This window comes from Electrophorus electricus, chromosome 12, assembly GCF_041902795.1.
Source record: "Electrophorus electricus isolate QZ-2024a chromosome 12, ASM4190279v1, whole genome shotgun sequence".
NCBI lineage: Eukaryota > Metazoa > Chordata > Actinopteri > Gymnotiformes > Gymnotidae > Electrophorus > Electrophorus electricus.
This window is the reverse complement of record NC_137508.1, coordinates 6,690,880-6,832,120: the sequence shown is the minus strand read 5'-3', so window position 1 is coordinate 6,832,120 and position 141,241 is coordinate 6,690,880. Positions and strand designations below refer to the sequence as shown.

The window sequence follows — 141,241 nt, the reverse complement described above, 5'->3', positions numbered from 1 at the left end:
AAATGGCAAACCATACACAATGACATTCCTCAAGTTCACTCTGCAACCTGAACTTACCCTGCACACCGTCTCTGGTTTCATTGGTCACCCTTTGAGGAATGCTTGTGAAGAATGCTTGCCCCTGTGATACAGCAATGTATTTCCATGTAAGGCAGTGTCACATTTAGTCGCAATGCAAATAGTAAGACAGAGCTATAATGAAAGAGTGAAAGCAGTTCTGATCATCAAAAGCATTGCAGTTCTGAAGTAACAAAAGCAATCAGGCAAGATTGAGCATTACAGTGTGTTTGCACAGTGCATATTTAGATGTGTATTAAATAGCTCACTTCTTTTATCTGTTTATTCAGATCCGACTTCTTAGTCTGGTCCACAGCTGAGAAGAGCTTGTTGAAGGTGGATAACTGTTGAGAAAGTGGCAACAGGACAAATGGTATAAATGAGATGGCACAGGACTTGTAAACTTTTATAAAAGTTATATGGCTGTTTTGCACTGTGACTGCATATTGTCTGAGTATTGAAATACCATTGTACATCTCAACTGATGTGGTGTACATTTGACACCAGAGGGCAGCAATTATTTGGCTTTTATTCACAGGGGTGTGTACATTTCCCAAGCCACACCCTACACTTGTTCATCATGAAAATAAGACCCTGGCATCTTTTTGTTGGCACAGTGTATTTTTGTGTTTGGCCTTGAAAGGAATGTCAGGGATTTTCTGTGTGTCAGGGCATGTGCTTCACTACCTTTTAATCTGGCTCTGCTTTGTGTGCATATTAAGCAATGAAGGGTTCAAAAGATGAGGCAGAAATAACAGCATCTCTGAGACATCATACATGCCAGATGAGAGTCATTTTAGGACATTTCAGCTAGTTTTCCAATCCTGTCTCCAACAGAGCAAAAAGGGACACCTAATCACTTGTTTGCTTATAAGTGGTGATAATGGTAATTGTGCCATGGAGGACTGATTAATAAAGCAGATAAAGCAGAATAATGTGCCTCAAGAGGCCACTCAGACCATTTAACTGTCACCATATCATTACTGAATTCCCCAGTAAGGTTTAGGCTGGCTATTCCATATGACAAGTCACATTTGACTTACATTAAGGCTTATGTCCATAGACAGGCTAGAGAGATTCGACTGAAAGAAGTGACAGCCTATACAGTTGGAGCTGGACAGTGTTACGTTGATATGCTCCATCACTGTGGTCAAGTTCGCCTGCAGCACATTGAGACTGGACTGCAGCTCCAGCTGGGTTCCATTCAACTGCAGCAGCAGTGCACTGGTGCTGTTAACCACTGGAACACAAGCCAACTGAGAACATTATATGTGAAACAGGGAAACGCACACAAAAGAACATGCGTAAGAAAGGGCTGAGGCACAGAGACACACGCTGACACACAAACACAAAAATACAAACACACTGCTGTGACCGCTATTTAGTTGTATGTCCATCGCCACATCAGAGGGGAAGGTGGTAGAAATATAATTTCAGTGTGGGTCTGAAGCAAGTGAATATCATTTTCATATGTTAGGGGTGTTAGAGGTGAACTTAAGAAATATTTATTTCAGTGTGTTTTCTTGAAACCATCTTCTTGTCTACCTTGTGCCAGCAACGTAACAGGACCCAGAGTCTTCTGAAAAGGTCCTTCTAGGCCATTTTGTATCTCTGTGCCAAGTAAAGGGCCAATGTCTGGAAAAGAGAAACAGAAAAGTCTTAGTTAACTGTTTTCACAGTAAAACAGTTCAAATTCATACTGGGTGCAGTAACACAACACACACAGTCACATGCTTACAGGCAATTTCACTCACCATTTACATCCTCAATAACTTTATCTACAGTCACACTGCCCTCATTTACTACTTGATGAATTTGCTGAGGAGATACATGGAAATGCAAAATGTTAAAGGTTCATATTTGTCACTCGACTAGAAACAAAATATAAGCCAAGTTTACAAATGAACAAATGCTGCTGACGTTTTTATGTGTGGATAGCAGCTGCCAGGTTTTTCACATGTGAGAAATCAATGTCGTGCCAATGAAGCATTTACCAATATCCTTTTATATGATGTTGACTCACCTCGTTAAGACAACATGGCCTTGGCCCTGACTGTAAAAAGGGAAAATACAAAGCAAATGATGCTGCTTCTCTCCATTAGTGTATTTACCTTAGGAACAGTGTTGAAGTAGCTTTGTAGATTTTCCAGGGTATTGTTGATATCACCTGTACTAGATCTCACAATATCCCCAGTGTAGCTATTGCTTAAGAACATGCAGATATTTCCTGCCCTAAAGACACATAGCAAGGTAGTTCAGTAGTTCATTATTTATCTAATAAAGTCATCACAATGGAATATGAAAAGTGACATACAGAGACATATAAACATATGATTAAAATATAGTTCTACAATTTATTCAGACAAGAAAGTCATAAGAAAATGTGCCCTTACTTACAATAACAAAAACTAACAAAAGTAAACTACCAGAACTTTACCAGAACCAAAACTGCATTTCTCAACCTGGTTTTATGAAGTCATATATTCTTGCTTTATAAGGCATTGTGTATGTAACTATAACTACTAAAGAATAATTCTACAGGCTTATAGCAGACATTAAAAACATAATAAATGCATTTATAATGCATTATAAATACAGGACTCATAAGCAGTGATACCAACATTTCTAATAAACACAAAAATTATAATAATGTGGAAGGTAATGTGGCTTGTTTCTCAGGCAGCTACTTTGGTACTTACAGTATAATGAGAGTGATAAAAAAAGTCACCCAAAAAAAGCTCCTTCGCTTGCAATGTATGCTCTTAGTCTGCTTTTGGTACATGTGGCCTCCACAGTTGCCACAGCAACGGCAGAAGGCGAAACAGAAGCCAATTAAGGGTACAAAGATGATGTAGAGGATCCCAATGGCCACACACACCAGTAAGCCTTTCTCGTATCTCAAAACCTTAACACACCATCAGACAGAGACAGGTGAGGTTCTGAGAAAAACAAGGTTCTAAAACTAACAAGAAGGGCCTATGGAATAATGTTGACCTGTGCAAAGAGCTTCTGATGTAAATACAGGTACAAGTAAGTGGTGAGCTTTTCACAGACAGAAACAAAGGCTTTCATGCAACAATCCCATAGTATTAACAATAGCAAAAGAAATGTTTAAAAAAAACAAACAAAAAAAGCAACTTAATCTTAACAGAAAGCCAAGCCAGTACAGGATAGGGCAGACTATGAACCTGAAAACTGAAGGTATAAGGATAGCAATGTTTGAACAAGGCTATAACCACACCTGTTTGCAGTACCAGAAGTAAAGTCACATATTATTTAATAACTTATTCATTTCATTTAATTTATCAAAATCCAGCACATGATGTATACTTAATTGGAGGAAGGAAGGGAAGGGAAAAGTATATTTGCATTTCTTTTTTAGCCTGAAATGTCCTTATATTTCACTGTATTATATTCTGTGTTCTAACCAATGCTAAAAATGTGATACATCAGCTCATTGTTTACATACCTTTTTTATTGTTTCCTCATTGGTGATGACTCCTAAGTTTACTATGACACTAACCAAAAGCTCTAAAAAGCAAAAGCAACAACAAAAGAAAGAATAAACACTGGCTTGTTGCACATCCATATTCATTTACATTAGCATATTGAATATCTTACTGGGCTGTGGCCTGGCCACATATCACATAACCCTTCATACCACTTTAGATATATATATATATATTTTTTTTTCCCCCTCATATATATGTAACCTACTGTAAACTACATGTATGAATCATGTATGAATAAGACCAATGTAGACTGGCATGACCTGCACAGAGTACAAGCTATGCTATAGTTGTTCTAACTTCTGACTACAACTGGTCAACCCTGGTGTGGGTAAAATTTTGTAGCCCAATAAATCTCTTAATAAACATAAAAACATCTCATGTTTTCTTTCAGTACCATAGCTCAGAAACCAGAGGAAAAACTGTTGAGTGATCATCAAACAATGGCAGGGCAGAGAAGACTACTAAATTTCCATTCTTTGACTGGAACACTTCACTTACACTTCCGCAGGGCTCTAGTTTTTAATCAGCTGATTCTCCCTCATCAGTTTGGTCATATTCTCGATTTAGAGTTATTCTCTATTTCAGATACTTCCACTTTTCTCAAGGGCACTTTGTCCAAGGGTATTTCATTTTTCATGCAGGTTGAAATGTGAGCATGGTCCAAAGGAGATGTATTTATAGCACAGAGCTGCAGGATAACTGTGCCACAATGAACCATATTGTTTTTATGTCAGTAAAATTTTCCCATAACAAAAAGAGGTCTGAGATAGATGTACATGTTTTGCATATCTGTGTACACCACAAAAATACTTCTGCAGTTTTTATTAGTCCTTTTGTATTAATCAACGATCTCTACTTGGCGACCATTAATGGCACAGTAAACCCTGTTCAAAATGGTTTATACATTGTCATAATTCCAAACAGAACTGCGTCAGTCTCATCTATTCTGTATCCAAAACATTTCTACTCTCCACCCCCAAAAATGTTTACAAATACTGAATTGTTTTAACTGTACACACTTGGTATCATTACCAAGAATGGTAAAGCACTAAGTCTTAGAACATGTATGGATGTTATCTACAGAAAAACAAAGAAAGGATAATTTAAGTACAGTCTCCTTCCAGTAACAAATATAGCACCTGAAAAAGGTGCATCTGAACTAAGGGGTATTTCTTTAGGATTTTAATATCAATGACCTATGTCCTGACTCTGCAGATTTTCCAGTTAAACATGAATTTGAGGTTCAGTTAAACAGTCTGAAATAAAGTTAAAAAAAAACTGAAATAAAGTTAATCATTACACACATTGTCAACATTATATTAGGCACAGTTTCAGTAACTGTGCACTTCCTGCTTAATCATTAAGCACATTGTAGACAAAAAACATTGTGTCTACATACATACACTCAAGGACAAAAGTTTTGATACTGACACAAATTTTGGTTTTCACAAAGTTTACTGCCTCAGTTTTTTTAGATCCTTTTTTCAGGCCTTCATCAGAGAAAATAACTTTATCCCATGCCTCTGCAGTCCAATCCCTTTACTTCCTGTAGAATGTCAGTCTGTCTTTGATGATTTCCTTGGAGAGAAGTGGCTTCTTTGCTGCCCTTCTTGACACCAAGCCATCCCCCAAAAGCCTCGCTGTGCATGCAGATGCACTCACACATGCCTTCTGCCATTTCTGAGCAAGCTCTGCACTGGTGGTGACCCGATCCCATAGCTGTATCCTCTTTAGGAGACGGTCCTGGCACTTGCCTGACTTTCTTGGGTGGCCTGAAGCCATCTTCACTGCAACTGAACCTCTCTCCTTGAAGTTCTTGATGATTCGGTAAATGGATTAGTCGATAAATGGTTGATCAGCTGCCTTGTCCTCGTTAACACTTTTTCCTGAGCTAATGAGAAGATTACTGAAATGATGTTAGCAGGCCATTTTGTGGCAGGGCTGAAATGCAGTGGCTGGAATGCAGTCATTTTTGTGAAGTTAATTTTCATGGCAAGGAATGACTTTGTAGTTAATTGCTATTCATCTGATCACTCTTTACAATCTAGTGCAAACTTTGTGAAAACTAAAATTGGTGCTTTGGCCATGACTGTATAGCTGTATCCTGGGGAAATTTGTTTTGTACTGATGGGTTAGTACCACTCTCCAGAAAATGTGTTTTAGAGATAGGAGCCTTTCTCACAGTAATAATATACATAAGAAAATTTGAATACCCATTATGTTATTATGAAGCCATACCTGAAAGTGTAGGGGAAATGTAGGAAATATTATTCAAAAAATGATTCAAATCTTTGGAGACATTTGTTTTTACACAATGGGTATTGTTTTTTTTATACAATTACACAATGGGTATCATTTGCATGAACATCAAAGGTACACCATGCGTTTACCTGTGGGTCTATATAAAGCCTCTATATCACATGCACTAAACAGATAGATAAGATCAGCACTGCATGGAAGCGAAACAAAATTTATTGCAGAATTGGGAAATTAACTAACCTTTAGGGAAGGGGTTGGGTTGGACAGAGTGAAGGAACGAATGCACAAAAGGTGACATGAAACCACTGTCAACTGGCAGCTGCTGGAGAGAACAATAGACAGGCCCTTCCAGCCCTTGTGGATTTGGGCTTGCTGGACAGAAGGCTTCAGGCGTGGTGCTCACACATGTGCAGAGAAACAGCAGCAACAAGCTAAATACCCCAAGCATCTGCCTTCCTATATTGTTCTCCATTTTGGCATGCAGCAGAAAAGCAATGCCTTTTAATTCTGCTGCCTGAGCCTTTCACATTGCATCTAAAATACAAAGAATCAGAAGAATATAACTGAAAAACCATTATAGAGATTGACAACCAAACATATCCTGGTTGTAGTGAAAGAAAATTTCAAAAACATACCAAAACTTGAAACATTATTTATTTGGATTAAATTATCAAATTGTTTTGTGAAACAAAGCACAGAACATCCCCTAGATGTTACTTTAAGCCCCTAAATCGTCTTCATTCACACAATAAAAAGACCTGAAGAACTGAAATTGTAAAGCTGATATTGCATAGATTGCTATAAGATCCATTTTAAATTACTTTAAGTTCCTTCACTTAGAAAGGTTTTACCCCATTCTCTTTCTCATTCCATTCACTCAGTAATCAAGCAAACCATGTAGTGTTTTGTACACAAAGGAGAGAAATATAGTGAGCAAGATTGGCTGAGAAAGAAAACTAATGTGAAAAAGTTCTAATGTGAAAACAAAAGTTTTGAGACTGTACCTTTACTGTCCTGAAAGAGCATCCTGCTGCATCCTGTTCAGGTGTGGTGGGATCAAGTGTTTGACTTGCACAGGAAAAAGAGCGTGTCCAAAAGAAAGCTGATCTCTGCACTGGAGTTAATCTTCACTGCTGAACGGAACGAGAAGGTGAAAGGGAGGCAGTAGAAGAGGGGAGGAGGGAGACTGGGAGGGGTCTCATTAGCAAAAGTGAAGAAATAGAAAATGCTTCCCTATAATCAAATAGATAAGTTTCTCAAATATATAATGTAATAGCCCAAATATGCAGAAAGCTGCAGTCAAGCCGAGTTTAACCTTATTCGTCACTGATTACAACACAAGAAAGGAACTGTCTGTAGAAAGATAGGTGTTTGTTGGCTGTCTGATTTAACACATGCAATGTAGCAACTTACAAAACCTCAGATTTCAAACTCAAAATTCATTATCTACCCAAAATGGTAAAAGAAGTTTAAATATGATCCACACTGCAAAGTTCTAAGTACTAAAAAAAACCAAAAAAAAACAGCAGTAAACCAGGAAATGGTTCAGTGCAAATAAATTTAATGACAATCTAACCTAACAAAATCTATATCATTCAATTTTCATTTCAGGAAATATTAAATAAGTTTTGATAAATACTGCTATGCCAGCTCTATCTGATGCTATTAAATCCCTTGGCATTGAAAGATTACTTTAAAATCCAGTGATCCAAGTTTCCTTACCAAAAAGACCATTTTAGTTTCTGAAGAGTATGGACGTTTATGGACAAAAACGTAAGTTCCTGTGGCACAAGAGCAACTGGTAGTGTGGGCTCAGTAAACAACAGCCATATTGCAGAGTAACACTAAACTAATCCTCCTTCTAAAGCTTCAGTCTTTGCTGTAAAGACTGGCATTGGTGCGTATCCATTCAGGAATGAGGCTGCAGTTTTAAAAAATTATCCATGTCAAAAGAAATACAGATTTAAGTGAAAATGTAGTTTATTAATACCATACTTGAATCAACAGCAGACACTAGAAAAAAATATATTTATCAAACAGCCACTATCAAAGGGGTTCTACAAGAACAAAATGGAGTTTACCCTTCAGCGGCAATTTAGTGAATAATCCCAAACCAACACTGTCTGAGAGACTACTGTCTGAAAAAACTAATTATACAATGCATGTACATTTTATATCGGTTTGCCACAGATTTGGGTAAAATCCCCCCCCCCACTATGTGGCCACAATGCAAAACGCCCTCTGGTGTTTAAACCCAGTACATCATAAGTCAAGGGAGCTTTTAAAAAGCAACAGGACTAACTTAGTATGACAAAATTCAAATTATTTTGATTAATCCTTTGTTTTATACATTAAACAGCTTCACATCTTCAGAGTGAAATGGTCCTACATGAGAATTGGAATTGACAAAGGTGACTATATTGCGAATGTGTCAATGTACATAACATCTATTGTATTCAGACAGGACAATGGCAATATTTTACAAAATAAAATAATAATAATAATAAATACATTGTACATAAAAACTTTAATCTACCTCCTGAAGTGAATGGTGTCCATGGTTGATGCACCTAAAAAGGTTTTAAAAACTAAAAAAAAGCAAAAACAAACAAAAAAAAAAAAGGTTCTACAATGCATGGATAGGTTTTTGAATTTACATTAATATGCACATCATTGGGGATGCTCTATAGAAGAGTAAATACAATTACACTTATACAGAACTTAGCTACAGTCTTAAATATACAGGCACAAATACACAAAAAAAATTAATGAAAAATTCCTCATAGAAACAAAATACACAAGGGGTGAGATTGAAGTATCTTGCTTTTAGCTCCTTGGTTTGTAGCATTTGAAAACAAAAATGTGTGGAGACTAAAATAATTATATACTCTATGAGAGAGAGAGAGAGAGAGAGAGAGAGAGAGAGAGAGAGAGAGAGAGAGAGAGAGAATGAGAATCCTTCGCATTGGAGACCATTTGGTCAGTGTACCATTAAGATTTCAAGAGGTTTTGAGCTGATAACTTCTTTGAAAAGAGAAAAGAAAAAAAAACCAAATCATGGACACTGAACACAAAAGCTTCTAGAAAAAGTATGCACAAAAAAATGGAAGTATCTCCAACCATGATTACCAGAACAGGTGAGTTCCTGGAAACACTGAGACTTACAGAGGGATTCGCTAAACGTCTAGAACATGCAAGTTTCTAGACATACATGCCCTGATAACCTAATTTTAGTACATATTTAACAGGAACTTACCCATAGCAAAAAATGTAAAGCATAATATTGACATAAAATATTATTTGGCTAAATGCCACAAATGTAAATAATAATAATAATAACAATAATAGCTAATTAATATACATCTCTACCATTCTCCAGTTACAGATTTAATCGAATTCCACATTTTAATAGGGAAAGAGAACAAAATGTACTATAATTTCATAAGAAAAATAGATTGAAAATACAGTGACAACAGTGCAAAAGATACTCAGGGTGTTTAACTTGCTTATAATTTTTCCCCTTACAAATTGATATAAAAATTAAAAAAGAAAACTAAATGTAAAAAATAAAAACAAGCAAATAAAAATACAACTCTTGAGCCTGGTTTTATGGTCAAGCAATTTCTGCCTATGACCACAGCGAATATGTCCAGTACTCCAGTACCATCAACAATACACTTTTTTAAAACATTTGTTAAAAGACTTTACGTAGTGGTTCTCAACTCCGGTCCTCAAGCTCCGGAACTGTACAGGTTTTTGTTCCAACCAGGTCCTACAAAACAAATAATTTAGGAGTGTTGGTTTTGAATCTGAGGTGCATACAATAGTTATCTGCCAGATGATTAAATAAAAGAAAAGTTGACCTGTGAAGTGAGCACAACAGAAACCGCCATGCATTGTCAAGCACAGCACCCAAAGAGACCCGAGGTTGGAACAAGAACCCACAATCACGACTGCCTTCACTAACTCTGCCGATCAAAGGCTTAGAGAACTCAAACAGACCAGACATTGATTCTCTGAGTGGGAAAAACAGTTTCTCTTGGGCATAAATGCGCAGCGAGATCCTCTCAAAGAAGTAAAACAAAGGTAATTTAAATATCAAATTTTAATCTATAAAATTTAAATCCTACAGTAATTCACAAAGCACAGTTTCACAAGTTGAAAGACAAATCAAAGAGTCTGGCCAGTGAGGACTCCTTAGGGTGGAACACTATGACAGGAAGGCCGGCTTTAAGAACTATAACGCGAATGCCACACTAAACAAAGAGTGGGCATTTTGAACTGCCCTCCATTAACTGCATGACTGTCCCTAACCCTCCACAGTGAGTGCTGTAGTCTACTGGGCTGACTGTGAGGTGGGGTTGTCACTCTTGCTCTCCTGGCTGGAGGGAGCTTTGTTGTTCCAGGGGCTGTTGTTGCCCAGGGCTGGGGAGCTGGTGAAACTGTCCTCGTCATCGATGCCATTGGCCGCATCAAACTGCGTGTTCTCCAGCCGTGTGATCAGCCGCTCATCCTCGTCCCCGAACTCCCCTCCCATCAGAGTGGGCTCACCCACCACCATCACATCCTGCAGGGGACAGGAAGGGGCGCAAACATTATCCCCGCAACACGGGGTGGGGGTTCCAGGGGTGGAGGAGGACTTGGTGGCTTCCTGCACCATCCAGCCCCACAGCAACTGCAGAGGGCATAAGACCTCAGAGCTCAAGCCATGAGTGCCCACTGTAATCAAGAAGGCCAGCACAGTTCAGCAGCCACAGAGACTAAGCTCTAGTGATGGCTACTATTTAGCAAACTTGGAGTCCAACACCAAGTTTAGTCTTTGGGAACCATATTCTACCATGGCCTTCAGTCAGTCAAGCTGTGTAGACCTGCCTTTGAGAAAAGATCAGCGGTGGGCATCCCTGATCCTTTAGTGCTGCACGGGTTCATTCCACCTCGGGTCTCCATCAATGGCTGTTTCTGGAGCTCAAAAATCACCCTACACAAACAGGCTCTGACCAGCTGACACAAGGCACAGAAAACCCACAGACCTGTGCCCCTGAAGGACCAGGGACTGCCCAGCATTGGATCATGTCCACTTGTCTCTACGTCGGGTCTGTCTGTCTTTAAACCTTTCCAGTTTCGCTCTTGTTCATGCAAAGCTTTGAGTCCCACCACCCATGCACGTGCTGCCTGTTACCTACAGGCTTGTAGAAAGGAAATCAAAATGAGATGCTTACAGGTACCTGGCTGGAGAGCGCAAAGCTGCTGGCTGGACTTTTCTTCTTGCTGTTGTTGCTGTTGTTGTTGGTGCCCCCACCAGTGCTCACAGTGCTGCCACCAGACATCTTCCTTTTCCGCCGCTTGTTAGGTGCTTGTCTCGCTGGTTCAGCTAGAGAGTGATGACACACGTCACATCACATCACAGCATGACAAAGAAAAGACGATAGTGAAGGCAGAGCAGAGAGGTGCTTCAGCCCTTACCTGGCGGGGCAACCATTCGTTGCCATTTTTGAAATAAGCAGGTCTTTAGGCAGTCTCGAGGACTGAGGCTGTAGGTCTTGTGTCTGGACATCAGCTCCTGCATAGGCTCCAGGATTACACAAAGCTAAGGAGAGAACATACCAGCTGCACTAAGACCCCATGGAATGCTTAGAAATGCCCACCGAGGCAAGATAAACACACACCAGAAATTCAAAGACTTTTGTGTTTTTAATCCAAAGAGTAGTTTATCCAAAAGTAGCCATTACTTGACAGTCAGACTATTCTGCACATCACAACCTGTTCACAGTCACTACATCTCATCTCTCACTTTCAGAACAGAGCAGTCTTTATATTAAATTAAAGTTATCTTTACTTAATATATGTAAACTGACTTGGGCACAGCATTGTGACTCATGACTTAAGTGAAAATTAAAAAGTAACCTGCAATGGTTGCAGGGATTACCTCTTAATATAGGGGGGAGGAAAAAAAGTGGAAGGCATGACTCATTAGTTCACACACCATTGCCATGGTGTTCACAGAACAAAAGTTAATCTCAGATGTGATCTTTAAAGACTTAGTCTTATGACAGTCATAATTATATCATATACGGTACAAAATTATAGTCAACTACGTTTTTAGAGATGCACACATTTTAAGAGGTACCAGGCTGTCATACTTACTCGGAGGTAGTTTAATGTTGAATTGGACAAGCCACATCTTGTGATGTTTTTTGAGAGCTGATCAAGCATCTGAGGGTCTTGGGCCTGTTGACGTAGCACAGTATGTATACATTTATTTATTTATTTTATATATTTTTTTAACATTTATATTTTCCAAAGCATACACATTAAATTTCCAAGAATTAGAACATTTACTGATCTGACATGCACAAGCCCAGTACTGGCTAGTCTAACTCCGATATATTTTATGAGTATATGGCAAAGCACTTTTGTAAGTTGCTATAGATAATGATGTCTGTTAAATGGTGAAAATGTAAATGTAACTAAAGATAAGAGCATGAAATATGAAAATCTAAGAATACAACAAGGGCAAACAACATTAAGGCAAAATACAAAATTATGAAATGAAACAGTAGAGGAAACAGTATTTTAGGAAATATTCAGAAATTTGCAATGTTGAATATTAAGTCTCAGCACATTAGCATTAAGCCATACCAGCACCAATACTTGCATTACCTGCATTAACATGACTAATAATAAATAGGTAATGCAAGATTAACTGATTTTTTTCCCCTTACTAGCCAATAATCAAATCTTCCTTATCTGGTTCACAGCTTGTTAACTAACTAGAGACATAAAACAAACTATGATAGGCTGACAAACTGTTACAGAAATACTTAAGTCTAAAATCTTGTTAATCATGCATTAGCTAGCAATAATTAGACATTTTAACCTGAAGGCCTACTGTTGTGAACACCCTCAAAAATAGTGGGGTTTTTTTGTAATGTGGATTAATGTTTGATCTTTTCACCATTTTTTCTTAATGTTTTATGGTATGGTATTATGTTTTCACTACATTCGGCTGTATTAATTTTTTTGGACTCATCTTTTTCTTGCTTTCCAATTGATGTTCTGTTATGGACCTGCCTGGGCCACTACAGAGCCTCCTTCTAGACTAAAAAAAAAACAAGCCCATTGGCAGCACACTCACATGCATGGCGAGTATACTGCGTGGCACAACTTCACGGTGCTGTCTGATGCTGAAGTGCCATGTCTTTATGCGCATCATATCATCAAACATGAACTCCAGATAGAGTCTGCCTTCCACACAAACCTGCACAGACACGAGTATTTTAAAATCAATAAATTCTACCATGTACAAGCAGGAAAACTGAAATTTCATTCACTCATTTCAAATAACCTTAACACTGAGGAAAAACAAATACACATCAGATTTGGTCACTGTGTGGTAACTGCCAACAGTGGTGCTAAATTCAAAGGTTACATACCATTGCAAATAATATACCTCTATTCACCCAGCCATGAAAGGGAGGAAGATACCTGTGTAAACATGGGCTTGCCATTCTGAGTGACCATGGTGCACTGATCACAGTCCAGAGACACAAAGTTGCTGTGAAAGGACTCCTTAGGGTGCTTCAGCACATAAAATAGCTCAGTAGCCCCTCCCTCAAAGATACTCCTGAAGTAGCGAGGGATTAATGTCCGGCCAATAGCTATAAACACAAAGATGTTTTAGATTTATAAGTATCTGACCTAAACTGTTGTCTAGTAAAAGAGAGAACTGTATAAATCTGAATTGTAAACAGCAAGGTGGAGGGGGGGATATCTTACTGTATCGTTTGGGCCCATCTTCCAGGCAGAATGTGATTGTTAACATGGCATCATCTTCAAAAAACTCTGTAGTAAATGCATCCCACCACAAGTTGTCACAGTCCTGCTAGAAAAAACAAAACCAACCAAACAACCAAGTTACTTTTATAAGGAACAATATATTCACTCTAGGGTATTATTGAACATGATGTTGATTTGATGATGGATGATTTTTCCAGACATTGCATTTGCCTTTAAGTAATGTTATAACAGGACACTGGAAATGCATACAAGATCTATGTATAAATTACATAAGAAATCTTAGGGATCTTTATACAAATTAGATAAAGAGTCCATTTAAATTCAAATAATTGCATAAAAAGTTCAATGCATAATGTATAGTTTTTTTTCATTTATCCTACCCGAGGTTGGCTAATACATATTTATTGGCATGACAAAGAGAATAATCAAATAAGCAGGTACTTTCATAGTTAGAAAAAAATAAATAAAAAGAAAAATAATTTTCCAATGGATATAGTAGAATGTTTATCTAGATGTCCGTGTAATTGCCAAATGTTTGGGGCTGTTGATTTTTATATTGGGTAAAAGATGCCACATCCACTGCCCCCCGCCTCTTTCACACACACACAAACTGACATTATGGATTGAGACTGGACCCATTTATCATACTTGGTCCTATATCAGCTAGTAATATACTTGTAATATTAACAGGCACTTTGTTAATTACCCAACCTCATGAGTGTAAAACAAATTCTGTGCAAATAATGTAATAAAACATCATATATTCCAGTCACTTTATAAAGGAAATAAACTCACAGCAAGAACAGTCTCTTACCTCTGTCCAGTTCTGTAGTCGTTTATTGAGTTCAAATATCCTGTAGTCTGTTTGGTTTCCATACGGTGTGTGTCTCCTATGCCAAGACATGGTGATTTGTAGAGTTGCAGCAATAACATTAAGCAGGGAGATGACATTCCAAGTTAAAGAATTTCAGAATTAACAGATACTGTTTGTATGACTGTACAACACAGACATACTCACCCTATGCCAGGTTCCATGTATGAAGGGGGATACATTGGAGTTGGGCTACAATTTAAGTCACATCACATATTACTATTTAGTTGCACTTATATAGTGCCTTTCTCAAACTCAAAACATACAATACATGCTTGACCTACCCCACATCTCGGTCCAGCATGGTGCCTGGATGAAAAGGGGGGAAGGCACTACCGTTGGGAGGCTCCTTTGGGGAGTACAGCTTGAACGACTTGGACGAACAGCCTATGGGACGAGAGAAAACCCATCTCCTCTGAATGAAAAATATACATGCTAAAACAAATGCTCTACTGCACCTACTGTTGTGCTTATGGAGTCAAAGGACGAACAACAGACGAAAATTTTCACAGACGTAAACCAGAATATATTGGTGCTGTTTCTGATCAATTTAATACTGAACAGTAACTTTCCTAAACTTCTCACCAATTTTACAACATACATGTTTTGCATTTATGTAACGTGATAACGATGAAATGAGAAATAGATAAAGATCTGTTTGCATCAACAACTGTTTTTATTTGTATCTATAACTTATACCTGCTCCTTTTTTTAATTGTCTAAAAACCTTTTATTGGCTTCGTAGAAGTCACCCTTGCAACATGAAACATGCCCTTTTCAGCCTTTACCGAGAGCACCATGTGACCACACAGCAATGGGTCTATATACTATTTACTCTATATACAGCCCATCCCCCACATATTTTATTACTGTTGATTCTTCTCTCGCTAGCTAGCAGTGCTGTTCTTCTACAAACCAAAGTCATATAGCAAGGACATCTCAATAGCAAATCTCAATTTACTTGTTTTAGCTGAGTATTTAACTAGATATGGCAATGGAAAACCAGAATAAATGCCAAATAACAGGGGACAGAGCTAAATCTCCACTGAAAATGGCCCAAACACAAGTAACCAGCAAATATAAATAATATACATACTTGCTAAAATGACCAAGACTGACAAAATTCACCATAAAAAGTGAATAGGTCCAACCTCAAAAAGCAGCTGGCTAACACACCATCATCCTTGTATTGCAGTTTCATTCAAAGCTGCCAATGCAGCTCAGTAGAAAGCCATTAAACATCCATTAATCCATTCAGAGGAGACATCACACTCCACAAGCACACACAGTATGACCTCCACTAATGTGTGGAGATGGACAACTGAGGAAGAAATAATATTTAAATGGACTCGTATTAAATGCAGTGGTTTGTTCTGCACCTTCAGTTTAATTAAGATGGGACCAGATAAGCCTAATGGCCTGTAAGGAGTCAGATGTACCATTTAAGCACAGCCCCTGTTGAACACATGCAAACACCAACCACATAATCTCCTGCTTATTTAACTAGCCTACATGCAAAGAGACTGGTTTGTTTTATTTATAAGGTCCAATAGTTAATCAATTCCTGGCTTTCTTAAACAGCTAACTATTCCAAACACCAGACGTCAGGGGGGTGCATTTTATGACTTTTTCCTTACCAAATAAATACAAATGATAGGACAAAACTGTCTAGCTTTCTCTGACATTAAGGGTGAAACATCAATTCAATTTGTTAATGAAACAGCACCTTGGGCATTCTGCATACCTATGGCTAAAATAGTTAGCTTTACTGCAACTTAACAGACTATTTTTCCTGAAGTGCTTAGCTTGAACTGAACACTTAATATCACAGAATTCTGGAAGCATGGAATGATGGGCCCTCAGAATAGTGATGAATTTGCTTAGTGATGAATCCAGATTATCAATTAAATCGATGTATGAAATGTTAAACACAAGAACGTACAACACGAAAGCATAATACTCCACGACACTTTCCGAGGCTGTGTTCTCTTAATTTGACTGCCAATTCACAATTTTAAAAAGTAATTTAATTTTTCTAGCCTCAATGACACTGACAACGGCTGTTCAAATGCAAACAAAGTTGCACTTTAAAACTGCTCTGGAGTTACGTTACATGCATTAACAAAATGGTTGGGACAAGCAAGATGAAGGCTAACATTACCGTGGGAATATCAACACCATGATCACAACGCAACGTTGGCTAGTCAAATGTTATTCGTCTTGACGCGTTATCAAGCAGCAAATTGGTTTTTATAAGAAAAAGTTACATTTAAAAGTTTTCAAAAGATGATTACTGTGCCCCTTGCCTGCATATGGTCTAGATTCTTTCTAACTAGGTAACCACTTGGCTATGCACCTCTCTAAACTCAGTAACTAGTTAGGTGACAGTTGAAGTGGTTTACTTCAAAGATCAAAAAATATTAACACTCTTATCTGTCAAATGACCTCGACTCGCTATAAATAGGCCGGAGGAGCTAAATTCTGATGTGGTCCTACCTTTATAGCCTAGCTAGATAGCTAGCAACAGCTAGCTTAGCCAGACTGATATCTCACACGGCCTAGTTGGGCCTACTTCAGGTTCGCACGTTTTGCTAAAACCAGAAGCTAGCTAGCTAAATAACACACAGTCAGTTAACTGGATAATTAGCTACCTATATCCATTTCTACACAATGCTTTGCGATTAACACGTAATATGGAAGTTCAACTCGTGCAACACAGTTCACGAGCGCTCAAGCCCTGTCGTACCTACCTGTCCAGGAAGGAAGAATGCGCTCCTGTGTCTCCAAGTCCGGTCACAGTTCGTGGAGCCCAGCGAATTGTAACATAAGTACGCCCATTTAATAACCCATGGCGCTATGAAACAGTGTGTCCAATTTATGTATATTGAATTTAACGCAGAAAAATGGATATCCTCTACAGACAAGAACCAGAAAGGCAAAGAAGGGAGCCTATGCTGCCAGCCCTTTGTTCCCCTGCACAGGGAACGAACAATAGCAGAAAGCCTCTCTGCGCGCTTCACCCCAACAACACCCCCGGCTCTTCTGTTGTAGCAAACCCTTGCATTCCCTCCAAGCTAAATCCACCCTTCCCCCCGTTATCGGTCAGCAGTGAGGCAACCGGCCCACCCTCTTCAATACCTTGCCGTTACTGCAACTACGATTTGCTATTTTAAAGTATTTGAATTATGCGTTATATTTTAGTACGCAATTAGGTTTACATTCGCCAAACCGGAAAAAAACTTAAAACCCTATCACGTCTGCATCATGGGCCCAACTACACAAAGGCCATAAAAAGCGTTAAATACGACTTTAGCTCCTTAAAATGTTATCACCATACAGTCTTTTCGCTGCTATAAATCCATAAAGGACGTAATGCTTAAATGTGACACTCTGAATCTAGTTTTCTGATGAAATGTACAAGTAACGTACAACTACCATAAGCGTCATTTATCATGTTCACGTAGCTGCAACCTACAATATGTAGTGTTATGTCTACTTTTCCTCTAATAAAGTACTTCTGCCCACAGGTCAAACAATCAGGTCATTCCAAATGATCTGCGGATACACTCCAAAATACTTCACAGAAGTCTCCGGTGTCCGTTCACAATGATGTGAGTAAACCAGAACAGCAGCGCCATCCAGTGTCAGCACATCTATAAACAGTAAAGCAATTTTCTTATAAATATTCACTTAAAGCTATTGTTCACATAATTCATATTTACTGCGTAAAGAAAGCAAAAACAATTTTATAATATGTTTCTCATGGTTAGTATTGTTTTTGTCTTTAAGAGAGAAGAACTGGATGTAGTCTTTCCTATTTTACTCAGTACTAGAAACAAAGGCTTGGCAAACCATTGCCTAAGTTCAGTGCTCTAGAAAGGACAGATCTGACCATACCCTTTGAATACATCTGTTTCGTAAAGGCCAGTGCATCTATTATTGCCAGTATAAGCCATTTTCACTATATGATGGGAAAACAATGTCACTGCAGTTGGTGAACTGAGAACATTCTTCATCTCCGGTCCTCCCTTTCTTAGTCTGAGACCTGTGCTTTAGATAAATGATATCGCCGTCATAGAGCGGAAAACTACAAACACCCTCACTGTAGATGAGAAACTCCCCCTCCCCCTGAAGAGGCCTGTGCTTCCCTCTTCGAGCTCTTTATTATGGTGCATCTCAGCAACACCCACATGCAGGCCCACAGTTCATGCTCAACCTGGTCACCCACAGCCACAGTTCTGGCACAGCCTGACAATGCCTCCATAACAGGCAAGGGGCATGAGGGCCATACTAACTACAGCAGAGGAGTAACTGCACTACAAAACACTTTCGACATGTCACGCTCTCTTCCAGAATGCTAGAATCAGTGTCAACAAGACCTTTGTACACTGCAATAAACACTAGAATTGCATATTATGTCTTCAGTCTCCTCCTTGATATTAGACTTTGTGATTCTATAGCCATTTTAAAGAAATAGTTCAAACCTGTTGTGTTCTGATTGTGCCTTTTTATTGTCTGTTTCAGTCTAGTCTTAGAAAAGTGCTCTCTCTCTCTCTCTCTCTCTCTCTCTCTCTCTCTCTCTCTCTTTATATATATATTTTATATATAAAATTTTGGCAATAGTAGAAATGCTAGCTGAAGCATCAGTTTTAGTAGAGTTACTGTTTTTGGTGGTGGTGGGGTTTTGTTTATTTGTTTGTTTGGTGTTTAAAATGGAAAGAGGGAGCATCATACTTTGATTACAGTAAAAAATTTAAACTGTACTTTTTATAATTCTGAAGAATACAAAAAATCCACAGGGCATCACAAAACAATTTGAAATGAAATGTGCGCTGTACACAGGTGGCCTGCTTCTGGTCTTACAAAAAGCACCAACCAGATTAACTTGTAGAAACTAACTGAAAACCGACTTGCACTTATAGTGCTACTAATCAAAGAAAACCTCAGCATTAAAAATGCCTACTGACATTAAATCCAAGAGTCAGAAAATTGTTTTTGTCACTCAAAATAAAATAAGAGTGGTATAGCAAAATAAGCAGGTTATATTCATGCAAATGGAGATCCTGATCACTGCAACTGATCTGCAAGTTGCTAAAGACGTAGAAGCATGCAATAAATGATTTATGCAATAATAAATGTGTGTTGCGAATGAGTGAAATAACCATACTGTTTGGATACTTACAGACATTTCTAATCTCTCTTAACCTGACATTCTATTAAGTAGATATATCTCATGTGCCATTTCCTTCATGCTTCCTGTGACCATAAAGTGCAGGGATAAGTGGAAACACTACTTTACAAAACTGCTGAAGCAAGCCGTCATCTCATTTAGAGCCAGAACCCCATCACCCCACTGCAGCCATGCCTCTCTACTGAATTAAATCGTAATTCAGTGCACAAGATGAGATCTGTTGGGGTTCAGTGCTGGTTCAGACTCTTTTTTAGAACATTGCCTCCTCCACTAATGACACACTATGACTCATTTTTCATCTTCAAATATTATGTACTCTTGTTTAGTCTAGCGTTTGTAAAAACTGCCTCTGCTTGCATCCAAAATTGGTACATTAGAGCTGCAGCAGACTGGTTCTATCTGGTTTTTGCTTTCTACTTGCCTTATAACAGTTTTGCACCCTTATTTTACCAAGAGAATATTTAAAACCGTGTAATAGCAACAAGACTGAGCATAGTCACATCTTGACATTTAACAAACATTTTGTGTGTACACAGCATATTGCATGTCTTACTCCCCTGTGATTTGAGTTTCCTTTTAAAAAAAACACACACACATCATAGCTTGTAAAACAGCTAAACAGCAGAAACCAGGAAGAGCAATAATGGACCTAAATGCAGAGGAGAAAAATACTGCATCTGAATGTGAAGTTTAATATGTCTAGCAAAACAGAATGTCTATCATTTGTAATAATTCTTTCTAACAGATTGGCAAACATATAGAGCGAGTTCCCTAATATTCTTATTACAGTTATCATGTAAGTTTGTTGACTGTAATGGCAAAGGGGAAAGCTTACACTGCTGTGGGAGAAACTGAGAGGAACAGCGCGAGATCGACAAATAGACTCATGAAAAGAGGGAGAGAGGGGGCCAGTAGAAAGAAAGAGAACAGCAAAGGGGCACAGATACAAAGCTTTTGGGGACTGGAGGAGCCTCATTCAGAAGTGCAGGTGTCAGGTAAGGGCAAGTGGAGGGGAGCTGTTCTGATGAGGCTTGGCGTGTCTCCTATAGCAACAGCAGCCGCAAGGCAGGGTCATGGAAGTTCACAGAGGCAATGCACTCACAGCTCAGGATCCACTGACATGATAATCAGCACAAAGCAAACAATGTTGCCTTGCTTCCTCCAAATCAGCTGACTCTCAGACATCCACCACTTACGCTCACTCTCACATACCTTAATGTGCTATACCTTTTTGCCATAGCAATTCTGTCCTTGTGTCTACAGCCATGACAAATACTATTCCATTTTGTCATCTAAAATTAAAAATTGCTGGCTTTCTCTAATAAGGCTACAGAAGTTTGCTATTTAAAAGGACTGCATAGGTTGCTATGACCACAAACAGGTTTAGTAATTAAATTAAGTCACCATCTGAAAACTTTCCCTTCTGTTCTACACGCTGGCTCACACACAACAGTTTCTCACCATTGCCGACATGTGACAAAATAATGAGTGCCGACATGTGACATCATAATGAGTGCCTGCATCCTTGTCTCGTGCCTGCCAGAGGCTGACAAAGTCGAGGGGAGCTGATTTTCAGAACAGGAAGCCATTTTGTTACAGCTTGACATAATAAGACTGATCTGTGGAGCTTGGAGACTGCTAGAGAGGGAAGTGTTACTTACACACATTCAAACACACATGCTTGCATGCACAAATGCACACACACACATTTATATGCACGCATGTGTACAAACAATGTCATTCCAACAGTGAAACAGTGAACCAGAGCAGACTCTCTCAGCTCCACAGGCACACCCTGTGTTGGCTCTTGGCTCCTGGCTGCAGCCATTGTGAAACACAAAACAGCTCTGGCTTTGTGCGCTCGCCATTTTAGCTCCCATTTTCCTTTAATCAAGGCGCACATGTGACTTTATGCATGAAGTAGCAGAGCTCCTGCTGCCTCGGAGTACTTGTGGGCGAGACTCAGAGTGGAGCAGCAGCACATGCTTTGCATGAGTGTGCGCTAGATAGAGCAGTAGGGAGGACATTGAGCTCTGCCTTTCTATTTTTGCCATGTTGTCTTCATTAAAGGCTATTATAACAACATGAAAGAGCAGTTCTCGGATCATATGCAAACACACAATGAACAGGAATGATTCTGGAGGTGAAGATGGGATTTCCTTTACTTCATTAATGCAGCAAAAAATAAAGCCATTATTGCACCCTAAAGAGCAAGTCACCCAGCTCACCATTGTCTGTGTAGACTGGCAGGCAGATGAGGGACCACGAAGGCCCAGAATGCACGATCTCCCACGCAGCCCACATAGGCACAGGAATGTAAACAAACTAGACATCAAATGGTGCCATGTGTTAGCGGGAGGGGTACTGACTGTGAGTCGGGGGGAGCAGATAGCGTCGTATTTCTGACTGACCAGGTTTTATGGAGCTCTGCAGCCTGTTTTCCCAGAGCAGCATGGGGAGAGCCCACACAAAAGTGGCTCATTTCAACATGAAACAACTGCCTTCCCCACTCCCTTTCTCCCCCTGCCTTGCTCAGTCTCGCCCTCTCATTCTCCCTTCTCCCTTTGCCAAAAAAGAGAACAATCAGACAGGACATACCGCTGTGGAAATTTCCATGACCGCACTCATAAAAAATGCACCCTCGCGAATATAATCGGCTGGATTTTAAACAAATGTTATTTGTCAAATATTGGCTTGTTTATCCTCGTAGTGGCCAGAAAGGCTTTCGTGGCTGGGTCTTACCAAGATAAGAATCGCACTTGCGAGTGACTGAGGAAAGTGTTTGCATTGCGCCGATACCACTGGGACAACCTGCACTGATACCACTGGGATGACCTGCACTGATACCACTGGGACGACCTGTGCATTGGTCTAAACTTGCCTTGATGCCACTCTTTCAAATCCTGTTTCCTGATCTTTATTCCACTGAAGGCTGAGGAGCGATATCATGCACATCACGATTGTATTTTGTGGTTGCATGGAACTGCTCACTCAGTTCAGTGATCACAGCAGAATGAGCCTCAGTGTGACTCTCATACATCACACACATGGATTTGGTTAAGAACTCATTTGAGGGCTTTAAGAACTAACAAGTAGGAGTGTCTGATGAATGGTGTGTCTAATGACAAAATATTTCTGTTAGTTTTCTATCTGTATGCTATTGAACCTAAATTACCACGGCTTTGCCAAGGCTTTTTTACCACTCATTGGACTATTGCAGTCCATAGTAGTGTGAAGTTTCCACATCAGTATCTCCCAGACAACACACACACACACACACACACACACACACACACACACACACACACGCTGATCATTTTCAGGCAAACACGTTTAAGTTATTTGCTAACGCCCTCCTGAACGATCAGTGTACCATGTGTTGATAATCTCTCTAGTTCAGTTCTGACTAGCCTTTTACCACAGTTGATCCTTTGCCATGGCTGTCACAACTGAATTAAGGACTGTACTAGAGAAGAAGGGCATACCATAAATGCATATTGTGATCCCTGACAGTTCAATAAAACAATGTCCCTGCTGTACCCTATGTCTATTCTCAAGGCCTCCCTTTGGTACACAGATAACCTATAACCTTATGAAATTTAATAGTTCCATTAATCTGATAGGAGATTCCAAACTGAAACTGCTAGCTTGAAGCTTCCCCGTGTGGATTCTGGAAATGAAATCCAATGGCCCCCAAATCTACAGTTGGGTGTAATTTGTACCATGTCTCGTTCTACTTGATTCACACACTCATTTGTTACCAAAAAACATTTTTAAAACAATTTGACCACTATGATCTCTATGTACAATCAAGTAGCTGAGTAGTGTAAAAGCACAGAACCACATCTTATCTTAAGTGAATGAAAATGTTAGTAAACCACCTTCTACTTGAGTAGGACTCACTCACCCACCCTACAGAGAAGGGTGTTCCACAAAGCAGGATTTATCAGTTTAGCCAGATAAATTAAACCCAAAGTCAAGACTGCCCAGTAGGGGAAGAGTTGAGGGACATTCCTATTGGACAATCCTCAACTATAATCTTAATTTATCTGACTAAATCCTTTTTTGTGTAATACCCTTCTAATGTAAAAAGACCCAACTGAGACCAGTGACTCTAAAAATGACCTTTTTATAGGTTCCAACCACTCCCACCCCCAAATTAGTAACTCAAAAAGAACATTAATGAATGATTTAGATTTTTTAAAATAATTTGGGTTTTTTGTTTTTCCTGAAGCTGTGCCTGTTTTTCCTGAAGCTGTGGCTACATAAATTACATAAATTACGTGAGAATAATATGACATCACAGATATAAGTGTGCATTGAGCACACACATAGAAACAAGCAGAGAAGCAATTCAGGTCACAGCAGCGTTATCCCTCTACACAGGAAGTTGGTGCTCCGAAATCATGTACATAATACTGTGTGTAACTGCTGGAATACTACAGTGGAACCACCAGTCATCTTACCTCCAAATCCAAAACACACTCTGCTCAAGAATACATTCGCCTTTCTGCTACCTCACTGCCACAGCAATGCAACCATAAAACCTGCTGCGCAGCGCTGTTACATGACACACAAAGCTCCACATCAAAGGCGCGTGAGCTGCACAGCTCAGAGCCCTTCACATGCACACACCTCACACAAGCATGCAACACTAGGCTGAGTTAGCTGAGGAGAGGCTGCTGAAACTCTTACCTGGGCAAGCACAACCTCCAACAGACATCTTCTCACATGTTGGGCTCTGCTCGTAATGGAAAGCTGCTGTCGAGTCCACACACTGCTAGCATGGACTTCCTCTGAGGAGCAGAAACAGACGGTGAAAGGAAGGCAGTCAGGAGGAGGAGTGCAAAGGGGAATAAAAATGTAGAAACAAGAGCTCGGCTAGAAGCAGGAAGCAGGAATTATGCTCCTGCTAGACCCTCTGCGCCCTGGCTCATTAATATGCAAATTACAATACTTGTGGGAGGGGAAAATATGAGAGTGAGAGAGGAAAAGAGAAGAGAGGAAGTGTGTCTAACAGAGAGTAGGAGAGAAACAGCAACATTGCGTGTGAGAAAGGAGATGCACAAAGAGGGAGGAGATGCACAAAGAGGGCGCATTGTCAAAGTAACCTGCAATACAGATTTCAGCACACATTAAGCTTGTGATGCGGCTCCCTTTTTTCCTGTGGCTGTATTGGCTATTTTTGCCTTTTGCTGCTGAGGGAGATAAACACCCAGTCAGAGGCCCAAGGCATAGAGTCATTACCATCTAACAGAGCTATGGTACACGCACACACACACACACATACACACAAGCTCTCTTGTCACTCCCTAGAGTTGCCTACACGATTCATCACAGCCTGAGTAAGACATACAGTCCGTCTCCTGCATTTCTGGTCTCCCTTTTCCTCTTCAAATAGCCTTTCCTCTATTATCACCTGGGTAAATTAAGCCATCTCTTCATTACCATCATGCAATTCTCTTTGTATTTCTCGTTGACTGTTTTTTTCTAATCTCTCTCTAAATCTCTGCCACAAGCACTCATTCATTTGTGCTGACAGTAGAGAGGTAGTGTTAATGGTTACAGACAGTATGGATTAAAAATGCAAAGCCCACCTGGAGTGCAGGGACACTTGAGACTTCTAGGAGCCTAGAAGACACAAGCTAATGAGGGCAAGAGTGTATTTAAATTCTGATTGGAACAAGTCTCTAAAACTAATTCATATATCCATAAAACAAACACATAACACATCGATCATCATTGCACAGCACCTCAGCTGTTACTTCTAATTAGCTTTCTCTTCCTATAAAGCATCTTCAGTTGGGCTTCACCTGCAAGCTCAGTTTCAGCCATACCTCGCTCAGAGTTTCCTTAGGACAGAGCCTCCCATGAGGACAGACAGCTCCTGGTTCCCCTGTCAGCAGCTGAGTCTGGCCTGTGATCGATCCCTTCACTCTGTTCACGTCACCTTGCTTGCGTGTCCTTCCCTCTGGCAGACTGCACCTTGAGCCACCAGATCTCACACACGGCTGAGTTCTTCACAGTGCCTGTCAAGCTTGCTGACTACTTTGCCTCTGGAGGTTTTTAGAGGGGGGAGGGGGCTTAGTTAGTGCCTCTTGATCTCACAAACACCAATTCCAGGGAGCAGGGATATGTTCAGACCAGCCCTTAGTTGGTCCTTGTTCCCCATCACTCAAAATCAATATACTGACAAAGAAACAACACTTTTCTTAGAATGCACCAGGGCATTGCTGTCATGCTGCTGCATTCATATGAATGACAAGGCAGCAAAAGGTGAACTCTCATACAATTGTCAAACACAGTACCAAAGCTTTGTTTAAAAAAAGCCAAACTCTAGGGAGAGATTAATTAGATCAGTTCAGTCATCTTTCTAATTCAACATTATCAATAAAGGCTGAACTAATATAATGACCAAGGGACACATAGCTTCTAGGATGGTGAACAAAGAACACACTGACACTCAGTATGACAAAGTCATTTCACAGCGAGTGGTTCTCTCTGCTGCTGCAGCAGCTTTGTGGAAAATGGCTTTTTTTGTTTTCTGAGCCAGAGATTGGGCTTTGAAGCCCTGAGCCTCAGGAAATGCACTATAGCACTGACTGCACAATCAGGTCCTCTTGCACTTCCTCTCTCGCTCGCTCGCTCGCTCTCTCTCTCTCTCTCTCTCTCTCTCTCTCTCTCTCTCTCTCTCTCTCTCTCTCACACACACACACACACACACACACACACACACACACACACACACACACACACACACACACACACACACACACACACACACAAACACACACAGACACCATAGCTGCACTACAAACAAAGATGGTCCCCCTACTGTCTGTCTGTCTCTCTCTCTCTCTCTCTCTCTCTCTCTCTCTCTCGCTCTCTCTCTTTCTTTCTCCCCCTTTCTCTCTCCATCTCAGGCAGATGCCCAGAACTGTGACAGCAATGTTGAAGAGCAGACATTCACCTGTGTGCAGAAACACAAACTCACCTTTCCTCACAGCCACGTCGACGGCCCCACTGTGGCCACCTGAGAAACACACAGAAACACAGGACTCAGAATCAGCCCTAAACTCAGTTAACACACAAAGCACAACATGCAGTCTGACACATTGTTACCCTAGCAAAACACAGCACCACTGTCACTGGGCTTAGACATGATGCCAATGACACCACCTTCGCTACAATAATCAATTGCCATTGTTCCTCATCAGCCCCAATTTCCTTACCACCTTTTATCTCTTCACAATCTGCGATGTTTGTGGTAGACCGAGCTTTGAGTGCTGACGATCTGGAGCTGGGTCAATTAGCCTTTAAAAAAAAGAATGGACTGACAGAGAGAGAGAGAGAAGGATGGAGAGTGAGAAGAGGAGGCGGGAGAGAGCTCACAGATCCACTGGAAAAAAAAAATATGACGCAGATCCAGAGCAACTTCTCCAGCCTGCCGTACCCAGAGAGGGCACTGTCGCCATGGCAACGGCAGAGCCATGATAGCTCGTCGGGGCACACAAGGCACGGCATTATTCCGTCTCTCACTTGCTGGAAATACACAGCTCCAAGCAGCCAGGCAAGCACGCACGCAAGCACACAAGAGAGGCAGGAAGGGAGGGAGGCAGAGGCACATTCAATTAAGTCAGCCCAGCCGGAGCCCAGCCACCTGTGACCAAGTCCAAGGTCAGAATGATCATAGATCAGGCTGCAACTCAGCTATTATAGAAGGAAACTGGTCACAGATTAGCCCTGGTGATGCCAGCTCCTCTCACAGTCTTGACAGAGCATATAGTGTTTTTTCCCCTAAGTGAATGTGTGTACTATAGAATGTGGGGGAACTCTCACCTAAGTAAGGACTGATCGATTGTCATTGCTTGTTTCCTATTTTTGATATCAAACTGGCAATTATATTAAAATGTTAAAATAGTGATATAGGAACAGTGGCAAACATATTACGTTCTAATTTGAAACTTTGATTGCTTAGGTTTTGTCCAACACAGTTCTACATGGTAACAGTGTCCTGTGTACAATAGTTACTCTGCACCATCAGTGGCTCTGCACACATTATTTATTGCACTTCACTTAATGAGTAACATTTATTATTTACTACATTTTTACTTGAACTGTGGTCTAACTAACACAATGAAATGACAACAGCTATTAAAATGGTCACAATAGTACTAACCTAGAAAGCAATCTATATTCACCAACTCTTTGTTATAGACATCATCTTTGTAGAAACACTGTGTAGGTGTACAATTATGATGTTTGTGAGTCTTTGTTTGTTGCAATGTACAATTTGTGTTAGCTATCCTCATGCAGCTGTGATAACAGGATAAGTAAAAAAAAAAAAAAAAAATACTGTAACACTGCAATGTCTGATAGACACACACAACCATGCCACTATTATGTGCCATTAGGGGTGATGTCAATAACTGACAATTGTGCATAGCATTGCATGCATTACTGTCAGAGTTGTGCACATATAAAATACCCCATGTTTTTAATAATGTGGCCAGCGGGTGCAGTTGCAAAGTATTTCTAATAAAGTGCCTTGTGAGTGTGTAATATCAATAGAACTCAGTATACTTTATATAAGTGGTGCACCAAACTCAGTTCTACAGGATGAGGGACAGTATACTATGTCTAGACAAGGTTTTTTTTTTTTTAGTTCTATAGACTCCAGTTCTTGGCACAAGGACATGAAATGTTTTGCCGATTTAATATTTCGAAGAGTAGGATTTGTTTCCTGCCAAAATGTAACAAACAATGGTGGCACAAGGAAGGAGCAGTGACATTCTCTATATACTATAGCCTTACCTAGTTCCAGCGTAACCATTAGGAACATCCTCAGAGCTGCTCTATTGATGCTTAGCACACAAAGGAAGGTGACCCATTTTGTTGTTCCACCTCTGAGCTGCCTTCAGATGATGTTTTGGCCCCGTTTAGTCGTCTGTGCACGCACAAGCACAAGCACAATTGTATGTGTGGTGTTTTGGCAGTAACATGCCCAGAATGATGCAGTGCAGCTGTAGTGATTTCAGCTTCCTCCAGTAATTAGCCTCAATGGTGAAGCAACACAGTCCCAATTGGAAGAGAAAGGATTCATGTCCAGAGATTGAAATATGTCTTCATATTTCAACTCAACTACAGCAAAAAAGAAAAAAATGAACATATCCTGCATACTACAGACGCTTACTGACTGTTACTACAGGCTTATTCCAATCAAAGTCCAAATGCAGTCCTGAAATGATTCCAAAGAGCACCACTTAAAAAAAATAAAAGCTATGAAAAGTGAAGCTATTCAAATGGATCAAATCACAGAAATATAGCTAGTTAATTGTCATGTCAACTGATGTGTCAACTGATTTGCATTTATAGGTCATCTTATGCAGTCTAGTTTTTTTTTTTTAATGTAAATACTAATCACGAAATCACTTGTTACAAATTACATCTCATTTTTCACTATAGGTCATCCAAATATTAAGTACGTAGGTTATGTAAAATTCATGGTGCCCACTTAACCCCAGGGACCCACTGGTTGACCCAGACACTCCTTCCAGTCTTAAAAGGATATTTCTTTTATATTCATACTAGTGTAGTTACTGAAAGATATTCCTTACATTTAATAACTAAATAATAATCCTGGAGTTCAAGAGGTTAAAAAATTTCACAAGTTAATATGTAAACATCCTCCGAGGCCAAAAAGGGCATCCCCAGTGTTGTACTGAATTAATGGAATGTCTGCAACAGAATTTGTATTGTTTTTAATCGCTATATCAGCATAGAAAAGTCTACACATGCAAATATCTTCAGTTATATCTGAAATACTAGCTACAGCATGTAGCATATCTTCCCTTTCAACAGATGCATTTCCCCAAAATCTGTATGGGCCATGGGCTGTTTTATAGGTAGTAGACTTGCAAGCTAAGGTGAATTAGCCTAACACTGTACTTGAACCGGAAGTGACTGCTTATACCGTTTGTAGCATAAAACGGTATAGCATAAAAAAGTGTTACAGAAATAATCTGCTAGACTTACAACTTAAAATATCGTTTCGTATAGAGGACAATAACTTTAATGTTTTTATGCTTGGGTTTATTCAACACCATTCTGAAAGTTTTCTAAACTTTGCACTCATAATTTTCATTAAACTTCAAAAACAAACCACCAAAGTCATGTAAAAATGTATAAATATGCAGAAGGTATTTGAGAAAAAGAATCTGATAGCTTATAAATACTACTAATAATAAACAAATAAATACAAAATAAGTGTAAAAAAAAAAAAAAAGAGCTAAACCACAAAGGGTAAAGGTCCAGAAAAAGACAACTCATGTTGCTCTGCAAGGTTCCTGAACACCATGCCAACTACTGTTACTTGAAGGAGACAAATTCTCAGTTCAGTGCTCAAACTCAATCACTCGCACTGCATAATTTAGCCCATCTGCTACATTACATGATTAAGCATTAATTAAATGGAGAAGATGAATAAATAATATCACATACCTTTAAGCCTAATCAACCTAGGTACAGTTCAGTGTAAAGACACTCAAGTTGTTCATTGTCAGCACAAATCACACTCCAGAAAATTAAGATTAAGAAGCCAAAATGTTTATTCTGAATAAAAAAATCTGCAGGAAACAATCAAGAGGCTATACTAAGGGAGAACCTCTTGTTGTTGGACTTTAAAGTTCAGCCTTTGTGATATAAGCACAGACCAAATTAACTTGCATCAGAGTCGAAACACCAGTGTGCATGTGCAGAGATTGGAAAAATAGCTTGCATATCAAAATAAATGTCATAATGCTTTGCTACACTAGCTCCAAAATAAAAAGAAATTTAGGAGTAGTTAGTCCTAAAAAGCAAACTACTTTGGATTTTTTTCTTTCAGTGGAGAAATATAAATCTTATTTATAGAAAAGTTTGTGGTAGCTTCCTAAAACATGACAACTTGAACACAACAAACAAAACCTTTGGAGGCATTACAGCAAACTAGCAAAGTAAAGACATAGGCAGTTGGTCTATCACAATTTTAATTTTATACACACACACACACACACACACACACACACACACACACACACACACGTTTAGGAGAAATCTGAAGGTTGAGATTCAATACACCACTGATGATACTTAGTGCAGACATAAAAAGTGCTGAAACTTTCACGGCAAAAGGAGCTCAGTTCACGACTGGACAAGTGACACCAATTTTGAACTAACCACTCACTTTATACAGGAATATGAATGAGCCACTATCTGAAGTAGCCTTGCAAAATGGGCAAATAGACTTTCCGCATAATAATCTCATAACGTAAGTGGCTGTAATGTATTTGATCTCCCAGGCAGTCAGGCCTGCCTGGATGACTCAGTTTTCATCATTATGAAAATGATTCCCATCCAAGCACTGCTTTAGATCAACACACATCACAATTCAAGGCCTTCGTGTGCTGTTAATGGTGACTACAGCATGCATCTTTCACTTTCTTTCCTCTATTCCATTTCAGTCGAGTCAAGTTCAGTGAGGAATTTCTGGCACTTGGCTATGAGTACATTAACTGCCTCACTGACTAGGACATCGGGAGGTAGGATTCCAGTAGACTCCACTGAGACTGAGACAGAGAGACAAAGAAAATTAGCATGTAATCTTAGAAAATCTTGAAGAACCATAACAGTTATTCATAAATCAAGACACATACATATGAAGTGGTCCCGCACTCGTCCTAGTTTGACCAAACTTTTTAGGTCATCATGCCTAAGCACTTCTCGACTGCATGTGTCCAGACGACTGTTGACCACTTTAGCCACTTGTTTTCCTGAGGTAAACAAGGAGCCAGTCAGAACATGTGTCAAAAGTCTGCTGCGATTCTAAGCCTGTATGTCACCTTACTGGGAGTCCTACCATCAATGTTCTCCACTTCAATGACTCCAGGTGAGAAACAGCGTTTCAGTCTCTCTGCTGTTTCTCCTTCAACTGTCTGTAATAATGTGATCTCAGGAAGAAGCCTGTAACTAGCAGTAGCTACCGGCGAAAACTTGGCATGATCCTTGCCTGTATGAAGAGCATGCGATTATACAAATTTTCTTTCCAAAGGCTCTGCTGGTTAAAGGGCCTAATCGCAGTCTCACCTTCATACCACTTCATAATCTTCAAATATATATTTACCCAATCCTTTAACACAGTGCATCACTATGTCAAGCTCTTGCCCAGGCCGGAGCTGTGCCAAGAGGATGTCCCCATGCACAGGACCAATCTTAACATCTGCAAACACATCTGCCTGGTTGCCGATGGGTACCCATGTCATGTGTCTTGAATACACTGAAAAGGGGTACAAGCAGCAAGTTAGCTGCTTCATGAATGGCAGGGCATTTATCTACAATTACTCAAACACCATGACGTCATTAATTCATCAGCGTATTCCCCCTCTGAGATTGAGTGTCAAAGTCTATGACAAACATGAAGTAACTGGGGTAATGTGGAATGCTCACATTCAGAAATATACAGTAAATGGAAGCACAAAGTGCACAACCCAACACATAAATCCCAAGGCTGTGTCCAGGTGCAATGAAAAACATTTCATCTTTTTAATAATTCTATAGCAAAGTATAACATAACCACAAACTATTTAAATCAGAATTTTTATCTGTCAAGTAGCAGATATATAGAAATTTCTCTCGGTGCAGGTGTCAAACATAAAACTAGATCAGACTAAAATAGGACAAGGTATACTATAAAACTTTACATTTTACTCAATTTTGTAGAACATTTGTATTATCTGAAAATTGGACGTGTATCACTCATATTTAAAATAAGGTATTTATATACAAAACATATCCAGGTAATTATTTGGGTCATTTTGTAAGTTTTACAAAATTAATTATTCTTTCCAAAATATTTAAATTAGGCTTTCAAATACCATTAAATATCAGAACATAGTAATGTTTGAGTAAAGACAAATAAAATGTTCTTTATTTTTAGACATAGATAATTCATTTTACAGATATTCTTTAACTTATTAAACAACCTTTTCTTTCTTATGAAGACTGCACTCAATAAACAGGTTAGAACTGCCACTAAAGGACATGTCACATGCAAGTGATTTCACAAGTTTCAAAAAAGAACATTTGATGGCTAGAACTGCACAAACATCAAGCACAAACCCTTCTGCAGACAGCATGTTCCTGAGCGGAGTTGTGTCACAGTTCACTGCATGTCCCTCATCAAAAAGTCACGCATTTTCAAATGCAAAGCTAAATTTAACAATTCAGACCTTTTCTTGGAGCAATATCAGAACTTTACTACATCTGGCAGGTATGGAGAGTACTCCAGCTACTCAGCCCCCCCAAGTTAACTTTCTTGCTGGTCATTTTTTAATCATCAAAATAAAGATGTTAACTACTTGGAATTTGTTTGGCTTCTTGAACTGCAGCAGTTGCCATTCAAAATGATAAATTTTACAGAACTGAAAAGACCTTTAAATGTGCCTTTAAAATGTGAAACTATATGTAAATCATCTTATTAATACTCCACTTACCCATGTGATTCAGGTACAGTTCCTTGGGATCTGATGAGTCTTTGGAGGCCCTGGGATTCCTTGTGCATTTGACCTTCATCTGAAGCTGTATAGTGTCAATTTCTGTGCCTTCCTCGTCTCCTAACAGAATGAACCACCACAAACTAATTAAACAAAGATTAAATAATGTAGATATTATTTATCATATTATTAAAACTATTAACCCAGTGTAAATGCGGCATCTTGTAGATTTCAAATGTACTGCACATATGAAAATTTAAATATTAAAAAGGAGAAATCTGTTTAGAACACTTTATCCACATGGTTTAAAAGGAAAACAACACTCACCATTATTTCTGTACTCAAAAAGACGAGGATCAGCTTTGATGGGTATCAAACCAAGTCTATGTGCTAGAATCTCATCTTGAATGATAGATGTATTGTTGTAAATGAAAACCTTTTCAACTGCCATAGTTGGAACCTAAATTTGCAAACAATAAAAAAGTAAACACAAACCTAGCAAATGTAAATTTTTGGTGATTAATATTGATCCCTTTTTAATCATTGTGCGTTTCTGACATATCCCTCGTCAAATATGCAAATGCATATGTTGCTTCACTGCCAGTACAGCAAGAAAATACCTCAGCAAGCAATATCCGTCGAAAAGCATTAGCAATGGAAGCATCTATTCCCACCATGTCAAACTCCAAAGTATTTTCATCCATATGAACAACGTCAACCCTAAAATTCTGTAATAGGAGAGTACGCAAAATGAAAACACGCTGTAAAGCCAAAGAGTAGACTTCAATCAAAGCGACTAGAAGATAAATTTTGAAGATTGCTATCTTACTCTTTTGAATTTCTTGAGATTCCATATGTCATCATAACCAGGGTAATTACCCGGAAAGTCTGTAGAATGAACCTATGCACAATATGGACATTAAACTATATAGATTCAAGTACATTTGTACACATATGACATAAAATAAAAGTCACAATCGGGTAAGTATACTTAGGTAGCTAGATAAAACAATACAACGTAATAAATATTGTCAGTGTGAACGTTTTCGGCTATTAGCAGGACTACTGCACCCTGTATTTATAATTTGCATGTACGATACAATTGACTATAGACATTACACAGCATTCATGTTAAGTATAATCCATGGAGGATGTACTTACATTTTTTACCCCAAATTCACCCAAAATCACTCTATCACGAATCTCATCCACGTTGCTCAAGGAAGCCGCCATCTTCACTACACCACTTGTCATCACTACACTTCCTATGAATAGCTTAGTTGTATTTCAAAATAAAATGCAGGTGGGACTTCTCGATGACTTATTTTGGGTTGTATAAGTGGGAAATAGATTTTGGACTCTTTTTTAACAATATGTATTCTTGATTTAAATATTTTACTTCTTGTTTTACTTTTTGAACAGAGAGCTGAAGAGAGTTGTATATTGACTTTTACTCTAGCGTATCGCTAGCGTCTCGTATCTAGGTGTTTTTGTTATTACACGTCCGCTCGATCGTGCGTTATTAAATGTTGATAGCGGGCGAACAGAAGAAATGTAAAAGTTCGTTTAATTGCGTCATGACATTATTAAACCTCTGAGTTATATTGTGGTTGTAGATTAAACTCACAGTGGGTCCTAGACAGCTCCATTAGTCTACCTCAAGTCAATATAATATAAAGTTAACTTAAGGACAAAGGGATGGACGACAGTCCTGAGAGAAACAAAAGTTTGGAATACATGGACGACTCTGATGCTGCTGAGAAACCTTGTGATAATAATGACATGTGGGGCGAGGTAGACGTTTGCCATTTGATATCAATTGAGCAGGATGGTGGGACAGGTTCTTGAGAAAGATGTCATTGGTAGCTAACCTGTTAGCTAGCAGTTTAGTTTTAGTCAGGTGGTTGACCCAATGAAGCTAACCTAGATAGCTAAACTAACGTAATTAAGTAGCAAGATAGCTAGCGTTAGCTAATTAACTTACAGATAGCTAAGATGCATAGCTAACGCTAGCTAAGCTAATTAACCTAGTACTCATTCGTGTCGGTTCCTAGCTAGCTAGCCAACTTACGCTGGTTACGAGCTAACTTGACAGCAAGTTCGCAAACTAAAGCCATTGCTAAGAATGGTCTCTAAGTTAGGGTTCAGTAATGTTACCCTTTCACTTAAACTCTGTGAAGTCCTCTAAAATGTAGCTAGCTGAGGTCAAGATTGCAGTTTTTTCCTTTATAAAATAACTATGGTGTAAATGTTTAATACAGTGTACTATAGCATTATCTGAACGTTTCTGTTATTTTTACTGTCTTAAAGCGTTCCCTACCTATGAAGGAGTTTTATCCTTATATTCGCTGCTCTCTCTGCAACGGGTTCTTCATCGATGCCACTACCATCACTGAATGTCTTCATACATGTGAGATTCACGTCCGACGGACTAGCTCACCAGTGCTTTTTGTGCTGGAAAACCTATACAACTATGCACCGATTTGACATTTAGTCCGGTTTTGTGACACAGTGTTTCTTTTTTTTTAATAATAGTCTGTAAGAGCTGCATTGTCAAGCACTTTTTCTACAGCAACAGGTGTCCCAACTGTGCCATCGTTGTTCATCAAACTCAGCCACTGTACAATATAAGGTATTTTATATGATATAATTCTTTTTCACTTTTCTTTTGTACCTCATGCTTGTGACAGTGGGTGTTGGACCTCATACATACTCTGGGCCTTTTAGAACCACATAAAAGAACAAATGCAAGATGTCTTACTTTTGACATATAGAATTTTATTTGATCAAAATATGGTTTTCAGTTTCTGCTAATCATTGTGTTTTAAACTAGCCTGGGGAATCCTTTTGAGAACTTGGGTATAATTGCAGCTGTCTTGAAACAATAATGGCCTCATGTTGTGCCTCGAGACCTGCTGTTGTGTATAGCTGTAGTTATTGCTATCTTGTGACTTGTTTCTATTGCTTAATTGCTTTTTTATTGCTTCTGTTTTCTATAGACCTGACAGGCAATTACAAGATATAGTTTATAAAATGGTTCCATATTTGGAAGAAGGTGAGGTGTTACTTATTATATATCCAAACATGGTTATTTTCTATGTTTTTTCCATTTTTCTTACTTCAAACTATTCTATATTTTTTCCCTCAAGCGGAGAGAATACAAATGTGCACATTTTACAAAGAGAGAGGACTTGTAGTTCCAAAACCAGGTAGGTTGTTTTTGATTAAAAATACTATATCTGGTAGGTTATGCATAGCTGTGGTGTAAATGCTCCTTTCCCTTTTTAGTGGTGGTCCCAGCCACACTTCCAGTGAAGCCTCAGAAACAGAAGCAGAAAGACCTCATGCCACAATCTGTTTTTACCATTCCTCCAGAACTTGATGTGTCTGTGATGCTTGAGTTTGTTGGGTGAGTAGTCTTGCTTGATTTTCTTTGTGATGAATGCAGTGTTTTTATTACTAGGTTTCACCACTAGATGGAGGTTAAACATCAGAAACAACTAATGATTTGTTAATTAATTCTGTATTGAGTGTACATATCAAACATTATATGTGTGAAAACCTTTTTTGTTTTTGACTTCCAGAGCTGAGGAGGGCATTGAGAATTATAAAGTATGTTTTGTATTTATATAATGATATGTATGTATAAGGCATTGATCTCATGAATTATGCAGACCTGATGGTGTTTTCTTACTGCAGCCCCTAGAGAGGAAGTATGTGCGTGTATCAGGTGAAGCCACTATTCGTCATGTGGAACTTTTTATCAGAAGGAAGATGGAGTTGAGTCCAAATTTGCAGGTATAGCTCAGTGCAATATGATACATAATTACTCTTGTATTATTAGGAGGAAGCTGTTAAGTGGCTCAATAAAATTGGATCAGTATCTATGTTTCAGTATAAAGCCACAAACAAAACATTTACATTTATTGATACAAATACATTATTATTATTATTATTATTATTATTATTATTATTAATGTGTCAGTGAAGGATCCAGTGAAATGAGATCCAGATTTAAACAATGAGGCAAGATGTGTGATTTGCAGCAGTCTCTTTTATTAATTGGGCGCAGTACAAGTTATGAAATCGACTGAGCTTGCCAACAGCTTGAAACATCAGAAAATTAAACAAAAGTGTGTGGTGTACATGTATCTCTTAAGTAGCCAAAGCAGACAAACATATGTAAGAATATTGTTTCAAAAGCCACTGTTGGTAAACAGAACAGAGATGGTAGAGAGGTGTACTCTAAAGCAGTATTGCTGGGTTGTAAAAATGTCTATGGATTTAACTCAGGGTTGTGCATGTCAGAATGGTGGCATTATATTTCAGCCAGCATTTATGAACTCAATTTCAGTGGGACTTATTTGGCAGAAGGTCAAATTATGTTGGTGCCACTTTTTTTCTTTCTTTTCTAAGTGGCATGTACCCTAGTGCACATAAAGAACACTTCCATTTCAGCATAGAGATAACATTCATTCTGCTAGTCTGCCTCCCAATCAGTAATGTACACTAGTAGAATACTTATTAATACATAAGAAGTCCCATTCAAAGCCAGTTGTTTGGGAGGAAACTTGATATGTGGCAGTTTAATGTGATTAACCCTTTCATGTAAAAATATTACATTTGTTTTTATTGTTTTTTTTTTTTATGAAGCTGCCATGTTTTATGTAATAAACATACAATAATTATAAATCCTAATCGAAAAGGTGGACAATAGTCCAATAGGTGGACAATATACAGTATCTGAGAATGTGATGTGTGAGGCGTGCTCAGTGATTCAGTGGGCAAAAAAGGTAGAACACAAGATTGACCCATCTCACAGAGGTGGAAGCTGCTCAATTACAAATGCGTACTTTGTTTGTATGTAGCCTGTCAATGAGGGTGTGATCTAAAAAGATTTTTAGATTAAACGCAACACAAATATTTAAAGAGCAGCGAAACCGCACACTCAGTAATCTTAAGCAATTAATTATTTTTCCACTAGAGGGTGCTAGTATGTCTTCTTCTAGAGCAGAACATTTTATTATTGTCTCCCTGAGTAGTATGCAGGCAACCCATCTAGCTGATTCAGTCTTTAAAATAGACCAGTTGCTATCGAAATTAAGAGTAGGGATAACGTTGCAGATAAAGGGGGGAGGTCCTAACTAGATGAATAGAGGGGGCTGCTGGTTCAGAAATTTGGAATAACCCTGATTAGATCAGTAATGCACAGTATTGATGCTACTGTAATGTGTGAGATTGATGACTTTTGGAGGTGCATCAAGTTCTACCATTGTTGCAACAAATTTAAAGTTAGTGGAAATAGATTGCATGTGACGAAATGGTCATAGCTGGATTAGTCGCATGAGCTAATGGCTAACCTGCTCACTGGATGAAGCATCTAGCAGGAAAATGTTGTAGGGTGCAGGGTAATGGACAGGAGGGACTGAAAAAATAAATTGCCTGCAGGAGAAAAAGGACAAGTGTGGTTGAGGCAAAAGGGGATGCAAGCAGATGAAAGCAAAGGAAGAGTATTTGTAATGCAGTGGTACAATAACATACAGCTGAGATTTAATAAATTTTAGCTTTCTTGACCATATCACTTCTTTGTTTTAAATATATTCATTTGAAACTACTCTTTCTGGCAGGTGGATGTTGTTTGTGGGGAGCACCTCTTAGAACAATGCCAGTCTTTGAGAGAAGTGCGTAACACAATGGGAGAAAATGCACTACAGGTACATTTATAAGTGTTGTCTGATTATGTACTAATATTTTTATGTCATGAATTATAGGAAGAAAGTAATAGTTCAATACTTGCTATGTCATGAAAATGCTTGTATGAGGCAATATTATCTATTCAAAATTGCATTTTATTTAAACAGGCCCTTCAAAGGTGAATCTGTTATTTATTTATTTGTCTGTTTATGGGGCTGTTGCATTTAACCAGCCCTTTTAACTATGTACAAATATCACTAATAGTGAGGGTTTTTTGTTTTTTGTTTCTGTTTTTTGTTGTATTTTCCTTTTTCCATGATCTTAGGATGGAATGCTGGTTTTACATTTTGGAATTGTGCTTCCTGGTCAGTGAACAGAAGAGTTATGCAGTCTTACCTGTCATGCCTGGAATTTCTGATTGAGAGCAATTTTTTTTCCCTCAACTGCCTCCTGTGGGGGAAAAAAATTCCTTCATTGAACCAAATCTTAATCCAAAATGAAACAGTCTCCCTTGGCTAACAGTTTATTTTATGTTTTAATTTCCTATACTTTGTGCTGGGTTCTTGTTAAATCCAGTTGTATATTTTATTGAAACACTGGAAAATTGGAAACTATAGATTACAAGAGATGTTTTAAAGAAAATGAATATACTGTGTTTTGTACTGAAATGTTTTGATGCAACATGTTCTATTTAATAAATACATGTTTGATTGTTTAATGCTTTTGAATGTAGTACATGGGCAGGACTCTTGATGAATGTAGCTTTTGGTTTGAAAGAGTTTAATTAAAAGTAAAAGGTTGTATGAACTTTTTGTGCCTTTATCAGGGATTATTGTGTCTACACAAAGATTGCAACAGCGTTTCAGTCTTGAATAGCTTTAAAAATCTGTGCACATGTATTGAGTTAGACCTCAATGCACATGCATTTGCAAATAGAGCAAATATTTATTTGTATAAAATCAAGTAGAGGCAGGATGCAAATGTGCAACAAGACAGGTGTAAACAATGAAGAATAGCAAAGCATTAGAGTGGGTGAAGACTAGACAAAAAACAATAAAAACACAACAACCATCACATTTAGTGGTGTTTATTTTTATGTTCATTTTTTTAAAGGTTTTATGCATTTATCAGTTACATGCATTTAAACCAGTGTTGTCCATCAGATTAGTGACAGTGTCTCTCAAGGCTGTTAAGATGGATATTTTCACTGGCAATGTGAGAGGTGGATACATGCATGGACTGAGCCCTTAAATTCTCCTGGGGGTATTTGGTAATGGATCTTTTCTGTTAGGAAAGAAAAGAAATGCAGTGCTATGTTTTACTTTTTTACTTTTGAATAAAAGGGTTACATGACTTTGATTCTGACAAAGGAAGACAGATTAAATGGTTTACAGATGCAAGTGTCCATGTTATGAGTGTATTGGACCATGCTCACTCCCCTAAAGTTTTTCAAAGGCAGTTTATTGACTTTGAAGCAGTTTACTGCATTTTGTGTATGTTATTTTCTATCATATTAAATTAATTGGTATTATGCACTTTAGTTGTGAGTTGTTCAATATTTTATCAATAATAATGACCAAAACCAATATTCATGAAAGCTCTTAATGTGGTTAAAGAAACCTGTTGTGTGATGGGATTGTATTTGTTGCATAGTTTACTGCATAAGAATTAATATGGTTCTTTGGGTGAACTTGCTAAAAGTGCAGTTCATTTCTTAGCTGTGAGCCATCTTGGCATTCAAGAGCCTGGTAATCCCTTATGTAACATGCCATCTTACTGTTGGTGTTTCTCAGTGAATGTTCATTTCGTTATTGTTTCCTGATTTTTGAGATGATCATTAATAACTGGTTACCAAGGAAACCTTGTAATCATACTTTAATAAGATAAGGCAAAGAAAATGCATGTAAAAAACTGAATTTACACATTTATGTTTGGTATGTGTGAATCTGTTTAAAAGTAAGAAGCTTTTCTCGTAGCCTACCTGCTGACAAGTTCAAGTGACATGATTAGGCGACCCTACCTACGTCTTGTACATGTAGAGTACGATACCATGTCTGAGAAAAATATATCTGAAAATAATATAGTAAGTATAATGCACACATAGAACATGACATATAAAACTTGTTTCAATTAACCCTTTTTATCTAGAATTTACATAGACATAATCAGCACAGCCCAAGTTGCGTGAGTCAAGTTCAGGACCATGGACAGAGCTTTCTCTACCAGTCAACTTCTTGAAATCCCAACATGCATTAAAGTGATTTTTTTTCTGAATTGGTATGTCGGGATTACAGTGTTCGTGGTGAAATAACGTAGGCAAAATGAACAAAACGGTATAGGCCAAGTAAATGACTGTATAGGATATAAGTAAGGCTACTTGATAACTTGCAATGAATTATGCCCTTTATAGCACAGTGAGTGAAGATGATTTCATTTTATTCAGTCCAGTTTCTGTGTGGGATTCTGGGCAGATTTTATACAGTCTTCACATGGAACGTGAAAGCCAAGCAGAACCAACCAGCTCTCTCTGAACTTATATAGTTTGTTGTTTCTGTAATTTGTTTAAGAAAACTTGAAACGTTTCATCACAGAATCTTAAACGACTATAGCCGTTAATGTAATTATTTACATTTGGGGTAATCGAGGAATCATTTCTGGGGTACAAATGTATTAGCATAATCCGTCATTACGGCATTATCCTGCAGTAGAAAAAAAAAAGTCACTTCACGCCGCACAGGACAAGATCGCCATTCAGTACAGAGATGCAACTCGACACCAGTCTGCCTACAGTACAAACAGTGGTCACGGCCGGCATGTTTTTGTGACAGATTAGCAGGTCTACAACTTGTGAGGAAAGGGGACAAGATAGATGTACTTTTGACTCTTAATGCCCAACAGATATGTCCACACTTCCAAAAAGTCAGATCAGCATATTTTACATTTACGGCATTTAGCAGACACTCTTATCCAGAGCGACTTACAAAAGTGCTTTGTCATTTACTCATAGAATATAGTATAGTACAGTATAGTAGGTTAGAATTAAACATGCCAATGAACTAGAATACAGGGATGAATGCTGATACCTTGAAGTGCAAAATACATAAGGTCTAGCTTAAACAATGATAAGTGCTATAAATAATAAGTGCTAGAGTTTGTTCAAAAACAAACAGTGCCCTACAATAAGTTCTAAATTAGTCAGTCAATAAGGGAGCAGTATCAGTTGTCCTTTAAATATTCTGCAAATAGTTTGAAGACTGCAAAGGACTCTGCTGTCCGGACAGCAAGTGGGACTTCATTCCACCATCTTGGAGCCAGGACAGAAAATAGTCTCAATGCTTATCGTCCATGAGACCTGAAGCACGGTATTTCAAGCCGAGCCATACTCGAGGTACGGATCGGGCTTTGATTTCTGGCTTTGTAGGCAAGCATCAAGGTTTTAAATCTGATGCGTGCAGCTACAGGGAGCGCAGCAGTGGAGCAACGTGTGAACTTCGGAAGATTGAAGACCACTCGTGCTGCTGCATTCTGGACAAGTTGTAGAGGTTTGATGGCTCTTAGAGGAAGACCAGCAAGTAGCGAGTTGCAGTAGTCTAGCTTTGAGATCACAAGAGACTGCTCAAGCACCTGGGTAGCTTCCTGCGAAAGAAAGGGTCAATCCTTCGTAAATTACAAAGGAGGAATCTGCAAAACTGGATTAGATTAGAAACATGAGTTGAGAACGACAACTGGTTGTCCAAAGTTACGCCCAGGCTACGGGCAGCTTCGGACGGTGATACTAGGGAGTTCTCAAAGGAAACAGTGAGGTCATGGTAAGGGTTGGGAGTACCTGGGATGAACAGAAGCTCAGTTTTAATGGGGTTGAGCTTCAAGTGGTGAGCTGTCATCCATGACGCAATGTCAGTCGAGCATGCCGAGATACGTCTGGAGACCTGCGTGTCAGAGGGTGGAAAAGAAAGAAATAATTGAGTGTCATGGACGACACTCAGTGGTAGGAGAAACCATGAGAAGATATTGCATCGCCAAGAGAACGAGTATACAAAGAAGAGAAGGGGTCCAATACTGAGCCTTGTGGAACACCAGTGGAGAGTCTACACGGTTTGGATGCGGATCCTCTCCATGTCACCTGATAGGACCGTCCATCAGATAGGACTGAAACCATCTCCAACCAGAGCCAGTCACACCAAGCCTGGAAAGAACAGAGAGAAGAATGTTGTGGTTCACTGTGTAAAAGGCTGCTGAAAGGTCTAGAAGAATCAAAACAGATGACTGTTTGGCAGCTTTAGCGGCATGAAGTTTCTCAGTCATCGCTATGAGGGCCGTTTCTGTAGAATGTGTCGGTTTGTAGCCAGACTGACTGAGAAAAAGAGACAATTGGTTATAAACTGCTCGTTTAAGGGCTTTTGAGAGGAAAGAAAGAAGTGATACCGGTCTGTAGTTGGTAACGCTGGAGCTGTCAAGTGTGGCCTTCTTGAGGATTGGTACCACCCTGGCAGTTTTGAATGCCCAATCTACTCCAACCCTGACCACTGATCTCACTTCTCAGCCTGCCGCCCCCAAGGCGCCAATACAGCCCCACCCAATAACAGTAACTACCACTCAGTTCACACAGCTGCCATCATCTTTTCCAGGTGATGCTCTGCTTGGTCTTAAATCAGTTTCAGGACCCATTCCAGGCACTGATGTGAATGGCATGTGCACTCGCATGATAAGCCATTAGAATGTGTAGGTTGCAGCCCTGGCACCAGTCCCATCACAACAATTTATTCCAGGTCCTTTTTAGAGGAGAAACTCTCAGGTTTGTGGTGATACCAGCCATTCTACACTCCTGCAATGTTGAAAATGTTGATGTCTCTCTTGTTTTACTCCCTTCCTTGGAAGAGGGACTGCAACAGACAAGGGTGAAGACAAATGGATCAGACTAATACCGTTCTGAGTCAGCTTTTGGAAAAATAAAACACCCACACTTAGATAGGGTCAGTTAGGAAGTAGACAGTAAACCCTCAGTGAAGATGAACCAAAGCTAGAGCTTCTCTATGTTAACACTTGTTCAGCCATGTCAGCAGAATATCAAGTCGTGGCTCAAGGATCTGCACAGATGCTTACTTTCAGTGAACTGAAGAGCATGATAGATTCAGGAGCCATGGATTGCACTCTGAATGAGGAGGCAAAAATATTTACTGAGAGAAACAGCTCTTGTGGGGAAACTTCAATCAGTGGAAAAATATATATACTAATTGGTTGTGAAGGAAAGCAGATTCATCCCAAGTACTTGTATGACTTAGTGCTGAGCATCTATAGATTAAATGCATTGACCCTGTTTTAGTAGTTCCAGGTCAGCGTGATCATTGGCTGTAGCACCCTCAAACACCTGATATGGCGGCGCGGTAGCACGCAGCGGCCACTCCAGGTCCGATAATGGTGCTATTGTGCTACATTTTTCCAGGAACTTAAACCACACATACATGGAAACAACCAACCTCCATAGCCTGCTACACTTAAGATAATGCACAAACCTACCTGGACGACGGCGTGCTTCAGACGCTCTGTGAGGTCGGGTTGCTATGCGTACCAGCCCTGCAGACCACGGCGTCGCTTGTCCGAATGCCGAAGGGGGAGACACCGCAAGTGTTGTGCAAGGAAGCAGAAGCGGGGGAAGCGAGCTGGGGTCCGTGCTAGGCTAAAAGCTAATCCTAGCAGACCAGCTCTACCATCTCTATTCCTTTCAAATGTCTGCTCCTTGGATAATAAACTGGACTGCATCAAACTCCAGCAGACTACAAAGCGAGAGTTCAGAGACTGCTGTGTTTTAGTCTTTACTGAAACGTGGCTCAGCGACAGTATTCCAGACGCCGCCTTTCATCTGGATGGATTAGTCTCATTCCGTGCCGATAGAGACAATGCACTCTCCGGCAAAACACGCGGCGGAGTATGCATTTATATCAATGAGTCCTGATGTAAAAACTCTGTGCTTGTCGTTAAGTACTGCTCACCGCTGGGGGAGTTTGCTATTGTCAGATACAGACCTTTTTATTTACCGCGGGAATTCACCTCCGTGTTTATAATCGCGCTGTACATTCCACCCAGTGCGAGCACACGAGAGGCTCTCCAGAAGCTGTATGGAGCGATTAGTGAACTGCAGAACGTTTATCCAGACGGACTGTTTATTGTCGCCGGAGACTTCAACCACGCAAATCTCAAGTCAGTACTGCCCAAATTCCATCAACATGCGAACTTTGCAACGAGAAGAGCGAACGCGCTGGATCTCACTTACACAAACATTTTCGGTGCGTACCGGGCGGAGCCCCGCCCCCACCTCGTATACTCTGACCACATGTCTGTAATGTTGATTCCTGCATATAAACCGATCGTCAGAGCTTCTGAAGCAGGTGAGAACCTGGCCAGCAGGAGCCATCTCTGCTCTTCAGGACTGTTTTGAGCAGACGACTTGGATCACGGTCAAGGAGGCTGCTACTGACGGTGGCACTGTTAACCTGGAAGAGTATACAGCATCAGTAACTGGCTACATCAGCAAGTGCATTGATGATGTTACTGTCTCCAAGACCATCACCACACGACCAAGAAGCCATGGATGACTGCTGAGGTGCACATGCTACTGAGGACCCGTGACTCAGCCTTCAGAACGGGTGACAGAGAGGCTCTCCGGAAAACCAGAGCCAAACTGTCACATGCGATCAGGGAAGCAAAGTGTGCACACGCACAGAGGATCCATGGACACTTCAAAGACACTGGTGACACACGACGCATGTGGGAGGGTATTCAGGCCATTACTAACTACAGGAAAACATCACCTTCCTGTGACAGTGATGCCATCCTCCCAGATGCACTGAATGACTTCTATGCACGGTTTGAAGCGCAGAACAACATTGCAGCAGAAAAGTCCATCCCTCCGCATAATGACCAGGTGCTGTGCCTGACGGCGACTGATGTGAGGCGTACTCTGCGTGGAGTTAACCCACGGAAAGCTGCTGGACCAGACAACATCCTGGGTCGTGTGCTCAGAGAATGTGCTGACCAGCTTGCAGATGTCCTGACAGACATATTCAATATCTCTCTGAGCTGTGCCGTGGTTCCAACATGCTTCAAGACCACCACCATCGTCCCCGTGCCTAAGAAGCCCACGGTGTCGTGTCTCAACGACTACTGTCCCATCGCACTCACATCCATCATCATGAAGTGCTTCGAGAGACTCGTCATGAGACACATCAAGACCCAGCTTCCCCCTTCTCTGGACCCCCTGCAGTTCACATACCGCTCCAACCACTCTACAGATGATGCCATCTCTACCACACTTCATCTGGCACTCACACATCTGGATAAAAAGGGCACCTACGTAAGAATGCTGTTCATAGACTTCAGTTCAGCATTCAACACCATTGTTCCTCAGTATCTGATTGGAAAGTTGAGCTTACTGGGCTTGAACACCTCCCTCTGCAACTGGATCCTGGATTTCTTGACTGTTAGACCTCAGTCAGTTCGGATTGGGAGCAGCACTTCCAACAGCACCACACTGAGTACTGGTGCTCCCCAGGGCAGCGTACTCAGCCCTCTGCTGTTCACACTGCTGACTCATGACTGCAGCGATGCACAGTTCGAATCACATCATCAAGTTCGCTGATGACACGACCGTGGTGGGTCTCATCAACAAAGACAATGAGTCAGCATACAGAGAGGAGGTGCGAGAACTGGTGAGCTGGTGTAAGGTCAACAACCTGTATCTGAATGTTGACAAGACAAAATAAATGGTTGTTGACTTCAGGAGAGCAAGGCAAGATCACTCCCCGCTTGCCATCACTGGCTCCTCAGTGGAGATCATCAAGAACATCAAGTTCCTTGGTGTTCACATAGCGGAGAACCTCACCTGGACCCTGAACAGCAGTTCCATCACCAAGAGAGCCCAGCAACGTCTTTACTTCCTTCGGAAGTTGAGGGAAGCCCATCTCCCATCACCCATCCTCACTATCTTCTACAGAGGTACTGTAGAGAGCATCCTGAGCAGCTGCATCATTACCTGGTTTGGGACCGCAAGACCCTCCAGAGAATAGTGAGAACAGCTGAGAAGATCATTGGGGTCTCACTTCCCTCCATCACGAACATCTACATAACAAGCTGCATCCGGAAAGCCACCAACATTGTGAAAGACCCCACACACCCCTCACATGAACTGTTCACCCTTTTGCCATCTGGAAGAAGGTACCGCAGCATCCAGTCCCGCACCTCCAGACTGTGCAACAGCTTCTTCCCAGAAGCCATTAGACTCCTGAACTCTGGCTAACTCCAATTCAGATTCCAAAATGGGCACTTTTATACATGCTTATATACAGTCACACAAACACACACACACACACACCTACATACATATGTACATACATACATATCTATTGTTGTGGAATTTTGAACAAACAGCAAGTCAGACGTGATTAAGAGAGTAATTTAATAAGAAAAAGAATAAAATAAATGTTTGGCTCTCCTCAGGTAGGGAGCCCCGAGTATACAAAACCGTGGCTAGTTATACTACTCCTGTGCTGTCTTTAACCAATCATCTTTTCTTAAGCAGCTCTTCTTTCCTTTGTTGCTGTGGCTATAAGCCAATCAGCTCTCGGCTTGGTTTTTTTCCACAAACCAACCCAAACTGACTCCAAACAGTGTGGGTTGTGTGTGAAGTTGACCTTGATGTTAACAGTTCCTGATACATGTTCAACTTAATCAGCAACAGGTGGATACAAATGTGCAAACAGCATTATTAATTTAAGAACAAAAGGATCAGTGTGATTTTATATGAATCACATAATACATAGTTTCGTATCATTTTCCATCACATTTCCCCCCTTTGATTCTTATACAATCATTTGTTAATTATCAGAGAATACAGTGTGCAGGTACAGGGTGTTATCCTCATCCAGGTCCTCTTTAGTGACCTGAATAAGTTGGTATCTGGTATCCATATTCATGCGAATAGTACTAAGCATACATTGACATAACAAGGGTCCACAACATATAATCAAGGCAAGTAGTAAAATGGATGGGAGAATCATAATTACAATACTTTTCCACATTGAGAATAGAGATCCCTGTTTCCAGTCCCAAGGTCTCACTCCGGCTTCTTCAGCACGAAGTTGGTCAGCAATCTTACTCATGTGATCCAAGGCCATGGAGATATTACCTCCAGGTGCATCACTGGGCGGTATGTACGTGCAACAATGGTCGCCTATCATCGAGCACACTCCCCCTTCCTTAGCGAGGAGCATGTCCAAGGCCATGCGGTTTTGTGTCGTCAGTAGTACTTGGAATGGTCCTCTCCACCTGGGTTGGCTCCACCGCTTCCTCCTGAAGTCCTTAATCAGCACCCAATCGCCTGGCTGATGTGTATGGAGGGGATTGTCCGTCACCTCAGGAAGGACTGCCTTCACCTGCTTAGACACATGGAAAAGAGATTTGTGCAGAGACACACAATACTGCAAAAGCGATTCATTGATCAGGTTAGTATCCCAGTCGGGCGGACCTATCCCTGTGTTGGGAGGCCGTCCAAACACTATCTCAAAAGCTGATAAGCCTGTTCGTGCCTGCAACCTGGTTTGACATTGCCACAGGACGAGGGGAAGGCATTTTACCCAATTCATGCCCGTTTCCTGCATTAATTTAGCTAGACCCCCTTTAATGGTACCGTTTGCCCGTTCTACTGCCCCTGCACTAGCAGGGTGATAACTGCAGTGTTTTCTCATATCCACCCCTAGGTATTTAGTCAGAGACTTTAGCCCTTCATGTACGAAGGGTGTCCCATTGTCACTGGACACTCGTTGTGGCAAACCCCATCTGGGAATTATTTCTCTCAGTAGCGCTTTTGCTACTGCATCACTATCTTGTTTCCCTGTTGGGAAGGCCTCCACCCACTTACTGAACACACATATACACACACATGTATGTACCTCTTCCCTTTGGCTGGTGTTAGTTCTACAAAATCTATTTGCCAATGTTGAAATGGCTCACTAGGCGGCGGGTGTCCGGCGGGTGCGTGTTTGGTATGATTGTCTCCGTGTGGTGTGTTTTGTGCACATACCAAGCATCGGGAACAAAATTTTTTGGGTATGTGTGTTTATTCCCGGTGCATACCAATGTCTCGTTATACTCTCCACTATCCCCCCCCCCTTTGCTCATGTGACTTCTTCCATGAGCAATCTCAATTGGTCCTTTCATATAAGAAGTGGGGAGACATGGTTTGTTCAAATGATTTATTGGGATCTGGAATGCCTAAAGCAGGCATGACCTGTAATAACTGCTTCAGTGCTGTAAAGGCCGCTTCAGCTTCTGGCGCCCATTCTAACTGAGAGGAATTCGATCCCTTGGTCCGTATTATATTTCTGAGTGGCCCCTCATGCTCTGCATAAGATGGTATGAATGTTCTACAATAGGAACACATGCCTAAGAAGGACAGCAGTTGTTTTTTCGTCGTGGGTCTTGGTATAGTCAAGATGGCATTCACTCGGTCTTTAGTCAGCATGCGCGTTTGTTCAGTGATGTCATGTCCTAAAAAATGCACTTGCTGCTTACAAAACTGTAATTTGGATTTGGATGCCTTATGGCCTTTCCCTGCTAAATGATGTAGCAGTGCCACCGTGGCTTGTTTACACGCTTCTCGTGTTTTCCCACAAATCAAAAGATCATCAACGTATTGCAGCAAGGCTGTTCCTTCGAGGAGCTCTAAAGCTTCTAGGCTTCAGTGTAAGGCGGCATTGTAAATGGTTGGTGATTCACAATACCCCTGACACAGTCTTGTAAATATGTATGGCTTTCCTTCAAAAGTGAAAGCAAACCAAAATTGACTATCCTTGTGCACAGGTACACTAAAGAAAGCATTGGCCAAATCAACTACACTGAACCACTTGCTATCTGGTGGGATCTGAGAGAGAATGGTGTGCGGGTTTGGAACTTCTGGGGCTCTAGGGTGTACTGCCGCGTTGACAGCCTGCAAATCCTGCACAAATCTCCATTCATCTCTCCCTGGCTTCTTAACTGGGAAAAATGGAGTACGTACTGGTGAGTCTGGGCATGGCACAATTACTCCTGCTTGTTTTAATGGTTGGAACACTGGCCTGATGCCCTCCACTGCCTCTGGTTTCAGAGGGTATTGGTGCTGGTGTGGTCTATAATCAGATTTTGGGGTGATGTGGACGGGCTCACATCCTTTTATTAAGCCCACATCATTTTTTTCCTGTGCCCATAATCCTGCAGGAACTGTTTTCAGTTCCTCTTCCTCTTCCTCTGAGAGGGTAACAGAGGCTGCCATAATTACCATATTTGGACTCACAAGCTCGACCCCCCCTTTTGCAATTTAGCCTATACGGGGCTGGCATTTTCCACACTTCTATGCTCGGGCTGTACATAATTTCATACTGGGGTTCTTTTATCCAGTCAGTTGCGCTCAACACGCGTTTGGTCCATAACCCTACTCTCTGCCAGTCTGGGTCAGCATGTGCGCTAGCCAGCGACACATGAGGTGCTGCATGTGAGATCGAATATAAAGATTTCTGTTTATCTGAGAGCTGCACCACTCCCGCAGCCCACTCGCAGTCCCACGCTATAGCTGTGATAATCCAACTGTCACTGCCCCCCCAAGTCAAATTTCTGTTCAAAATCAACATCAGATCCCTCATGGACCTTCATTGTACAGTGAATAGAGTCACTTTGTTTAACTGTCAGCTCACCAGGTAGCGTGTTAGTAACTTCAGTCATAAAATGTGTTAGTACTTCCCCAGCAGTGCACTGCAATTCATACATGTACAAAGGGGCTCCTGCCTCTAGCTGGACTCCCTGTGTAGGTGTTTCCCACATAACAATTAACCCCTCTGGGTTGCTGCTAATTGTGCACCCAAGTTTACACATTAAATCTCTAGCTAACAAATGAATTGGACAGGTTTCTGACACCAAAAAGCTGTGTTTGAATTGGCTGTTTCCTAAACTACATTGGAGAGGCTCGGACATCCTTTCATCAATGGGATGACCTCCCACTCCAATTACTGTTATCCCATGTCCTGGTCTCATTCTACATTCTATTAATCCTTCTTTTAACACTGAGTGGGTGGCACCACTGTCAACCAAAAACCTAACATTTTTTCCCTCTACTTTCACAGTTACCTGAGGGACAATAATCTCAAACTCAGCCCAAAGAAATGTCATCTCCTGCAGAGGTCAATCAAGTTCCTTGTCCATGTTATCGACCAGAATGATGTTGCGGTGGACCCAGCTAAGGTGGATGTAATTTCTAACATGTCAAGAGAAACCATATTGGAGGAGATGGTAGTACTCCTGCTGTGAAGAATCTTAAGGCCTTCATGGACATAGTCTTTTTCTATTAGAGCTTTATCCCTGGATGCCTGGCCACTATTCACATTAACAGCTGGGCAGAAGAGAAAATGACAGACTGGTCAGGCTGAAAGGAGGGCTGGTGTATATTTAGGAAATTGATTCCTGTGGATTGGAGCCCTGCATGTGAGGAAGCCTTTCATAAGCCCAAGAGTGAGCTCCTTAATTGTGCCCTACTAGCTTACCCTGATTTTCCAAGGCCCTTCATCTTGTCCATGGATGGCTCTTTAGATGGTCTTGGAGTGGTATTATCACAGCTGTCTGATGGCGAGTTATAAGGTATGCCCTGTCACCTTTGCTAGTAAAACCCAGAGTAAGGCACAGCAGAGATATCCTGCATATCATCTTGAGTTTAGGAGTTTGTGGCTTTGAACTGGTGTGTTAAGGAGAATTGTCACTAATTGAAAGGACATGAATTCACAGTGTGGATAGAGAACAATCCGGTCACTCATATACTGACCAAGCCCAGGCTGGATGCCTATGAACAGAATTCGGTGGCCAAATTGTCTTCCTATGTTTTGATATGTAGTATATTCCAGGTCCAAAGAATATCATGGCAGATGCACTCATCCTCAACCCCTCTGACTCTTCCATCAGCAGACACCTTGTTCATGAGCTGTACAGTAGCTTAATGCAGGAAGCAAAGGGCGAAGAAGCTGACAAACTGCATGATGTCTTCAGGTTTGGAATCCATCTTCTACAGGCAATCCAGCAACTCTAATTTATCTCAGATACAGCATGTTTCTGTAGTTCTTCTGAAGATAAGGTTACCTTGCTACTTCACAGTGACAAGTGGCAGTAACAAGTGTGACCAGTATAATAGGCTCAAGAGCTGACTGATCAACAGTATCATCAGCTACTGGTTGAATACACACATCGAGAATGTGCTTGTTGCCCCATGGTGCCTTGAGGTAGACTTCAAGTGGTCACGTTAGACACAGGTTATTTAATAGGTTTTTAATGGGGCCTTATGAGATTGTACTGGATACTTCGCAGTAGGTTCTGCACTAGGGTCTTATGAGATCATAATGAATACTTCATGGTAGGTTACGCTGAGCCTTTATCTAGAGTGCTATGAGAAGTACCGATTTCAAACAAATTGTTGTTTGTGCACTAAGGTGCCTTGGAGTTTGAGTGTATTTTTATTTTATTTATTTATATTTTCTTTATTTGGAGCTAAAAGGGTGGGTGCCAGTTTCATTTGTTTTCATTTTGTCCTGTTTTGTTGTTAGGGAGTTAAGGAAGTCTTCTTTTTGTTTAGGGAAGTGAGTTTCCGGTGAGTGTATTAGCATTTTGATTGTTATGTTGGCTTTCGCCCACCCTGACATTATGCTTATGATTTTGTGATTCTGTGTGACCAAGATTTAATTATAAAAGTCGTTAATCCTACTGCAATTTTTGTATCTCCGTGTGTTTTCTTTATGTTGTGTGTTATGATTAGTCCCTCCCAGCTTCTGTGTTCCATGTTTTCCCTGTCTTGTGTATTTTAGTTCCATGCCATAGTTTTGATTTTCCACACCTGTCCCTCATTTAGTTCATGTATTTAAACCTTGCCTTGTGGCCTTGGTCTTGGCTGTTCATTGTGTTTACGTCATTGCATTTATGCCTTCGTTGTGGTTATGTGTTTGGTTGTTTTGATATTTTTGCAAGCCCGTAAGTTTGTATTCCGTGCCTTTGTATTTCTTAGTCTCCGGGTGTTTCCTAGCCTTTGCTATAGCCTGTTTCCCCTGTTTGGTTTCGTGTGTTTTGTTTGTTTGACCATGTATCCCCGTGCTCTCTGTGTTGGTAATATGACCCTGGTCTACTACAACGACTCATAATAAATTTTGCTTTTCTCTGCACTTGCGTCCACCTCCTTACCGTTCACCGTTACATTGTGTCCTTTTGACCTCATATCAAGACAATACAATAAGGCCATATGATATGGATGCCAAATCACTGGCCCTGCTGAAGCATTGGAAAGAGCTCAAAGTCCAGCAGGGAATCTGGTAAATGGAGACAAGGGAGCGTGTGAGCAGAGGATTGGTGCTGCCACTGAATTTAAGAGACAATGTATTGGCACGAGTTTGATTTGTTATGCAATCAGAATGTGTGATTTGGGTGAGACTCTCAGACATAAATACCAGGGCACCTAGTATAATAGGACATAAACTGCACCTTTATGTTCCTGAAGGCCTGATCAACCTTCTTAACACATTTTTCATCTGTATTACATAATCTTAAACAGTTTTTTAACTGAATACGGAAATATCTTTGTGATAACTGGTTCAGATGGTCAAAAGTGAATAGTGTCACTGCAGATATTTGGTATTGAAGTGAAAATTGGGTGTGGGATGATTTTGGTGAAATTCAGGATGGATGAATGTAACAGGTTAATGTAAGAGTATAAATATTTGTCTTATTAATTTCAAAACAATTAATTTCAATATTTCACATCTATATTTCCTACCTGTGTGTATTATGTGGTTTGTCATGGTTGGCCCCTCCTAGCATTCCTGTCTCTGTGGTTTCCCTGTCATCTGTCTTTGTTTTGCTTTACTTCCTTGTTGTGGTTCCATTCCTTAGTTTTGTTTTCTCCGCCCCTCAGGACTTGCACCTGTGTCTTGTTTAGTGTTCATTAGCCTATGTACTTAATCCCTGTGTTTGGCCTGTCTGGTTGCTGATTACTGTGAATTCAAGTTTGTTTGATGACCTGTTGTGGTTTTGTTGCCTGTATTTGTATGGCCTAGCCTTTGTGATGTTTGTTTGTCATAGTTATTTGTGCATATCCCTCCTTATGTAAATTGTATTGTTTGTTATAACCTGCTTCCCTTTTCTGTTACCATGTGTTTGTGTTTACGGTGTATTCCCAGACTCTGTGTTGGCTCTCTGACCCTGGACTGTTCAAGCGATTACAACTCTGGGTTTGCTCTTTTCAGCATGTGTGACTGCCTCCTAACTGCACATAGTTACAGTTTGTGTGTGTGGGTGGGTGCATCTGAATACACACAAGTAAAAGCTTTTTCTAATGGAACTAGAAGGGAGTGAAGCCTTTCTCTCTCTCTCTCTCTCTCTCTCTCTCTCTCTCTCTCTCTCTCTCTCTCACACACACACACACAGTGGGCCAAGGCATCACTGATTTTATATATCATTTCAATAATGGTATATACCACAGGTTCCCACCTATCTGCCAGTTTCTTTTTGCTCCACTCCCCTTGATCCCCAGTTTGCAAGGTTGTAGCCTTGACTCTCTTATTGTATTGGCAGGTCTGATGTTCTTGGTCCTGCTGAGCGATTCTGGCAATCTCAGACAGATAAGACAGGAGCGTTATGGAATAACTGCTGAAATCTGTCACAATGGGTTTGTGCAATATGGAACATGACACCCACTGGTAGTGACTGAACATGGACAAACATCAGGTGCAAACATGCACAGCCACTAGTCTCATAGACAGTTTCAATGGAAGGCAAAAATCAGTGTTTGGATCTGTTGTCATTCTTGCTTGGATTTAAGCGGGGGAGTGGAGGGCTCACAACATTTTAGTGAGTGTGTAGTTAAAACCACTCTGTGCCCCCATTAAAGTTAATGTCATCACAGTAAAGGACCAGAGACCTAGTACTGCCTCTTATCTCTTCATTCAAATACTGTCAGAACACAACACAGGATCGCAATTAAGTAGACAGAATAGGTGGATTACAATAGTACACCTGATCAGCTGATAAATACTGCTTGAACTAAAAATCACTATTGTAGATGTAAAGGTAACCCATTACTTGAGTATAATGTCTGACCTGATACTTTTAAAATAGATTTATTCCTGTTTTTACAAGACCACACAGTAGTCTACATGTGAACAATGTAAACCAAACAAACAAAAAAACTACATATAATGCCATTAGATAAGACAATAACTATAAAAATATAACAAATAGGGTGAAAAGAATAATACAAGACATTTACAGCATTTAATGACTTACAATTATGACTGAGTACAACTTGAGCAATTGAGGGTAAAGGACCTTGCTCAGGGGCCCAACAGTGGCAACTTGGCTGTGGTGGGGCTTGAAGCAGCAACCTTTCAATTACAAGTCAAGTACCTTAACGTGTGTGCAAGCAAAAGTATAGCCTATAGGTTTTAAACTGAGCTGCATAGGCTAAAATTATGAGAACGCACCTTCAAAGCAAAATACAGTGAATGTGAAGTACAGAAAATAAGTAACAGGCTGCTGCTAAACTGTAAATAAACAGTGGAATCAGTCTCTGTTAATAAATATGGAGTATTTGAAAATACCTAGCTAAATAACTGCGGCCACAGAAAGATGTCACTTTCTAGACTGAGGTTGGATGCGCAGTATGCTAATATCGCAACGCAGATGGATACTTTGCGATCTGCGTCGTATATATAGGCATATAGGCAAAAATATGGCCATTCTGCCCTGATAGGTTAGACTACTTGACAATAGCCTAGTACAGATGCGACAGTCGGAGCTGCAGTGTTGAATCTAGCTAGTGTGCACATGCGTAGTATACAAAGGTTTGCAGCTGTGTATTCATCATCAGACTAGAGAAAAGAGGGAGGTGAGTATGCTAGCTAGCTAATTAGGAGCAGACGAAAAGGCAAGCAAATCTAAATACACTTCTGTCACGGACTTTCTAGACGACCACTGTAGGTTTATATAGTCTATTGAAAAACGATAAACGCCATATGAGTAGCACGTTAACGTGAAATGTTCAGTCACAGGAAGCGTTAAGTTAGCTGGATGGCTAACTAATGACATCACGGAACTAATGAAGTTTAGACTTTACGTTACAAAGTTAACACCACGGTGTGACACGGTAGTAGCGGCTGCATAAACACGGGTAGCTCGCCAAGCCATGTAGGTTGAATATTATATCTGACATTAGATGGATAGCGTTAGCTAACTTTTGCGACGTTGTGCTTCCACGAATGTAACCTAAATTAGCTAGTTAGCTATCTACCTCACTATTTATGTAGCTAGCTAGCTAGGTTAACAAGGTCGCTATCTGAAAGTTGGCAGTCGTTAACGATAGCAGGTTTGCTTTCTCGGAGGTTTAGCCACACTAGCTAGCTCACGTACACTTCAGTATGGTAACTGTAGTAAGAGGAATGTAGTTGTCAGGAAGCTAGCGTTAAGATAAGTAACTAGTTTGACATCGTAGTATACATTAGTTTAGGATCAGCCTTAAAATGCTCTAGTTTGTTAACTTAGTTAGATTAAGATGATTTGGCAGCTAATTATGAGCCGAAGTATCTACTGGCAAAGGTGCAAATGACCATAAAGCGGAGGATCGGAGCTTATCCAGGATTTCGCATGACCGTTTGTAATTGTAATCTTTAATATTGGAACATATTATATGGACATAATCTGTCAGCTGTTTCACTAGTACAGCTTGATGAACCTATACGGGATGCAGTAAGAATTGTTCCAGCCATAAACTAAACGCACGGTAGCGTTAGTGGAAATATAGCACTATCCGATCTGTTTTAGTTTAACACAGTTAAGATGGTAAAATTAAATAGCTCTGTGGCATGTTTGAATAAAATGACCAGTTTAAAATATGTTTTCCTATTATTATCTTATTGAGTAAATTTAGCACGAAGCACTATGGTAATTTACTTTTACTCTATCTATCTATCTATCTATCTATCTATCTATCTATCTATCTATCTATCTATCTATCATATATATAAAATAAAATAAAAAAATTCACCAGCTATACAGAAAAAAAATACTTAAGATTTAAGGTTTAGTTCCTTGATAGGGCATTGTTATACTTGAGGCAGAATTTAAAAGTTAGAGAGGAATGCCATTTTACGGCATATATCAGTGTTAGGCTAGTCGTACTTCAACGGATAACAGTTCTCTTACAATCCTTACTGTTAAATAACAGTAATATCTATCTTGGGTTGGTTGTTAGGTTGTAATATTTGAGGTTGCAACAGAATGCGGCAGACCATTATAACTTGGGACACAGTGAATGGAAGATCATCTTGGATCACCTGTTTTCAAGCGTTTTAAATCTAAAGTCCATTTTCAGTACCTGAATTTAAGTTTCATGTTAATCAAGATTAACATTATTCATCATAACTGTGTTCATTCCATTCATATTTGCCTTAGCTTAATGAAATCAATTCTGTAATTATGTATTGTTTTCCCTCTCAGACATAAAAACAAATTAAGATGACTACTTCTTGGAGTGATCGACTTCAGAACTACTCGGACCTTCCTGCCAACATGGATGGCTTGTCTATGAAAAAGTACAGACGGGAGGCCCATCACAGGTACGGTTTCTGGCCTAAAGTCATGATTTATAGACCACTACAAGTATCTTTAACCACTCAAAGTGTTTTGTGACCATTATGGCCTATTTTTAAAAGTTGGTATAATTTCCCATAAATTGTTAGACAAACTAATGTCTTTATTATCTTAGACAAGCTTATCCTCTCTTTGAAACTGTAAGTAATATCACAGTTTATGAGGGAATATGTACTTGCACCCAGTTGAAATGAAACAGGTTCTGTATGTGTGTTTAGATAAGCTCAGGTCTTAGTACTAAGTGCTTCAAGGTAGAATAGGGTGGATGTTTGAAGTAAGGAGTCATCAACCTCCATGTGATTGCTTCCAAATTTGTTTATCTGTTTTAAAATCCTGTGAATTCTTGCACAGTTTGTCTAAATAAGATAAGTGTTGTGGTATATGTGGAAATTACATGACCTTGTTGATCAGACAAGAGGTAGAAATTATGAAATGTAGCTCATGTTGCATATAGCAGTACTAGATTTAGGAGGAAAAAAAACCCATTATTTGTTTAGCTTTGTGTGTAGTATCTTGAACTGTTTTAGGGAATATACAATATCAGTCACCCTTTTCAGAAACATGCCCAGGTCAGTGTTAAAGGATGGCATTAAAGAATCTCACATTTATTGATTAAAAGTCTGCAGTTCTTGATATTTTTAGAGTTACCTTCACATTGCATTGGAATTGCTTGATGGCTACATGAGATTATATTAGCAGTTACAGTGTGCTATGCCATAAGAAGCTGGACTTGATTACCCACACATTATACATGTTAATTTGATATGACGTTAGTACAGTAGTAGCCTAACTTCTTGAACAGACATTGTAAAGTCATGGTAATTTCAAAATAAAATTTCACTGATCATTTTACTGAAAAATATCCTGTATTTTGGATATTTTGTTGTATGCAAGTTTAGATTATGTTGCATAGTTAACAGCTAATAATTTTACAGAAATAGTTTTAATGCAAAATAGAACAATGTTTGTTGTCTCTACACATGTAATTACCTGTTTCTCTGTGGATGCGCTCTACTGTGATTATCTGTATGTAAATAAAAATGTTGTCCATATTGATTTGGAGGTGAGTATGCTTTAACACATTTAAAAAGAATGAAGTGTACTTGTAACATGATTGCATTGCTGTGTTGCTATCTGGAATTTTACTTTATTCATTTAAAAATAGTTAAATAGTGTTTGAGTGAGATTGTATGGAGATATTCAATAAACGTTTTTGCAGTTTCCTGACAATTTCCCTGTTTTATATAGAATATACTCTGTAGAAGAAACTCTTTGCTAGGTGCATATAATAAGCCACGTTTCGATATGCTGAAAAAAGCTCAAAACAACAAAAACGGAGCTCTAAACTGGATACACTTTTATTTTGTAAGAAAAATGAGTAAAAATCTAATTGTGAGGAACAATGTCAATGTTGTGTTCTTTCTTACGCAGTCCAGTGCACTGCTATTACTGTGCAGTGGCAATAGCCAATGTACACACTGTAGTAATGTATAGTACATGTATTCCTCTATTACAAAGCTTACCACGGGAACTGGCCCAATGTCATCCTGCTATGAGGTACGCCTAAGTTTTGTCATTGACATGAGGTACTGACTTTTGTAATTGATGTTTTGTCCACCAAATCATCAGCACTTTATCTAAAAATGTAGCGGAAAACTGTTCATTCTTATTTACTGAGCACTGTGCTGTGGCCTCTTTTAGGTGTTCATAGGTAGACCAGGTTTTGGTCTTGATGGGATTTCGTATGTATGAGATCTCTCCTTTATTCACTTTTGTTATTTTTCTCTTAACATATCCCCTCAGTTTAAGAACATGTGCATTTCTGTGTCATTTACACAGAAGTATTTTTAATTACATCTGAATAAAAAATTTATAAATTCTTCTATAAAGTGGGCTAAATTGATCATTTGTACCATGATTAAGTTAAATTTTCTTGAATTTGTGCATTAAAATCAGTGAAACATTTACTGAATGTTTTTATTCTTTTATTATTCAGTGACATTTACTAATCCACTTAGGCCTAGCTGTTATTTTAAATTAGTAATTAACTTTTTAATTTTTTTGTTTTGTTTTTTTTTGTTTTGCTTTGTTTATCATAGATTGCTTGGTTCTGGGATAAAAAAAAAAAAAAAAAGCAAATTGACACTGAGTTATAAATGCCTTGAACTATTTTTGAAAGTCTGTACAGTTATAGTACATTTCTCACTATTGTTTTGCTAAGAAATACATGTTGAAAGACCCACAGGAAATACCTTGAACATGGCAAATTGCAGTCAGAGTAATATTTTCTTCATACAAATTTTGGATTTCTGTTTTTGAATATCATTTGACACATCTTTTGACAAGAATATACTAAAATATGAATGTTTAATTATGTTCTATGTAACAATGTAAAGTCAGCCCACAGTGATATAAGGCCCATACCAATATGATTCCAACCCAGCCTCACTACCAGTTAGCATCATCGTTATCACTAGTTACTGATGCAATACAAGTTAATACCATATTTTTATATTTGGTGTCACATGCAATGATATTTATGATATTTAGTATTCATGTTGTGTCCAGAAATCTCACCATGTAAAACCTGTCATATATTAGTGTCCGTTTTCATAATAGATAAACTTTTTTCTTTTTTAACAAAAATATTCTCTCATGTCTTCTAACAGCTAATTTTCCCTTCTACATAATTTTTTTTAATGTTTAATCTTTTTTTTTTTAATGTTTGCTTGTTTAACTGCTGCCAGCACACCCAAATTTAAACCTATTTCATTTAGTTTCCACACACAAAAATACTTATTTTTACCAAAAGTATTCCATATTATGTTTGCTAAAAGTTAAGCCTGTTGCCTACAACGCTGATGCAGAATATATTTACCTACTATTTAATGTGTGTGAGTCCTGATTATATTCTTTGCATCCTCAGAGTTTTTGTCAATAGGAGCTTGGCAATGGAGAAGATAAAATGCTTTGGCTTTGATATGGATTATACTCTAGCAGGTAAGTACTGTGGCTTTTTATGTATCATGTGTAAGACATCTCCGTCAAATGTAGGACTTCCCTTAGATACTATATGTTTATTAGTAATTGATCAATAATAATTTCTATAGTTAACAGTATAGTTGCAATGAATATATTGCATCAGAGTTTTTCAAACTGGGGCATTATGCCAGCATTATGTTGTGCGGTGACAACATAAGCATAGGATGTAATGGTTTTGTAAATAGCTCCCATCTTAAAATGGATCGACTCTAAGGAGGGATATACTGACCTACAAACAACTATTAACATTAACATGAAGGGTTGTAATTTCATACAGTGATCATAAAGGGCCTCTGATGAGTATTTTCCTTTACTGCTTGGCAACACCAAGAGGCTTAGAGATTTTATGGCATGTCTCACAAGGTCAGTCATTTTGTAATCAGAATTTTGTGGCAAGGTTTGGGTTAAAATGGACAGTGATGGTCTTGGGTTATATGTGGTGGGACAGGGATACTTGGAAGGATAAAAATTGTTCATATCCATTGCAGTAATTGGATACACACAAACTTATAATAAATTCTTGATGATTAAAAGGGTTTAGAGGTTATTCCGACATATTGCTGACTTTTTTTTTTTTCTTGCTCATTTTTATTCAATGCCAATTGAATAAAATTGTGTAATTATTTGATTACACAATACAGATGTAATCAAATAATGCACACTTGCATGTCACAGAATCTGTATATGCTAATATGTGAAATGCTTGTGTTGGTTTTATTCTGGATAATATATTTGTGCAATTATATTTGTCACAAATATTTTACTATATTTACTATATCTTTACATATGGATTGTTTACAGTATATAAGTCTCCAGAATATGAATCCCTTGGTTTTGACCTGACTGTGGAGCGACTGGTGTCCATTGGTTACCCACAAGAACTTCTGAATTTTGTCTATGACCCTGCCTTCCCAACCAGGTAAACTTAAAAAAAAAAAACCTCTTCTTTTAGACTGTTTTTTAGGAGTTCCATGAAAAGCTCACTATATCACACTGGAATGTAGGAATATTTGTTGTGTTATGTGCTCATAATTAGCAACTACATTTTTGCCAGTTTAATTAAATTAGATTCATACAAATTATATTATTTACAGAGGCCTGGTATTTGATACTTTGTATGGCAATCTTTTGAAAGTGGATGCCTATGGTAACATACTGGTGTGTGCCCATGGCTTTATCTTCATGCGTGGGTGAGTGGCTATGATTTTAAAACTTGCATGTGTATTTCTATGTTCATATCTGTGCTGTAAGAGTACTTTACCATCCAACAAAAGTAAGGATAAAATAAGACTGAATATTCAAGTATACCCCAGTTACAATATAATTTCATGATTATCATATATCAACTCTATTATTGTTTTTGCTTGCCATTTCTCTCTACTCATATGGACTAGGCCAGAGATTAGAGAACTGTATCCAAACAAGTTTATCCAGCGTGGGGATACAGAGCGATTCTACATACTTAATACGCTCTTTAACCTCCCTGGTAAGGGATTTCATCTCGGACCTTTTCATTAGCAGAAATTAAATGAATGATAATTACTGTTCTCCATTAAATGTGTTCTCTATTCAGAAATGTGCTTTTCTCACCCCCAGAGACCTATCTTTTTGCTTGTTTGGTTGATTTCTTCACCAGCTGCTCCAGATACACTAGGTTTGTTGATACTTTTGTACTTAATTTCATGATTAATCCTTTCTTCAACTCTGAATACTCACAATTTTTTTTTGCCCTTTTCTATTTTGTAAAAAATATTTTTGTATTAATCCCCATAGCTGTGAGACTGGTTTTAAAGATGGAGACCTCTTCATGTCTTTCAAGAGCATGTTCCAGGATGTCAGGGATGCTGTTGACTGGGTACATTTCAAGGCAAGGAAACCTAAGATTCTGTCTTTTTAAAAGAGATATTCACTTATGATTTAACTTATGACCATGACATGTTGGTAGATATTTTATGCATTTCTTAGGGCTCACTGAAAGAAAAGACAGTTGAAAACCTAGAGAAATATGTCGTAAAGGATGTAAGTATATACAGTTGTGTTGTTGCATTTATTTGATTAGTATCTAGTGTTAGGTCATGTGCCGGTCAGTGATAGTAATTTTTTTCCTCTAAATTAAGGCCAAGCTGCCTCTGCTCCTTAGTCGCATGAATGAAGTGGGCAAAGTATTCCTGGCCACTAACAGTGACTACAAGTACACTGATGTAAGTAATTCTGCCTGCCCTCCACTCATAATGACTGTGCCTTGTTGTAAGGTTCAGTTTTCAGGAAAGATGAGTTGTCCTTTGACTTATGTGCAAAATTGGTTTTGTAATGCACATTTTAACTTGCAGAACCTTCCCTTTCCCATTATCCTCTTAGAAAATCATGACATACCTGTTTGACTTTCCTCATGGCCCAAAAGTAAGTGAAAACTATTATCTTTTAATGGTCATGTATTTTACCACAAATTTATACAAGCTTTGTTCAAAATTGTCACACAGTACAAGCAAGAAAGGTTGATTATGTTGACTTTAAGTAATTGATATAGTTTTACCAGGTTAATTAATAGAGATTTATAAAAACAGAGGAGAGGATTAAATATTGATCTCTGTTAATGACATACACGTGGTTCTAAATCAATTGTTTGTCATTGTCAGTTAGGCACACCTCATCGGCCTTGGCAGTCTTACTTTGATCTCATTCTGGTTGATGCCAGGAAGCCACTGTTTTTTGGGGAAGGCACAGTACTGAGACAGGTGGATACGGTAAGATATCGCAATCCTGTTGCGTTCAGCAGCACTCAGAAGCCTCTCATCCCAGTGATGGCACAACCCAGTTTGCATTGTCAATCCCAGTTCCAGCCTATATGTAATATAGTAGTGTTATGCGGTTGGTACGTGGGATGTGCATGAAACAGTTGTGATTTATTTATTAATTCACTTACTTGTTCTTGCAGACCACTGGGAGGCTGAAGATTGGAACTTACACTGGACCTCTGCAGCATGGAATTGTGTATTCTGGTGGTAAGTTTACGCATCGCATCAAATTAATTTAATAGACTGTCAAATGTTTGTGTATTTATTTGTGTATGTACAGAAACAAATTTACAGTTGACGTAGGATGATTGAGAAACTGTGCTGGACTATTTATAGGAAATTTAAGAACATTACTGTTAACTGAACATGCCTTCTCTCTGTAGGTTCTTCAGACATTGTATGCGATCTTCTGGGGGCTAAAGGAAAGGACATCTTGTACATTGGTGACCACATTTTTGGAGACATCCTCAAGTCTAAGAAGCGGCAGGGTTGGAGAACTTTCTTGGTGATTCCTGAGCTAGCTCAGGAGCTGCATGTGTGGACTGACAAGAGTGGTGAGTGTCATGATTCTGAGAGTCTCTGTATGTGCTAATGTCAGTTATAGGGGATTATTCTTGGTCTCAATTTTCTTGTGTATATGAACAAACAAAAAAACATTCTCCATAGTACATTTGGTAGGAAAATATTGGCTCTACATTTAAATTATTTCTGCAGGCTAAATCTTTTGAAATATTGAAAATGTTTAATGCTGTAAAAGAGATGAAATTTTATTTATTTGAGTTACACATATTGAGGAATAGTTATGTAAAGCAGTTTGACAAATGCACAACTGAAGGTTACCATCCCTCCACCACTTGAAAAACATTTAAAGCAATGCATGGCTAAAGTAGCCCCACAAGTTCATTCTAATTTTGTCATGTACTTGGCATAGACATCTGGAAATATTTCTTTCAGACTGAATACATATCCTAGTTTTATTTTCCTCATGCACTTCTATGGTGTTAGGAGGCATTAAATGTTGCCTCCTTCTACTATGGTGAAATTGTGTTATGTTTGCTAATAGAATTTATGTGAGCTTTGATCAGAATGCAAGAGGAGTGCTCCTTTTTCAGTGAAGCACACTTTGACAGGTGGCATTACCACACATTGGCAGAATCTGTTCGTGTTCAGCACAATTCATTTGATTTCTATGGGGCCTGTATTATTCAGGTCTTTCATAATGAGGATCAACTCTCATGTGAGGTTGGTGTTTGACTAGTCTGAGATATAGGACCCGCTGCTTATTCTGCCTTCTTTTACAGCTCTTTTTGAGGAACTACAGAGTCTGGATATTTTCCTGGCAGAGCTCTACAAGTAAGTGTGTGTGTGTGTGTGTGTGTGTGTGTTTTCAGAATTAGAAAAAGACATGTAACATTCCAGTGACAGTTTGAAGTCACTGTACATGTAAATTAGAGGGTACACAATCTTTTCTATTTTAAGAGGAACAGGTCCGTTCATCTCTGACAGTTTACTCATCTGTCACTGTGCTTCCTCCCTCTTCTCTCTTTGCTCACATCTTGATCCTGCCCCTCTCCACTCCTCTGTCCTTCCTTTCATTTCCTACAGGCATTTGGACAGCAGCAGTAATGAGAGACCTGACATTAGCTCCCTCCAGAGGAGGATTAAGGTCAGGATAATGACCTTATGGACCTCATAGGCCAACATGATTAAAGGAACTTAACAGGCCATTCAGTTAAGATGTTTTATTGTACTTAAAATTCATAGAACTCATCTGATCTTCACAGAAAGTGACCCACGACATGGACATGTGTTATGGGATGATGGGTAGCCTGTTCCGTAGCGGCTCCCGGCAGACTCTCTTTGCATCTCAGGTGATGCGCTATGCTGACCTGTATGCTGCCTCCTTTATCAACCTACTCTACTACCCCTTCAGCTACCTGTTCAGAGCTGCACATGTACTGGTGAGAAAACAGACACATGTGCACACATCAACCTACTGCAATACTATTTTATTTACTTTTTCAGAGGTGAATATGTATAGACAAGTTTGAGCTTCTGTCGGTTTTTCCTACAGTAACCCACATTCAAAATGATAAATTCTCATGTTGTACTATTGTCTTTTATGCTGTAATGTTACTCTTGGTGATGAAGCTTTGAGGTGAATTGTTTTTGTTTTGCCATTCTCAAGCTGATTTTAAGCAAGTTCTTGTTGCAGGAGGTATGTGTATAGACAACAGATGAAGCGTACATCATCAGTGTGGGTTTGAGTGGAGAACGTATTGTGGGCAGCATGGCTTTATGCACCAAGGTCTCTCATTTCTCTTTCAGATGCCTCACGAATCCACTGTGGAACACACTCATGTGAATATCAATGATGCAGAGTCACCCATGGCAACCCGTAACCGCCACTCCGTGGACTTCAGAGACTATGAGTGTAAGAAGCACCAGCTGACCCGCTCTATCAGTGAGATTCAACCGCCACACCTGTTTCCTCAGACCCCACAGGAGATCACCCACTGCCACGATGAGGATGATGATGAGGAAGAAGAGGAAGAATAGGCAGGTTGTAGACTTAGTCAAGTGAGTGCCGGTCTTCTGTAAATGTGGTTACAAAGAAATTGGCTTGTTCATCATGGTGTTTAAATAAGCCATAAGCCTTCAACTATATACATTTAAAAAAAATTTGTTTTTCCGTTGTCTGTTCCAAAATCTGGTTATATTTTTAGAAATGTAGTCGTTTAGTAAGTATAAGAAGCTTCGAGGGTGCCTTCTGTTGTTCAAGCTTCATTTTGTAAGTGAGATTCACTTTGGATGCCCACAGTGGAACCCTTACCAACCAGACTCCTTTCATTTTCACCCATGAGAAGGCCAAGTTCACTTGCAATCAGAGCTTTGCTTCTCTGAGTCGTAACAATGTAAATGTTCCATTTTGCGTACATGACTAATTTTGTAACCCATCACTATGCCATTTGCATGATTGTGAGGGATCAAATGCAACATTTGTCTTACAGGGCCAGCATTTTTTTTTTAGCAGACCTTTAAATAGCTGCATGCAATGGCTTTAGGTTTCAGGTGTTAAGTGAGCCTCAAAATTGCAACCATTGTGGATGATGATGCATTATTCCTAGATTCCTCACCACATCTACCAGAGCCTACCGTAAACAGTGTTGACTCATAATGAAGCTTCTCCTACTTAGATTTCCGAGTGTATATTTGCAATGCATTCTACATTGCAGAATTAAGATGTGTACAGCTTTTATCTTGCTGACTTTGTTCATTGTTTCCATTATAGGAAGGTTTGCTTACTATGGTACTATTACCTATATGGTTCATTGTTAGTATTTAGTTAAGTACTGTTTTGTCCAAGAAGCTGGAAATGGATTACAATCAACAACTGTTATATGCATCTGAAATGAATGCAGCCAAGATTTAAATTACTCTGCAACTGCACTAGACTGGCAACTCTGTCTAAGCAGCCATAACAGTGGAGTTTATGGTATTTGTTCTCAGCATGCAGATTTAAGACTGCTTTACTACCTAAACTGTAGAAGATAATTTGGGCCTCTAAATCTGTGTGTAGCTATGCACAGTACTGGGGAAGACCTGCATTGCAGCTTTACAATTTACTTTTTTGTTATTATTATTTGCTGTAAAATTGCTGTGCTGTTTTTAATGTCCTTTTACTTGAGTGCTTACTTGTGAAAATTATTGCTTGAACACTGTAGTCCGTGCCATCCAGTACTGTAGTGATTAGAAGAGAGAAAGCTCTATCTTTACTGAGGTCCACTGTTCTGATGTCCAGCATGTCATGGACACTAAAATGTGTACCAGAGGGAGAGAATCTGAATTGTACTCATTCATGTTCATCAGGAGCAAATTCTTGACTGTTGTGCTGGACTAAAGCATACAGATATTGTTCCTCTAACTAAACCCTGTGCATTTATGCCCAGTCCCACAGGAGACTGTTTGTACCACATACATTCAGTTTATATAGATGTAAAGTAATCCTATCAGACATACTAAAATTATAACAGGGCTAAATATTATGTAAGCAGCATGGATTTGTTTATTTTGAGTAGAAACATTTGTTATTTAAATGACTGAAAGGTAAGATGTAGTATGTTGCTTTGTTCTTATCTTTTGCTTTGACATGTTAACATGATGCACTGTTTAATGCAGACATACAAATGGATGTTATCTATTCACCCTTAAACAATCTCACTAGTATTCCTGAAAATATACATTTAATTGCACTGAAACTGGATGATTTTCCCTGATTGCTCTGATATAGGCTGATAGCAGCTATATATACAGAACCAAAGAATGCTTTGGCTTTATGCCTGTGCATGAGTTTACTAGGTCTACATCAGTCATAATGGCTTGTAAATTTATCATGTATCGGAAGGGCACAATATTTGAGAGAACGGTGGCTTACTTGGAGTAACTTAAGTTTCTTTAACCTAGTTAACCTTCCACCAGATGATTTTCACCTGTTGTTATATGTAGATTAGAGGTGTGATCTCTTTATCCAGAAAGGGACATTCTTTGATGGAGGGTCTATATGTATATTTTTCACATTCTAATTTGGTTTAAGCTTTTTTTTATTGATCATTGTGCTATCGGTGAGACTGACTTTCTGTTGTATTTTGTGCCTGCACAAAAAAAACCCAGTGTTATCAGATGTGTCCTAAGTACAGCCTCATTTCATCATAGTGATTTAGCCTTGATTTCCAACCAATGATATCACCTATGAATCACTATAGGCGCAGTCTTCCCTTTTTGGGGGAAGGCAGAACATGAATTTTGATATGTAATTTCCCAGTGTCAGATTACACATAGTGAGTGCAATCACCTAAACTGCTTCACTTTATTGCCCACAAATTTTAAAGCATGTATGAGATTCTGTAAGAGGATACTGAACAATTCTTGCAGATGCAGCTGTAGTTAAACAGTGACGGTGCATTCAGTTGTAATCATGTTGGTTCAGTATAGATCTGCTCATTTGCCTTTTTCCTCACTTGTAATATGCTTGAGTCACAAGAGACGAGGCTCACAGTCTGAACACATTTAAATGACTGAAGATTAGGTGGTGACCTGTAATTGTGGATCACTTGTTTAGTTTCCTTTTTTTGCTGTTCAGTCAAATGTTTGCATGCATGTTAGATTTTCACTAGCTTTATTTTTCCATAAGAAACTGAGAAAAAAGGATGGATTATGGGTAACATATTTCTAATATGTAATGTTACTGTAGAAATAAAGCCAATTTCCCTCCTAAGTCATCTGAGCATTGCTTTGTGTCATATAATGCTGTGTAATGTCCAATTTTAAACAGCATGTGAATTGTGCATTTGGCTAATAGATAGTCTTATGGAGAGAATAGTGGGTGCTGCATCACCACCTTGTGGCATTGCAACTAAACAGTACCTTTGATTCCCCAAAATGTAAAATTCATACTACATATTTTTCACACTTGACCTTTGCCAATGTTTTTATCTGTTCTAAACATAATTATCTAGATGCTGTAAATCTAACACAATAAACCTAGTCTTTTGGGAATCTTGGTAACCTGGGACCTTGGGGCATTGCCATACAAAGCCAGGTATTATCTGACCCATTTCCAGCCTTAATTTTGAGCTGTTGCTGTTTGTTACCGCTCTGAATGATTTTGGAATGTAAGAATACACAGTTCTGTTGCATATTACAAAGAGTCCCCTGTTTTGTTATTTTTGGCTCCCCCCCCCCATTTTCTTTATAGTGTAAAACATAAGTCTGATATATTTTTTGAATAAAAGTTGCAAGCAGATGTCAAAACAATTATTTTATAACAGCAACTATATATATAAAATATTTTACACACAGACGCTATAGTATTTTCTTGTTGATAGTTTGTATGTACAATACAATGCTCTATTCTCAGTGCCTTTACAGTATTTCTATAGACATTCAGGATTCTGAATAGCAGCAATATATGATGGACTTAAACCATATCTTTGAGCACCACGTTTCTGAAGAAATGTCCTCTGTTCTGTCTAAGGCAGGCCATAACGATTATATAATCTGTAGAACATCTCTGAGAAAACCTCTCCTACACTATGGAGTACAGTTGAATATGTAGTTTGGAATACATTACACTAAGCTTTGTAACAGGAATGCTCACTCTGTTAATGTTTATCATATGTGGATCCCCCATGGGTTAAAGATTCAATATTTTATCAGTAAAAAAAATATTTTACCACAAAGTCCCATCATATACTTTTCCTACTCTAATGGATCTAATCTGTAACACCTCTAAACTTTACTCTTTATCGATCTATTGAAATTCTGTTTCCTGTTACCAAGAGCACTTGACAGTATGAGAGTTATTTATGTTCCTGATTGTCCCTGCATAACAGATACACTATTGCACTGGCAGGTTGCTACATATATACTTCAGACCGAGACCCCAGTTGTATTCCATATATGTATAAAGTATTTTTTGAACACAAGCCCTTGAATATTTTAAGTGTTAATTACAATATAATGAAATACCAAACTAAATACCATGGAAAAAAAACAGACCTTCAAAATATTTTCCAAATTATGTATACACAAAAATAGATATAACTGATATTTTTCTTCAAACTAAGGAAATGCTACAAGTACCTTTTTCCATATGAAATCCAGCAGGTACTATATAATTAGATTTTAGTATGTTAAAATGTGACGAAGTATGAATGTCACAAGTTACATGATATGCATCACTGTCAAAGTGATTAATCATTAAGTGGTTGTTATATTTAAGTAATTCTGAAGCTGTCAAAATGTTTCTTTTAAATTGGAAGTTAAACAAAACCTTTCAAAATAATTTTAACTGAAAATGAGTTCACAATGTTTTAAACATTTTTAACATGTGGTAAAATCAAAAGCTTATTGTTACGGTATGAGATCACTGTAAAATGTGACATTGTACCTGTTTTCAGAAGTTAAAAAACTACATGAAAATGGTCCTCACATGTAAACATACTGAATGTCTTTGTACTGCAAATATTTTACATAGTACATCTGTATATGTGTAAGACACATGCAGCCTTTACGCAGGCAAACATGAGAGAAGATATGCTTTCATAAATTTAACATTTGTTGCTATTGACGAACTGAAGTTTTATGACTTCAGTTTTATGAGCTTGATATTATCATCCCCAAATGAATACAGCACCCACATCTTTAACACTGGATTGTTGATCATGTTGTAATACTACATCTTTTCTTCTGTCTTTGGTCAAGGGGCTCTTCGGTTCTAGTCTTACAGAAGACCGAACAGCCTCCTGTCAAAGGCTGACTGCTATCTAAATGTAGAAACTGCATAGGGGTTCGTAACAGATATGAAGACACTTGATTCTGTGGGTACCCACCTGCATTTAAACCTGCCAACCCGTGCATTCAAATGCCCTGCCTACCCAGCATAAAAGAGTACTCTGAAAAGGAGTTATTTGAGCTCCTTCTCCTTTTGGGCATGGTTACCCAGAAACATTGTGATCAATCTCCCTGATTTATAGGTCAGAATACCATAGAAAGCCTACAAAGACATTTTTTAAAATAAAAAAGGTTAAACAATGAAATAATTTCCCAAAAGCTGTTATCTTTCTTTGTCAATACTGTATAATTATTTAGACTGCTGTTTCCTCTATTATAGGTTTAAAAATTACCCCATCAAGTATCATGTTATAAAATACAATTAATCCTGGCTGCCATGCCTACCTTTCTTACACATAATCCAGAGCACTTACAGTTTTGTTCTAACCAAAAGAACAATTCTGAGGTAAGAAAAATGATTAATGACAAACTGGACTGCTTATCCTTGTATGATATCCATCACTGTCAAAGCTGGAATATACACAGCATTATAGCACTGTGGCAATTTCATGTCAGCTCTGTGACCATCTCTTGTAATGAGAAGTCCTTGCATTCCCATGGTGAGAAAATGTGATGTGGCAGGAAGAGTCATTCTGCTGAAATATGAGTCAGTGACATCTTGAGGCTCTGTTGTTTCTCTGTTGTTTGATGCAAGTGCAGTATGATTACAGCATGAGCGAATGAGTCAGGAAAGTGAGGCTTATGGTTTCTAGTTCATCCACTACCACAAAATTTGCACATCCCATTGTGTGGTGGGTAGATTTCCCTCGTGCCCTCTTATTCACTGTAAAGTCTATTAAAAGTGTAGAAAATCAGAGGATTCAATTGAACCCAAAGAAGCTGCCCCATGAAAGCTTCCCACTCAGAAACAACTCCTAGACTAGTGGTGGCTCACCTCGCGTGGAGTGGCCTTTACACAGTGCCATCGCAGTGTGCACTGTGGTTCAGCTTGTACGCCCCTGTCGAGTTCTGCTGTTGCTGCAGGAGCAACGAGGCTGACTGGCCCCCCCCCCCATCCGGTAGCTCCGTCAGCGTCAGCTCGATCTTGGTGAACTCGCTGTCAGAAGACTGAGGCGTCTTGTCCATGCGAGATGCCATGAGAGCGTTCTGATACTGCTGCCGGGTCACCTGTGAAAGGTCATTTCCAAGACATGACGATTGTTTTGACATTTTAGTTAAGCTGTACATTTTAATTACATTTTTTTTTTTTTTTTTTTTTTATTTGTTTGTTTTTCCAGCAGGCCCACTTCATGTTTTTCTGTAATAGGAACACATTTGTCAGCTAAAATTAAGCTTATGTAGGGAAAGCGTAAGTATGGAAAAAAGGGGGGAAAAAGTCAAGATTCAAACCTTAATGTAGAGCAAGTCAGTAGCTGCTCGAACCGAGTAGTCTGGCACATAGATCTGCAGGAAGGCATTGAGCTGGTTGTTGCTACTGCCCAGTGTGGGAGTGAGAGCTTCCATGCGGTCATTACGGTTCACAGAGTCCGAGTGGTTGAGTCCAAAAGGTCTTGGAGGTGACTTATTCTCTGTGTAGCAAACAAAGAGGTCTAAGGTCATCTGGTGGTACTGCTGTGATATAAACAAACAGTAGAGATGGTTATCATCATCTTGTCCTTCAGGTGCTCTTAGTACCACTGGGAGATGGATGCATTCTCACTCATGTAGCCTAATGTTGGTCTCGTGGAGTGTACTGGTTTACATTTGAATTTGAATTTGGAGCAATTGAAGAAATATTTCTCATTGCGAAGCTTTTTAATGAAAATAAGATTTTGTTCTCCACTGCTTCAAAAATAGATCAAAGGGTGTCCACTGGGAAACATTACACCAGTCATTCCACTGGAATGTATATAATCCCACTATCCCAGGGTTAGATGTCCATAAAAAATATGACTTTAGAGTGACTACTAAAACTGAATGTCTGCTAGTGTGTAAAATCTTAGGCAACAAGAGTTATGAAAATATGTGGCACTAAGATTGAGTTTATATAACTGATTTTATGCATTGGATGGACAAACACTTTGAGCACCAACAGATCTTTTTCTCAGGCAAGTAACTGAAAGAAAGTAAACAACGGTGGCTTAGTGAATATACCTCATGACCATACTCCGTTTACCTACAGCATAATTTAGGAACAGAAAGAGAACGGAAGAGTGAGTGACGGTGAAATGGAGGAGTAGAAGGGTGAGTACCTGGAGAGCCTGCAAGTGATTCTGCCCTGCTCACAGCAAATGTTCTTGACAGAGAGAGTGGAACTAGAGAGAGAGTGAGTAAGAAAGAAAGAAAAGGAAAGGGTTTGAGAGAATTTACAAAGACATTAACAATCAAAGCCGTAGCAAGTTCAGCAGTTCATTCAGAGCCGTATACAGTAGCACAGTTAATCAACTGAGCTCTACTCAAAGATTTCTAATGGCACTGGTGAATTAACAATTGGAGACAATTATGCACATCTTTACATAACATAATCATACAAAATAAAGAACCATGTACAGAAGCTTTTAGAGATGGCAGGACAGTTCTAAGCCAGCTGCCAGATCTGACTATGTAACAGTTCCAGTTCTAGCATAGTCTATCTTTGCCAAGCCTAGATTCTGCCAGGTTTGTGAGTAAAAAGCTCAGCTGCCGGACAGTGCAAATTAACCTAAGATTAGCTGAATTGCCTGCCAGCAGAGCTAAATAGAAAGAATCAGCACTTCCTCAGCTCAGGAGCACTGTTGGGGACCAGTAATGCTGGTGTGTGTTTGTGTGTGCATGTTTGCGAGTGTGTGCACATTTCTCCATTACTCAGACCTGGTGATGATGTTAAGGCCATTATTCCATAATAGGAAAATGGCCCTGCTTTAAACTTCATTCCCTCCTTGCCAGCCTCAACCTCCACCTTCCCCTGAGGATAAACAAGAGGAAAAAATCAGAGTAATAATATAGAAGTCAATTTTAGCCATACAGTTACTCACCATGTGTCTGCAGTTTTGTTTGAATGAGTCCTAAACCTACTTCCTTTTGCCTGATATAAAAAAAGAACATTTCAAGGGGAAAGAATGCTTTTATAGGCTGAGATTGATGAGAGCAGAGCTCTCAGCCTCATGCAATCAGTCTGGTCAGTGCTACAGATAATCTCAATGTAGGGTAACATTTATGTTTCACAGGAAACAGATTAGGTACATGAAGAATTGTTCATTTGCCCAGTTGGGTATGAAGTGTATGAGAGGGCTGATCTAAAGTTCATTTTGAAAAGGGTTTACTTTTTAACATGTTTAACACTTAAAGAGTAAAATAGCTCAAATGAGTTAATATACAAGTTTACAAGATATTACAAAAATCCATAATGCTACTAGGTATAAAGTGCTACATGGTGATGAGGCTGTGTGCATGGTCTTTAAAGAGTCAAGGACGATGCTTAAGTTTTTTTTTTTTTTACTCATTTAAATTCAATTTCGCTTGAAAAACATATATTCCTAATACTAACAATTTATTTCCTGATTCCTTGCAGTAACATCAGTAAAAAGAATTTTCCTGAGCATTCTATAGCTGGACAAATAAGTAGCAGTAGCTAGTTTTAGTGTGTTATTGTTTGGGGGATAAGGAAGCAAACTTGGCCTTTGATAGATCTAAATGATAGCATTTGAGAGCAACAAACATTACATCAAATGGATGCAAACATTATAATTAAAAGGTAAAAGTGACAACTGCTGATCCAAAAAAGCAATTCTGTTTCACAATTAACTCTGATTTCTGCATAAAACAGACTTTTCAATACTTTTCTCAAAAGTATCGCAAAAAATAATCCTTTAAGGCCGTGACACAAAGTATGTGTTGCTAACCTGTAAAATGAGAATGAAGTAATCCACGGGCTTGTTGCGATGAAAGAGATAGTGCTCTAAAGTTTTCTTATTCTTGTCATCATACTTGAGCTCCTGGACAACATTTGGATGCTTGAGCAAACGCAGGAGGATTTTCTCAGACATCTGAGCTGGACCAAACGGCTCAACCTCTAAAGAGACATAAAGGAGAGAAAGGAAGAGGAGAGATGAAGAATGTGAATGAGTCTGATTACTCTTCTAATCTAGCAAACACACACACACACACTATATATATATATATATATATATATATATATATATATATATATATATATATACACACACACACATAAACACATAAACACAGACACACGTGACATCAGTACCAGTTGCTAGGAAACGCAGGGTAGCCAGCAGGAGCTGGGGTGATATTTTGACTCCAAGCTCACTGTCTGTTGGCTTGAAAGCTGAGAAATCCTGCTTTCTCTCCCGATGAGCTATCTTCTTTTTTGTCTTATTGTCAGCTTTTATGGAGAACAACAAAAAGGGCATATGAGAAAATCTACATAAATTCTTAATGATGTGAGCAATGCATAATATTTCAGTGTTATATGTTTGGATGTACAATCATTACTAGCTAAATTAAAACTGTGGACTTACTGTACAAATCAGTCTCATCCAGAATCTCAGACTTAATGATCTCCTCAATGACATCCTCTAATGTGACAATGCCCAAAACTTCATAGAAAGGGTCTCCTTCTCCTTCATTGTTCACCCTCTGGACAATAGCCAAGTGGGATTTACCTGCCAAAAAAAAAAAAAAAAAATTACAAATGATTGTTACATACATGTGGAAGATATTTGGAAATCAGCTCAGCAGCATCAAATCAGGCCATGTTCAGTTTAACATAAACCAACACTTTGACCCATGTAAGCTCTGGACCTCCTTACATATAGATTAATATTCATAGAACTTCAGTTCCATGTATGTATGGCAAAAATGTGTACTGAAAATATCAGCTCCTGGTTTCTGAGAAATGATGAAACTGATGATGCTAAGAAAGAAAGTGTTCAAACAAAGCACTCTTGGATTAAGTCGCACAGCAATCCATTGCATTTTCTTAACTAATCTCCCATGGTTCCACATCTGGTTTCCCAGGACCCCTTCAATAAGCTGCTTAAAAAAATTCCTGCCCAGCACTGTCACCCAAAATGTTAAAGAAAATTCTTTTCCTGTTTCTCAGCTAGTGATCATTTAAAAGGAATTTTCCAGGGTTGGAGCTAATATTAGATGTAAAATGAAGTTTCCACTCCAGTTGGGCGATGCTCTCACCGGCATGACAATAGAGCAACCAGTGTCAACATGAAGCTTCTCTAAATGCCAGCACCAATAAGGGCAAACCTTCAGACATTTCTGATCACTTGTTCTGAGAAGTTCTATGCTGGCCCTGTTGTGTAAACAGTGTAGATTTTACTCTGTGTGTCAGAAAGCACAAAAGGAATAAGCAAGTGAGGTTCTTCTGAGTAAACATCTAGAGCCATCTTCAAAGATGCACTCAAAACCTCAGAGACTAGATCAACTTTACACTTGTCAAGTCCCCAAAGAAAGACGAAAAAGAAAAAACATTTAGACTCCAGTAAAGAAGCAACACTGTTTCAAGGTAGAGTTGTTTCTTCCTCTTTCAGGCAATCAATAAAGCAGCATGTTTTGATTGTACAAAGCCAGTGACCTCATTAATGTAGAACAAGAAACAATGATGATCAGTAGGATCAGTATAATGAGACACACAGAGTGGATGGCATCTTTTCTCCCTGGGATAAGGAACCCAAACTATTACTGGTAGTGTAAATACTAAACACATTCTCATTTGCCTGCACAATAAATGAATATATAAAAAGAGATAGGGTTGGGTGAACAAGTGCCCCAAGATATAAAGCATCTTCTTAAAAAAGATGTGTGCTGACTATTTACAGAGTCGTCCCTGTCTCACAACAAGTGACAAAGACTTTGAGTTTGGCATGGAACAGATTCACAGCGTCTCCTCAGTAATACCACAAATGTTCTCTAAAGCCCAAACAGAGAAGGAACTGGTGGAGAATTAGCCTCTGTTTTAAGACCCTGGCCTGTAGACTACATACTTGTATACATTTTGCCCATTCCCACTTTATTTATGGAATGGGATTTTTGCTCAAATTTTTTCCATAATGGAATTTCCCTATAAATAGACACTCGAACTGTGGGTGGTGAGTCCTTGATGTCTTTTTTTAATGTAGCAAGCATTAAGGCAATGGGAAATGTGTCCAGTGTCTTTAGAAAATGTCTTTATTTATAGATAGTAAGTGATAGATAGAGAGATAGAGAGATATTCTCAAGGGACCAGAAAAGATTTATATCAGTAAGCATTTTTGTCACATTTCACCCTGGAATTGAGAATTTGTGTGGAAGCAGTGATGGATTTACCTCCTGTTTCTGCTCTGTTGAATACAGCACAGCAATATTAATATCCACATTTTATTCATCAATATGTGAAACATTAACTGAATAAACTGAAGTAAGCTTTCATTGTTCTTAGTAAGAAATGGTAATAGCAATTAGGCTCTTGTCTGAGGAACATGGAAAAACTTGGAGACAAAGGACAGGCTCTAGATTACTTCTGCAATTTAACATTTTATGTGTTTTTTAAGGGACAGGGAAACAGTTATTTCCAATATTCGATTTACTGAACTTTTCTGTAGCTAACATCTTTCTAAAATTTATTTTCCTTTAAAAGAAATTGATCAAATAAAACAGATCAAATAAATGGAATTGGTCAAATCTGTAATGATACAGATAACGATCAGTGCAGTTACTAGCGTGAGTAAATCCTGCACAAAAGTGAAATAACATGAGTTTCTAAGTTTCAAGAGAGTAAAAAGGCTCTGCAAATTAAAAACCAACACTGCCATGGTCTCTGTATGCTTGGAGAGGGTTGGTGTTTACATATAAAATGGGACGCAGAACCTTTTTCAGTGTTCTACTACAGACAGGTTTTAGGATACAGGCTGCAGTTTTCCCACATAACCCACATAATATCACAATGTTTAATGTTTTACTGGTAAAACTTGTTACATATTACATACATCACAATAAAGGCATGTTTATCATCATTACACTTTCCAAGAGTCAGGGACAATTCCTAACAGATCATTACAGAATGATAAAACATACTAGAAATAAGTACTTTATTGAAACCAAAGCTAAAAATGTCACTTATTATTAATCCATTTGAAAACTGAATGTTTAGCTTATTTACAACCACTTTTACGTTAAATCTTCCAAATATGCCCGAGTTTGTGAACATAAATGGCTGTTAACCCTGTGAATTCCTGACCCTGCTTACAGGATTACACATTCCAACTTGGCAACAATCTGTATGCAAAATACCCTCCATCCCTGGGAATTTCTTTTTATTACAACTAGAGTCACAAAAAACGCTTACTGTCAAAGTTGTGTCCATAAATATCTGTAAATAAAAAGGCAATACTTAGAGTGGTGTTAAATTATTTGAGCACTGCAGATTCTGTGGAGAGGTTTAATGAAAATAGAGCAAGCCGAAGCACTTGCATCCTGCAAGGTTGGCCCCTGTACTGTGGGACATCTATTTGTTTCCAGTAAATACAAGCTAAAAGGTATGCAGAGTCATGACAAACCCAGACAAGGAAATGCTTATAGAAAGTCCTTTACACAGCATATGTGTGGTCTTCTAAAACAAGCTTTGTTGATGGACTCAAGCTTGACACTGTAGAACATGCACACAATTGTTACCCAAATCTGTCTGTTTCCTGTTGAGCCACCATTTGTGGAATGCGAGACTGTGTAAAAGCCAGGCTACCTGAGACCGAGTACATCACTGGACAAACGTGTGTAATGAAGTAACTGATGAAACATAACACAAACCATTTAAACATAATGGAGCATTGTGCATAAAGGTAAACAAAACCCACATGTCTTATAAAAAGAGATCAACAGGTATTTATTTATTTTTATCAGTTCCTTGAACTATTTCTAATAAAGGTTTTGTGACATTTAACTAAAAGCTTCACCATGGTCTTAGATGGAGAGTCTGTGCTTGGATTTCAGAAAAGGTGGTGAGCAGGAATTAAAGCTCTGACTGGTTACACAGCACCAGTGGTCCCACTGCCAACTCAGTCCTCGTAATTCTGAGAATCACATCATTATTTTAGTGATCAAAAAGCACTACAGCATTGTAACTTGTAATCTTTAACTAATGTGTTGTGAAAAGAAATTTCTGTTACCTAAAGCTATGTCCACAAATTTCTGATGGTCTTTACTGTAAGGTAATTAAAACAGCAGTGTACTGTACTTTGAATTGAAGGGTAAGAATACACCTGATTACATCTATTCTAGCCAAATACTACAGATAATATAAAAGATACAGTTCATATTTGAAAATGAAATAGAAAAGCTCCAAATTAAAATGTACAGTAAGGCTGTTGCTCTGTTCTCTAATCAGAGTCAATCTATTCAAACTTTACAAAACATACTAGATCCAGACTCATTGTAGAATTTGATAGCCAAATTAAAATCGGATTTGAAATCACCAGATAACTATGGATGATAAATCAGTGTAAAGAACTATAAGTTTTACAAGGATATATTTCAAACAACACAATTTCAGGGCACCAAATGTATTTGGCCATTTGTTACTAACCATAGACATTCAGATGAGTTCACTTACAAGTCATGCTTAAGAGGCCCTATTTGTAGGCTAGGCTTTTATTGTGCTGTGGAATCCTCTGTAGGTGTGTGGCAAGAAGAGAATCAAAGAAGTATTAAATGCACAAAAAGGCCATTATGAATATACATCTTTAAAACTATTCAGAAACTGAGCTCAGTAACAGCAAACCACACTGTAGATGAAAGAAAGCTACAATATTTGAGGACCAAGAGATCCTTTCAATATGCAAATCAAAATCCTCTGAGACATCAGGAACTCTCTTCAACATGTAGGCAAAAGTATGCCAAAGTCACCATGCAAAGAAACCTAAAACACCACAATAAAATCTTAGAACAAAATAGGGATGCGAGCCTGAAGAACAGAAAGACTGGCGGTAAGCTAAAAAGTGTCTACAGAAGCAAATAAGCAAAGTTGAACTAATACCAGTGTGAAGGACGATGGAAACTGTGCAGCAAAAAAAAAAAAAAAAAAACTCCACAAAAAGCACTGGCACTGATTGACCACCACTGTGGTGCCTAGAAGGGCCAGTAATATATACTCAGCCTGTATCACTTTTTTCTATTAAATTCTGTTTTCTATGACTGTTAATATGACTACTGTCAGGAGCAGCAGGACAAATAAGTGAAGCTCACTCAAATAAGTCAAAACTTGGATAGTGCCTTCGTGACACAGTAACCTACTGTTAAGGCTAAACCACTTGTGCATACTCTGTGACTGTTAATTAACAGACACAATGTCAGCTGTCCAAATGCTTTTTGTGCGATAAAACAGCGTTTATTAGACAACAAAATGGGATTTAATCTAAAGCTGATCCGCACACAAATACCTATAGTTACCAGTACTAAGACATGAATGTCTCTGACTTTGAATGAGACACAGGACTGCACTGTGCAGACATAGCAGCCATGTCTCGCCTCTGAGCCACCTCACTCTACCGATCAGAATGTGAAAGCAGAGCAGAGAGCCACCTACACCAGAGACAACAGAAAGCTGAGCTTTGTGCAATGGCCCTCGGTCAGAAGCAATGCAGCAGTACAACAGTCTAAACAAATAAACAAGCAAATAAATAAATGTCTTATTTTGAACTTTAGACTGAGGTATCTTATTTCAATGCACTGAAACAAATTCAGCCTTTTATTTTGGGATAAAAATTGTGTCACTGTAAAAATATATCAAACAATACTGCAGGAATATTTTAATGTCTAAAACACACTTCTAATACACAATTCTGAAAATATTCTCAGATATCATATTTTCACACACCAAGTGAATCAAAGGCTTCTCGTGTGCAGTAATGCAGAAAATAGTTACTAACTGGTAACTAATGACTTAAGCTGAAATAGCTTTTACCTTTCTTGAACTCCTCTAGCATCGCATCCAACTTAGTATCATTGAAGACAAAATGCAGAGGATGGCTGTAGAACTTTGTGATGGTTTTCAATGGAGTACAGTCATCTGGATCCACAAAGGCCAGGTCTTTAACAAAGAGCAGGTCCACAATGTTACACCTCTCTCCTTCAAATACTGGTATGCGTGTGTAACCACTCTCCATGATCTCGGACATGGTGCTGAAATCAAGGACTGCATCAGCAGTAATCATGAAGCAGTCACGTAAAGGTGTCATGACATCCTCTACAGTTTTAGTCCTTAGTTCTAGAGCACCCTGGATGATGTTGAGCTCCTCTTTGACCAAGTCATTATATGGGTCTGTAACTCTAAGCATCTCAAGGAGCTTCTCTCGATTGTACACCGTCCCTATCTCCTGTCCCAATACATGGTCTAAAAGTTTACTGACAGGATAGGATGCAGGGAAAGTAAGGATCATGAAAAACTTAGTTAAGAATATAGTATTTGCGCCAACAGCGAGTCCGTGCCTTGAACAAATTGCTTGTGGTACAATTTCACCAAATATTACAATTCCAATGGTAGACACCACAACTGCAATCAAACCAGATCCTGCTATGTCATCCAGCAAAATTGTCAATGTGGTATTGACAAGAACATTTCCCAAAAGCAGAGAGCAGAGGAGATAATTTCCTTGACTACGGACTGGCTCAATCTTCTTTGCATAATTTTTTTCTTTCTCAGTTCCACAGTTTTGAACTATCCTGAGTTCCATTGGATCAAGTGCCATCAGCCCTAAATTCAACCCACTAAACATGCCTGACAAACACAAGAGCATGGCAATAAATATCACCTGCAACCAAAAAGGTAACAGGAACTTTTTCTCCTCCACAACAAGCACTTTTGTGTCATGCCCATCGTGATAGATCCAGGTACTTTCGGACCTTGCGTCATGTGCACCAACAACAGCAGGTGTTGCTATGGCAATGCACATGTAATATACTTTGCTCTTCTCCGTTTTCCGCAAGGGTTTCACGTCTATCTCGATGATCCCAGACGTCTTTCTATTCACTTCAACACTGGGAAAAATTGTGATATCAGACGATCGAATGCCACAAGGATGAAAGACAGACGTGTCCAGTTGGTTATGGTTGACCGCCAGCGGGCTGTCGGCGTCGTCAGACACACTTGTTCGCTCGTGCTCTGTGAAGGCAATCTTGGACCACGTCTCGTTGTTAATGTTTTGTCCATAGACCCTCAACTTGACACGAGATCGCTCGCTGACACGCAAATAGCCTTTATCCATGAAGGATACTTCGTCAGTATCTTCAAGTCTGAGACCAATGATGACCGTCTCCTCGGCTACTTCTTTTCCGTTTAAACAGCTTATCAGGCATCCGCTGACAATTAAAAAAATAACAGTCAATGATCTAACCGGGCTAAGCGCCGCCATATTAGAAGTGGGCAATGCAATCCACTGCTTTGCCATGTTGACAATGGGCAGATTTTACTGAATGAAACCTGGATGCAACAATCAGAGAGAATCGGAGTCCGCCTTCATCTTTGCTACGACTTGTCTTACATTAGGTGATAAAGCTGGCATTACTCACCCTGTCTCACTGCCTCTGCAACACGATGACACACCAGCGCGCTCTATGTGAACACTGGTGTTCTTCCACGCCAGATGTCTGCTGATAGACATTTATTTTAACCAATCCAGAAAGAAAATATACCAATAAGGGCGGGAACAATTTGAAATTACAGCAAATAACGTTATTCAGAACGTCTAAATAAGGCGGTCTTAACGTAAATTGCATTGAGAAGTTTTTCAATGACAGATCAGTGATCCAAATGGGAGGCCACAAAAATCAGGGAGCTTTTTCAAGCGGCCAATAGTATCATAGTATCATATCGAACTAATTTTGAGTTTTTCTGAAAAACAGTATCCAGGCATTGATGCTTCAGTGTAGTGGAAAAATGCGACCGTTTCGAAGTGACTTAATCCATATGTACTTTCTTTTACTGATCATATGCGTAGAATCTCAGTTTCTCGGTTTCTTTTTTCCATTTTAAACATTTTATATATAGTCAGTTCCCAGTATAGTTATATAAATATGTGAGAACACACCTTAAAATATCATAATTAATCGTATAATGCATAATTAATCGAAATACAACAGAAATATATATATATATATATATATATATATATATATATATATATATATATATATATATATATATATTTCTGTTGTATTTCGATTAATTATGTGTGTGTGTGTGTGTGTGTGTGTGTGCAATATTCAGTGTTTCCAAGGACTGTGATAAAAAATGACTGCTGAGACTTTGTGACTTTGCTCACAGAAATAATCGTTTTGACATCTCAGTCTGTAGGTGGAGCCAAATCCATTACAGTATCACGACAAAATATTCATGTTAGTGATGCCTTATTTGCAACAAAGTAATGTCAGCATAAACCTATTTACAAAAGAAAATTTCTCAGCATTATCTGTTCTCTAGATTTCTCTACCTGCAGACAAGCATGCAAATATGTCAATTCAGGGTATTCGTGAACTATGGCATATTTCAAACAAACATGCATTACCAGGATAAATGTTGCAGATACCCGATGTATAGAGCTCTATAATTAGCAATAGGCAAGTCTGTGATCCTAATAATCAACTTGAAGCTTCCTTTCAATAATGTCACTGATAAATGTCTCTCTCTGGAACCCTGAGAACAAATAAAGAGGGATTCTCAGTTCTGAGTTTTTCCATGCTAGGTTTCTAAATCTTTATTCCAGCAATTCTGTAACTGAAACAGAAAGGCTCACTACCTTTATGGTCCTACAATACAGGATGAGGTGAACTACATTCCTTGTTTTTATTCTTATGTTCACCAGCTTTAAGAGGTCAAAAGAGATTAGCTGGAATAATTAAGATTTTGTCATTTTTATTATAGTCATTTTTCACTATAGTAGTAAGTGAATCTTATGCCCCATACCTTCAAGGTCCTTTTTAACATGTAACAAATTGTAAGGTAAATGTATGGACATAATGAATTACTCTTTGCAATTAAGTTATTTTCATATTGCTATTACTCCCAGATGGTGGAATGAACTTTCACTTACTGTTTGGATGGCAGAGTCCCTTGCAGTCTTCAAATGCAGACTGAAGACCCACCTATTCGTGGAATATTTAAATGACCACAGACCCTGCTCCTATATTGACTAACTAGTACTTATTGTAGGGTATTGCTTATTACACTGATGTTGTCTAACAAACTCTAGTACTTATTGTTTATTGCACTTATCATTGTTTAAGATGGACCTTATGAATTTTGTCTTTGTCTTTCTTTCATCCTCAATGATCCCTGTATTTCTACAGTATTCTAGATCGTTGGTATCTAGGACTCTAACCTACTCTACTGGCTAGGATGTGTTCTATGAGGAAATGACAAAGCACTTTTGTAAGTCACTTGTAAGCCGTAAATGTGAACGTAGTGCATTTGCCTAAAAGCTCATGTACACAGCTTTTAGAGATAAGTGAAAACCTTGCCGTAGAACCCAAAGCTTCCTGCAAGTAATCATCAAGGCTACTTTCTAGGTCAGACATCTGCTTGACCTTGATGAAGAGCTGCTGATATTACACGTGGGTGAGGCTTTATTACATGCCCTTTTTGCACTCCTGTAAAGAATGAGCAATTCACCAAAATATAAAGGAATGCTACAATGGGTATACAAAAAGTCATTCATTTATTTATCAAATTAAAAATAAGTTAACATGTAAAATATGGGAAACTGTTTTGGGATCTTTTCCATTAATAATGGCACTCCACCCAGTTTTTATAAAAGTAATATGCCCTGATTCAACTGGTACTGTAAACAATTAGATTAATCAAAAATGTGAAAAATACAATTATACAGATGAGACTTCATAACCGAGGGTTATAAAGAGGCACACCTGTTACATCTTTAGAGGGAAAAATACACTGATATACAAAATAACCCATTAGAGGCTTGTCATAAAGGGCACTGAATGCATTTAACAATGATTCCTAATGAGGATGAAAAACAAATTAAAAAAACACAACAAAACAAAAACAAATAGAGGCAAATGTGTCAATAGCACAGCTTGGCTGTGAATTATTTAAGTAAATGTCTTAGTTGGTCCTGAAGGTTTTTAGAGTGTTCCACACTGTAAAGAAGTTAAGGAAAGGGCAGATATGTTAATTAGTTGTTATGATTATAAATTACATGCGAAGCTACCAAAATAATTGTAAACAGTACTTTGACTTACTTCTTTTGGATGGCTTCTTGTCTAAATGAAAAGGGCATGAGGAAATTTCGATCAATCTGAATCCAATATTAGCAGTTATATTATGAAAGTATATCTGAATAAATATTATATACATAAGGTACTCACTGATACTGCAAATGAGTAGTTATTATGGACATTTTCCTTAGACTCTGTAACATAAACATAAACAATCCCCGTTTGCCAGGGGATGACTTTAGATCTCGTGTACTTTACAAACGGCTTAGAGAACCCTTTATTTATTGGTGATGTAACGTTACCAATAACAATAAAACGGGTGAAATTCCAAAGCGCTTACATCCTCGGAGTGCAGAATCGCATCCTCTTGAATAACCATATTTCTTGCTGCCTGACCAAGAAGCTGCAAAATGCCAGCAGAGACTGTCATGTGAGACATATGTGAAACTGTCAAATAGAAGATAAAAAATGACTACCTCCAGTTACATGTTAGCTGCTAGCTAGCTAGTTGTTAACTTGCTGGCTAACAAATAACTTAACTAGGTTAGCGTTAGCGAACCTTCTACAATTAGCTAGCTAGTTAGCTGCAATAATAACATAACAGTGTATGTAGCTGCAACGTTTACTTAGCTAGCTACCGTTTTAGACTTAAGAGCTTGCCAACATCCGTCACACTGTCGTTAATATAATGCAAAGTCAACTTAGCTAGTTGACTACATTATTAGAAATAAAGCGTAAGCGAGCTAGGTAGCTTAGCATAGTTAACAAGCTACCATTAGCAGTCAGGAATACAGCATTTCATCTATACTTCATCATGTTTCAGCATTTCCACACTTACCTCTTGGCTACGAGATCCTTTTAATACTTGACGAGTAAGGGCGATTACATCTCCACTGCAAGAACCAACTTTATCAGATAATAATCCTTTAACAGACTGACCAAAACGGGGTTGCGACTCCGAGGAAGCCATAACTGAAGCGTAGCTAGTGTTAGCGTTATGTTATGGAGGAACCTCGGGGACAAAAATCCTTGAGCCTGCCATGGGGAGATAAATGAAAGGAGATTTACACAGTTTCTCTAGGTATAGTACACAATCTGTGAAATATTATTTAACTTATTAAGTTACTTTAAACATGGGACTGCTTGAAGTTAAAGATTTCTGAGCAAAGTGTGTTTTCCAAAACTGTGAAGAAGCTCTTGTGCTTATTAGTTGAAGAACAAATTCGGATAGTAAAAACTGTTCATTTTATCAGCAGTTAGAATTGTGCAGTAACTGTCGAAATGGCGTTTGCACAATAACATGAGATTTTGATACAAGAATGGTTAAATGTCTTTATGATTACACATATAACTACTGCTTAGTGGTTTCTTTTGGATTTAAATTGGCATTGACTGTTAAAGATAGGTGAGGTGAAAATATTTTAGGGTCAAGGAAGTGGCATTGAAGAAATCATATAAAAAATCCACTGTCAGCTTTCTCACAGCCTGTGAAGTGCCAGGGACCAAACTAGATGTAGGCATAGCTGACATGTTTAATCACTTCTAGAAGTCTTAGGATGGCTTGGCTTATTTGTGCATGTGTATTCGCTGCAGTAATCATAGTGGTCCTTTATTTGAAGAGGAAAATGCATGGATTTCTGACTGATGACAGGAGTCCTCCAAGCCTCCCTTCTCTCCCCATTATTGGGAGCCTTCTCAGTCTAAGAAGTGAAAGCCCACCACACATCTTCTTTCAGAAGCTGAAGAAGAGGTATGGAGATATTTATTCTCTTATGATGGGCTCCCATAAAGTTATCATCATCAACAATCATCGCCATGCAAAAGAAGTCCTGCTTAAGAAAGGGAAAATATTTGCAGGGAGACCACGCACTGTAAGTAAAATGTATCAGTCCTAGTTTCATTTAACAGAAATGTTTTTGCTTGAGAGGTCTACCACCATGTCCTATTACCTAGACTTGCAAAGCTCCTGAAAGGGGGAAAAAAAGTGATCTTTTTTTTTTTTTCAAGGTTACTACAGACCTCTTAACACGAGATGGAAAAGACATAGCATTTGCTGACTATAGTGCTACATGGAGGTTCCATCGCAAAATTGTGCATGGGGCTCTTTGCCTGTTTGGAGAAGGAACTACATCTATAGAGAAGATTAGTGAGTATCAAATTTCTCTCATTGTAATAACTCTTGTCACACCATACTGTAAAGTAATGCTGATGTTCCTAAGTATATAGGTAAGTACGTAGGTAAAATTATTAAGTCACAAAAATGTACAACTATTTTCCACTCTAATCTTTGTTTTCCCTACTATCTGTTCCCTTCTAGTTTGCAGAGAGGCGAGATATATGTGTGAGGTGCTGGCAGGGGTGCAGAGCTCTGCCATAGATCTGGCCCCAGAGCTGACCCGTGCCGTCACAAACGTGGTATGCGCCCTGTGTTTTAACTCCTCATATAAACGCGAAGATCCCGAGTTTGAAGCTATGCTCCAGTACAGCCAGGGCATTGTGGATACAGTTGCCAAGGATAGTTTGGTGGATATCTTTCCATGGCTACAGGTGAATTTTAATATCAAGAACATATAGTGCTTGAAATGCCTACACTGCTACATATACAATACGTTTTACACTAGAATCTATATAAATCACCTTCTTTGTCTGTAGATGTTTCCAAATGAAGAACTTAGACTTTTAAAGCAGTGTGTTTCGATTAGAGACAAGCTACTTCAAAAGAAATATGAGGAGCACAAGGTGAATGACAAGAAAACAATATTATGAATGTTTTGTTTTTTTCCCGCAACCATTCTTATGTATCACATATCTGTCATTTACTTACATGCTCATTGACTTTAACTTACTTGAGCTGTGTCTCCCTCTGCAGGCAGACTATAGTGACAATGTCCAGCGGGACCTGTTAGATGCGCTGTTGCGGGCCAAGCGCAATGCTGAAAACAACAATGTCAGCACTAATGATGTTGGACTAACTGAAGATCATCTGCTGATGACTGTAGGGGATATTTTTGGAGCTGGGGTGGAGACTACTACCACTGTACTGAAGTGGTCCATAGCTTATCTTATACACCATCCACAGGTACAGAAAATATCAATCGCTGCTTTTAAAATAATATTATGATTGTATTTATTTTGATTTTTTCAGTTGTATTTGGGTTAATAATAATTAAATAAATATATAATTCAGTCTACATCACTAAGCTCACTTTAGTGTAGCTAGTCAAGGAAGGTAAGAGAATTTGTTTATTTAATTGTATCAATGGCTTTCTCTTTTGTCATATTTATAGGTTCAGGAAAAGATTCAGGAGGAGTTAGACAGTAAGATTGGGGTGGATCGGCACCCTAAACTTAGTGATAGAGGAAAACTGCCCTACCTTGAAGCCACTATCAGAGAGGTGCTCCGAATCAGACCTGTCTCTCCACTTCTCATCCCTCATGTAGCCCTCTCAGACTCCAGGTAAATCAACCCCACTTTGTACTGTCATTTAAATGTGAAACGCAGCACATACCATAGGGAAGCTTTTGAAACAAAGATGTGCTTATGTTATCTGCTGTTTTACAGTATTGGGGAGTATACCGTGCAGAAAGGGACACGAGTCATCATTAATCTGTGGTCTTTGCATCATGATGAAAAAGAATGGAAAAACCCTGAGCTATTTGATCCTGGTGAGAAAAGGCAAAACTTATAACAGCACAGAATACAGAGCTTATGTGGTGTTTATCTAGGGAAATGCATCTGGTGTTGCAAAACTTGATGAAATGTAATGTCTAATATAGTCATTTGTCACATCATGAGCAGGGCGATTCCTGGATGAGGAAGGTAACGGTGTTTGCAGCCCATCAGTCAGTTATCTGCCATTTGGTGCTGGACTACGTGTGTGTCTTGGTGAGGCCCTAGCCAAAATGGAGCTCTTCCTCTTCTTATCATGGATTTTGCAACGGTTCACTTTGGAGATGCCCATTGGCCAGCCTTTACCAGACCTACAGGGCAAGTTTGGGGTTGTCCTCCAGCCCCAGAGGTATAAGGTCAATGCCAGGCTCAGGGCTTGCTGGGAAAAGAACCTACACATTCACCCGGACAGTGATGTTGAAACAGCCTAGTTTTTTTCCCCCCTCAGATCATTTTGCTTAAAAACTTAAGACTTCATAGCTAAATTCTTTTTAATGTAGTTTTAGTGATGTGTATGAGCTAGAAGGCAAGGATAAGCACTCCTCTTTGCACCTGTAGTAAATATAAAATCTCAGCTACACTCTTAGTTTGATAACTAAAAAAAAAAAAAGGTACTTTTTTAAAGCAGGTTGTTTATCAAGGTAAATAAGACATTTTCTTTGGATGTATCAAGAGCTCAGAACATACGACTCAAAATTACAATCTGAACCAGACAGGTTTGAGCTAATCTTTTTTCCTCCAATCCTTTAAATTGTGTTGTACTCACTGCTGTAATTTGTTACATTTTTATAAATACTGTATAAATGTGCCCAAGTAAATACACTACAAAGTAACTGGCATTTAAAAATGTTTTATTCATAAGGTACATTCGATATTCATTTGGCTGAGGCTTTATACAAAATGTTATCCATATGCAGTTTTATTCAGAAAAAAAGAGCAACTACAGATACAAAACTAACATAGTACCAAGTCTCATTTCAGAGCTAAACTTAAAAACCGATTAGCTTCTTAAGCCCATCATCTTCAAGCACAAAACCTCACCGCATCCATTTTAAAACAGTGCAATTACACATTTTTTAGGCAAAAATAAATTACTCATATTTTAACAATTACTAAATCTGATTCCAATTCCCTCTTTCTAACATACATTTTTGGTCTCAAGACATCAACGTAGACAGGAAAATACTTGGCGCTAGACCTACGAGGAAACATGGCAGCACCATTCCTCCAAACTTCAAGATGCTTGAAACGGATTGCACAGCTTCAAGCAGCAACTATATCAATTGTATAGAACAATCTAACGGACCTGTAAGCATAAGGCTGTACATAGGAGTTATAATTTTTAAATGCACTACTTGCATTTTGTTTACAGAATCAGTGTTTCCAGCAAATACTGCTCAAACTGGAACCTACACTATCTGGTAAATGATGTTTGTTTAAGAGCTCTCCATTTACACAGACATTCTAGCCTGGCATTATCATTGGGGACAATGGCCTATCTTTGCCCTTTGAACTGAGAACTATCTATGGCTGGAAGATTTACTGATTATTCACACCAAAAGGTTAAACAAACATACTACCTCAATTTACAAGCAACCTGAAATCACTCATCAATCTCTTGACACAAGGTAGGAATGCAGTGGAGCAGTTTCTATTGCCACATTAAAACAAAAACATGCTGATCCTCATTAGTCTTTCAAAATAAGACATCAGTCCACAGCATGTGCACTGACATAACAGGGAGGGTTCAAAATAGAATAAAATATTGTCCATCATATCTGCAATAGAAAAAATAGCTCTTTGTAGTACTAGCTCTCTCTCGCGCGCACTCTCTCGTTGTAATAACATTACCAAAAAAGGTACCATAAAACTTTACAAGCTTATTCTGGGTTTAACACAGTGCTAGAAACTAGGATATGGGAACAAAAAGTAATGACATATCAAACAGCTAATCAAGTAATATATTTAAGTGAAGTTGCTATTGTTAAGGTCACAGCCATTAGTACCTTGAGCGCACGCACACATGGAAGAAATATCCATTCATCCACACTGGCCTTGAGTTATTTACACAGGAATCCTTCTATAAAAACATACAATATTCCATTAAGGCATATGAAATAGTGAAATATGAAAAGGGGAAAAAAATAAAAAATAAAAAAAATAAATAAAAAAGGCACCTAAATGTGTAAGATGTATTACCAGAAAACATGAAACAATATATGCAGTCTTCAATTCTTTAATTCCAATCTCTACAATTTACCTTAATGTATAGTGTGATAGAAAAGTAATTTACAGCTACATAAATATCCAAAATGAATTTATATTTTTAAACAAATTTGCGTTTGTGATTAAAAACATGCGCACGCACACACACAGCCTCACAAAAAGAACAACAAAAGCTTACCAAATAAAGAGCACATTTTAATCAAATCAAGTCTAAAAAAGGAAGCCTTACCCAGACTTTCTGAGCTAGGCATAGTACACCATTGCACCATTACAGTATGTAGAACATCTTAAAGATTCCATTGCCTAATAAGAGGGGATGTGGAGACATACCATAACAGACTGCTGCTCAAAAAGGCTACACAGTAGCTCATGTTGTGAAGTCTGGTAGACTGCTCTGGTATGGGGTGGATACTTCCTGTGTAATCTGGGAAAACACCCCTCACCCTTTTCTTGCATTTTTGCAGTGCATAATCTAGTCCCTCTGAGGGGAATAGCATACAAATGAAGTGAAGGCTACATTTAGGCAGCAGAGTGAAAAACTTGGGGGGGGGGGATCTAGCATGTCTATTACTTAGGCCCCTAAAAAGGTTAGCTGTACCTGCCTAATGCACAAAAACAGAAAGCTTTCAAAGAACCAAGCAGTGCACCCATAACAGTAGTAAAAACAAACAAACTGATATTTAAAAGATATCTAGCTGTCAGTTACCTTTCAAACAACTAATGTATTAGGTCTGTCAGATATTAAAAATCTAAGAGGAATATTTTTGCCAAACAAACAAAAGTGGGTAAGCAAGTCTGACATTCTTGCGCATCTCACTTAAACTGAACTGCCTATATTGGCATCACCCCTTGAAAAACCCTTAGTGGCATTAAAAAAAATGTAAAGATAAAAACCACCCCCCCCCCCTTCCCATTACAGGCACCTTAATCAGAGCTGTAAGCAACATCTTTGACAACCTTTCTTTGAGGCTGTTCTTTCATAACCTAAAAACACTGCCTTCACACAATCTCACTTAGGACACAAACATACAGCCAAAGCAGTGGGTACAGTGGAAAATTAAAGAGACAGCAGCCAACAAAGCATTAGTGTTGTAGATGGTGGTGCTTAAATTTGGGGGTCTGTATTGCTGCCATGGTGAGGACCCTCCTGTTCATTGATGGTGTGTAAATGAAGGCAGATGGGAGGTCGTTGTAGAGGTGGGTCTCGGGGCTCAGGGCCTCTCTCTTGGCCAGGAAAGCCCTGCTCCTCATCCCCCGTTGGATGACGGCCATTGCTATGGAGGTTGCAACTATCACAGAAGTTCTGCTCCCTTAACCCATCTCTGTCCAGAAGTCCCTCAAGCTCTTTCATCTCCTCCTCCTCCTCCTCCTCCTCTCCTTCCCCAGGGCCATGGCTGCATACACACACTTCAATTCCTGAGTCACCCGTAAAGCGTCTATGGCGTCCTGGGGTCCTGTCCTTGCCATCAGGACAACTGTCCAGCCCTTGTTCCTCAGACTCTGGGTGTTCTTTGCAACGGCTGCTTTGCTTGCTCATGTCTGGTGAAGTGGCTGATGCTACGTGCTGCAGCTGGTCATCCTCCTCAAAGCTCAGGTATGGTTTGTCGTCATCTACTGCTGGGCAGTGTACAGTAGGACAGTGAGGCTCTTCTATGCAGTCCCCAGTGGAACCGTTTTCTGACATGGGGCCCCTAGGGCTGCACTGAGGCAAGGGGCAAAGCTCATCAGGTTGCTCAGGGTTCAGCATGTCAGGGCCCTGGCAAGGCTGAGAGGCACTGTATGGAGGAGGGGGCGTTGGGGGTCTGTTCTCCACTTCCTCATACGCTGGTAAGAGGTAGCTGGGCAGAAACCCTTCAAGCAGGAGAATGAAAGAGGAAGTTGGGAAACAAGCTTACTAAAAAGGTTCACTATACATACATTCAAACAATCTAGAAAAATGAATAAATGCTAGACAACCCCCCCAGTAAACACTATACAAGTCAAAAAGTGAGAGCCTTTTTTTTGTTGTAGCTGGTGGCAATGCTTACATTTATGAGGCTGAGTTCAGCCTTCTGTTGTTGCTTTATATGTCACTAACTGAGCTAAATGTTTAAATCTATGTGCATATCTCTAGTAGCGTGAACACAGAAGCGCTTACATAGTAGGCAAATGAGAGAAATACAGGCAGACACCAGTGTACAAGGACAAGGCAGGTTACTTACTGAAGTAGAAGGGCAGGGAGGTGTAATTGTGGACCTCTCTGTAGGCAATTAGGTTGATCTCATGCTGCCGCTGTTGTTGTTGCAGTCGATGTTTAGTGCGACGATGATGACAGACACAACAGCAGCTCAGGATAATAATTACAGTCCAGACAAGCCAGAACCCTAAGGAATAGAAACAGATCACATTTATGTTTACTTTAGCAATAACATTAAATGCTGTAATGTAAATGGGAAGTGTTGACCAACACTGAATATGAAAGAATACTGATATTTTAGGGCCCATTTTAGGCACTGCTAATAAAGTAAACTTAACACAGATCAACATTGTAAGATGGACAGTAAGAAAAGTTATGCATAAACATATAGATGTTGCACACATGATCTACAAACATGAATACTACTGTATCTCACAATTTGTTCAATTCTTGGTTGCACAGGAATTCTTCCTTTGCATTAAATGGTATAAAGCACACATGATCCTGGACAATATACACCTCGGCACCAGACATCAAATCACAAATAAAGAATGTGATGAATCTCGGGATGGAACTCTTGCCAGCCCCTGTAGGTCAATGTCATCATTAGACCCAAGCGTGTGAAACTTTGTCCCAAATAAAGCACAAGCCATTTTTGGCAAATTGGCTATACTTCTCCAAATAGAGAGGCTCAAGCATCTGTTTACAAGAGCTGGCCTGATCAGGTTACACACGAGACAGTCCCGTCTGGACCAGCTGTATTAGCCGCAGCATGAAAACAACAAAGTGCAGTCCTTGACTCAGCAGATGACATGCCATAATTATCATAGAGATTAATCAACAGTTATTAAAATAGATAGTATACCAGAGGGAGAGGGTAATCTGATAAGACTGTAGCATGGCCAATGGGAACATAATTGAACAACAAATGTCACAGTCAAAAGTCACAATACCAGTTTGCATCCTTCTACAAATTAGCTTTGTGAAAACAGAATAAGCTATTTAATGCAAAGATGCAAGAAATGCTTGTGTTAAATCAGCAAATCATACGTTATTACAAATTAGTGTTTTACACCTGGCACTGATTGAAAGGATTTTCTTGTTTATTGAAATTCAGCTTTGCAATTGAAACATTAAATAATAAAAACTATTAAAGTTAAATGCTGAAAACTAAACAAACATGCTACTTATTCATCAAGACCCATTTTAATGCAAGCCTAACATGCATAAAATAATTCAATTAGAAGCCAATAAGAGAGGTTCTGGCATGAGTGATAATAAACTAAGCAACACTGGCCACAGAGCCTTAACACATGCATTCAATATATACACAAATTCAGTGTTAATTAATGAACAAATGCCAGTTTAAAACAAGATGTGTTACCATATTCCCCAACTTTGTGCCACAACATGGAAGAATCCAGAAGCTGTTCCCTGTTCAAACATGACCTACATTGTACAGTATTTTTAAGCACCTGGCCCTTCAGCCAAGAGGGGGCAGGAGGTGCTGAGAGATACTTACACCATAGCTCATAGTAGTAGCTGCAGCACTGAGACTCTCCGCAGCAGTGGCCCGAGTCACAGATGTAGGTATGGTTGTTCACTCCAATGCATAGCAGCTTACTCTACAAAATCAGACACAAAAGGGTGATGACAGCTTTGCTCAGGCCCCTTGAGTCATACAATACACTAGGGTAGGCTATGGGTTTTTGTTGGTGTTCTTTAAAATTGTTTGTTAGAATTACACTGTTCAACATAGTGCAGGGTCATTGTCTATTTGCAAATGACCTTGGAAATGCTGGGCACTGCATATTAAAACACAATAAATGTCATCAGGTAATGGTACAAGCACCAAAATAAATCTTAATGTAAGGATATTTTACATAAGTGACAAGTAGCAGAATTCACAGATCATCTAGCATTAATAGCATGGCAAAAGGTGTAGATGTGGGGCATAATGTTGGTAAAACTGAAATCCTTTTGACCATTGAGATGTGCTTACAGTCTGTGCAAAGCCATCAGCATGGGCTCACAGTAGCTCAAACAAAAGCAACAACTCAGAACACTACACAAAACATTAGTTATATACGGACAGTTAGTTATATATGGAACATAATTTATAAGTTAAAATAACTAATGCATGCTGCAGTTGTTTTTTTTTTATAAAACTTCAGTACCTGCTGAAGGCCTGGAAGAAAAGTCATAGTATAGTCCTGAGGAAAGAATTCACCACTACCTCACCTTAGAGACACAGTTAATCTCACACTCATGCGCGCGCACGCACACACACTGAACAGCCAGAGGAAGGTCAAGTCCAGGCTATTCTGTACCCCACATGGGCTACATGAACTACACAGTCTGAAGGCTGGTCTTGATTTAAGTGCACACCCCCCACCATAACCCTTACTTTTAGCATGCAGAAAACCATGCCAGGGAATGCAAGTAAACAGGATGGCACAGGCAAGCTGTCTTTCCCTGTCAGTCACTCAGACACACACAAAAAACAAACCCTGCACTGAATGTTTAGAAAGAATACAAGTCTAATCATGAGATTACTATGTAACCATGCAGATTTTTAGAGTGCGAACCAATATCAAAACTATTACAAGCTAGAGTAAAGGAAAGGAATAGCAACCACTGACATTTTCCATTAATCTACAATCACAGTGGTCTCAGAAACACGTAAATGGTGTAAGATTAACAACATAAATTGAGAAAAAAAAGTTTGTAAATCACTAATAAACTGCTCCTCTCTGAATGGAACACAATTTATAAGGCTTAACTATTACTTCTGAGATTTAAACATAAGATAAAACCTTCAACCAACCAACCTTACCCAGCTAATCAAGGCCTTCAGGACCATGCAAACATTGCATCAAGCATGGTAAATTAGACAAGAAGATTGGTTCAAGAAGCAGGCATTAGTTCTCTTACTCAAAAGTTTAATCTTACAATATGAACTGCATATTTAATCTAACATTTCAATTCAGACACCCCACAATCATTTAGCCTTACACCCATCTAACAGGTACATTTGGTAAATGCATACCATCTGTTTCCATGCACAAGTTATTAGTCCCTAACCACAAGATCACTGCTGAAAGGAAATTACCAGGTTGGCAGACACTTCACTGATGTCAGTGGTTTGGTTGTGGGTGTTGAACTGGTACAAGTTAATGATGCAGAAGAGTATTGCTGGGTGTTTTAGATGTGTCTATGCAAGTGCTGGGATGATACTGGTTTGGCAACCCAAAAAAAACAACAAAAAAACCCCACCACAAAACAAAAACAAAAACAAAAAAGTGCCAACAGTGTGTGTCAGAAACTGACCAGTGATCATCAATCTAGATGATGGCTAATAAATTGTGCATGGCAGACAGGCCTTACAAGATGACCATACAAGACTGGTGTTGCCAATACAGTGTCCCCCAGCAAATCATATGATCTCTTATCATTGGAGACTATGGTGCAAAACACTCTCAAACTAATAAGTACGTAATTGTACCATGGCAAGTCTGGCAACATTGATTTTAACTTGAACTTTGACAGTATTAATGCAAACTGGGGTTTTGAAGGGTTTCCAAATAAAACCCAATTGCTTTTGAATCTTAAATCGTAATGTTAACTGAGTGAAAGGGAAAGAGCTCGCTAATATTTTAAGTGAAGAGCTACATCTATCTCAAGCCACGCGTCACTACATATCAAGGTTATCACCTTTGGATGAATCTTTTATGTATTAGGACCGGAAACCCAAAGTACAACTTAATTGGAAAGCAACAAAAACAGCGCAAAACTATTAAGTTATAGAATAATATGATTAAACGTGATCGTTTTGTTTGGAATTGATCATAGCACTCACTTTCTTCTGCCATGAATAGCACTCGGTAATCAGAGTATGCTCTTGTTCCTTTCGGCGACTGTCAAATTCGTAGTTTTGAGCTCTGTACACGCATGTTGTTTCGGCCTAAGAGGCCTAACGGGCACAAGAAAGCTTCTTCGCTCTCTTAGGTACTCTAGTGACCAGATTTATTTAACCTAATTAATTTATTCATTTATTGCAAATTACTGATAGTTTTAATGCTTCTAATCTAATCTAGATTTGAAGAGACACACCTAATGTTAGTAAGCCTTTATGCTGACTATGCCTACACATTAATAAATTTTGATATATTCAGAAGTCATTTCTGAATATACAAAAAAAGGTCCTTCAAATAGCGTTTATGATTTCGTTAGGTACATTTGGAATTTAATTGCTGCTTATCGAACTGATCAGCGCAGATTACATACAAGGTATTTAGCTAGCTATCCCTACCTAGCCATCTTGTTGAAGAGTAACAACATAGGTTAGCTCGCTAGTTACGTTACCCAGGCTAGCTAATTAACAGCTCGTAACAGGTGCCCACTATACGTCCCAGTAAGATAACCTACCCAACCTAGCTGGCTTATATGAGAAATATGTTATTTACATTCAGTCATAACAGGGCTGCCAGACCCACCAATCCTGTTACGTTTACTAAACTAATTTAAGAACAATATTTACGAACTTTCGTATAAGGCTGAATTTACCTGGTCGAGAATTCTTGGTAACGCTAGCTAAAACAGGTTAGGTTATAAAGGTAGCTAGCTATTCTGACTATCTATTAAGTTAGTTATACGAGATAACCATCCATATTACAGCTCTGTTGTCTAGCTAGCTAGTCATCTGGCTCTACATTGCTAGCTAGCTACCATTATGTTATCCGGACTTTTAAACAAAGCTATCTAGATAATATATGTAGACAGCTGGCTAGCAAAGTTAATATTACATTTTATGATAGAGCTAGCTAGTAGCTACCCAATTCTAGTTTTGATTACAGGTGTGCGTCAACGATAAAAGTTAGTTAGCTATATAACCTAGTCAAGAGTTTCTTGGTGACTTGTTGGCAACATTCTCAAAAGAGTTCAAAGAGTAGTTAGCTAGCCACAAACAAAGACTAGCAGAGGTAGCACACAGTTATCTAGGTCGCTAGCTGGCTATCTTTTTAGCTGGCACGGTTAGCTTTACCTCCGTTATTGCTCCCTCCGCCGACGCCGAGTTGACGGGTCCGACGACGGCATTCAGTAGAAACAAGCCCATTTTCAGCGCTGTATATTCTGCCTCCCACAGTCCACACATTCTGGTAGCTGTCGATACATCTGCGATACGGGATGTCATTTAGCTAACAAGCAAGCCAGCTTTGCTTATTTCTTTTTTTTTTCTTCAACTAACTTTATTAGCCTGAAAGCTACACAACTCTAAAAGTACGCTTACAAGTTCCGCCTTCTTCATACTTTGCTATTGGACAATTTGAGAAGAAACTTCCTGGTAGCGCAATAAGATTGTTTAAGTACAGGCTATTTGATCTGTCACTCCAATAACTGCATCGCTGTCATCGCTGTCAGGGTTCAATAGGGTGCGACTTCGTAACCAAGCGCCTAACAATTGATTGCGAAGAAATCAGGTGATCATGAGTTAAAGGGACAGGAAAAGGGACAGGCTTTCAAACGTGACGAGTGGATTTAAGCATATAATTACATGGACGAATAAGGTTGAATTTGTCATAACATATGTACATGTCTGTGAAATAGCATTACTTTTTAGTTATTATTTTTAATCGCATATATAACATGAGATTAGCCAAAGATTAAAGGCTAATTTAATTATACTGCACACACACACACACACACACACACACACACACACACACACACACACACAAGACAAAAACTCACAATGCAAAGCATATGTGTTGACCTATTATGTATTACACTTTAAATTTCAATACATTCACAACATTTATCAGACACTCTTTTCCAGAGTAACATACTCTGCTTAGTTGTTTAGTTGTGCTTATTTGTCTCCATGGAAGAAATCCTTATGCTGCTACACTAGGCCTGACTCTATGGATACCATTAAGCTTGAACCCTTCATTCAAGTGCTACATGAAGAGGTGTATGATTGAAAACAGCAAGAGACTGATGTACGGATAGGTACTGGGAGTTCATTTTACCTTCTGGGTATCATTTCAGAAAAGAATCTTGAGGAATGTCTTCTCTGTCTCTTAAGGGGTGGTAGTTCAAGTTGTGCTGTTCTAAGGACACAAAGGGTATGAGATATGGTCCGGGGTGAAACAAGTGCTTGCATGTAGGAGGGAATAAGACCAATTCTGGCCTTGTTGGCAAGTGTCAGGTTTTAAATATGTGGGCAAATACAGGAAGTCATTGCAAAGCAGTGGAGTAATGTATGTGAACTTGGGAACACTATATATGAGTCGTGCAGATGCATTCTGGATCAGCTTCAAGGGTCTAGTCACGTGTACAGAGGCTTGCCAAGAGTAAGTTGAGATGACAAGGGAATGCATTTCTGGAAAGAAATGGCAGAATTATCTTGACATTATATAAAGGAATATTGTGTTGTGGGAAGGAATCACTGAGATTCAGTTTGATGATGGACAGCCATCCATGATGACATGTCAGACAAGCATGCCAAGATTCAAGATGAAATATTAGTATCTGAGAAGTTGAAAATTAGTTGACTGTCATGAGTGTAGAAGTGGTAGAAGTGGTATGAGTAACCATCTGAGGATATTGGCACTCCTAGAAAACAAATATAAAGAGAAAAGAGAAGAGGGCCAAGCATTGATCCTTGTGAACTCCTCTGGTGTTATGGATGAGGGAGGGGAGGGGGCATGAGAAGTGAAGAGAAAACAGCACATGTATCTTATGTGGGACTGGCAGATGATTCCAGGTTTTCTTTGCAGAACGATGACTTTGCAGCATTTATGTCTCAAGTGAACTTCGATAGGAGAGTGTAGAATGATTGAAAATTTCTAATTGCAATTGTCTGCACCTTCTCTTAGCTGCACATAGCTCTCTACGATTGCTGCGAAGCAATTTGGACAGCCATGATATGGAAATGTGAGTTTTCATTGTCCTACAGGATATGGGACAGATTCATACAAAAGATAAAATATGTAAAATAATACAAAGCTAAAATATGAGGTTATGTCTGTTCAAATAATCACTTAAAGAACATTGTGTGACATAAAATGGCAAACAAACAAGCAAATAAGCAAACAAATAAAAAATAAATAAATAAATATATATATATATATATATATATATATATATATATATATATATATATATATATATATATATATGGCCTTTATTTTATCATAATCATTTTAGCCTGAATTATTAATGTGTCTTTGCTAATTGCATCCTTGAGAAATGAAAACCTCTCTGACTGATTTAGATAACAATCTCTCAGGCATATTTGGTAATGTTATTTTGACAGACATAGTGATGAGTTCACACCCATTTTCATTACCGCTATGTATCTTTCTTTCCACCACTAGTGTGCCACTCCTTAGGTGAGGCCCTTTGAACCATTCAGCCAACTTAAAAGGAACAAAAGCAAACAAATCACATTGTTCTTTCAGGAATTTTTCTTGTTCAGTGCCTTTCATTTCTTCCTTTTTTAGGCACTTCTCTCATTCAGAACAGAGAAGTCAATGGTTTCTTACATCCCAGCTTGACAAGTTAGGAGGATACAAGCTAATCCCCTTAATCTGTCCATTCTCCCGTGCAGTGCCAAAGGGGGTGTGGGACCTGGCGCAAGTAATCCTATAGAAAAAACAATAGGATTAGTCCCCAACTCTTGGAGTGACAATCAGGTATCTACTGACTGATTTGCAAAGTAGGGTCGAGTTTCTTCAAATGTGCTTTTTTCTTCTTCTCTAGTTAAGGGGTGCCTTTCACTAAGTGCTGGCGGGATTCCATGAGGAGAAATGCTGGAGGTCTGTATGAAAGACATGTATTCTTTGGGTCCAGTGCCAGCAGATGACTGACAGGACCTGGCCTTCTCCCACACCAAAGAGGGTGGGACAGAGGGGAGACATGGTGGGTTCAGGCTAGCCCCACCTCTTTACCCTCTCATTCAACTCTATTATAATTCAAGCAGCATTGCCTCTGCCGACTGGAGTCTGACAGACATATCAAACTGATTTTCTTCTTGCACTGTCCACTTTTTTGTATAGCAAATCAAGATGTTTGAATAGGTTAGAGAGATTAAATTATGCATAAAATTCATAAAGGTGCCTTAGTTCGTAATATTCCTTTATGATTGTATATAGTGTATTGTTGCCCTACATATACTGTAAAACAAATTCCCAAAAAAATAAAATTATACATATTAATTAAAAAAACATATTATGTAGTAAAATGTAAATTTAAACATACTTCCAAAATTAATCCTAAATTTTGAATTAAAAAGTTAATTATAAATTAATATGTGGTTAATAATCTTTAGAGTGCAACTGTGAGAAACTTAAGGCCATTAAATTATGAATACTTAAAGGTGAGCTGATCACAAACTTAACTATGGATTTTTATGTTATGGGGAGGTTTTCCTGTGACCTTTAGATGGCACTATTGGTGTAAAAGTACCACTAAGCTTTCTGAGATGCTTGAGTGAGCTGTAACCTATTCCTGGTTGTGTGATTATCCACTGTGACACCCGATACTTGACCACAAGCTAATGCAGCTCGGGAAAGGCATCATCCTGTAGGAAATACGGGTCACCTGCTCTGAAAAGGAAGTCCTTGATTCCATTTAAGTCCATTGAACTTGGCCAAGCAAAACATGGTCTAACTCCTAACTTATGCTCATGTTACACTCCGAGTCTTTGTGGTTGAGGAAAAATACAGGTGAATCCAGGTGAATAATATAGAATATAAGCTACATTTATGTCTCCAATTTCCAGGTTGTGTAGTAATTTTTATTAACCTTTGTGCCAGGTTCATGGACCGATTCAAATCAGGCTCTTTTGACTCTTTATCCACCCCTTTCATCCTTTATTTCAGTATCTTCTGAAAATATAGCTATAGCAGAAATGGCTGGCTAAATGTGTTCCTGCTCTTTTAAGGTAGAACATAACGTAGAGGATAGTGTTTCACCTGATAAATACTTTGCTCTGTCGTACCAGTTCCCAGTAGCTTCCCAACATCTGCCAGAAGAATCACAGTGTAATTAAAGCTTTCAAGAGGCAGGTTTGAACTCTCACCAGATGCATCATCACTTTTGTCACATTGTGTTTTGTTGTCTAAATTTATGAAGTGGTCTCTGCTCAGGTCACTTGCGGTGGTTTCCCCCGCTTTACTCTTAACACTGTTGTGATACTAAAGCATGTGTCCAGCAGAGGAACAGATGCTTTACAAACAAACACAACAACCAGAGCTATGAATTAAAACAAATGAGATCAAAATGTTTTCAAACTTCACTTTATAATTGTCAGTGTAATTCTCTCCATCCCAGTGTTGTCCTTCATATTACAATGGAATGGTGAATGATGGTATATTTGCTGAGTAATACGGGAAGTCTTGGTGGAGTGAAGACCAAGCAGATAATTTGTCTCTAAACTTCCACTGCCAGTAGCTTGTCTTATACAGGTTCAGAGTTTGAGCTTATGTGGTCTTTATCCTTGGTCAGTAAACATTCATCTCATTCTCTGTTGTGTCTGCATAGACTATCTTGCTCAGTATGGAATGCTTTGAGAAATTGATAGTAAGGTGTAGTAGTGGATCTATTTGTATGCATTTGTATAAGGTAGAATGTGAATGTTGCTAATATATAGGAATATCCAAAGGTGTGTCATGTACTCCCTCAAATGTTCATTCTATAAGGTATCCCCAGACACTCCCCATGGCCTGTGAACTGAGATGAGCCTATAACAGTGTTGTCTACTCTAACACTTACCTTAAAGCTGTTTGGTCACCTACAGTTCCAAATGGGACTCTGGTTGTGTCAGATGGCATGTATGTTTGGGTGACTTCAAATCTGCCCTGTACTAACATTTGTATTTTGAACTTAATTCCTGTTTCAATTAAAGTGCCTAAATTGAATTGTTAGTTGAATTTTCACCAAAGACAGTAATTATTTAGGACAGATTAACCTTAAAACCGCTGCTGTAATAAGAGACACATAGATACGTTTTTTCCGAGTCAAGAATACAGACTGATGTTTTAAACTGGATGCTTTTAGATGCCATTTGGGTCAGATATACTGTAGGTAAAGTTGTGCCCCATTCCCATTAACCTCACCTCATATCGGACAAAAAACTGATTCAGTTACACTTACATGGGTGGTTTTACCACAAAGGTCAAAGGGGATATTAATATGGACAGGGAGGAGAAGACAGGACAGGAAAGTAAAGGGTTAGAAGGACAGTTGTGGCTGGCCAGTAGCTTGGAAAGGTAAGAGTCAGGCCTTGGAAAAGGTAAGAGCAGCAGTCAAACGACAAAAAAAGCAAAAAGCTACAAACCCCTATGGTAAAAAAACAAGGACAGAAAACAATAGGCCTAGTGCAAGAACGTTTTGGAATTTTTATCTTAAATTTCTTGTACTTTTGCTGTAGTCAGTTTGTATGACTGTCACGTCAAATTCAGCAAAAGTGCTTACAATTTAATAAATTGTTGTAAATGACCCTATTAAGTAGCTATGTTCATGCAGGAGTGCACATTCGTGAGAACTGTGAATCAGCCTGTTTGATTGGCACAATATATAAGGCTGATCACCCTGCCTTCTTTGACTGGAAGTTTCATTTATTTAAAAAATTGTCTAAAGCTAAAAAGAGCAACTTTCCTGCTTACAGAGATTAGTAAATGAGAACATATACATTTAGCAACACCAGCAGTGGGAATTTAGAAATTCTGAAGCCAAGAACTGGAAAGCAAAAGTTTCTAGTGTCGCTTGCATCATCACATAAGGTTTGTACCATCCAGTACATCATTCAGACGGGAGGTAATCAAGGGGAAGATGGACGAGAGATTATAGACTGTATCATGATAAGTAATGTTGCACTGTGAGGCATCAGTGTATATAGTGTAATGACCTAAATGAATTTTAATTGCAGGCTAATTTGTCACCACATGTCAGGCCTCAACAAATCAGATGAATGGCTGTTGATGCAATTTAGATGGGAGAATAGCAGAGTAAAATTTAGATGTCATGGGAGAATAGCAAAGTAAAAGGTCAGATACTACTGAAGAACAAAACAAATAAACCCAATATGATTATACATGAAATATAATTTCCATATATCCAAACAAAAATTTCTTTAAGAAAATTAAATATATGCTATCCATTAGTCCATTTTCTTCTTTAGGCTACACCTAAAGAACAGGTCTGGAATATAATTATCCTACAAGAAAATTGTGAAATCTGCAAGTTTTCTAAAATTAATGTTTGTACAAGTGGTCATTGCCTGAAATCCAGTGACACCCTTCTGTAAAAAGATTACTCGTGTCAAATATGACCATTCATAGGTAATGATGTAAAGTGTACACAAAAGAATGTAATTTCAATGTGTCCAAGTGCACGTTTTCTCTCTGCCTAAAATAGTGGATTATTACTTATTTAATTGACCACTGTTTCAGGTCCCAGGAGGCTGTATTTTCTGCATGGCAGTACAATCTGTGCATGAAGGGGCAGGCATTCCTTTTATCCTCAGTGGCAATATCAGCTAATGGATTGTCCCCTGTTGGATATGATCCAATTTATTCCATCAGTCCATAAATTACCCCACAACATACTGAGTGTATACAAGTGTACAGTAAGATGTTAAACTGATGCTTGTGACAATTATAAGTAATGTACCATTATTGTATTTTTAATGGATTGCCTTTCCAGGTTTCATCCCTGGTGGTCTAGTAGCTAGGATTTGGCGCTCTCACTACTGTGGCCCACGTTCGATTCCTGGTCAGTGAAAGTCTTCTGTTTTTGGGTAGTGGTAGCTCAGTGGTTAAGGTACTTGACTTGTAATCAGAAGGTTGCTGGTTCAAGCCCCACCACTGCTAATTTGCCACTGTTGGGGCCCTGAGCATGGCCCTTAATCCTCAATTGCTAAAGTTGTACTCATAATTGTAAATTGCTTTGGATAAAAGCATCAGCTAAATTCCATAAATATAAACATTCCAGTAAATTAGATGACTTGAACCCCATAGTAGCCAAAAATATACATCAGATGTATACATTACATCTGTATGGATTTCAGTCAATGTATCATAAATTATGTAACTTTTCCAATGGTTATTCCATGACATATTTCAATGATTTGTCAAATTGCTTTTCTTTGAGACCTTGATTTTTTTTTTTTTTTTACTGTGATTGAAGTTTTCCCTGGAACACTGAGAGGAAAGATCGCTGACTGGAGTGTTAAGGGGCAACACCTTTCCGGTGTGATCATCTGTCACAGTCAAATCCAGGAGGCTTTAAGATCAGAGTTGTGAGATGGTTTGTTTTGGGATGGCCTGTGGATTAACTGTGTCAGTGCAGGTCCCTGCTCGCTGTTTCTATGGTCATTCACTAAGATACCTGCATGTTGTAAAACAGTGGCAACGGTTCTATCTATCCCCCTCCTGCAGATGTCTATGCTCCAACATCATGGATCGCATGGCCACCCACAGCCATTAAGATTTTCCCACCAATCCGAGTATGCTTAGTTTACACCCCCTGTCAAATGGGGGTCTCCAACCTTTCTGATGTGAGCTACTTTTGAGGGATCAAACCAGCAAAATACTCAATAAGAAATAGCAGAACCTATTTAGTTTTCATGATATTGTGTCAGTTTACAGGCCACAACATGAAATAACATTTCCTTTCAAGCTCTTGAGACCATTGAAAGTTTCAGATATTCAAGTTTCAAAACATACAATACAAACCAAAAGAAACACATTAACAGCAGATAAGGAAGCAAGGATGCATGTTTTTCACTAACTTTATTAAAGATATATCTAATTATCGCTAATGTTCATTGTTCACTCAGCTGTCACAAAGTAGACATGCTGGATGTAACTGAATAAAATTATGATATTTAGTTATTACATCTAAATAAATGTATTTTGTTGGCTGGTTTTAATTTTGAAGTAAGTGATAAGGGATTGGCTGGTATATGCCCTGTATTTAGGACCATAGTAAAATGTATTATATTTCTCTTTGACATGCTGCAAAATACAACTGGCTCAAGACAAACAGGCTGGAGACCCCTAACCTGTGGAAACATTTAACCATGTTTACTACCTAAACTATTTGACAAATAATACAAAGGTGTTGCAAATATGTTCCATTCACACAGAAAAGAGAGGTACTGAACTAAAACAGCAGTTTCACTGTCAGATGATTGTAACCAGAAAAAATGCAAGAAACACAAAGCCAAGCCAAACACATCTTACTGACGTACTGTTGAAAAAATATACATTTCAAGCACAATAGGAAGACAAAGAGTATGTTATCATACTGTATATACTTCAGCATAAATCGCCACAGCGCGTTCTGGCAGCTCTGAGCAGTGTTTGTTTTAGAAGTCCCACAGGTCGCTGGCAATGTGTTAAGTCCGTTAAGACTCAGGCCACAGAAGGTCGTGAACCTTGCTCCCTGTGCTCCCTCTTGGCAGCCAGTGACACTGATAGCGGAAAAAATGGCAACTATCTGCCACTGTCTGCAATGCCAATCCAAGGCCTCACTGGGTACAGATATTTTTATGAGGTTCCAGAAGGGTCCATCTTAAGTTGCAGAGGATCACAAGGCTTACTCCTAAAGCTGGAGGGAGATGTCGGAGTGTAATGTAGAGTGCACCAAGAGTATGCTTGTGCTGAGTGTGTATGTGTGCTTGTTTGAGGGCAGAGCTGTTCTATCTCCTGGGCCTGTGACCAGAAGTTCTAAAGTCCAGTGAGTAGAGGGCTGAGGCTACAGCAGCATACAGGTGTGTGGCGTTGAAGCACAGGCTGTACACTGGGCTGCTGGTGGTGGAGGTGAGCTGGAACATCTGGAACATAAATCATAAAGGGAAATGAAACACAGCTGCTTAAAAACAATTTTACTAAACATATCAGATAAATGAAATTTTATTTTCCACAAATATGTGCTTACCTGCAAACAACGAGTTTGCCTTTTGTCCCACAGGCGTACCACTCCGTAATAGGAGGAGCCACTTGCAATCATATGATTCTCATCAGTCTTGATACAGTAAAGAGCACTGTCATGGGGCTCCTCCCACTCCATCACACACTTCCTGTTGAAGAGGATAATTCTGTTTAATATATACACAATGATTTTTGCTAAATTCTGAGCAGTCAGATCTTCATTTATATGTCATCAATATAAAATTCACAGTTAATCTGCAATGACTTAAAACAGTGTTCATTTTATCCATATTACACTTTGCCAGGTGTTCAGTGCAGGACCAAATCCACTGTGGCTGCTTGTCCATGCAGCTTAAAGACAAGGGTCTTATTTGAACTGGCAAGGATGACACTCTCTTGTTTTAACACAGGCAGAGTAGAGAGGTAGGGAAATATCTGTTTGTGTCCTAAGCCAATAGAGATCAATTCACCATTACTGGTTGTGATGAATAAATCACAGGAAGGAAGTGTGGCTGGGGTGTGCAGCAGAATGATGTGGCATATGTCTGGATTCTCTCTTTCAAACTCAAACACACACACACACACACACACACACACACACACACACACACACACACACACACACACACACACACACACACACACACACACACACACACACACACACACACACACACACACCAATTTTGACATCTGATAATAGTTTCAAGAATGATAGAAAAAAAATGGAAGTGCAACTGATGTGCAAGCAAAACTAATTAGCTGAACTTCATATATTCAACCGACGCCAGATACTCCAACACAGAAACAAAGGAGGGGAGCAGAGAACAGCAGAGCATAAGAGAAAGAGAATGAGTGTGAAATATTTCACTTATAGCTAGGAACAAATTGTTTCCACATTGAGGAAAAACTCACAATTAGTTTAATAACAGTGACAATATGATATGTTGTCATTATTCATTTCACACTGGCACTTGTCGTTAGCAATTAACAAAGAATGTATTTTTAACAATCCTCTTTCCACTGATGATGACAACTTTCAGATGACTACCCACTCTGAATGAGGATTGACCACATATTGGTGCCTGACTGGTCTCTCTGTGAATTATTGATATCTTAAGAGGGGACATTTGCTCCTCCCAAAGCTCTCCAGGGCCCTCTTTCAATCACCTCAGATTTGTGTTACTTGACTGCCCATATGCGATTGGGTGCCGTCACCCCCCCCCCCCCCCCCGGTCCCAAGTCTGACACAGGGGCCCACCCTGCCTTACAAGCAGCTCACTGATCCCCAGAGCTCACCCCGTTGCCCTGGAGATGCACAGCACCACATCAATATTGCCACTGACTTGTGCAGGCTTGGGTGGGTCAGAGTCCTACAGTGAGAGTCCCTCTCAAAGAGGGGGTCCCTTTCAGTCGCTCACAGGAACAATTGGGTACACAGAGCCAAGAGGAGACTTGAGCCTGGCTCCTTTTTTGTCTAAATGGTGCTCTACGCACAGGAGGGCTTATTAGATTAACTGAGAACACTAATCTTCCTCACAGGCTCTCAGAGAGAGACTCACTAACTAACTTTATTACTCTCTGCAGAAAATCCTGGCTCTGCTGCCAGCACAGGTCACTGCATGCACCAAGTCCAATCCAATCTGAGCATCAGCCATGCAGTACTGTTACTCCTGAAGGCCTGCTATAGTAAGACATGGTCCGCGGTTAGTTGCAGACTAGATGAGGCACTGCTTTGAAGGTGGGACAGATTCCCTTCCCGTCCAACCCAGGTACCTGGAGCAGACACGTAGATCCCAGTAGCGGATGAAAGTGTCATATCCACAGGTGAGGAGCTGGAAGGGAGACTCATAAACAATATCCAACACACCTGCACCTCTGCGGAATTCTGTGCCAAGACATGATACCAGATGACACCTAGGAGAGAGCAAATAAAAGAAAAAGTTATAGAAGTCAAGTTATAGACTATTTCTTGTCAAACATCATGAAAGGAAGCAAAGACAACAACCAATTTTAGGGATATGCTTTATCTGACACAGGAGAGTGAATACGGTGTTTGTGCTTTAGGCTAAAACACACACACACACACACACACACACACACATATATACACACACACGTAAACTAACCTTTTTCATATATATATATATATATATATATATATATATATATATATATATATATATATATATATATGAAAAAGGTTACTTTACACCTTAGGAATTGTTGTCTCAAGGTCTTATGTCTCAGTTAACACATTAGTGTGGCCAATTCATCAGCTGTCATTTCAGATCAAATGCCTTAATTTGCGCAGTTAATCTCTCATTACCCCTAAATCCCTTTATATTCCCATATTCCCAAGATCCATAGACCATACAATAGATAAATTAAGTCCTAGGAGATGGAGGAAAAAAGTAAACACCTATCTGAAAGGCCTGAGAAAGCAGATTAGGAGTGGCGCTAGGCTCTATTCTTACATGTGTATGGAAGAGAAAAGGGAGGAGAGAGAAGAGCGGGACACAGGAAAAAAGCAAGATGGGAGTTGGGAGGGGTGTGTGTGTGTGTGTATGTGTGCGCGTGTGTGTGTGCGTGCATGTGTTAGCACCACGCTCCTATGATCACAGGCTGAACAGGCCTGCTGCGGCCCCCTCTCCCCCAGGCCACACTGCAGAAGCCAGATTATTGTAGAATAACAATTTCATTGTTGCCGTTTAATTCCCTCCATGACCGTGACTGTGTGCGACTTGTGGACCTTTGATACCTGGTCCCTAGCAACTATTTAGAAGAACCCAATGGCCATAGCGACCGCCCCCCACGTTTGGGGTCTCCTATGAGCTTGTTCGCCAAGGGCAGACTGGTAATCCTCAACCTTCGCTCTAGGGGGGACAGGGAGGTCTTATTAGACACAGGCTCTTTAAAAGATCCAGATCTAAAGGCAATACCCCTGGTGGGCCTAAAGACAAACTGCCCTCTTGGCCCATGGGTGCTCATGTTAAGCAAGAATCATTTACTCATAACTGCTGAAATGGCATCTTATCAGATTCCGAATACTGTGGCTTGACCAAACAACAATGGAAAAAAAACACCTTACACTTCTCATTACAGTAATTCACATTACTTAAAGAAAATGTGTAAACGTAGGTCAGCATGGCGCATCCGGCGTCTGGCTGGCCCTTTGCAAATGTCAAAGCGTGAAGCGAGAAAAACAAGCATCGTAAAAGAAGTCCTCACATCTGTGCTCTGATTTTAAAACCAGTAATAGCACTGTTCCATGCAGAGGAGCAAACACCAAGATTCTTAAATTGTTAGGTCACAGGTTTTGTGTGTGCCATTTTTTTCCCTTGGGAGGACCTATGAAGATTACAGGATGGAGGATAACCGTATAATCTTTCAAATTGCTGCATCTGCGCGGCGGCCGACCTTGTTCTCCCACAGCCGGCCCAGTGTCTGATCTGACAGCATTGGGGAAGCTCTTAGAGCACTGGAAATGTCAGATGAAACCATACCTGTTCTCTTAGCTGTAGGATGACAGGGGGAAAATACTAAAAACAATTATGAAAGAAGACCTTTCATTTCTGGAAAAATACATCATTTTCTGAAGCCAGAAAATATATATAAGAGTGAAATGGCCTATTCTTTTTTTTTTTTTTATAAAGGTCAATATTCATATTGAAAGTCTATTACAGACAGAACACCAATCAATCAATATGTTAAAAATATATGGGTTAAAAAATATGGAATAAGTCATGCATCTAGTAGTAATACAAATTCCTTTTCTAGCTCCCTGATTGAATAATACAAACAAAACACATTTGCCAGAAAAAAGGTCACTTTCCTCATGTATGCTCATATTTGGAGCAGCCAAAACCAGGCAGCTTTTCAGAGCAAGCATAATCCACAAAAGCAGAGGATCAGCACTTTATCATATTTGAGTTGACAGCTCCGTGCTACATGCTGTGAGAAACTTCTAATGTCCAGACTTGCGGAGGAGTTAAGAGGTCACACATAGACAAGTTAGGAGCATTTGAGATGTTAAACCTGGTAAAGTGATCACACAGACAAATCTACCACTAAATGCAATGAAACAAACTAGAGAGAAAATGTTTTATATTTTAGGCTCTTTTAAATCACTCTACATAGGCTGCTGACCTCACCATAATCCTCTCTGACCCCTGGACACATTTGAGCCAGAGCTTCAAAGCACTAAATTTTGCCTATGTATTTGTTATGTAAGAAAAGAACTAATATATCTGTAAATGTAGCTCTTTTTTGACTTAACACACCTAAATCTTCCTGTGTTTGTGCATTTTTGCCACACATTTAATAACAGTTCCTAAACAGTCTAATAAAGCAAACTTGCAAGTAGTCCATTTGCTTTTATGTCTTGATATTCTTTAAGAGTCGTTAAATCCTAATTCTGGACTATAAAGAATGACATGTGTTAGTGATTAGTTGTGAGTTATGGTCTCCGAGCTAGGAAGCAAAATGGAGGGGCTGGTCTCTTCAACAGTCCTTACTTTCTCTTTGGCCATTTGGGCCACACACACACACACGCACACGCACACGCACGCGCGCACACGCGCACACACGCACACACGCACACACGCACACACAATAAAAGGGGCCTTTAATGAATTGACGGATTAAAAAAAAGTGGGGAGAGAGGATAAGGACATTTCTTTGGGTACTGGAGCCACAGAAAAGGTCATTTTGCACTGACGTTCTTATGAGGTTAAGTATAGAGGGTAAACTGGCACAAGGAAGCTATGGGAAACAGTTAGTGCCCCGAAACGATGTGAGACAGGTACATAAAGAGCCCTGCTGGGGTTTTCAGTGTCTAAAACAAACAGAAATAGCATTGCGCAGTCTGCTCGTCAACCAATTTAGCCAAGAGTTGAAATAACCGCCAGCTAAGAAAGAACGAAAGAAAAAGGGAAAAAAAAAGCTCAGCATGGAATGTCAGGGGGCAGGACAATGGAGACTTTTAAATGTCACATGCGTTCTCTTAAAAAACAATGAGATTGCAATTTGTAAAACACAGCTCCTGCCAGATCCAGACATTTAACCCTCTCTTTTAAGGAAGAATGTGAGGAATTTCACTGCAATTGTGTGTTTCTTTGATGGCTTTTCTCTCTGTTTATCCATGACCGAGGGCCTCATGAAAAGTTAGGGGTGCCTTTAAAGCGCCACTTGTGTGGGACTCAGGGTGATCACAGGCCTCCATACAGAATAGCAAGAAAGGACGGGAACAAAAAGAAACATTGCTAATCAAATGAACCACACAGAAATGTGTTTTCCCCCATAACTAAATGTAATGGTATTAATAAAAGAATTAAGGGCAAAATCTGAATACACTACACATCATTTTTCCTTAGAAATTCAGGTGTTTTATTAATAAATTATTGTTAACATTGAGGTCATTACGTTTGTGAAGACACATGCCTTATCCCTTGTGATGACTCCTAAGCTGATTGTTAGTTTTGTCTCATTTTTGGACATGGTGCAGAGAAAAGAAAGCAGGCCATCTATGGAGTAACTGGTGGCAGCACCACCCCTTTGCCGTGATACACAGCCTCTCTGGTGCTCACTCCTTCTGTCACACCTCCTCAGTCTGTCTCCCCACCAGCTGGTCAGCTGCGCTGTTGAGACATGAGGGTGTGAGTGATCTTGGCCTGTACATGTCTCCTCTATTATTCCCTTTCCCAGTCAACATGCACTGTTCAAAAAGGTGCCCCCATCTTTCGTGAGCATTTTAGAAAAATGTCAGGGACACTTGTCTTTATCCTTAAAGTGGTTCTTGAGGTAGCAAGAAACAAAAAGGCAGGAATACAAGATCTCACATCATTGTAATTTTTTGCAAACATAACACTCTTTTTAACACTCTTGATTATTTAGATGTTTAGAAAAGGGAACTGACCTCATCAGGTCATAGACACTAATGAAAACACAACAATGCTCACCCTCCATGCTGCATTAAAGTCTGCCAAAAGCTGAATAATATAATAAAAGTTGTCCTTAGATTTTTACTGTTTTAATAAAGTCGCTGCTACTTGTTTGAACTGCACAAAATGCATGCACTAACATATTTTAGAAAACCTCTGGAATGAGCTGGGTTTCTTGTCACCAATGTTTTTAAATTTAAGACAGCGCAGAGATGTTTAAGGGTGTGGTGACATTTCATTTGAAGGAAGTCTCTGAGCAGATTTTCTGTGGAAAGCAATCACACTCATTCTGTCACTGTAGTTTTAGGGGGAAAAAAAGCAATGTGAAGAGCTAGAATGATACTTTTGCTTTGACCAGTCTGTAGCTGTGTTTCTGAGGATGAAGAGACTCGTCAAAAAATCTAATAAAGCAAGACTTGGAAAAAAAAGGTATAAAAACCTGTTAAAAAAACTGTGCTGTTTTCACAACAGTAATCATCTGTGTTGTAACTAACATGCTTGTAAGAGTGTTTGTGATGTATGCTCTGATATCTGCCTTTATCAGTGAAATTGTAGCCATCCTAATGTGTTGTCTCATGTTGGTGGTGGCTGTTTGATGAATATGCTGGTGGTCTGTCTGGAGAAATGTTAAAAGAAGAGAGACAGAAACAGAAAAACACACACACGCACACACACACACACACATGCACACACGCACAAAACCCCCATCCCTCCACTCATGGTTGTTTTCTCGACCCCCTGTGACTGGCGGCTTTGTGCTCCTCACAAGGTGCACCTGATTACCAGACAGGAACACATTATGGCAGGACACATCTAACCCCAGTACAGCAGCATAAAGAGAAGAAGAAAGAGAACATAACACACTGGGAGACAGGTTATGGAGCACTATGGAGTAAAATCATGTTTCAGAAAATTAAACAAACAAACAAAAAAAAAACCTTATTTAGGCCAACTGAAGAAAGAGGGGAAAAAAGAAAAAGAAAACAACCATGGTGGACCCATGAATGTGTACGTGTAGCCAGTATGTAACAGGGGCCACATCTGTGTCTGCTACATTTCTCTGTCTTTAATCCTAATTGGTCCCCAGCCTGACAAGGTCACAGCAATGATCTGCAGTGTAGTGAGGCTTGTTCAGTAGCTTACAGGTGCAGGTTCAGCCGACACCAGCTAGCCACGCTTCACAGATCAAGACTCAGCAACATCCCTTGCTCACCTAAATACTGGCCAAATTTTCTATTTCTCCTCCTTCTTTGTAATATGTGATTCCCAGGGATATGCCCACTGCCTCGCCCCTCCTCCTTCCCGGCAATCTGTGCCGTCTCAAATTCCCTTGTCATTTGGTGGCGGAACCCACCTTTTTTTCCCCCCTTCTTCATTTTCCTTTCCCTGGACTGACAACATGTAAGTAGGTTGAATTCTGCAGGTAAACCAGGGGAATTACAGAAGCCAGCCAGGTTGTATCAGGTTTAAGCCTGGCCTTTCATGAGTGGAATTCTGAAGCCAGCTTTGAACTTTTTAAAGAAGCCAAGTAAGGTTGCTGAGAGGATAATGAACAACAACTATCATTATGATAAGTTTCTACTTTTAGTTCTGTGTGATCAGTTATACTGACAAATAGTAAAGGATCTGGAGACTTAGCTACACTTGTCAATGAAATAGATTAGGGTTAAAATCTTTATAGATCTCTGAAGTCTGAAACACATGCTCTTTAGAAGACTTGTAAACACAATGTAATTAAACCAAATCCAGCATAAGGGCAGCATTTACAGTAATATGTGAGAACATACAGTGGATTATTAAGAGTGTTAGGTTAGATGGCAGGTATATTGTATAAGCTACCTCTCTGTGTCCCATATCCGAAGAGGAGCAAAGTTTTCACAGCATGCAGTTCCAGTCACAAAAGTGCTGTTGAGAGAGATTACATGGAATTACATGGAATTCATATAAATGCTTTAATATTACCCAAGCATACAGCATATTTACTTGTAACATTTTTATAAAGTGTCCAACAAAAAATAAAAAATTAGTCAATGAAAAAAGACCTCGCATTCATGAGAGGTTTATACATTTTTATAAAGATGATGCATTTTTGTGGTTAGGAGTCTTGAGCATCTTTTCCCTACATACAACTAGAAATGAATTTTTTAAAAAGTGAGCAGAGTATAGAAAGGTGCACTTGAGGCAAGTTAAGACTGTAAACTTTGCTCAAAGATGTGCATTCTTTCACCAAAATACTGGGGGTGGATTGGGCTAAGTAAGAGAAACAAAAACACTTTGGTAGTTCCTTTGATTTGGATGACAGGTTAAAATTAGTTGGAACAGGTAGGGCGGAGGATGTGTGTGTGTGTGTGTGTGTGTGTGTGTGTGTGTGTGCGCGCACCATAGTTTTGACCTGCCTGATAGTTAGGGATTAGAGCCCTCCTGGACAGCTGGGATTGGCAGGTGAGACTCCAGGCCCCCACCGCTCCCTGCATTGTGTGTGGAGGTGAGCTGCACAATGGGACTCCCACAGTACTGAACACCCAGGAATTTGGTGGCTTTAGTGCACAGGTATTCCTACAACATCCTGCTGTGATGGGCTCTTCCCCCAATACCCCAACTGGCTACTTAGTCTTATAGCTAACTAAATGAAGACGAGAGAGAGAGAGAGAGAGAGAGAGAGAGAGAGAGTGTCTATGTGTGTCTGTGTGTGTATGCACATGGATGTGTGTGTGTGTACACATGCACATGTGTGCATGTGCAGGTATGCGAATATTTTTGGTCACTGCAAGCCTAAACTAAATATAAATAGAAATTTAGTAAACAGCTTCCATGCATCAGACTTGAGAAGACATGAAAATGATTGACAAAGCTGCTTACAGAGACTCTCTCTCTGTTTCTCTCTCTTGAACATACTTTCATACCTCCAGAGAACACCCGAGCAGTGGGCTCTCCGCCCCCACACCAAAGAAATGGGCTCCACAATAGAATACCAGTGTGGCCTCAAATTAACAGCCAGCCTGAGTGAATAAGCTCTGTAGCGCCTGGGGTCCAACTCCAAACCCAAAGCACAAAAACATAGAGGGACAGTAACCCTACAGCACATTCAGCACGGCAAAGCTGATCAAGATTTGAACAAAGGCTATTAGAATGAGGATGCAATAAGATGACGGATACAGACAACTATTAGAAAGTAAAGCAATAAAGAATTTTTACTTTATGTTTACTTATGAAATGTGAAAGTCAAGTTGACAGTTGCACGTGCAACACACACACACACACACGCACCCTGATAGATTTTAATCATCTACACAACAAGACATAACAGAAGACATCTCATTCAATCGGAAACCTATGCTAATAAAAGATACATGAGAAATAACAGAGACAGCTAGTGGATGAAAGAGAACAGGCGTTCCAGGCTCTTCAGTTAGTTTCTTCATTGAGGGCCTAAGTGTACTGGCAAAGACAGCCATGGCAGCTGTCAACCCAGTTAGCGGTGGCCCATCAACCATATTCAGCTTGCTGGGCAAGTACTGGCATTTTAATTACTGTTGGGTAAACTCATTTGCCCCAATGAAGGCCATGTGTCCTAATAGAATATGCAGGCTGCCTGACCTCTGAACCTGTGTGACACAAGATACAATAGGGGCAAAGCCAAGCTCTCTCTTCCCAGCCCTTATTACTCTCTATTACTTCAATTACTCATCCCTCACTGAGTCTGATTGTAGCGAGGAAAAAAAACACAGTGGAAAGAGAGAATGAGAGAAAAATAGAACACCACAATTAAATACATTTTAGTCTGCCAGATGAGTTCTGATTGATCTGAAAGGGAGTCCCAGTGATATTATAGCTGTAAAAGGTCAAAGCCTCTCTCTCGCCTAATGTCCCCCCCCCCCACCCTCCCTCGACCTTACACGCACCCGCTGAACTGAAGAGTAAGCATAGCCTCTGAGTCCCCTGACACCCACATGCCCCATGCTACCCCCTCCAAACAACCCCCAACCCTAACTACTCTTCTAACCCAAAAAAACCCAGTGCACCTCAGGATCATTAGAACATGTCGAGGGTTCACTGCCAACACAACCATTTTGGTAACCTAATCAGCTGACATCATTATTCGAGGTACTGTGTAGCATGAAATTAGTGCTGGGGTCACACAAACTTTAATTCAGCCCCTGCTGGGAGAAGAACTCCAACAGTAACAACATTGTTAGGGCCAAGCCAGCACAACCAACCGTATGTATTGGGACAAGACCAATGCAGAAGATTAAGATACATTTTGAAGGCAACAAGAAACTGCATGTCCTGTTTTGAGGACCTTCTCTGATGTGATAATGTCATACATTTTTAAACAACTCAAGCACAGATACAGAAAACCTACAGTGTACAATATGACGATTATTAATTAAGAGATTTCATTAACCTTTATTTTACAGTCTGATTTTACATCAGATAATTTTTTATGATTAGATTTTCATTGACTTTCATCTCACCCACTATAGGGAAGATGTGAGCATGTGATCATGTGAGCGCACAAAATTTTAAAATAAAATAAAAAATAACTTCACATACACATGTACTAAATAAGATACATCTGATAATATTAACACAAGACAAAGGACATTATGAAATCTTGGAATATTAAAATTGTATATTATTATTAAGTCACTTGGCATATTAAAATTGTAACAAAATAAAAATAAATAAATAAATAAAATGATATTCTGGCTCCTCTAAATGGTTAAAAATGCACAGGTATAAATGGGGTTCAAAGTGAGTGTAAGCCCCACACATCAGCCTGTTTTTCAAGTGGGATAGCTGCGGGCCAGAAGGAGGTTGTTCATTTGTTCTGGTTGACCCCTGGCTTTGTAAGAGGGGATGTATCTAGTTTGTAAAAGTGCTTTCATCTTGGCCTCTAAATATGTTTGAATTGAAAAGGGTTATGATGTATTTATATCGCTCTGAATGGGACAATGGGCAAGGGCTCCCTTACTCTTTCTCCCTCTTGCCCTCTCTGTGGCTATGCCCCCCACCCCCCACCCCAAACTCACCCCGGAGTTCACAGACCTTTTGGCTTTCTGTTCATGTCCCCTGTGTCTGAGGTCAGAGGAACATTCCACACACTGCCTTTTGCTTAGCTGAGTGGAACATCCCCAGTTTGGACAAAAATACAACATAAGATTCATGAGGAATTTTGCAGCCAGTTACACACATTTTGTACATATTGCACCAGGGCAACAGTCACTTGTCTCATTATAACACAAGCAAGGTAAAATGCAAGCCTACAATGCTGTGGGTAATTACTGTTTCACTTTTGCCAGCAGTGTTATTTACATCTGGAATTTACAATCACATTTTTTAAATGTTTGTTCCCATTTGGAGTGGAATCTCTTTGATTACATGGGCTACATTCTATAAAGAGGGATGGGAAAGAACAATATATTAACTATGACTTAATGTATCACTGCAAATTATACTTATAATTACAAAGGTACAGCAGGGAACAGTAGGTTGGTGTAATGCATCATCACTCAATGACAAAGTTTCAATCATAGATCTGATCCACATCTCTGAAATGGCTTTAAGACTACGTGAGTACAAATACTCAGAATTCAGTTTCTAAGGGAAAAATGCTTTTTAGCGAGTACCAGAAGTTTCCATCTCAAATGCACCCAGGGAACACCTGTATGTGGCATGTGCCTAATGATCTGCTTCTGCAAAGCCTGCGTGGAAGGGGCATATTGACTGCAATTATTCAGGACACCACCTGCAGTCAGAGGCTATAGCTCCCATGCAGTGCTTTCAGTAGTAAGCGCCCTGTATTTAACGTGTGGGAACGCACATTCTGTCCGTTATCGCTTTATTGTTGCAGCCTTCTTTTCTTTCTTTCACTTGGTTTTTTTCTAAAAAACTAATTGAATTCTTGACTCCTAAGACACAGCTCGCTCTACTAGACTTGAGAGAGCGAGAGAGAGGCTGAATGAAAGATGTGAATTTTAGTTTTTTTCCCCCCTCTTTCTCTTTTTTGTGCTTGAGTGGGGTGGAGCAGTGGGGGTGAAACTGGGGCGGGGTGGGGTTGAGGCAGCATAGAGGGGTGACTCTCCCTGTACTTTGATACGGAGGGTCAGAGGTCATGCTCCCTCCATTTGCCAGAGAGAGGTGATTTGGGGGTGGTTTATCCAACAATCATTTTCTTTCGAAAGTTTCAAAGGCAGTAGCCCTGCAACATCTTTGTAGTTGTGCTTGACCAGTTCTAGACAAAACATGCTCCCCAAAAAAGGACCCTTTCTCACCTCTCCTTGGGGTTGCTTCTCTCTTCGATGGCTGCACCCCCTTCCCCTCTATCTCTCCTGCCTGATCAGTGCAGACTCACTACAACTGCTGAGGTATTGTGTACTATGCTATTGACACACAAAGACCCACTGTCACAGGCAATACCACTACTGCTTATAGCACAGTCTGAGACAAGACTTGTATATATACTCCAATCTATGCATAATGTCAAAATATGCATACTTAATTTTTAAAGACTTTGACACACTACACTTATTGAATGTATCGACTGTAGACAAAATATCCAGGAGCAATAGAAATTGTTCTATAAATATTATGCCAAGAAAACATGACATGGATCTATTAGAATCTATATGGGTGTAATTCACATAATCACACACACATATGCACGCACAAACAAATTGTTGCCACTATAACTACAGCAAACTTATTTAAATTAATTAATATACCTCAAATACCATTTAGCATACTCAGTGTTGGTGCAGTATAATCAGATGAGATGATCATACCATGACCTGTTCTTCTGGAAAAAGTACTCTCAATGATATACAAGTTACAGTTCACAGAAATTATCTATATAACGTATAGCTATTAGTTAACATACAAGTTAGCAAACATCTGGAGGAAATCCAAGTTACAAATTATAATAGTGAGCTGAATAAACACAAATAAGTGCATATGCAGTATTTATTTGAGGAAAAATACAATTGAATTTCTGTGCTTATAACCAATTTGGAATTCTCAGGTGAATTAACAAGTAATTATAGCTTGTCTTAGAGAGGCTCACACCAAAGAGCTTGAGAGGAAGAGTATCTGAGAACAAATGGTTTGGCATGGCGAGAGTACACACATCAGCTAGAGTTACATTCTCTTAGATGAAGTTTTCCAGACTCTACAAGTCCTGTCTTGTTAGCTAGGGTCTGACATGTCTGGCATTACAGGAAACAATTTAGCACACTATTAATCACACACAAATGCTTCCTTATAATTCTACATTTGGCACCAAAAAGACAACAAGACAAACACAGATAAATAAAACTGCAAACAAAGAGTTCTGAAAGACAAAGTAGAGTAAAAAGTTGTTAAAAAATAATGTATGACATTCGTCAACAATGCCTTATGTATATTTTACAAATGCTTGCTTAATATATTGTGAGGCAAATCACAACTTCAATATGAAGTAATATGACAGCAACATTTTGTCCCAACACATTCTGGCCCTCGAATAATAACCAGATATTCATCATATTACACAAATCACATAAAACATATATTAAACATCAGCTCATCACATGGCACTAACTCTCCATTGCACTTCAAGCAAACAGACAATCTGGGATTTCAGTACTAAGTAAAGTTCCTGTTCCCTCCAGCTGGACTGGCAAATACAAGAGCAACCAAAGATAAATGCAACAATGGTAAACACTACAGAAATTCCTAAACACCACCAATTCTGGGGGATAAAAAAATTCATGTCATCTTTAAAGTCAGACTTCTATCAGCATGCTCAAGCTTCATTTGGAACAACTGAATAACTTGAAAGTGCTGCTTTCTCTACATCCCAGCCAATATCCACCAACTGAACACGTCATCCCAGGTTCTAAACAGTGCCCCCAAAATAAAACCTATGTTAATCAGAGACCATTAGTAGCAATCACAGTCTGTTTTGAGTCTGCACCAGATGAATCCACATTGGAAGCAAGTAACTGAGGCCTGAAATGACAGACAAAGTGTGGACTCAGACGGTAGAGACAGGAGGCTGGATCGGGGGTGGGGTGTCAAGCCCAAGAGATCAAGATCACAAATTAAAAATTATTCAAGTTGCTTTTAGTTTGGTTCTTTTTTCCACTGCATAGCCACTGTCTCTTTCATATAAGATAACAAATGGACAGAGGAGCTAGCCACTGAAGTGAAATGAGAACAATGCAGGGGGCCAGAGCGGCTATTACCTTCACGATGGGAGAGAGGCCATTCTTTCTTTCTTTTTTTTGATAGTTCTCAAAACCAAGACCATATGATGCCATTTAAGGAATTCCATGAGTAGCATTTACAATGCAAGGTGAAAGGGGCTAGTTCTACCATCCGCTTACTTGACTTATAAACTTGGAGTTGTGCTTAAAAAAAAAATTTAAAAATTCTGAAAAACTAGAGTGGGTTTCTGAGAATATGAGTCAATATAAAAGGAATAACTGTGTGATATAACTTGCGAGGTAAAAATTCAACTGTGAAAAGCAATCACAGGAAAAGGAGTACTCGGAACACTGCTGGGATCAATCATATTCGCTGAGAGTGATATGAGATGGAGGAGAATCTTGGCACTTTTCTCCAGCCTATAATATCCCCCTAACGAACCTTGAGATTATGTTCTGAGGAAAAATTGACAAGAAAGTGGGTGGGAGGAGAGACACTGAGAATTAAAGAAACACAGAAGAATAGCATATAAGGGTAGAGACAGAAAGAAAAGAAAGACAAAGGAGAAAGATTAAATGGAAAATAGGCGGAACAGCACTTCAGTAACAAAACTATTATAAAAGTTGTTACTTTTAAAGTTAGTTTTGTTACGATGCTGTTGTGCAATTGGTGCATGCAATAAAATCTCCAACGTGAGTGTCAGAAGCGCACCCACTCATTCTCTTCTTCTCTTTCCCCCTCTCCTTTTTTTTGGATCCTGTCGTTCAGTGCTGTGCCTCCTGTCTCACTCCCTGTCCTTTAGATACCTCAGGCGTGAAGCTGGAACAATTGCATTTGCAACACAAGGGGCTCCCTTGTCTTCTTCACTCAGCTTCCCAAATTAAAACACACATTGTTCAATCAGCATTTTGTAACACCCCCTTACAATCTTTTACCTTCAATACAGTCTAACTAGGTAGATACAATTACAAGGAATCGCCACAAATCTAACATGAGTTACTACTGTTATGGTATTTCCTTCAGGTGGACTGAACATTTCCATGCACTACCAAAAGGTACAACTTGGATACCAATCATTTGATTTTCTAAAAACAAGCGTTTTCCAGACTTATTAGGCTTTATTTAACTTTTTGTACACCTGTATCTCAATAATGCTCGCAGTAAATGATGACCGCACACCTACAGTCAAATAAAACTCAAAATAACACCATGTTTTTACTTCTCCATGACAGCCATAAGAACATATTACAATTCAGAAATTTGCAGGTTAATTTGCAGACTAAAATATTAATTTTAAGGGATTTCATTAACTTTGCCCATTGCCAATATATTAAGACCATTGTGGTCTATTATTTGGGTGCAGCAATCTGCTTCAGAGGCTTGTTATTTCAGCCATCAAATTGGAAAATTAATGACACGGATAATCGTCTCTTATTTAGAAATCTAAATTCATGGCTGAAGAGGCAGGCTACCAGGGTTTAATAATTCAGCTGAGTGGCTAAAACAGCAATGATCCATTGCATTTGCTAAGGTGACTTTCCTCTATTGCATACACTGTGCTATGACAAAAAATTAAGAACGCTAAAGAAAGGGAAGAGTCTCGCAGTGCTCTTAAGTAGCTTTCCATGCACTGTTTCCTTTCACTCTGCAGTGCTGTGAACGTGTGCTTCATGAACGTGAACAGCTGCCCGACACGCAGAGGCAGGTGGAGGCTCAGTGCTAGTGTTACAGCTTCATGCGGCTGTGTGTCATTAAGTGTGTGGGTGTATACATGGATGAGCAATCAAAGGCAGAGGCAGTGAGGGCAGCCCCACTTCAACATTACATCCTGCCAGTTTTTTCGCTTTCCTCACTACCTTTGTGTCATTTTATGCTTCCGCTTTTTAACCAGACCATCACAGTAGGAGAAAATGGATTTGCTAGATGTGACTGGGTAAAGGTCTAAGATGTTCTGACTTCTCTAAGCCATAATGTCAATTGTTGCCTTATTCCACCAGCTGACTGAATTAAAAAAATATGACAAGGATAAGACAAAAAATCTGAGACAGTGGAATGTTACTGTATGCATGATGAAGCAATAGACTAAGAAATAATAAAGACTCAAATCATTGTAGAAAAAGCTGCATTTTCTGCACCATGAGAGGGCACAGTTCTGCTTTCTAACCATTTAGAACCAGGATCTCGTTCTCTTTCATATGCATTTCAGAGGTGTTAGCTAACTGACTTCAAAGCAATGGCATGGCAATAAATTGAAGAGTACATATAAAAAAAAGTCTGGCCACCTGCTTTGGTGCACCCTGTCTCTGACATTTCACCCCTTTACCCACAATTATGCCCTCCGCCCCTTTTCCCAAACCATCGGATCCATTCTTTATTTGGACAATCTCAAATTCACCCTGATGAAAGCTGGGGGTGACGGTGAGGGTCTTGTGATGAATCATATGGTTAGAAGCAATAAGAAATCCCACAAGGATGAATATGAAAACATCATGGGTCATGAATAAGAAGGGAGGAGTATTGTGGACACAGATAGTAAATTACCTCCTTGTAACTTTGTAATAAAAAACTTGGTTATATGGTTATATAAGCCATAACTTTTAGCATCTTCCAAGTATTGTTCCCCTGCATCTCAAATACAAAAACTTACTCCATTCTTTTTGGGGATTATGTTACAATCTTGACCCATGCTCAGACTCTTAAGCACAAATATAACTCATGCATCTAAATGAATGAAGGGGATAACACACTCACCACAGAGATGGACTGATGGCCACTGACCACACTCTGTCATAGGTAGGGATTGTATGAAGACACTTTCCAAAGTGGTTTGGAGTTAAAGCCCATATCTAAAATAATTTTATGAACAAGGCACATTAATGCACTACATAAAAACCACTAAAAGTTCTGAATAAATATCTTGCCATTTTGTTTGACAGGTAGTATTAACAAATGATGATGGTGATTTTGGTCTTTGAGTATGTCATTATATGTTCCATCATCAAGATTTATATATATTTATAAAAAAGACTAACTGTAAAATCAGGGGAAATCATACAAAGTTTCAAGTTCATGCTTGCATATTTTTCTAACCAATCTTACCTTAGCCGTCTTGTCCCTGGAGCCACTGATGATCAAGTGTCCCTTGCAGTCAATACAGTTCACCTCCTGATTATGGCCAAAATACTCCATGCAAAAATCACTTTTTCTGTCATAAACAATGATCTTCCCATCACTGTCAAAAGACAAAAACATGTAATATCCTACATCAAAAAAACACAATCATCATGCTGACACTTAAATACTGAATGATGCCGCACAAATGCAGCAATGCTGGTACATTGAGGTAAACTATTTATTTCAGTAAATGATTGGACTTTGCTTAGACATTGGGAGGTTACTAAATACAAAGGCCAGAGAACAGTGAAAACTCAACCTGGTCAAGTATGATTGGTAGAACCTTGAGCTGAGTTTCCAATAACATACTCTAGTTACTGTGTAACTTTGTAATTGGATGGAAACTAGTAAACCTCAAAAATACTTTTAAAACCAAAACCTTTTTAATTAGAGATAGCTGATAAAATAGTAACTGATTAAACTAAAATGACCAAGAACCATGAAAGGCAAAAATATCTAGCTAAATATATAGCTAAACTGTAAATTACCTTCCAGCACTGACAAGATGCATGTCTGTCAAAGCAAATCTACACACATCCTCTTGGTGTCCTGAGAACATAGCCACCCTATTGTGCTGGAACTTAACCCCTTCAGGACCCCTGAGATGGTATGCTCCAATGTCTGATGCCTGAGACAGATAGAGCACATCACCATCCAGCTGTATCCAAGGCAACAAGCTGTGGGGGGGAGATCAAGAAATGGAAATTTCTCCTACACACGTAGCTAATTTCTAACAATTTAAGGTGATTAAGTAGCTGGTACAAACTACAGTATTGTCTTGTTAATGCTGGCAAGAAGAATGATACACCCAGAACCAATGGATCTTTGATAAAATGTCATGGGATGGACAACAACAACAGACAAAATGTCCCACACTCCTGTCTCTTCGCTTTCTTTTAACTGGAGCAGTGACTTAAAAAAAAAAAAGTAGGCTATATTTAATCAAATGGCCAAAGCTTTGCAGTATCTATATCTAGTTATTTTAAACCTTTAATGGTCTCGAATGTATTGTTATGGCCACAGAATAACACAAAATAAATGTTCTAGATCATTGACCACCCACTAAAGCTTGCAGTATTAACAATAAAAATATTTATCATATTGCCTTAAAACATATTTTACACAATCCGATTAGGCCAGCATATCAATGTGAGAATTCTGTTACTTTCAAACTAATGGTTTTGAGGAGGTTATAAAACTCACTTAATCTTCCATTTAAGAAGGACATCTTTACGACAAACACCATGACTCCAATTCTGTGATACCTTCACTCTGTCCTTTAAAGGAATGGTAGGATACCTGAATGGATCAGTGAAAAAAATTTAATTGCATTGTGAACTGCATAATGAGAGACAACTTCCTTTTTAAACAAACTGTAAAATGTTGATAGCAAATGGTGCCAAGAGGTCAACAAGACAAATTAATTTTGAGTAACTTCATTGGAGCCCTTAGAGGTCTCATTTTTCATAATGGTCTGGATTTCCCTTGGTAACAAAAGTAACATATCTAAAACAGCACTGCGAATAACTACAAGTTTATATGCCGGGAAAATCCCACAACACTGCAGTAATGAACATCGAGTATATCAGGATCACAAAAACCACACAGCTATTCACCTGATGGTTCTTATTGCCTACATGTTGAATTACCTAGCGTTAGCTAACCTAGGTTAGATAGCTAGTAACGTGCATTGTTGCTGGATGACATATTAACCGTATTAAAAGTATATCTAGTATGAATACATAATTTTCCACTTTACCAGCAAGATACAACTCGAATCAAGTATTTTATCACTCAATTATAAAGTAATATATGCTCCAACTGTTTGTCTCTTAATAGTCTACCTAACGCTAGCTAGGTTATCTTAACCCAGTAACTCAAGATTAAATAGGTTACACTTGCCAAATCCTCAGCTAAAAGGTTCTTGTCTATCTTATACCTAAGTAACATTCGCATTTACAGCATTTTGCATACGTAGCTAACCTATAAACTGTTTAGCCATCACCGTGGAAAACTTATTATTATGCTAGTAAAGCTAACCTAGGTTAGCAAGTTTGGAATCAAACCCTAGCTGACTAGCTAAAAACAACGCTACCCAGCACGCCTCGACATTGATGTAGATTGTAAACGGTATCTTTTCCTGAGACATTAGCTAAACAAAGTTGTTTTGCTATCGTTATCGGGGACCCAAAACTGTTAATTTTTTTTCAGGAAAGATGGCGTAAACAAGCCAACTAGTTTTCTAGCCACCTAGCTATTTACTTATTTATTCTGCGAAACATGCAGGTTAGCTAGCTAGCTGGGTACGTAATTGAGGTTCGAGGCCCCATGTTAGCCATTTAGCTGACAAGCTACGTAACGCTATAGCTAACTACACGAACCAGCCAGCTAGCCAACATTCTTACAGGTCTGCTCCATGGCGAGTTACTCCAGTGTTGATAAAGTCTTTTGCTATCCTCCTCCAAACAGGATCGCGGACTGTAAAGTGATGGCTTCTCCTGCAAACTTGAGAGAGGCGACAGAGCGATTTGTAGTCCAAGTACGACAAGATGAGGTAAAGAACATCGTCCGGTAACTGAAACAGAAACATTCTGAATCCTCCTTAAAATTAGCCCCTCGACACTGTTGGCAGATCCACTATATTTATTTTGACGTTTGCTGGCGCCTTTATAACGGACAAATTTATCGGATTTAGATAGTTGTAAACAGAATCCCATTTTTTCAGAGCGTGTGAAAACAGTCAGACGTGGTAGAAGCCATTCCAATGTGACAGCATGTCACGTGTGTTTTGTTGTAAAATAACCTGAAGTTGTCACAGCGGCTTAATTCTTACCTGAGACATAGGCCTACAATTATGGCTGAATTAATGTTTCTGCTCCTTTTGAAATGCATGATGATTCATGATCACTACAGAAAAGTATTGTTATTGTATTTTTAATATTACAAATGTAGTAATTGCAAACGTGTACGCGTGTGTGTGTGTGTGTGTGTGTGTGAGAGTGAGTTTAAACTGGTCACAGTTCCCATGGGAACTGATTTATGTCTCAGCACCTCATTTTCTCCTCAAAATATTTGACTTGTCCTTAGATAACTCCCAGCTATGTATGACTTGTGCACTAAATGTAAGGGTCTTTTTGTTGATTGGAGGTTTCTTTGTGCTCATTTACATATTATCTGCTTTGGTTTCCTCTGCTTCTATAGACTTGATTTCTGCGAAGACATGGTCAGTTGCTTATGGAGTGCAATTTTGTTCTTTTCTTCTCTTAAGGTCTCATTCAATTCCCCTCTCGGTCTATCACTCATTTCAGTAAACCGTACCATGATTTTTCATCATCTTCAGCTTTTTCTTGGTACTGAAAATCTTTTTGCCTGGGGGCCCCTTCTCATATATACATCCGGTGCTTGTCATTGCATGCTTTTATATTTGATTCAAGGTTATGGTGTTCGTCAGAAATGCAACTACTTTATAGCTGCTTGACCTCAACCTACTTAATATGTATAAGTAGTTAAGTGCACTAGGGTCCTCTAAATTGTCTCCTCTCATAAAAGAGAACTTAGCCAATTAAATGTATTTACCCTCTTTAAGGTTAAATGGAAATCAGATTTACATGTTTTTTACTTTATTCTTATAATAGTGATTTCAGTAAGTTTACTTTTGAGAAGTTTTCAATAACTCATTGTTCATCAGACTACATGAACTAGCAGGGCTAGGGCTAAATTACATTAATGACAGTGGTATTAAATGACAGTAACAATTACCTAAGTTGTTGATACATCTGGTATGTTTCTGTCTGCTATAATGTATTAATTAAATTAAAATTGTGTTATAAATATGAGATATTTGTATGTAATAAGATTTAATAATGTAATAAGATACAAATCAGACATTTGTATGTAATTATGAATAAATGACAAAGTACTTTTGTAAGTCGCAATGGATAAGATCAGAACACAGGATCAGAACACTAGAGGCTTTAATGAGTTGTGCAAAATGTGTAAATTATATTTTCATATTACCCCAATGAGGCAAGTGTTGAAATTTAGGCCCTATGAATGGCCATGTCCCCAATACTTGTGCTTCTAAAAATCATTTATGGTTGACTTTCCAGCTGAATTGACATGACTGAAAGGAAATGAAGAAGGAGGGGAGACTATCCTTTTGATCTCTGTAGAGGGGTGCAGGGGTCTCTGTGTGGCTGGCAAACAAATTTAGCCTGTAATTGTTCAGAACATTCTGACAATCACTCTTAGAAATGCATGAGCAAACAAAGATTACAGATCCAATTGGAAAAGTCAACAGGTCTTCCGTAAGTCCCATTTATAAACAATTAAACTGTCGGGGTTCATCTCCTCTTTGAACAATGTTTGCATTTCAATTATGCCTTTCACTCTGCCTGCTACTTCTATACTTAAAGATACAACTTTGTATATTCATATGGCCAAAAGAGATGTATGTTTTTTATAAATTAAAAAGAAGTACAAATGAATTTATAATAGATGTTATACTTTCATCTTTTTTGTCAATTTACTTTTCTGATTATATTTTCAGTAACTAGAAATTTGTTTTGTCTGAAAAAGGTAAAGTCAACATAACTTATTTTACAAGGACATTTAAGTGGGTTTATTTATATTTTTTCCAAAGTATGTTTCCAGTTTCCAGTTGAGCTCCTGTTTGCTAGAATGATTTCATGGTTAGGGTTGGACAGAATGTGAAGCAAGACTGCTTAGAGGTCTGGGTCATCCCATTCTCTCACCCTGGCATTCTACAGATTCAGCAGGGGGCCTTGTACAAGTCTAAATTGCTCTCTAAGCAAATTAACAAGGTAGCTCTGTTTGTTTATCTGGGGTTAAAGATGACGGTTGGAGCTCCATAAAACGGATGAAAGCAGTTTTGCACCACCCCTTTTTCAGTGGAATTGCACCTCATTTGCATGGCATCACAAGCTACACAGAAGGTGTGATTTTTCCCACAACCTGCTGGATCCCTCCGGTTTTCTACAATTTTATGGTTACTGAGACAAACTTAATGGGTCACAAAAGCCAGATAATGCAGGATAACCATGACAAATCATCCAGTCCTGTTAATCAGTAGTGGTTATTCCAAACATGAAAGCTACAGGGAATCACCGACGTTCTGATAGACTATATATATATATATATATATATATATATATATATATATATATATATATATATATATATATATATATATATATATATATATATATATATATATATATATATATATATATATATATGGGGGGAGGGGGGGAGAGAGAGAGAGAGAGATAGATTCAAAATTGAATTAAAGAGTTTCCAGAGAAGCAGAAGGATTCAGACAGAGGTCTTTCATCAGCTGTGCAAGCAAAGTGCTACTGAATTAGTAGTAGGAGGAGCCAGTTTATATATTTATAAATATATCTATTTTGTCAATCAGAACTTCTGTATATATACAGACTTCGATGTGTGTGTATATATATATATATATATATATATATATATATATATATATATATATATTTTATTATTGTTTTAAATTATTTTATTTCAAGATTCTTGAATAATTGATTCCTTGGAAATGAACACTGTTCTGCAGATTCCAGTGCGCCCAAGTAGCCCAAGCAGAATGACGTGGGGCTAAAATGCAGAGATTCCTGTAGCAAGGTTCAGAAATCATGTGCTGCAGAGAGCCCTGCTGAGCTACTGGCCTTTCCACAAGTTTGACCCCTGCAACCTGGGTCAGCTACCAGTATAACATGAGGCAGAACACATGGTGAACTGTGCAATAAAACTTTGCCAGGTTTTACTAATATAGCTACAAAACATACAATAGAAACAACAATTTTTACAAGTCATGACTTGAAAATGTTTTACTACATTCAGAGCTGTCTAATTCTGACTGTGTATTACAACCATAATGACACACTGCTTTGCTACTATTAGCTGGCAAAAACACTATGGGTTAAATTAGCAGTCATATATCTAGATATATAGATATTCAAAACTGTAGTGAAGTACTCATTCTCACGTTCACTCATCATACTATTGGCTCCTGTCTGTAAACATGCTGAACAAAATAGATGCTCTTCCAGTCAGATTAAGATACAGGGTGTTAAAGATCTAAGATTAAAGAAAAACACCTGTCTGATGACAAGGAGCCAGGGCAGAGGAATTGCAGTGTGTCCAGTTCAACCAGAAGAGAGGCCAAACACCGTAGGACCCCTGTAGAGACAGTCCCACTGAGCTGTTGACCTGAGCAGAGTCACTCCAAATAGACTTGGGGAGATGCCTTTATATGTTGGTACCTTCATCTTTGGCTCCACCAGCTACTAGCCAGAAGGGTTACACAAACAATTTTGTTATTTATTATGATGTAATTATGTAATTATGTAATGTAAGATGTAGAATACATTGCTCCTTTTGCCTAGTTTATTTATTTTCTGTTGTTTGACCATAAAAAACAATGTATTGGAGGGAATGATGCAAAATTATTTTAACAACTAATTTTTTAAAAAGTGGCCATGTTTAGGCTTATTTAGAGCCCCGCCAATATAGATCTTAGAATGACAGGCCTGCATAAGCATCAAGCAAAATAAACATTTCAGATCAATAAAGAGGCAGATATCATTATCCTAAGGTAAATTTATTACACATTTTTAAATAAATATTTCCATCATTAAAATTATTTTTACACATCCTCAAATAAAAATATATTTATATATGTATAAAAACAGACAGACAAAATGCAACAAAGGACAAAGGCTTTCCTACAGTTCTTACAATGCATTTACACACCTTGAATTTACGGTTTAAATCATGGTAGGAAACATGTGATTATCAAAATGTAGCTGCCACAAATATATACGGATTTAAAGCTCTGTTTGCTTTAAGTGTGTTTATCTCAAGAACGTTCCAGAACCAAGAACCGGAGAGATTACTCAGATGAACTGGGTGTCTTATCACTGGGTGGTCGAGAGGTGCCCTGGCTGTATGTGTAACTGAATACAGCCTTCTCTTGTCAGTGCATTCTCTCAGGCCCTTCAAGTCCCCATGAGCAGCAATATGAAGAGTATAAAATACTCTGAAACTGTCAAAACAAAATGAAACAAAACCAAAAAAGAGAGATGGTAAAGTCCACACACTGCTAAAATGTCAGCTCCAACATCTGACATTATTCTCAAGTCATGTGCTTCGTTTTCCTAAGATCTTACACAGGTCGGTACCAAAAGTCTTGAGTAGAAAAATAGATTTCTTTTTTAATGTTCCCCCCCCCCCCCCCACCAAAGAATGTGTTTTTCTTTCATTCTAAAAACATTATTAAAAAAAAAACTAAATGTTAGGTATATTAATGCTCGGTACAAAAAGTGTTGGGAGTCCATGAGAAGATTCTGTTCAGTTATTTGAGATGGTGTTTTCTTTTTCTCTTACTCCCTGTCTCTCTCCATTCCCCTGTTTCTCTCTTCAGCGCTCTCCTGAGTAACGGGTGCGTTTAGTCCGTCTGTTGAAAGGGTAATTGATGAAATCAAAAGGTCTGTGCTCTGCAATGTGATGTCCTTTGGGCAGTCGCTTCATGAAGTGGACTTCCCGTTGATGTTGCCTGGTTTTTGAGCCCTTGCGGGGTCTTCCTTTCCGTGTGAACGCCATGTACCAGCCCTCATACTTTACATTCTGGAGAGCCGTGTAGTTATTCTCCAGCACTATCTCTGTGAAAATACAGTCTTTCCCCTGACCATTTCTCTGGAAAAAAAAAAGAAATACAGTAGGCTCAAAAATATTGTTGTTTAAGTCAAAGCAGGTAATATAAAAATATAGCTCTGAAATTCTATTGAAAGATATTTGCAGAAGCCTGTCCCAGTTTCTATGTGAAGTTTCCCCACATGCGCACAGCATATGCTTAAGTCATTATAGTTCAAGATCAAGAGAGCGAGAAATGACAGCAGTAACCAATGACTTTCCCCCTTTGGTAAACACCAATGCAGATTCATCCTCTGAGATGAATAGTTTCTTCCACCTTGGGTTGCTCACAGGTCAACATTTTGAGGTTTGTTATTATAGTGGAAAATATTTTTATAGATGCTTTAAGTTTACATTCTTATTAGTCATAGAAACCTGACCACAATCCTGATTATAACATTGCATTTATCAACATGTAATATATAAATTAAAATTACAGTGTCCATCAATCAACTACTCATTATCAGTAACATCGATGTCTTCTTAATGTATGCTCAAACTGAATGCTAATGACAGGTAATGAACATTCACTTAAGGATGCACATATCTCAGAAACGGCATGTTCTTCATCCCATACCAACACAGCCTACTGAGTTTAACCTGCCAAATGTAAAACACGTCAATTCCTTAATGGGACAAACCAAAAATGCAAACCCATCTTCAAACTTTATAAAAGGCCATTAAAAATAAACCCTATATCCAACACAAAATAAATTGCTCATATATCCAACAATAAAATAAAATTAAAAAAAAAAGACAAACAAACAAACAAATTAAAAAAACCCTCGCTCTCATGCAGTCTGTCGTTGGGCGGCCAATATGTCAGATAGCATAAGATCAGGGGTGCCAAGCAGATGGTCCACCTGGCAGGGTGCTGGGAGGTGGGGGCTGAGTCTCCATCCCACTTTATTACCATTCACAGCAAGAAAGAGGCACAAATCCACCCTGGAACAAGAGTGCCCAGCTAAAAAAGGAGGAAAGATCCTATTCCTTACACTCCATATCCCATACTGCAACTGGAGCAAACTGGAGCATTTACCAGACAAAAGGAGAATGTGTCCATGGAAGCTTTATATTTACTTACAACTTAACTGGATGTTGTGTTTTTAGTATCATAATACGTCATGATGAACCGTAGAAGAGGTGTATTCTGCATGACAGAATGTATACAGTCTCTACATACAAATCGCATCTTATGTTTCCTTTTCAGCCCACAACTACACAACTATTTAATCTAAAGCTGCTGATGTTGATATTTGTCACAAATGGGTCCTGAAATGAGAATGCTGACAAGTTTTCTTCAGAATGTTTTTTCTTACCTTGCCAATCAGTTTCCCTCTTCTGTTCATGCAAATGTAGAGTCCTGTTTCTGCTCCTTTAATTCGTACTCGACTGCCAAAGGTGTCTGTCTCGACGATGAGCTTTGCTGTGAAAGAAAAGACAGGTTTGTGTCAGAACCTATGGTGAAAGAATACGTAGATAACACTGTAAACTACATTCAAAAATCAAATTAGTAAAAATATTTTAATTGGTTTGGGTCAACATCTTATGCAAGGTGTTTTAATGTTAGCATAGATTCAATATATACACAAAGATTCTATGTACACACACAGATTCTACATGTACACACAGATACTATATACATACACACAGACATTCACATTGTCATAGGAAAGACCTGGAGGGTCTATTTCTGTGGATTTATGCAAGCCTATATTCTTTCAAAATAATAAAAATAGAAAGACTTCATCATTTTTGACAAATAAAGATGCTGTCATGGAAAGGTTATTGAGGCTATTAAAATATATATAGTGTATGCACATTGCAGTAATTTTTATCATGTGATTAGACAACCATTTTTCAAATTCAAAATATGAAATTTCATACAACTGAAATTAAATGCTCACTGCAATGTAAAAGCAACTAATAGCAATGAATAGGCTATTCAGAATTCCAAAGACAAATAACATGGGATAAATGTGATATATAAATGCTGTTCACTACGTCCTTAATTTGCACACATTTTTTTTTTTTTCTGTAAAAATGTCCTAATCTAAATAACTGCTATAGTCCAGTATATCTACACATGTTTCCGGGAAGGTTTCTACAAAAGTTACCCTTCCATGACACATGCTCTTCATGCCAAGAATTAGCACTTGCAGCCCTCTTTGACTTAGCTCCCATGCTCTCAGTGATGGTAAAGAGTTACGGTTCAAATGGAGGGGGTCAGATAACCTGCTGGTAGAGAGCCTAACCACAAGCCCAGAGCTGCAGTCAGGCTTTGGCCCAAACTAACAACCCTGCTGTCTCTGCAACATGCTCAGGTGACATGGATGTCACCAGTGCCATGCAGGGCCAGAGCCAGCCTTCCTGAAATACCTCAACAGGACTAGTAATTACAAGGCTTTCTGATGTGCTCAAGCCACATATGAGAAAGCTGGAACTGGAGTCAAGCCAAGACTAAATATACCAGACACTGAAGATGCAATGGAAACTTTTTTCCTAGTCTACATAACTGGAACTATATAAAATAAGTAAAGCTATGCAAAAGAAATTAAGAAGTGTAAACTAAAAAATTAAGATATGTAAATTTCTTAAATAAAAAAGTCTTCTATTTAAAAAAAACCATGAAATCTCAGTGAATGTTTTAGTTTGAGGTGTGATTTAAAACATCTATTTGTGTTCAGGATTATATAATTTTAGGAACAAAACGAGATATGGACATGGTCAAAATAAGTGTTTGGTTACCGCTTGTTTCCACAGCAATATTAAGATTAATACAGAATGTCCGTAGAATTCACACACAGAGGAGGCAATTGGGCTCACATATTTTCATTGTAGAGTTGGTTAAAAAAAAGACGGGACATTATTCAGGAAATGTTCAGGAGGCTGGAGTAAGATGAGTTCTAATGGTTCTTCCAGACATACGCGACTCTCTGGAGAGTCACCTTTAGAACAATCTAGAATCCATTTAACATTTTTACACTAAAAAAAAACCTTATACAGCTCACCAAATGCCCAAGTTCTTCCATCATCTTACGCCGAAGCCAAGTAGGTAAGATGAAGGAATCACTAGAAGCATTAGACCGAGTGTATGTATGTATGTATGTATGAATCTATATATGTATGCATGTAGGCCTACGTACGTATGTATGTATGTATGTAAATACTTACAAAAATACCAAATCATCGATTCAGCGACTTATCATGAATATATTCTTACCATGAACGTCACCATCTTCGGCCATGGCGTTGATTTTTTTGTTGGCCAAGACTTGAACATGCTTGCCACTGGTTCGGCTGTAAAGCTGGTAGGTCCGAATAAGTCTACGGCTGACCCGGTCCGTCACCCTACTTTGCTCATTCACATGCTGTGTAAAATTAGGCGGGGACTGAATGGTTACCTGTCAGAAATTAAGTACGACATAATCAATACCTGCAGAACTACCTCACTGGTCGTTGACATAAGCCTATAAATTACGCGAACATTAAAATAATTAAATGTAGTAGCCACACGCCATTTATTTGGCTACATGAAATGTATAATCTAATGCGTTGGCGTTTTGGATATTCCTCCACATTAACAAAAAAGAAAGCCACAAACTGAACATGTAGCTTCGGAACGCAGAATCGAATTAAACTGTGAAAAGTAAAGTTGATCGAGCTAATTCCATGCCAGTTTTGCAAAAGGCGTTGATGATTGTAGGGGGGGATGTGTCCTATCTTTGCTATTTTTCATCTGAAACAGAATCATGTCATGTCTGACCTTCTTGTTTTTAATCCATGACATTGTTAACTTCTCGTGGGACCCCGAGTGCGCATTATAACCGTGCTTCGTCTGCGCTTGCACGGTAGGTCGCGTTCGCCTGCTACCTGCCAGGTTGCGAGGCATTCTGCATGCGGCGCGAGCTCGCTCCTCGCCCACTGTGATACCCATCTGATGAGATATCACTAACGGAATCTTTCCGTTTTTCTTTACTTTCGCAGCTTAACCCACACATGTCCAGGGTCATGTTCATATCCAGCACTGGACACTTTACCTCCAAAGTCTATACTGGCATAACTTTTTTCCACATTGAGAATATGCGTAAGACTACATGTGCTATAATTTGTGTCATGTACTATAATTGTGTTTGTCTAATTCCTGTAATCTCATTCATTAATATGGCATCAGGACACCAAAATACTGAAATGAATCCATAATATATATAGTATAGTAATATATATTTTTTGCAATAAGATGTAAATTGTACACATACCTGAGCATAGTAGCAAAACGCAAAGAGATGAAGAAATCTGGAAAAGACAGAATCTGACATTAATAATATGAAATAACCAAATAGAAGCAATAACGCGAGAATGGACAGACTATATACTCACAGATAACTTAATCGTGATGGAATGAATCTCATTGTTGATTGAGGGGACGGGCCTCAAAGATAAAATTCAGTAGACCAAATTAGCGTCTGATTTAGAGAGATAACAACTTGGGTCTTCCAGGAGAATTGTGTAAGGTCCTCTCCACGAAAGGCTATTTGTGGACATCCAAAGTATGGACCACAAGGCGATGATCGGTTCAGCATAAAATCTGCTCAGCAGCAGTAAAATGTCCAGGAAATACTACGGAAAGCGTTGCTTTTACACACCGCTTTGACAGAAAACTATGACCCAAGACACAAGTAATTTTCTTCCTATTTTCTTCTTTATATGAAACAGTTAAGTGCACTTAATGCAAAAAAAAACCCAACCAAAAAACAAACAAACAAAAAAACAAACAAAACAGTCCGTAAAGCATGAGCTTTCCAAGTTAAAGAGCACGTATATTACTACAGGCTATTTATCAAAGGAAAATAACTTAAACAAGAAAAAGCCAAATCATGTTGTCCATAAAAGTGACAGCAAATCGCCGCTATCTGTGGTCCAGCGTAGATAGTTCCGACGGGGAATCCTTTGACGTTTTCTTCCAGGCGTGTCCTCTTGATAATTTGGTCTGGGTCCTGTGGTGGACTGATTCCGTTTGGATGTCAGTGAGCAGAAGCAGAACGGTGCATCCTGTACCGTGATGATTTCTCAGGAACAGTGCTGTTGTAGTGCCTCGTCTCTCTTATCCCCTCCTCTTCGCCCATCGCCAGTCTCCAATGTCAACCCCGTTCGCGCTTACAGCCTTGGTTAAAATGGTAGGTTGGTCCTGGTGGAGCAAGCCCCTTTTCAACAGAACAAAAGCGACCCCCCTCCCCCTGAATTTAAAATATACTTCACCTGAGTTGAGAATAAACACTAACAGGAGTCTTAGGTGCAGAGCGCGCAATGGGATTTCTGCGCCAGTAAACTTAATTGTAATATATTGAAAACGCTCTGTCTTCACATGGCAGCGTTAGATGATGTTCAAGCCATACACCGAATATTTCCTCCCTTATTGCTGGGACTTTAAACTCATTTTGCCTAAATTAACTGACAGTTCGAACATCAAACCTACACAAACTTTAGCTCAGCTTTTCAATAACCAAGGGGCAAGTTAACTTTGTTAATTCGGAACCCAGCGCTGAAACTAAGGCTATTGTTCAGTGTCACAGACCACAGAACTCGTTCACTAAAGATTTGTGTATTGTTAAAGAGAAGTGAGAGACATTAAAAGGATTACAGACGATTAGCGTTTTTGAAACAGCACCTTTCTTTTCTCCTTGAAGAATGACACATTTCTTTTTCTATAACGCTGTTGGTCTTAATCTTATCCTTGCAAAAATGAATGTTGATTATAGTGCTTAGACTACCTTTTGTCCCTGTTGTAAATAATTTAAATGATTACATGTATATGTTAAAAGTTAACCTATTTCGTCTTTATTTTGAATAACCATAAATATTCCACTTCACCTTCTGTTTGTTAATGGTTCGTCATTAATTAGGACACGTCCAACGATTTAAAGCTTTTTTAGGTATTCATTTCGGTAAATAGCCAACACCCGAGAGTCAGAAAAACAAGAATTGTTGAAGATAAAGTGTTAATTAATTGCAAGTCAATCTTTTTTTTAGCAAGAGTTTTTCTGAATTTCGGTGTGTAAATGTCTTGCAGGCCAAAACGTCCATAGTTAAAAATCTAATAAAAATACATTACTTTTCGTCTATATCAACATTGTAAACTAAAACATTGAGTGAAAAGTTGAAAGATAATAGAGTGCTGTCAGCTTCTAAAGAGAGTGAGCAGCTTCTAAAGAGAGTGAGCAGCTTCGGTACGCATATGCAGGATAATAAAAGATACGCGTTTTAATCGCTACAAACCATACTTCGTTAGTACCACAAGGGGGCGCCACCTCAAGACAATGTGTCATATGCCGTTTCACATATAACAGCAGCTAAAAAGGAGAAATCTTTGTGTCTTTGGTACTTTGGTGTCTGAATGGCTAAATAACCGAGTGCGTGAGGAAGCCAGTAGGGTCAAAGACACAGATCCCCTCTCTGGTTTTCTAGTGGAAACTCTCAGATGGCAATTGACAAAGGCAAGCAGAGAGAAGGGCCCACACACGCATGCTTCTCCTCTTCCTCTGCTTCGTTCTTTGGAGAACCATTTTTTCCTCCCCTTCCCCCTTCCTCTTTTTTGATGTACGCATCTTGTTTTGTGTTGAAGTGGCCCAGTATTAATGGCCCATTAAAGTCAACAGTCTGACTCCATGGCTGAGCACTTCTGCATGGCGAGGCCTGGGCTCCCCATTAACCTCACATCCAGCTCTCAGTCGCTCACTGCCTAACCAGCAGCAAGATGACTAACATGGGAATGAGCCATTGCTGCTTAGCCTACTGGTCAGAGGGACAGTCCCATTATACAGATGGGAACACTGGGAGGTATGTGTGAGTTTGCATAAGTACCCTGTCCTCCTCAGATTTTGACCAGCATCACAATACATGAACTGTATCATGTAGCTTCTGTTTTGTGTACAGTATCATGTAAGGTGATTACAAAATGAAGCACAGAAATATGATTTACTTGGCCTTGTGACATACCAATAACCAAGGTCCTTTATTAGGTTTTTATGTATAACAACAGGAAGAACAACAACAAACTGATGGAATGCTTCTATTTCCTTTACATAGTATTACCTAATTATGACTAAGAGAAATATCCCACTGTGATATGTATGTCTTGTGCACGGATATACGCATATTATACATGTCATCATGTAGATTGAGTAAACTCATATATAGGTTTATTGATCAGTATTCCATGAGGGTTAAATTAGATATATTGATGTGTGCATGTGTGTGTGTGTGTGTGTGTGTGTGTGTGTGTGAAAGAGAGAGAGAGCGAGAGAGAGATAGAGAGAGAGAGAGAGAAAGTGTGTGTGACTGCCCAGAATGACACTCCAGACAAGCACATATCTTTCATGACAGTGTTGACAACCATGTCTGATGAAGGCAAGGTGTTACCTTGCATGTGAATTCTGAATAGCTGAAATATTCGTTTTAATGTAATTAGACTACACATTGAAAGCAATTTTGATCCCAGAATAATTGATTTTGTTTCTGAATATTTATGAACATTTTAAAAACATTCCAAACACAGTGTGGTTTGCAGACTGCACAGTATTTTCTTCAAAATTCTTTTTCAGTGAAAAAATAAAGTGTAAGAAGGAGGCATGTATGTATTTGATGTTTTTCATTTAGAGACAAACTAAGTCAAGTTTTATCTTTTGCAGTCACTTATGCTGATGTTAAAGGCATAGTGCCACATGCTGTCTTACAGAGACTAGAATGAGGGCCAGAGAGAGAGAGAAGTCAGAAAAGCCGAATACAACTGGAGAGAATCAGATTTGCTGCTGAAGCAAAGAAAGAAGATGGAGTGATATTTTTTTTAGAAAGACAGGGTGCTAAGGGAGAAAAGAGAGAAAAGGAGGGGGCAGGGCCAGAGGAGGACCCCTGCAGCGGTCGAGATGGATGTCCATGCTCCTGGGGTTAAGAGAAGGGCAGGCAGGCCCTGTGCCTGGCTGCAGGGAGCAGCCTACCTGCTGTTTGCCTCTGGGGCCTGATGGCTCTTCCAGAGAGCTCTGACTGCAGCGCAGGAGGGGCCCAGGGGCAGAGGAGAGGCTCCCGGTCCTGGAGCGCCGCGCCCGTCAATCCAGCCGCTTTCAGCCACGTCAGTGATGACGCTGCACGCCCCCGTCACCCAGCGCCTTGCTGTGGTGACGTCCGTCAGACCCACTTACAGTCAGCAACATCGGCGGCCTTGCTGAGCAGAGCAAGAGAGCCAGCAAGACAAAACGCACCCCAGGGAATGGGACTCATTTGAGTTCCAATGCTACACCGTGCTGACTGAGGAGCTGTGTCATTGTTCTCACTTTTAAAGTGTCCTTTCAGAGGGCCTCAGGGTGATGGACAGGCGTCACAGCAACACACACTAGCAGAACAAACCAAGAGTGAGGGACATGTTAATTGGAGGGAGGGAAGGAAATGGATAAACAAACACACTAATGGTGAGGAACCACGACAGCGGAGCTGCAGATTAGTACAGAATGCAAAGAATGTGATTGGCCCAATTGAAGCAAATGATCTTCAAAGTGAAGTCATAGTGATTTGATTTCATGGAGCCATTCACATCTGCTTATGTGAGTGAGGGGGTTTGAGTCTGTGGGAGTTAAAGCACAAATACACAAACATGGCATCTGTAACCCTTCAGTGACTCTCAGTGACTCATTAGGTTATCATTTTTTAATGGAAGGTCTTTGAAGAAATCACATAAAGGTGATAGAGACTTAAGTTGTGTTACAGTTCATTTCCTTAAAGAGGGGTAGGAATAGCATTTCAGTTTCCTTAATGATGTATAAAGATGAATTCTTGTTGAATTCTTGGTATCCTGTCTGAGGTTGGTTCCCACCTTGTGCCCTCAGCTGCCGTGATAGACTCCGGCCCTTCGTAAACCTGAATTGGATTAAGAAGTTTGGAAGATGAATGAATGAATGAATTCCTGTTGAGAGAAAGCTTTACTAATCTCAAGAAAAGCAGGATTTCCATCCATCAGCCCTCACCTGGTTAGTACTTCACACACTTTTAAAAACACAATCATGTAATAAAAGCTGTGAAATCGTTTGGCCACCCCATTAACTAACAGGCATTTTCCTTGTTATTCCTCTGTAGCGAGAGCTCTAGAGGAACACTCTTCTGGAAGCACAGAGCTTGTTAAGTAAGTGCCTCCTAAAATATTTATCCATATG

At 39.1% G+C, this 141,241-nt stretch overlaps 11 protein-coding genes and 1 long non-coding RNA gene across 29 annotated transcripts in view; 3 read left to right on the top strand and 9 right to left on the bottom strand.

The window, feature by feature from the left end:
- Positions 1-6,975, bottom strand: part of prom2 (prominin 2) — a 12,246-nt gene extending 5,271 nt beyond the window's left edge. Inside the window, exons 1-10 of the mRNA XM_027029565.3 lie at positions 6,833-6,975; positions 6,069-6,362; positions 3,527-3,588; positions 2,757-2,962; positions 2,169-2,289; positions 1,812-1,875; positions 1,603-1,692; positions 1,101-1,297; positions 327-401; positions 58-121 (exon numbers count right to left, since the gene is read on the bottom strand). Of these exons, the coding sequence (XP_026885366.2) occupies positions 58-121; positions 327-401; positions 1,101-1,297; positions 1,603-1,692; positions 1,812-1,875; positions 2,169-2,289; positions 2,757-2,962; positions 3,527-3,588; positions 6,069-6,300 (1,111 nt within the window). The 5' untranslated portion in view covers positions 6,301-6,362; positions 6,833-6,975. The remainder of the gene's footprint in view (positions 1-57; positions 122-326; positions 402-1,100; positions 1,298-1,602; positions 1,693-1,811; positions 1,876-2,168; positions 2,290-2,756; positions 2,963-3,526; positions 3,589-6,068; positions 6,363-6,832) is intronic.
- Positions 6,976-7,784: 809 nt separating this feature from the next.
- ldb1a (LIM domain binding 1a) lies at positions 7,785-27,241 on the bottom strand. Of its 8 annotated transcripts, none has more exons than XM_027029585.3 (14): positions 26,920-27,241; positions 26,682-26,720; positions 25,525-25,743; positions 24,383-24,483; positions 14,781-14,883; positions 14,644-14,688; positions 14,440-14,515; positions 13,605-13,707; positions 13,314-13,486; positions 12,964-13,086; positions 11,973-12,056; positions 11,292-11,415; positions 11,048-11,199; positions 7,785-10,395 (listed from the first exon to the last, which is right to left on the bottom strand). In XM_027029585.3, the coding sequence occupies exons 4-14, from the start codon at positions 24,408-24,410 to the stop codon at positions 10,165-10,167; spliced, it is 1,242 nt and encodes a 413-aa protein (XP_026885386.1). In that variant the 5' UTR covers positions 24,411-24,483; positions 25,525-25,743; positions 26,682-26,720; positions 26,920-27,241; the 3' UTR covers positions 7,785-10,164. The 8 variants fall into 8 exon arrangements, with proteins under 8 accessions (XP_026885386.1, XP_026885388.1, XP_026885385.1 ...); XM_027029587.3 differs by having other exon boundaries at positions 11,054-11,199; XM_027029584.3 differs by having other exon boundaries at positions 13,605-13,710; positions 26,920-27,237.
- A 3,488-nt stretch (positions 27,242-30,729) lies between these two features.
- polr1c (RNA polymerase I and III subunit C) lies at positions 30,730-34,535 on the bottom strand. Its single transcript, XM_027029564.3, has 9 exons — positions 34,378-34,535; positions 34,046-34,117; positions 33,837-33,944; positions 33,544-33,676; positions 33,217-33,336; positions 31,848-32,000; positions 31,584-31,733; positions 31,381-31,497; positions 30,730-31,293 (listed from the first exon to the last, which is right to left on the bottom strand). Exons 1-9 carry the CDS (start codon positions 34,468-34,470, stop codon positions 31,175-31,177), a joined length of 1,065 nt encoding a protein of 354 aa, XP_026885365.2. The 5' UTR covers positions 34,471-34,535; the 3' UTR covers positions 30,730-31,174.
- A 148-nt stretch (positions 34,536-34,683) lies between these two features.
- pcgf6 (polycomb group ring finger 6) lies at positions 34,684-39,717 on the top strand. Its single transcript, XM_027029583.3, has 10 exons — positions 34,684-35,010; positions 35,527-35,626; positions 35,752-35,848; positions 36,216-36,271; positions 36,366-36,425; positions 36,505-36,625; positions 36,801-36,828; positions 36,916-37,014; positions 38,844-38,930; positions 39,236-39,717. The coding sequence occupies exons 1-10, from the start codon at positions 34,915-34,917 to the stop codon at positions 39,281-39,283; spliced, it is 792 nt and encodes a 263-aa protein (XP_026885384.1). The 5' UTR covers positions 34,684-34,914; the 3' UTR covers positions 39,284-39,717.
- Positions 39,718-41,329: 1,612 nt separating this feature from the next.
- On the bottom strand, positions 41,330-44,564 carry LOC145660144 (uncharacterized). Of its 2 annotated transcripts, XR_014126317.1 has the most exons (5): positions 44,428-44,564; positions 43,336-43,793; positions 42,971-43,096; positions 42,737-42,839; positions 41,330-42,546 (listed from the first exon to the last, which is right to left on the bottom strand). It is a non-coding gene; the product is annotated as an uncharacterized LOC145660144 (long non-coding RNA). The 2 variants fall into 2 exon arrangements; XR_014126316.1 differs by having other exon boundaries at positions 42,971-43,793.
- An 11,171-nt stretch (positions 44,565-55,735) lies between these two features.
- Positions 55,736-68,718, top strand: nt5c2a (5'-nucleotidase, cytosolic IIa). 6 transcript variants are annotated; one of them, XM_035531315.2, is made up of 19 exons: positions 55,736-55,846; positions 57,454-57,572; positions 59,125-59,163; positions 60,533-60,606; positions 61,450-61,567; positions 61,743-61,838; positions 62,043-62,134; positions 62,245-62,302; positions 62,422-62,515; positions 62,614-62,667; positions 62,766-62,849; positions 63,007-63,048; positions 63,285-63,392; positions 63,584-63,650; positions 63,827-63,997; positions 64,745-64,796; positions 65,049-65,109; positions 65,228-65,404; positions 65,772-68,718. In XM_035531315.2, exons 2-19 carry the CDS (start codon positions 57,472-57,474, stop codon positions 66,000-66,002), a joined length of 1,719 nt encoding a protein of 572 aa, XP_035387208.1. In that variant the 5' UTR covers positions 55,736-55,846; positions 57,454-57,471; the 3' UTR covers positions 66,003-68,718. The 6 variants fall into 6 exon arrangements, with proteins under 6 accessions (XP_035387208.1, XP_035387210.1, XP_035387209.1 ...); XM_035531316.2 differs by lacking the exon at positions 55,736-55,846 and adding an exon at positions 55,854-56,145; XM_035531317.2 differs by lacking the exon at positions 59,125-59,163.
- Positions 68,719-68,867: 149 nt separating this feature from the next.
- Positions 68,868-82,453, bottom strand: cnnm2a (cyclin and CBS domain divalent metal cation transport mediator 2a). Its single transcript, XM_081724439.1, has 9 exons — positions 82,329-82,453; positions 80,725-82,118; positions 75,296-75,439; positions 75,022-75,159; positions 74,657-74,826; positions 73,626-73,719; positions 73,028-73,090; positions 72,186-72,364; positions 68,868-71,963 (listed from the first exon to the last, which is right to left on the bottom strand). The coding sequence occupies exons 1-9, from the start codon at positions 82,418-82,420 to the stop codon at positions 71,748-71,750; spliced, it is 2,490 nt and encodes an 829-aa protein (XP_081580565.1). The 5' UTR covers positions 82,421-82,453; the 3' UTR covers positions 68,868-71,747.
- A 2,002-nt stretch (positions 82,454-84,455) lies between these two features.
- On the bottom strand, positions 84,456-86,026 carry borcs7 (BLOC-1 related complex subunit 7). Its single transcript, XM_027022972.3, has 5 exons — positions 85,831-86,026; positions 85,333-85,395; positions 85,143-85,186; positions 85,017-85,037; positions 84,456-84,914 (listed from the first exon to the last, which is right to left on the bottom strand). Exons 1-5 carry the CDS (start codon positions 85,960-85,962, stop codon positions 84,863-84,865), a joined length of 312 nt encoding a protein of 103 aa, XP_026878773.1. The 5' UTR covers positions 85,963-86,026; the 3' UTR covers positions 84,456-84,862.
- On the top strand, positions 85,944-89,397 carry cyp17a1 (cytochrome P450, family 17, subfamily A, polypeptide 1). Of its 4 annotated transcripts, XM_035531490.2 has the most exons (9): positions 85,944-86,073; positions 86,586-86,863; positions 87,000-87,138; positions 87,310-87,539; positions 87,645-87,731; positions 87,862-88,071; positions 88,280-88,449; positions 88,555-88,658; positions 88,792-89,397. In XM_035531490.2, exons 2-9 carry the CDS (start codon positions 86,618-86,620, stop codon positions 89,091-89,093), a joined length of 1,488 nt encoding a protein of 495 aa, XP_035387383.1. In that variant the 5' UTR covers positions 85,944-86,073; positions 86,586-86,617; the 3' UTR covers positions 89,094-89,397. The 4 variants fall into 4 exon arrangements, with proteins under 4 accessions (XP_035387383.1, XP_026878768.2, XP_081580768.1 ...); XM_027022967.3 differs by lacking the exon at positions 85,944-86,073 and having other exon boundaries at positions 86,165-86,863; XM_081724642.1 differs by lacking the exons at positions 85,944-86,073; positions 87,645-87,731 and having other exon boundaries at positions 86,165-86,863; positions 87,310-87,407.
- Positions 89,398-89,496: 99 nt separating this feature from the next.
- On the bottom strand, positions 89,497-98,468 carry wbp1la (WW domain binding protein 1-like a). Its single transcript, XM_027022966.3, has 4 exons — positions 98,109-98,468; positions 94,587-94,689; positions 93,090-93,251; positions 89,497-92,739 (listed from the first exon to the last, which is right to left on the bottom strand). Exons 1-4 carry the CDS (start codon positions 98,256-98,258, stop codon positions 91,994-91,996), a joined length of 1,161 nt encoding a protein of 386 aa, XP_026878767.2. The 5' UTR covers positions 98,259-98,468; the 3' UTR covers positions 89,497-91,993.
- A 7,378-nt stretch (positions 98,469-105,846) lies between these two features.
- fbxw4 (F-box and WD repeat domain containing 4) lies at positions 105,847-127,085 on the bottom strand. The gene is made up of 9 exons (XM_027022968.3): positions 126,713-127,085; positions 125,511-125,606; positions 124,796-124,984; positions 124,233-124,365; positions 123,885-123,979; positions 114,786-114,851; positions 108,781-108,921; positions 107,012-107,153; positions 105,847-106,907 (listed from the first exon to the last, which is right to left on the bottom strand). The coding sequence occupies exons 1-9, from the start codon at positions 126,895-126,897 to the stop codon at positions 106,773-106,775; spliced, it is 1,182 nt and encodes a 393-aa protein (XP_026878769.2). The 5' UTR covers positions 126,898-127,085; the 3' UTR covers positions 105,847-106,772.
- A 3,846-nt stretch (positions 127,086-130,931) lies between these two features.
- Positions 130,932-137,185, bottom strand: fgf8a (fibroblast growth factor 8a). 2 transcript variants are annotated; one of them, XM_027022953.3, is made up of 5 exons: positions 136,422-137,185; positions 136,301-136,337; positions 135,265-135,445; positions 133,361-133,467; positions 130,932-132,044 (listed from the first exon to the last, which is right to left on the bottom strand). In XM_027022953.3, the coding sequence occupies exons 1-5, from the start codon at positions 136,451-136,453 to the stop codon at positions 131,769-131,771; spliced, it is 633 nt and encodes a 210-aa protein (XP_026878754.1). In that variant the 5' UTR covers positions 136,454-137,185; the 3' UTR covers positions 130,932-131,768. The 2 variants fall into 2 exon arrangements, with proteins under 2 accessions (XP_026878754.1, XP_081580531.1); XM_081724405.1 differs by having other exon boundaries at positions 135,265-135,412.
- Positions 137,186-141,241: the final 4,056 nt, after the last annotated feature.

What these genes read in the sequence shown, in the direction of transcription:
- fbxw4 (XM_027022968.3), bottom strand. Translation starts at nt 126,897, where the DNA reads ATGTTTCTGTTTCAGTTACCGGACGATGTTCTTTACCTCATCTTGTCG. An exon ending in CCAGGGACAAGACGGCTAAG is followed by an intron (nt 123,980 to 124,232) that starts GTAAGATTGGTT and finishes AAATTATTTTAG; the next exon opens with ATATGGGCTTTAACTCCAAA. An exon ending in GATCTACGTGTCTGCTCCAG is followed by an intron (nt 107,154 to 108,780) that starts GTACCTGGGTTG and finishes CCTCTTCAACAG; the next exon opens with GAAGTGTGTGATGGAGTGGG.
- pcgf6 (XM_027029583.3), top strand. Translation starts at nt 34,915, where the DNA reads ATGGACGACAGTCCTGAGAGAAACAAAAGTTTGGAATACATGGACGAC. An exon ending in CACTGAATGTCTTCATACAT is followed by an intron (nt 35,627 to 35,751) that starts GTGAGATTCACG and finishes TTTTAATAATAG; the next exon opens with TCTGTAAGAGCTGCATTGTC. An exon ending in AGTTGAGTCCAAATTTGCAG is followed by an intron (nt 37,015 to 38,843) that starts GTATAGCTCAGT and finishes TCTTTCTGGCAG; the next exon opens with GTGGATGTTGTTTGTGGGGA.
- fgf8a (XM_027022953.3), bottom strand. Translation starts at nt 136,453, where the DNA reads ATGAGATTCATTCCATCACGATTAAGTTATCT. An exon ending in CGTTTTGCTACTATGCTCAG is followed by an intron (nt 135,446 to 136,300) that starts GTATGTGTACAA and finishes AATTTCTGACAG; the next exon opens with GTAACCATTCAGTCCCCGCC. An exon ending in CGAAGATGGTGACGTTCATG is followed by an intron (nt 133,468 to 135,264) that starts GTAAGAATATAT and finishes TTTCTTTCACAG; the next exon opens with CAAAGCTCATCGTCGAGACA.
- borcs7 (XM_027022972.3), bottom strand. Translation starts at nt 85,962, where the DNA reads ATGGCTTCCTCGGAGTCGCAACCCCGTTTTGGTCAGTCTGTTAAAGGA. An exon ending in CGATTCTGCACTCCGAGGAT is followed by an intron (nt 85,187 to 85,332) that starts GTAAGCGCTTTG and finishes TTTATGTTACAG; the next exon opens with AGTCTAAGGAAAATGTCCAT. An exon ending in CAAGAAGCCATCCAAAAGAA is followed by an intron (nt 84,915 to 85,016) that starts GTAAGTCAAAGT and finishes ACTTCTTTACAG; the next exon opens with TGTGGAACACTCTAAAAACC.
- polr1c (XM_027029564.3), bottom strand. Translation starts at nt 34,470, where the DNA reads ATGACAAGTGGTGTAGTGAAGATGGCGGCTTCCTTGAGCAACGTGGAT. An exon ending in ATCTCAAGAAATTCAAAAGA is followed by an intron (nt 33,945 to 34,045) that starts GTAAGATAGCAA and finishes CTCCTATTACAG; the next exon opens with AATTTTAGGGTTGACGTTGT. An exon ending in GCACTGTGTTAAAGGATTGG is followed by an intron (nt 31,734 to 31,847) that starts GTAAATATATAT and finishes CTCTTCATACAG; the next exon opens with GCAAGGATCATGCCAAGTTT.
- wbp1la (XM_027022966.3), bottom strand. Translation starts at nt 98,258, where the DNA reads ATGACATCCCGTATCGCAGATGTATCGACAGCTACCAGAATGTGTGGA. An exon ending in CGGAGGGAGCAATAACGGAG is followed by an intron (nt 94,690 to 98,108) that starts GTAAAGCTAACC and finishes CTGATTTTGTAG; the next exon opens with AGTAAGCTGCTATGCATTGG. An exon ending in CTACTACTATGAGCTATGGT is followed by an intron (nt 93,252 to 94,586) that starts GTAAGTATCTCT and finishes TCTATTCCTTAG; the next exon opens with GGTTCTGGCTTGTCTGGACT.
- nt5c2a (XM_035531314.2), top strand. Translation starts at nt 59,009, where the DNA reads ATGTCAATGTTGTGTTCTTTCTTACGCAGTCCAGTGCACTGCTATTAC. An exon ending in TTCCTGGCAGAGCTCTACAA is followed by an intron (nt 64,797 to 65,048) that starts GTAAGTGTGTGT and finishes CATTTCCTACAG; the next exon opens with GCATTTGGACAGCAGCAGTA. An exon ending in CCCTCCAGAGGAGGATTAAG is followed by an intron (nt 65,110 to 65,227) that starts GTCAGGATAATG and finishes TGATCTTCACAG; the next exon opens with AAAGTGACCCACGACATGGA.
- cyp17a1 (XM_027022967.3), top strand. Translation starts at nt 86,549, where the DNA reads ATGGCTTGGCTTATTTGTGCATGTGTATTCGCTGCAGTAATCATAGTG. An exon ending in ATATCTTTCCATGGCTACAG is followed by an intron (nt 87,540 to 87,644) that starts GTGAATTTTAAT and finishes CTTTGTCTGTAG; the next exon opens with ATGTTTCCAAATGAAGAACT. An exon ending in ATCTTATACACCATCCACAG is followed by an intron (nt 88,072 to 88,279) that starts GTACAGAAAATA and finishes TCATATTTATAG; the next exon opens with GTTCAGGAAAAGATTCAGGA.
- ldb1a (XM_027029584.3), bottom strand. Translation starts at nt 24,410, where the DNA reads ATGTCTGTTGGAGGTTGTGCTTGCCCAG. An exon ending in TACATGGAACCTGGCATAGG is followed by an intron (nt 14,516 to 14,643) that starts GTGAGTATGTCT and finishes GTCTTGGCATAG; the next exon opens with GAGACACACACCGTATGGAA. An exon ending in GCAGTATACTCGCCATGCAT is followed by an intron (nt 12,057 to 12,963) that starts GTGAGTGTGCTG and finishes CTACGTCAACAG; the next exon opens with GCCCAAGACCCTCAGATGCT.
- cnnm2a (XM_081724439.1), bottom strand. Translation starts at nt 82,420, where the DNA reads ATGTCTATCAGCAGACATCTGGCGTGGAAGAACACCAGTGTTCACATA. An exon ending in CCTGCGTTTCCTAGCAACTG is followed by an intron (nt 74,827 to 75,021) that starts GTACTGATGTCA and finishes ATGTCTCTTTAG; the next exon opens with AGGTTGAGCCGTTTGGTCCA. An exon ending in GGCCTTAACATCATCACCAG is followed by an intron (nt 73,091 to 73,625) that starts GTCTGAGTAATG and finishes CTCTCTCTCTAG; the next exon opens with TTCCACTCTCTCTGTCAAGA.